This window comes from Polypterus senegalus, chromosome 5, assembly GCF_016835505.1.
Source record: "Polypterus senegalus isolate Bchr_013 chromosome 5, ASM1683550v1, whole genome shotgun sequence".
In the NCBI taxonomy this organism is placed as follows: domain Eukaryota; kingdom Metazoa; phylum Chordata; class Cladistia; order Polypteriformes; family Polypteridae; genus Polypterus; species Polypterus senegalus.
This window is the reverse complement of record NC_053158.1, coordinates 196,756,772-196,900,950: the sequence shown is the minus strand read 5'-3', so window position 1 is coordinate 196,900,950 and position 144,179 is coordinate 196,756,772. Positions and strand designations below refer to the sequence as shown.

General features: G+C 39.4%; 1 protein-coding gene across 2 annotated transcripts; it reads left to right on the top strand.

Moving 5' to 3' along the window:
• Window positions 1–73,754: 73,754 nt before the first annotated feature.
• LOC120529780 (coiled-coil domain-containing protein 106-like) lies at window positions 73,755–119,375 on the top strand. 2 transcript variants are annotated; one of them, XM_039753916.1, is made up of 5 exons: window positions 73,755–74,050; window positions 88,761–88,986; window positions 97,951–98,136; window positions 105,749–105,928; window positions 118,654–119,375. In XM_039753916.1, the coding sequence occupies exons 2-5, from the start codon at window positions 88,782–88,784 to the stop codon at window positions 118,989–118,991; spliced, it is 909 nt and encodes a 302-aa protein (XP_039609850.1). In that variant the 5' UTR covers window positions 73,755–74,050; window positions 88,761–88,781; the 3' UTR covers window positions 118,992–119,375. The 2 variants fall into 2 exon arrangements, with proteins under 2 accessions (XP_039609850.1, XP_039609851.1); XM_039753917.1 differs by having other exon boundaries at window positions 73,756–74,050; window positions 97,954–98,136.
• Window positions 119,376–144,179: the final 24,804 nt, after the last annotated feature.

Genomic DNA, 144,179 nt, shown 5'->3' with positions numbered 1-144,179 from the left:
GGACTATGGCCGGCCAGTCATCCCAGCCAATACCCCCAGGCCGCCAGGTGGAGCCCTCCTTGCAGCATGGAGGTGCCCTGAATGCCAGCAGGGAATTATGGACAATGGAGTTTTCATCCACAGCCCTGCTGGATACTACAGGGGCCAACAAAGGACGCTGCAGGGAGGCCCAGAGACTCTTACGTGCCCTATAACCCGGAAGTACATCTTAGTCACAGCGACAGGAGGAATGACTTACATCCGGGATGAAAAGAAGACTTTTGATCTGACCCGGAGGTGCTAAGGAGTCACATGGACAGGGGTTCAGAAGCACTTCCGGGTCACAGACTATAAAAGGACTGTGGGAGATCCCAGATGTTGAGCTGAGCTGGGTGGAAGGGTGGCAACGCGTCTGGGAGTGGAGGAATTATTGATTATTGTTATTTGTATTGGTTTATGAGTATTGTGGAGAGGAGGGTGCTTTGTACACTATTGGGTTCAAATAAAAATTATATTTGGACTTTTATCTGGTGTCTGGAGTCTGATCTGAGGGTTCAAGGGGATGTCAGCGCCCACTATCTGTCACACCTGATAACAAGTAAAGTGCGTTCAGAGGCTTGGTTAGGTTTGTTTGGAAGTCGGAGCAGTTTTAAATTTTCTAGTCACTTCATTAAATATTTTCTTATCACAAGTTTGTTTATTACATATTTTTGGTAAGAGTAAGTCACATTCATAAATAGCAGTGAAAATGGAATTGCAGTTACATGTATCAGTGCTGTATATAAAATTCGTAAAACATTATGTGGCTGAAATTGCTTTCATAGACAGCGGATTCCAGCTCAAGTGGTGTAAAGTTGTTAGTTATTGTTGGATGTGGAGGGTCTGTGGCTAATTTTGGTTACAATTCCTCAATCATTACATTTTTCAAAGAAGTACATGATGGAAGTTTAAAATTTGTGTGGAGATCTCAAGCTACAATCGTTGGCCGCCTCCGAACACAACAGATAGCTAATCATTGTGACACTTTGCCGATAAATTACAGTGTCAGAGAAACATTGAGTCATTATAGTCTTTAGATAGTGAAGCTGTAAGGTTGCTTTTATCGTGTCGTGTCTCAGCCAAGGTTCCTCTCCTGGCTGGAGTTCAAATTCATGTCTCACATCTCTTTGTTCATGTTTGATTCTTTTATTCATGTTGATTATGTGTATCATTCTTTATTTTTCGGGGTTTAGCTATGTATATGTGCTGCCGTGTGTTTTGTAGGTGGTCCCCCAAGAGGTGAGGCCACCTGCCAATCACTGCTAGGAACTGCCCTCCACCCTGTAGATCCAGAGGGTCTCATACAGTTCCTGTTGGTTCATTGTGAATACATGAGGGTTTTTTTGTGAATGAACTTGGGTTTATTGTGATTTTTGTGAATTTTTGAATTTGTTTCATTCCACGCGCCTATCTGGATGGGCAGCCTCAAATTGGGCCCCGAGTGGTGCTGTGCAGTGGGAGATGCCTCAGCACCACACCAGTTCTGATCCCTGACAGGCCTGACCCCACTGGCTCTCCGATGGTTTTGACTCTTCTAGGGATCGGGCTCCCGAGGGCTTTCCCCCATCCCATTCATAATGTGAGCAGCCTTCCTATGGGTGGCTGCAGCAGAGCTACTCCCGTGGACAGAGTCCTTTCTGTCGTCCCATGGTTTCCCAGCAAGTTGGAAGACCCCTTGAAGGGCTGGATGCAGTTTAACGTCATACCCAGGACAATGGAGGCTCTCATTGGGGCTCTCAAGAGACTGTCCAAGGAGTCTAAGTGTCTGGGCTTATGAGTGTCCTGGATAAAAACCAAGATCCGGGCCTATAACGAGCACACGTACCGGTCCCGGGACATAACAGCGTTTTGACGACGTCACAGCCATGTGTGCATGCCCATCTGTCATGCATCTCGACATACTACCCATCAAATGAAACTTCAAAGTCTCTCCGATGATATAAACCATTTTGACACACAACAACCACAGCACTGACACTAAAGCCTTTTTTACAGAGAAGTACATACTTTTAAGAGTTGACTTTCCCTACCTTTGAAGACCCTCTGCAAGTCAAACATCAATATTTCCGAGCAGTATTGATCTCATTCTGTCCGTAAGGCTCCAGCGAATATAATCCAGGTGCGATTAGGTCCAAAACACACGATATATCCTCAAAGGGACAAAAACTCCAGAAAACGTTTCATAACTTGAGACTAGCTACGTCATTTTTTTTCATTTCTATTGATCATATCAGACGTAATTTGTTTCTGTCGACGATAACCATGCTACAGCATGTTACACGGAAGTGTTAGCTTCTGATTGACACCTAAGTTGGCCAATTACGACGGGTCTGGGGTTGACTGGCACCTCGTATAGCCAACGAGTGTCACAGACAGCTGAACAATGACGTACAACTCCAAACCCTGGTAGAATCTACCAGTTTGATTGGACACTGTGAGTGACACTCAAAACTTACAGCCAATGAGCAGCAGAGCATTTTGATATGTAACTTGCCATACTAACTTGTAAACAAAACGATCAGAGCTGCGCGAAGGTGGCATTTGTGCCAGTCTGCAGACTTGGTGCGTAGTTGTTTATTGTGATTTCGCCAAGTTTTTCGCATTTTAAATATGAATAAACGTACAGATAAACGTAAATACACTCTCGATTAAAAGTATTAGAGGCATGTACGCGGCGTGAAAGTAATCAATCGGCCCAGGAGACGTCTAATGGCAGAGAGCGACATGTGACACGCCCTTGTGCTTTCTGCCTGCTAGTGATTGCTGCCATCAAGTGGCACATGGAAAAACGCTGAGCTGTGTTGTAACAGTTTGTAAAAGAAATGTATATAGTTTGTGTGCATTTTATAAAAAGTAAAAAATAAAATATATATATATATTTTGGCCCATAAGACATACAGTGGTGTGAAAAACTATTTGCCCCCTTCCTGATTTCTTATTCTTTTGCATGTTTGTCACACAAAATGTTTCTGATCATCAAACACATTTAACCATTAGTCAAATATAACACAAGTAAACACAAAATGCACTTTTTAAATGATGGTTTTTATTATTTAGGCAGAAAAAAAAATCCAAACCTACATGGCCCTGTGTGAAAAGTAATTGCCCCTGAACCTAATAACTGGTTGGGCCACCCTTAGCAGCAATAACTGCAATCAAGCATTTGCAATAACTTGCAATGAGTCTTTTACAGCACTCTGGAGGAATTTTGGCCCACTCATCTTTGCAGAATTGTTGTAATTCAGCTTTATTTGAGGGTTTTCTAGCATGAACCGCCTTTTTAAGGTCATGCCATAGCATCTCAATTGGATTCAGGTCAGGACTTTGACTAGGCCACTCCAAAGTCTTCATTTTGTTTTTCTTCAGCCATTCAGAGGTGGATTTGCTGGTGTGTTTTGGGTCATTGTCCTGTTGCAGCACCCAAGATCGCTTCAGCTTGAGTTGACAAACAGATGGCCAGACATTCTCCTTCAGGATTTTTTGGTAGACAGTAGAATTCATGGTTCCATCTATCACAGCAAGCCTTCCAGGTCCTGAAGCAGCAAAACAACCCCAGACCATCACACTACTACCACCATATTTTACTGTTGGTATGATGTTCTTTTTCTGAAATGCTGTGTTCCTTTTACGCCAGATGTAAAGGGACATTTGCCTTCTAAAAGGTTCAACTTTTGTCTCATCAGTCCACAAGGTATTTTCCCAAAACTCTTGGCAATCATTGAGATGTTTCTTAGCAAAATTGAGACGAGCCCTAATGTTCTTTTGCTTAACAGTGGTTTGCGCCTTGGAAATCTGCCATGCAGGCCGTTTTGCCCAGTCTCTTTCTTATGGTGGAGTCGTGAACACTGACCTTAATTGAGGCAAGTGAGGCCTGCAGTTCTTTAGACGTTGTCCTGGGGTCTTTTGTGACCTCTCGGATGAGTCGTCTGCGCCTTGGGGTAATTTTGGTCGGCCGGCCACTCCTGGGATGGTTCACCACTGTTCCATGTTTTTGCCATTTGCTGATCTCACTGTGGTTCGCTGGAGTCCCAAAGCTTTAGAAATGGCTTTATAACCTTTACCAGACTGATAGATCTCAATTACTTCTGTTCTCATTTGTTCCTGAATATCTTTGGATCTTGGCATGATGTCTAGCTTTTGAGGTGCTTTTGGTCTACTTCTCTGTGTCAGGCAGCTCCTATTTAAGTGATTTCTTGATTGAAACAGGTGTGGCAGTAATCAGGCCTGGGGGTGGCTACGGAAATTGAACTCAGGTGTGATACACCACAGTTAGGTTATTTTTAACAAGGGGCAATTACTTTTTCACACAGGGCCATGTAGGTTTGGATTTTTTCTCCCTAAATAATAAAACCATCATTTAAAAACTGCATTTTGTGTTTACTTGTGTTATATTTGACTAATGGTTAAATGTGTTTGATGATCAGAAACATTTTTTGTGACAAACATGCAAAAGAATAAGAAATCAGGAAGGGGGCAAATAGTTTTTCACACCACTGTATATTGACTATTTTTACATAGAAATGTGTATTTTTTATTGTTTTTATTATTTTTATAACTAATAGAGTGACACTGTGTGTAGATATAGATTCATTTAGGTGTAAGCTTTCAGTAGAGCCCTCATTGATATCTGTGGGTTGAAGCATTCAAAAGTTATTACACTTTTTCCATATGTTCCAAAATGTGGATAATGGTCCCTCTAAAAAGCACCTGGGCATGCCCACATAAAACTGGTGTAAAATGTCATTTTTACAGGTATTCTTTTCAAATTTGAAATGTGAGTAGTCAACAAGTTATTCTGTTGGTACATAGTGTGTTTCTGTCCCCACCTACCTACTGCAGCTATAGAGGCCTTTATTTTCACAAAAAAACTTAGGCGAAAACAAAACAATTCATTTTTTTTGTGAGTTCTAATGTGCATAACTTTTGATCAGTCACACCTACAGTGATTCTGACTACTAAGGGTGAAACTAGATAATGTTACCTTTACAAAGAGACCAAACATGTGTTTATACTCCAGATAGTTCAATAACAGCAATGATTCTAATTTGGAGAGGTCAAATTACAAGCGATTTAGCAAAAATGACCCCGCTTGATAAGGGGCACCTCATGGGCAGAGCCATTAGCAGTGTGTCTGTCTGCAGAGAGAGTGTTGACCTTGTCGAGAGGTTTACTTATCTCGGCAGTGACAATCATGTTTCTGGTGACTCTTCTTATGAAGTCAGTAAACAGATTGGGAGTGCATTGTGGTTCATGAGGTCTCTGGAAAGGGTTGTGTGGTGCTCCCGATATCTATGCAAAAGGATGAAGGTCCAAGTCTTTAGAGTCCTGGTGCTCCCTTTTTTGCTGTATGGTTGCGAGACATGGAAGCTATCAAGTGACCTGAGATGAAGATTAGATTCCTTCGGTACTGTGTCTCTTCGGAGAATCCTTGGGTACCGCTGGTTTTACTTTGTGTTGCTCAAGGAGTCCCGAATGATTACCTGGTTTGTGAGGGATTGTCAGTTATGGCTCTACATCCATGTGGCGCGATTCCCCAAGTGTGCTTCGGCTCACAGGATCCTCATTATTGAGGACCCAAGTAGCTGGACCAGGCCAAGGGGATGCCCACATAACACCTGGCTGCGGCAGATAGTCATTTCCGGAGGGTAGGACTGGACCGCGTGTCTGCCTGGGGGGGTGCCAACCAAGATCCTGAGCTGTTTCGAAGTGAGGTGGATGTGGCAACACGCTGTACCAGTGCATGCTCCCCAACCTAACCCTGACCTGATTTGCTTGACTTTCTGCTTTGTTTCTTAGGTGCATTTGTATATAACGTTCTAAGCACCTATTGCAATTGCCTATGCCTGTCTGTCTGCCTGTCTGTCCATCTGGCTGCCTACACAAAACAGCTTACCCCCCATCCCACCCCATGAACCAAGTTTGTTCTGATGTAGAGACAGTTTAGTTTTCATTCAGAAATCTAATACAGATCGCATTGTGCAAAGTTTTAAAATTTCAAAGTTTCCCAGCATTGGCAAATTTGCAAACTTGTCCATCTTAAAAATGGGGAAATGATCTGTGCATCTTCAGTTACAAATTAGTTTATTATTTAAATTTTCCCTTGATAGTGGTTGCTTGAACTTGTATATTTTGTAAATTTTCCTTTTTTACTCGTTGGACAGCTGCTGCCCAATGCAAGTCAGTCAAACACCGGGCAGAGTTCACACAGGCAAACAACTTACCCAGCAGTGACCTCTCCTGGTGGTTTAGGTAAGTTTACTAATGGAGTACCAAAATGTACTTCTCTGGGAGTAAATGGAAGGGGAAAGCAATTACATCAGCACATATAAGACTGAATTGCTTGAACAATATTATCTGCAGATTGTTGCAAAGAATCAACGTTATTGACCTGAAAGTAAATGGTGCTTGAACTAATTAATAACATGGAGAAGGAGCAGCTGCCCTAACTGATATAAACACAGTACAGGATTAAAAATGGATTGTGATGTTGGGAGGTGGGGGCTTCAGTGGCTTAAGCCCCATTACCTCTGGCACCCAATCCCTTATATTTCAGTCCCAGATATACATGAACAATTGTGGCAAGCCCACTATCTTTTTTCCCATCATGTACATTTCATATTCCTGTTATACAATAAATCAGTTCCTTCCAACTTCTTACTTATTTATATAATGTTAACAAACTACTAGCTAGATGTGAAACTTATTTCAATTCCTTTTCTCCTTTCATAGGTTAATATTGATACTGATTTTATACTGGTATTGGACATTTTGTATTAATAGATATTTTTCAGAGGCTAATCATATGATTCTAATCTATTGGATATATTTTCAAAAAATGTTCTTTTTAAGAATATAGAGCATCAGTTAGTCACAGACTCTCCACAACTGATACATATCAATCAGTGCCATTTTCATATCACTACAATTGCAGTCTTCTATGTATGAAAGCTATTGAGCCAAAACAAGCTTTGTTGTGCTCCATTTGTAACACCATTGTAAAATGCTGGTAAATAAGCAGGATGAACTCTAGGTGGCACTGTTGCCCCTTTTAACCTAACAGACAGACACTCAGAACACCAAGTAAAAGTACCAAGAAGTATTTGAATTCTTTTCTCTTCTTTTACAGTGCCCCTAAGCACCACAGCCACAAAATAGCAGGCAAGTAATCAAAATAATAAACACAATAACCACAAATCTTCTCTCTATTTTCTCTTCTACGCCTCCCAGCAAGGTTTGTCCACCAACCACCCGACTCTGGTTCGCTTGCTGGGTTCACAACAATCCTTTATATATGGTCAGACCCGGAAGTGCTTCCGTCCACGTGACTTGACAGCATTTCCGGGTCAGATGGAGAAGTTGAGTTTCTCGTTAGCCCGGACGTACTTCTGGAATCCCATCCCAGTGACTTGATAGTACTTCCGGGCTATGCAGGAAATAAGAGTCCCAAGGTCTTCTCACAGTGTCCCCTGGCGGCGCCCACAGAACCCAGCTGGGCTGCAATACCGAACTCCAAAGTCCATGATGCCTTGTGGGAATCTGGGGCATTGTTAAGCTGTAGGGAAGCTGCCATCTAGTGCTTTGGGAGAGGCAGTGTCCAAATGTAGCTGCCTCTCCCCATCCTTCCATCCTCTGGGTGTCCCGGCCAGATTGAGCTGCCGGACCTCCCTTAAAGTAGGTATTTAATGTCACATAATAACACATGGGATAGCATTCTATTATTACTGTTATATCTGAATGTGTCTCATCACAAAACTTTTTAATAAACAAAAATGTAATAACTGACTCTTTAATGAAGCAAATACAAACTGTGAAATACTCCATCTTTCATATCAGATAACTTAGTCACCAAACACACCTGATTGTGATGCCATACGTCTGTTGTCTAACTTGTTGACATTGCTTTTGATATCTGTTTTGGGGCTTGTTTAATTTGTATTGCTTTAATGTTTCAGACAAGTCCATTCTGCCTTTGTACTCATTGTGATTGGAATACTTTTTTTGTGAAGAATAAATCTTTTATTTTATAAAGATTCTATGCTTTCCCTTATTACTAGCTGGGGTTTGACAGTGATTTCCCCCTCCAATGGGCATTAACAGAAGTGCCTGGAACTACATGCTTTGAAACTCTTTAGTGGCTGGGACTCCTAATCCATGACAACCAAGGCATTGGATAAATAGAACCTCACACAGATAAGGTGGATACCAAAGAAACAGAAAGACACGTCATGTGACGCAGGGAGATGATAGGGCTCAGTACAAGAGTAAACACATATTCAGTAACAGTGCATGATTCGCTGTGGCTAGTTTCCACATATGTGTTACTTTACAAGACATTTCCTTTGGCCATAACAGCGGGAAGGTGATTCTTCTGAAAGTATGACTGTGGATCATTCAGTGTTAAATAAACATGCTTGTTTTTGGGATTAACTCTCATTTGACATGTGTGTCTCAATCTTTCCACCTCTGTGCTCATTACTGTGTTATTCTTGAATGTTGTTGCAATTGTGTACAGTTTAGCATGATATCTTATGTTATTATGTTTTCCATTCCTCTTCTTTGGGGTCTGGCAATGATATCCTTCTCTACTGGGCATTATTGAAAGTGCTTTGGAACTCTTTAGTGCTTGGGACTTCTACTTCATGACACAGTGTAACTGAAATACTGAATAGACATTTAGTCACTGTAGCAAAAAGTGTCACTGAGCTATGTGTCACACATTTCTACATACGTTAAGTTGCTTTTACTTTTTACTTTTACGAATATGAACTTGATGCCCCTTACCTCCTTCAGTTTCAAGGAGCAGGAGAAGTGAGCTGCTGCAACTGATGTTCGAAAAAGTGGATACGCGGATGTTGAGCTGGACACAAGATGGCGGTGCTGGAGGCAGCGGGATGGGGTTAGAGGCAGAAGTCAGACTGTTATAGCATATGCTGAAATCTGCTGCTACATTCTGGTACACAGTGTTGTACTGTTATTAAGGAGTAGGCAATTTTATTACTATAATACTTGACAGAGTGTCCCCTTCAAAAATATTTAATATCCAAGGAATGAAACAATGCATTGAATATCAACTTTTATCAAAAAATGAGAATATGTTACACTATATATAAGTATGTAGCAAGGAAAATTATTATGGAATAGTCCATAATGTATTGCACCTACAAGTCAAGTTAATTCAAGTTGGGGGCATGCATTTCACCTTCATCTAATCCTGATACTCTGTATATTCAATTCATTATAATAACTATTCATGGTGGCGATTTGCATTATCACCACCTAATCCAGCGTTTCTTAACCTTTAACTATTTGCGACCCGAGTTTTCATAACAGTTTTAATCGCCGCCCCCCCCCAACATTTTTTTGAAATGTAAATGCATATTTTATTATACCTACTTAACTCTTATCTACATTTATCTAACTCTATATTTATTGTTCTAGTATCAGAATGTAGTTTAAGTTAATTTGTTTTGGTTTCAAAAGATTTTTTTTTTTCATATTTTTGATTCTTGTTTTCTTTTTTTCACATCTTTGCGCCCTCCTTTTTGTTACTTCATGCCCCCCTAGGGGGGCCCGTCCCACAAGTTGAGAACCACTGATCAAAGAACTGTGATGTCCTACATTGATGGATTAAAAGCCAGAAGTCTACATGACCATCATCATCAAGTCCTTCCAAGAGAGTCCTAAATACAAAGAGGACTGTTTCATTTCTGTTAGGTAGAATGCCCAGAGGGGACTGGGTGGTCTCGTGGCCTGGAACCCCTGCAGATTTTATTTTTTCTATCCAGCCATCTGGAGTTTTTTTTTGTTTATTTTCTGTCCTCCCTGGCCATCAGACCTTACTCTTATTCTATGTTAATCAGTGCTGTCTTATTCTAATTCTTACTTTGTCTTTTATTTCTCTTTTCTTCATCATGTAAAGCACTTTGAGCTGCTTTATTTGTATGAAAATGTGCTATAGAAATAAATGTTGTTGTTGTTGTTGTTGCACTGGTACAGTGCGTTACCGCACCCACTACACAACGAAACAACTTGGGATCCCAGTCGGCAACCTCCCAGGCAGACACACAGTCCAGTCCCACCCTCCGGAAATGACCATATATCTGTCGCAGCCGGGTGTTATGTGGGTGACCCCTTTGTTTGGTCCAGCCACTCGGGTCCCCAAAAATGAGGATCTTACGAGCTGGATCACCACGTAGGGAAACACTCCACATGGCCGTAGTGCTGTAACTGACGCTCCCTCACAATGCAAGTAATGTACCTAATTCAGGACTCCATGAGCAACTGCTCATTCGACACAAAGTCAAACCAACGGTACCCAAGGATTTTCCAGAGAGACACAGTACCAAAGGAGTCCAGTCTTTGTCTCAGGTCACTGGATAGTGTCCATGTCTCGCAACCATATAGCAAGACAGGAAGCACCAGGACCTTCATCCTTTTGCATAAATATCGGGAGCACCACACACTCCTTTCCAGTGACCTCATGACCCCCCATGCTCTCCCAATCCGTCTACTGACTTCATAGGAAGAGTCACCAGAGACATGAATGTCACTGCCAAGGTAAGTAAACCTCTCAATGAGGTCGACACTCTCTCCGCAGACAGACACACTGCTGATGGCCGTGCCCAAGAGGTCATTAAAGGCCTGGATTTTGGTTTTTATCAGGACACTCGCAGGCCCAGACACTCAGACCCCTCGCTCAGTCTCTCGAAGACCACGATCAGAGCCTCCATTGACTCCGCGAAGATCACAGCATGGTCAGCAAAGTCAAGATCCATGAATCTTTCTTCAGATTCCCCACAGCCGCTGGACCTCACGACTTTGCCCAACACCCAGTCCATACAAGCATTGAACAGAGTAGGAGCAAAAACACAGGCCTGACAAACCCCAAAATCAACTGGGAAAAACACAGAGGTTCTGCCTCCACTCTGCAGAGCACTCACAGTACCAGTGTATAGGCCGGCCTATACTTGAGGGGATTCGCGAACCTGAGGGTTTGCGGGATTGCACCTACGCCATTATATATATACAGGTATATATATATATATATATATATATATATAAAACCATTAAACCAAACAGAAAAATATTACTAAAAATGTTAAACACAGAGGTATATTTTTTTAAGTAAAGCTGCATAAAGCATTATCACCAGTGATAAATAATAAAAGATAGTGGGCCGATTCTAGTAGTGCCTGTAGATTAAGGGTAAACTGAAACTTTAATGATGTGATTAAGATCTATAAGATAAGGGAATCCCAAGGATATGAAGAAAAATGAAAGCAATTCCAAGTATGTTCAGGTAATTGAAACTATAAATATGTTGTTTTGTTAAACCTCAATGTCCAGCAATAAGTGTAGCTAATTATGATTTTTTTTAATGAATTATGTCGGATCAAGGCACGCAGAAACCGAGCGGCATTTGTCAAAATGTGATCTTACTATTCATATATTCTAACAGCAAAACTGTCACACTGGCAGTTTGATGGATTTGGATTTGTGCATGTAATTTTGGTGAACTTTTGATAAGGGAAAAGCAAAATGTAATATTCTCTTTTTCATTTACGGAAGTAATTACTTAGATCTGAGATATTATAGACACTGCTGTATTCATCCATTTTCTCTATCTACTATTTTCATCAGGAGGCTATTTGCCAATGAGAGAGAACACCATGATTAACTGTTGTTATTATTATTAAACAACTAAACTGCCAAGGCATTATCAGCCAAATCAAGACATTTCAAATTATGCTTTTCCAGATTTAGTATGAGCAGCGGACAAAAGATTTTCTTTTCTAGAACTTTATAATCTTGTAATATTGGTTTGATTCTTTCATTGATTGATAAGTTGCTTGACTTATATTTCTTTATGGGTGGTTAGCACCTTTGCTTCATAGATCAAGTGTCCTATATGCTTAAAAATAAGATTCTATATTGGCATTTTATGATTCCTTATTGGGTTGTGTGGTTCTTCATTGAACTGTTGCTTCACATTTGGAGACATTTTCTTTGCATATGAAGTTGGTTCTTTCTCCTTTGAGAAACTTTCTAATACAGTGGTACCTCGGTATACATCCTTAATCTGTTCCAGATCCTTTGACTTATACCAAACAGGACGTATACCAAACAAATTTTTCCCATAAGAAATAAAGGAAAAATGATTAATCTGTCCCCATGAAAAAAAAATCCTATTGTTATTGGCATATTATACATTGATGGGGGTTGTATAAAATAATTTAAACACTGTTTAATACTAAAATACATAAATGCAAAAGCAATTAGATGAACTAAATGAAAATTTAACCTCACTTTACTTTTTAATAACGTCTTTGTTTTTCACAATCGTAGATACCGTCGTTCTTGGCATACGGTATGCAGCAGCCAAGTCCCGGATACACATGCCATCTTCATACTTTTCAACAATCAATTCAAATTTACGTGAAAAAACACAAAATCACGTGAAAATTCACATAGAGTTACAGCGCGGGTTGTTCACTGAATGCTATCAACTGGCGTACTGACGCTCGTGGGCACTCGTGGCTTTGTCTCTAGAGAGGTAAACAAGGGTAGCGTGCGGTGTTCTAGCACGTGAGTCACATTCCAAACAAAGGTTGTATACCAAGCAAAATTTTTCGCATCCAAACAGGACATATACCAAAGTACCACTGTATATATAAAAAAACTGAAATCTTAATGTTTGGTAGGCTACCTAGCAGGACACTAATAGATTACAAAAAAAATAGACTTAGCCTGTGTTAAGCCAATTCCTTTAAAATCGTGAACCACTAGTATTTCACAAATCTTTTACCATATATTTGTGACTATCAAAATGTGTGCGCGGCCTAGGGCTGACCAACCCCACGCAGGGCCGTGTTACCAGTATGTGTGGACTATATAAACTTGCGCGCGAATTTAATAAAAATAAAGTTAACCTACACCGGATTTTCTCATTACAGTATTCAGCTAAATTTGTACAAAATTATATTTTTCCAGATATAGATCTGGAGTGCCATAGCAAAGGATGCTTATGTGAATGAGAGATTTCAGGTTCTGATCTTTAACAAATGTTGCAAACTTTTAAGAAAACACATTTTCACTTTGTCATAATAGGTTATTGAGTGTAGAGTGTTAGGCAAATATGGCACATCTATCCACTGTGGCAGAAGCGCTGGGTTGGTGCCGACCCGACACTGACACGTGAAAATGAAAATAAAAGATTTATTTGTTCTTCAGCTGTGTGTCCCACTGGCCCTACACAGTCCCAAAAGACATAACCAAAGAAAAACACCCACAAAAATCACTCTCTTCTTCCTCCACTCCTCCCAGACAGCTTTGTCCTCCTCCTCCCGACTGGCGCCTCGAGTAGTGGCTGCAGGCTCTTTTTATAGCCCACCTGGAAGTGCTTCAGGTGATAATTAATCTAATTCAGGCTGCACTTCTGGGTGTGGCTGCATTCCAGCCCACACAGGCTCGTTAAGCTGTGCAGCTCCTCCTGGTGGTGGCCACGGAGCCCAACAGGGCTGAGCCCTGAAGTCCCAGGCCTGTGGCCCTGATGTAACCCAGGAGGGCTGCCACCATGTGTTAAGGGGGACATAGTGTGCATCCCATGGCTGCTCCCCAGGTCCCAGTTCAATGGGGCATCCCGGCCAGGCATGGGTCCCTGCCGTCCGCCACACCACTTAAAATGATACAACACAATAAATTGTGTAAAAAGTGAAGTGATCTGAATGCTTTCTGAATCCAATGTATTTAGTAAATAGAACAAGGAGATAAACATAGACAAAACAAATCAAGATCAAAGCCAGAAATCAAACCAATCAGAAGGACTATATTCAAATTGCGCGCCTATAATCAAAGACCAAATAATCTAAGAACAGAATCTAAATACCAGGAGGACAGAGAAAGGATTTTTTAAGCACGCGTCTACTGCTTTATACTTGCTTAGAATGGCTCCAGAACCGCAGGATCAAGTGAGCTTCAAAAATGGTATGGTATGGTGTTTTAAGGTTTATACGTTTGGATATGGAAGAAATGTCCTTGTTCACCTAAATATGGTTGTGCAGGTGAAGTCAAATGCATTTCGCTTCTTGGAGAATTCTGGGAAGTGATCACCATGGGAACACCCAACGCTGAAGCTCCAAAATGGCGATGTCCAAAACAAATGAAACATGGTATCGCTCTATTAACTGTAAATATTTTTGAACTTTTCAAATCACCTTCATCCCTAATCCTAATAACCTCTTCCGAAAGATGTACTTAAATGTCCATAAATTTTCAAGAAAATCCTCAAAAAATGAATTACAAAACACAGATCATAACAGGCATTATCTTTCTCCATTTACCATACTGAGCCTTTGCTTTGATTAAGTATTTATTTACAGAATATACACCCATTAGCTTTCTTTCTTTAAGTCATTTGGTTGACCCTTCATTGTGCCCAGTTAGTCCTTTACCTGCTGATCACCTGACTGTTAAGTCTCCAATTACAAAGATCAAAAAATGTACAATCTCCCGGTTACCGTTTGGGGTCTTAATTAGTAAATTATTATGCATTGCTATGCATACGCATCTAAGGACTACCACCCTGAGACAAGAGGAGGCGCTGTTGTTAACTGCCTTCTCTCTTCCATTAGCAGGTCAGAGAAGACAACTGACAATGCTCCCCATCGCTCCCAAAAGTCCCACCCCTTCTAAGCTTGAAGCATATAAAAAGCCCATTCCCAAATGGAGGTGTTTTTGGGTTGATATGGAATTAAATGGGGTGGCCCAACTGGCACCCCAACTATTTTTGGGACTCTGTTGTTAAAAACAATTTGGACCCATTCACACTTGAGTGTTGTAAATTTGCAGAGCTTGCTTGGCATTTCTAAGTTTTTTTGCAGGCATTTTTCAAGAGATTTTTTGGGAATTCAGTGTTCAGAAGTTTTTCAAACACTTTGCTGGGTAAACAGGATTAAAATCATTTCCTTTAACAGCGAAACACCATTATGGATATCAGGTGAATGTGGCACTCTGATGATAAATTGATAGGGTGACCAGATTTTGAAAGTCTCAAACTTGTATAGCAAGTAAGCCAGCTCAAAAAGCCCATCCTCATTTGTTTAATGGCTGCTTTATCTCATCATCACACTAAGGGTTCAGGATACGGGCAAAAAAAAAAACACTTTCACAAATGACCATGCAGTATCTGATTGCACACAGCGTTTGAAGTGGAAACAAATAAATGACAGTGCTGTCTGTTTTGGTCTGCTTCTTGGTTGTCTTGGCAATACTGTTCGTATTTTACAAGTTCCTAATTAAGCTTTCCTAGTCGGATTTTTAACCTTTCAGATGGGCAATATGTTGAGACCTTGGCATTTTGATATTCTTTATTTACTTAGTGTGACACATTAGTAGAACTGTGAGCTTGGTTTAGTGTTAGGTGAATATAAATAGCACTGACTAAATCTTTATTTGGTATGTGCACAGCATCTTACATGCCACAGGGAACTTCATTCTTAATGTATATAACCCTTTGTTTACATTGCCTGCATTTTATACTTTTATGGCTAGTAAGTTCATACAACTGACCTTTTACTAATTAAAGCATCAGGAGGAGGAAGATCCATGCAGCAGTTTCAGTGCATTAGAACATTAGAACACTCTAGACGAGAACAGGCCATTCAGCCCAACAAAGCTCGCCAGTCCTATCCACTTATTTCTTCCAAGAAAACTTCAAGTCGAGTTTTGAAAGTCCCTAACGTCTTACTGTCTACCACACCACTTGGTAGCTTTTACTATCGTTCTTTGTGTAAAGAAAAACTTCCTAATGCTTGTGCGAAATTTACCCGTAACAAATTTCCAACTGCATCCCCGTGTTCTTGATGAACTCATTTTAAAATAACCGTCTCGATCCAAAAATTCTCGATAATTTTAAACACTTCAATCATGTCACCTCTTAATCTTCTTTTTCTAAAACTACAAAGGCTCAGCTCTTTTAATGTTTCCTCATAATTCAACCCCTGTAGCCCTGGAATCAGCCTAGTCGCTCTTCTCTGGACCGTTTCTACTGCTGCTATGTCCTTTTTGTAGCCTGGAGACCAAAACTGCATACAGGACTCCAGATGAGGCCTCACCAGTGTGTTATAAAGCTTGAGCAGAACCTCCTGTGACTTGTACTCCACACATCAAGGCGCTATATAACCTGACATTCTGTTAGCCTTCTAAATGGCTTCTGAAGACTGATGGGAAGTCGATAGCTTAGAGTTCACTATGACTCCTAAATCCTTCTCATAAGGTGTACTCTTAATTTTCCGACCGCCCATTGTGTATTCAAACCTAATATTTTTACTTCCTATGTGTAATACTTTACATTTACTGACATTAAATTTCATCCTGCACAAATCTGCCCAAGCCTGTATGCTATCCAAGTCCTTCTGTAATGATATAATGGATTCCAAATTATCTGCCAATCCACCTATCTTGGTATCATCTGCAAACTTAACCAGCTTGTTACTTATATTCCTATCTAAATCATTTATATATATTAAAAATAGCAGCAGCCATAGCACTGACCCCTGCTGGTCACCACTCTTAACATCGGTCAGTTCTGATGAGGTTGCTCGCACCATCACCCTCTGCTTCTTGTGTCTGAGCCAATTCTGCATCTATCTAAAAACATCACCCTGAACTCCCACTTCTTTTAATTTGATGCCCAACCTCTCATGTGGCACCTTATCAAATACTATCTGAAAGTCCAGATAAATAATATCATAAGCTCCACTTTGATTGTATCATTTTGTTGCCTCCTCATAGAATTCCAACATGTTAGTAAAACACGACCTCCCTCTTCTGAGCCCATGCTGACTGTTCAGAATAACTCCTGTCCTTGCCATGTGTTGCTCAATCTTATCCTTAATAATTCCTTCCATTAATTTTCCTGTGATGCATGTTAAGCTTACTGGCCTATAGTTGCTTGGATCTTCCATGTCTCCCTTTTTATATAATGGGATGATATTTGCCATTTTCCAGTCCTTTGGAATCTCAGTGCGCAGTGACTTCCTAAAAATGTGTCAAATAGTGCAGGCTGAGCTGAACCTGTTGAGAAGAGGATTGAAGTCCCACACACGTGCGCAAGCAGCCAGCAGTGTAAGCGACTTCGAACCCTGCGCATGCATACATTGACTTGTGATGAGGACGCATTTGCAGTCATATTGGAGGTAAAAAAGAAGAAAATATACAAGCTGGTGTAACCGTGCACAAGGTAAAACAGAAACAGTGAACTACGTTGTAGTTGACATTAAACAGAACATCTCTCTGTTTTATGATAGATGAGCATGCAAATTCACCAGTGCTTTTCAAAGGGAGATTTTGAAGTTTGAAAACTATGTGCAGCGCAGTATGTTCAAGATAACTCAACGAAAACTGAATTGTCTTGATGACTTTCCATAAAGAATATGTATGCTACATTTCAATAAAATTGTTCCACTTGGGAGGCCTGAGTTATTTACTTGGTTGATAAACTGAAGGACAGACAGACATGGCTATTGCAATAGGTGCCTTGCACATTATAACGAGAGAGCACCTAAAACACATCACAAAGAACACAGCCAAACATAAATTTGGAACAAATAAATCAAATATAGCAGTCAGCGCAATACTTGGTGGAATGTTAGATCAAACATATGGGGCATAATAATTAACTAACATTTAGACTTCAATGATGATTGATGCAAATGCTAACTGTTCATCCTATGATTTACGCTTATGGAAGTTTAAGGAAACTGTATTGAGAAGATTAATAGCAGCTGGAAGGAAAGAGTATTTAAGCTGGTTGCTTTTCATCCTTAAAACCTTGAACCTGTGACTGACATTGAAAATGTAGTGGGTGAGTCCTCTCTGACAGAATACACTTTGCTTTCTGTAATACTTGCTTGATATACAGGTCTATTAACTCCATTTCCACAAAATGTCTGTGGCTCTACAGTTAGCTGATGGACAGATATATGTGTCTTCATATGTGATAGTTCTGAGGGTGCTGATGAAGAAATATAGAGAAGGCCAGAAGGAGTTACATTGTGTCTTTGTGGACCTGGAGAAAGCATATGACAGGGTGACAAGAGAGGAGCTGTGGTATTGTATGAGGAAGTCGGGAGTGGCAGAGAAGTACGTAAGAGTTGTACAGGATATGTACGAGGGAAGTGTGACAGTGGTGAGGTCGGCAGTAGAAGTGATGGATTCATTCAAGTTGGAGGTGGGAATTACATTAGGGATCAGCTCTGAACCCTTTCTCAATTGCAATGGTGATGGACAGCTTGACAGGAGTCCCCATGGACTGTGATGTTTGCTGATGACATTGTGATCTGTAGCAAGAGTAGGGAGAAGGTTAAGGAGACCCTGGAGAGGTGGAAATCTGCTCTAGACAGGAGAGGAATGAAGGTCAGTTGGAAACGAGACAAAATACATGTGTATAAATGAGAGGGCGGTCAGTGGAATGGTGAAGATGGATGGAGTAGAGTTGGCAAAGGTGGATGAGTTTAAATACTGGCGATCAACAGTACAGAGTAATGGCAAGTGAAAAAGAGAGTGCTGGCAGGGTGAAATGGGTGGAGAAGAGTGTCAGGAGTGATTTGTGACAGATGAGTATCAGCAAGAGTGAAAGGAAAGGTCTACAGGATGGTAGTGAGACCAGCTATGTTATATGGGCTGGAGACGGTGGCACTGACTAGAAAGCAGGAGACAGAGCTGGTGGTGGCAGAGTTAAAGATGTTAAGATTTGCATTGGGTGTGACAAGGATGGAAAGGATTAGAAATGAGGACATTTAAACAGTTGAGAGACAAAGTCAGAGAGGCGAGATTGCGTTGGTATGGAGAGATGCTGGGTATATTGGGAAAATGATGCTAAGAATAAAGCTACCAGACAAGAGAAAAAGAGGAAGGCCTAATGTTTATGGATGTGGTGAGAGAAGATAGGCAGGTGACGAGTGTGACAGAGCAAGATGACGAGGACAGGAAGATATGGAACAAGATGATCCTCTGGCAACCCCTAACAGAAGCAGCCGAAAGAAAAAGAAGATATGTGATAGTTCTATATTTAGTGAATGGTAGAATCTATTCTTGCATTTTGCTTTGAGGGTTGTCATGGTGCTCTGTGCCTGCATTTGGTAAGGAGGAATGTGCAAGAACAAGGTAGTTTGTACTGGTGTGCTGTATTTCTGAACTGGCCATGACAGACTGGCCATTGAGCCCTGTGAAGAGGATGACTTGAGTTCTATTTTGTGTGTTATATTTACCCCATTTTTTGACACCCATTGCATACCCAAACAACCAGGAAGTGGGTCTTTCTTAATTACCTTTTCCAACATTTTTTCCATTTTTTCCTACAAGTTTTTTTTTTTTCTTGTTCAATACAGAAAAAAGCGTAGCATAATGGAAGGGCTTGCCCTAAAAAGACTTGGCTTCCTTAGAAGGTAGAGGTGCCGCTGCCCGTTTTTGCAGGTGGCTTCTGTATTTTCTTTGAAAATCAATTTTGAGTCTAGAACTGTGTTCAGCTAATTATAACTTTAAACAGTCTCCACTGCCTGGTCTTTTATGATTGTTTCTTGGGGACAAATGGAGTTTCTTCTGAAATAAATGATAAATTCCTAAGTTTTTGTAACATTTACATGTAGAAAAGTGACAAGGGGGCAGTTTATAGGCTCAAATAGTGTTATTTGTCAGCCAGACCGGGGGTTGGCGCGCTTACCTGATCCTCTCTCCTCTTATTCTTCTGCAGCCCAGCTGAAGACCCTGCATCTCAATGACATCACCATCTGTACACCCACTGCTGACATTACTTCCGGCCAACCTTGATGGCATCATTTCCAGTACCCAGAATTCCCCTTCCTGCCACATAAGTTCCTGTTCTATCCGCCCTGTCTCCACCTCTTGCTCCTGTCCACAATATTTATAGAGCAGTCTCTACTTGTTAGTCAGTTCAGTTGTGAACGTCACTTCTGTAAAGACGTGTTTATTTTCTTTGCTGATTTTCAGTATATGGGGTAGCCATCCCCAAACGTTTTTCTGTCTGGTGCCTAGTTTTTTTATCATAAAAGACTCTTCACAATAGTTAATTCTCACTGAGTCATCGGCAAATTTTAAGACAAACTTGTTTTTCAAATTTACTAAGGCAACCATTAGTGAAGAGGATGTATAAAAGAGGTGAAAGAACACAGCCCTACGGGCAGGGCCGTCTTAACAGCATTATAGGCCCCCAGGCAAAGCAGTGCACTTGGGCCCCTACCTACACAACCACTCAGCAAGTCACAACATACATAGATTAGCATGGGGCCCCTATGCTTGTGGGGCCCCCGGGCAATTGCCCAGTGTGCCCATGCGTTAAGACGGCCCTTCCTGAGCACACCCTGTGGATGAGGACATCATGTCAGATAAACCACCACCAACCCCTTCTTGAGTACTGTCTGTTAAAAAGTCAATCAGCCACCCTTCCAAACTGAAGTCCAATGTAAAATCTTTCATACGTCTCTGCCATGAACATACAAAAAGTCTTGTAGGTAAAGAGCATTCTTTCTGAGTTGGATGCTTTCTGGATGTGCTTACACAGGCCTTAAAAAAGGGATTCGTCCATGTTGTGGGGTACAAAATCTGTACATTTTGGTTTATATTTCCATTATATTTTGTTCAAGACAAGACAACAGATGAACTACATTCAGGACAAATCAAAGCATGTCTTTTCCCAGTTATTCCTCACTTTTAAAAAAGCCATTCCAACAAAGAAAGGAAGATATGCTGGTGGCTCAGGCTATCAATTATTTTATAACCTGAGAAAGGATGGACATCTAATTATTTTACAGTCTGGGAAAGTAAGACATAGCGACACCTCAGAGAGCATTAAAAAAAAGTTTTATTGTTTGGGAAAACAGACAGTGAATTCATTCATCATATTGACAGCCAGCCAATCAGAATATCTAACAATCACATCTTGCAAAACCCCAGGTAAAATTTTAGAATAAATATGCCTCATCTGAGGAGCAATAAAGGAATGAGGGAGGAAGAAGAAGAGATGAAGACGTCAGAAGAGAACAGAGTGACGTCAACGTGAAGCCGTTTCCATCTGGTTGTCAGAAAAGTATCATGAACAGGTATGAGTGACAGATCACAAGCCGCCAGCGAAATTCATCCTTGTCATCTGTAACTTTTCGTAAGCCTTTTCTAAACACTATATATATATCCAGACTTTACTATCAGTCCTATTTTCTATTATTCTTTGTTCCACTGGTATTATTATTATTCCTGTAATAAATACCATGCTGATTTTAACTTTCTATGCTTTGTCTTCATGTCTAGAGTGATTGAAGTAATACGGTAGATTTCTTAGAGCACCTGGTGCAGCCAGAGGTTTGCCATACACTCTGTGGTGCGAGGTTTATTAAGGCTGAGTGTGAGAGCTCCACCCCATAGTAGGGAACAGTATGTAAAATAAGGCATTTTTGGCTGATAAATGGCCTATAGTCAATAATGCTGAGCCTTTGCATTTTTAAATGTATTCTTGTAGACCAAAAGTAACATTTAGGTCTGAGATATAATTAAAACATCGTATGTTGTCCATCCATCCATCCATCCTCTTCCGCTTATCCGAGGTCGGGTCGCGGGGGCAGCAGCTTGAGTAAAGAAGCCCAGACTTCCCTCTCCCCTGCCACTTCTTCAAGCTCTTCCAGGAGAATCCCAAGGCAATCCCAGGCCAGCCGGGAGGCATAGTTCCTCCAGCGTGTTCTGGGTCTATCCCGGGGCCTCCTCCCGGTTGGACGTGTCTGGAACAACTCACCAGGGAGGCGTCCAGGAGGCATCCTGATCAGATGCCCTAACCACCTCATCTGACGCCTCTCGATGCGGAGGAGCAGCGGCTCTACTCTAAACCCTTCCCGGATCACTGAGCTTCTCACCCTATCTTTAAGGGAAAGCCCAAACACCCTGCGGAGCAAACTCATTTCAGCCGCTTGTATTCGTGATTTCGTTCTTTCGATCACTACCCATAGCTCATGACCATAGGTGAGGGTAGGAACGTAGATCGACTGGTAAATTGAGAACTTTGCCTTACGGTTCAGCTCCTTTTTCACCACGACAGACCGATGCAGAGCCGGCATCACTGCGGATGCCGCACCGATCCGCCTGTTGATCTCACGCTCCATTCTTCCCTCACTCGTGAACAAGACCCCGAGATACTTGAACTCCTCCACTTGGGGCAGGATCTCTCCCCCAACCCTGAGAGGGCACTCCACCCTTTTCCGGCTTAGGACCATAGTCTCAGATTTGGAGGTGCTGATTCTCATCCCAGCCGCTTCACACTTAGCTGTGAGCCGATCCAGAGAGAGCTGAAGATCACGGCCTGATGAAGCAAACAGGACAACATCATCTGCAAAAAGCAGTGACCCAATCCTGAATCGACCAAACCGGACCCCCTCAACACCCTGGCTGCACCTAAAAATTCTGTCCATAAAAGTTATGAACAGAATCGGTGACAAAGGGCAGCCCTGGCGGAGTCCAACTCTCACTGGAAACGGGCTCGACTTACTGCCGGCAATGCGGACCAAGCTCTGACACTGGTTGTACAGGGACCGAACAGCTCTTATCAGGGGATCCGGTACCCCATACTCCCAGAGCACCCCCCACAGGATTCCCCGAGGGACTCAGTCGAACGCCTTTTCCAAGTCCACAAAACACATGTAGACTGGTTGGGCAACCTCCCATACACCCTCCAGGATTCTACTAAGGGTGTAGAGCTGGTCCACTGTTCCTCCTGAATCCGAGGTTCGACTATCCGACGGACCCTCTTCTCCAGAACCCCCAAATAGACTTTTCCAGGGAGACTGAGGTGTGTGATCCCTCTGTAGGTGGAACACACCCTCCGGTCACCCTTTTTAAAAAGGGGGATCACCACCACGGTCTGCCAATCCAGAGGCAATGTTCCCAATGTCAATGCGATGTTGCAGAGACGTGTCAACCAAGACAGTCCTACTACTTCCAGATTCTTGAAGAACTCCGGGCGTATGTTGTTCATGCCGATAATAAATAAGTCTCTTGAAGTGCTGAGAGTGTGACAGGCTGTGTTATTCCTAAGGAACTTGTGTGGTTTAAAGTGCCAGAGGCTAACCAGCTGTGAGTTTGTCATTCATGGGGCAGTGTTGTGGTTGGGGTCTGTGTGTTTGCGTATCACTATGTATGCGTGTGTTAATCTTAAGGTTTAACAGTAGACGAACCCGTTAATGAATCTGATGTGTACCCTTACTCCTAAGTAAAGGGCAAGTAGAGGGAAATACCATGATAATACAGTCCAACACATCTGTAATTCTTTATTTTTCTGTAATACAAAATGCATACAGGGTTTCAACACTTGCATGCCCTCACAGAGGCCAGTATAGATCTCTTTTTTATAGACAATTATAAAACATTAAACCAGTGGTTCTCAACCTGTGGGGTGGACCCCCCTAGGGGGGCGTGAAGTAACAAAAAGGGGAGTGCGAAGAAGTAAAAAAAAATAAGAATCAAAAATATGAAAAAAACATCTGTTGAAACCAAAACAAATTAACTTAAACTACATTCCGATACTAGAACAATACATATAGAGTTAGATAAATGTCGATAAAAGTTAAGTAGGTATAATAAAATATGTATCTACATTTCAAAAAAATGTTAAGGGGGGGCGCGATTAAAACTGTTATGAAAACTTGGGTCACAAATACTTAAAGGTTGAGGAACAATTGCATTAAACAAAACAGATTCCTGTAATACAAAATGTATACAAGATCTCATTAGCTGCATGCCCTGATATACAAAATATATTAAAACGATAATTATTATAAACAAATTAAATACTATAAGAAGTCAAAAGAAAAAGCCTCACCTCACAGTAGCCATTAAAGAACTGAGAGTGCACCCAGACACATGTGCCCCTTTTACCTTTGGGAATATGCCATTTACATTACAGGGGTTTTGATAATATTAAGTACCTTCCAGCTCTGCAAATATCCTGTTTCCTATTGCAATCAAACTTTTCTAAACATTCCTGGGATTTTAACCCTCACAATCCAATTAACATATCAAAAAATATAAAAAAATAAAGTAAAACTGGAAAACTGTAATAGGAAGGTTATTTAATCTTCATTACAGTCTGTCTTCCTCAGCTGCAGGTCTGTAAGTAACATCTACTTCCAGGGACCTTCAGATTTGCATATCATTCTCTCAGAAGCCAGCTTTGGTGGAACGGAAGTGAGGACAACCATCCTACAGTTGACATCCCTCTGAACTGCAAGTGTAAAAGGAGATTCTGTTAATGTCAGCACCCCCTCTTGACTCTGGGCGGTATTGCTTACCTAGCTGGAGCCCTGAAGATGTCACATAAGTATATTGTCTTGTTTTATCTGCATGGTCACTTTAAATGAGACATGACAATAACGTAGAGAGTTCATAAGTTTGCAGGTGTAGAATAGGTGAATAAAAATAGTCCTTAATAGTGTTTAATACTGTTATGCCCAGAAAGCACAAGATTTTTGGAGAGTGACCAGAAGATAAAGACAAAGTAAAAAACTAATGTGACGGTCAGAACCAAAGCCAAGAATTGTGAGACAAAATCGAAGGCAAGAAGAACAATAGAAAGTTCAAAAACCAGGGACACAAAGCAAAAGAAATATTTTCGAAAGGTTTAAAGGGTTTTGGAGTCTGTGTAGTCAGATGAGGAAGTATACCTTTCAATGACCTGTTATCCCGTGGTGTCATGGCTGACAGTGCCACAACCCCTGTGGACACGTCTACTCTGGGATGACCCTGGTAACAGGAATCGACAATAGTGCTTGAAAAATGGTGGTGGTAAAAAGGCCCATATAAACAATGGAAATCATAACCAAAAGTGTAATTTAAGAATTTGGAATAAAAAAATGCAATAGAGACGGATGTTTACACAGATAACCCATAAGTGAGATATTCAAAGTACAGGACCCTGACAAAAACAACAGCTTTGCTGTGTTTCATTTGTACAGTCCTTGTGCTAAATCTGTGACCGTTCAAAAAGTTTGACACTGCAGGTCTGACATTGTGGTCAGCAACACAGGAGCGCTGCAGGGGACTGTGCTTTCTCCTGTCCTGTTCAGCCTATATACATCAGACTTCCAATGCAACTGCCATGTGCAAACGTTCGCTGACGACACTGCTATTGTGGGCTGCATCAGGAGTGGAGAGGAGGGGGAGTATAGGAACCTAATCAAGGACTTTGTTAAATGGTGTGACTCAAACCACCTACAACTGAACACCAGCAAAACCAAGGAGCTGGTGGTGGATTTTAGGAGGCTCAGGCCCCTCATGGACCCCTTGATTATCAGAGGCGACTGTGTATACAGAGAGTACAGACCTATAAATACTTGGGAGTGCAGCTGGAAGATAAACTGGACTGGACTGCCAATACTGATGCTCTGTGCAAGAGTGGAGAGAGATGACTATACTTCCTTAAAAGGCTGGCATCCTTCTGAGGAAGAGAAAACATTATTATTTAACTCACAGATATCAAGGACTGTGTTTTGAGTTGATCATGCTGCAGAGAGCTATATGATTTGTTCCTCATTTATGCAGAAAAGGAGTTGGGCTGTGTGCACAGCATTAAGGGACTAACTTTTATCATTTATAAAAAACTGTTGACCTCTGATACTAACAGAAGACCCTGTGAAGAATGTAAGCTCTTTATAACTAATGTAATGAACTGTAAGAATGTTTAAATTGGTTCTAAGTGTGTATAATTAGAAGGGTGTATTCCTTAGGAATGCAAATGGCTGTCTGTTCTATGTTTTAGGATACTCCAGTATGTCATAAATTAAGATATAACCTTAAGCTATATATAACCTCGAAATGAACTGCTAAGGTTTTTTTTCTTTTCTAGGATATAAAAGAGAGAACGTTTTTACTTTAGGTATTCTGCCAAAATCCAAATCAGTTGGCTGAGTTGGGAAGAGGCAGTCTCACATTCTCTCTAACTCACCAAGAATTAAGAATAAAGAAATTATTTTTACTTAAATTGGGTTTAAGTTCTTCCGTTGTTTTCCGACTTCAGCGCTTAAACTTCAACGTCTGCAATAAGATGCTGCAGATGTTCTATCAGACGGTTGTGGCGAGTGCCCTCTTCTATGCGGTGGTGTGCTGGGGAGGAAGCATAAAGAAGAGGGACGTCTCATGCCTGGACAAACTGGTGAGGAAGGCAGGCTCAATTGTAGACAGATCGATAGATACTTTATTAATCCCACTGGGAAATTCACATTTGTAGGCATGGAGCTGGACAATTTGACATCCGTGGCAGAGCGACGGGCGCTGAGCAGGCTCCTGTCAATCATGGAGAATCCACTGCATCCACTGAACAGGAACATCTCCAGACAGAGGAGCAGCTTCAGAGACAGACTGCTGTCACCGTCCTGCTCCACTGACAGACTGAGGAGACCCCACACTATGCGACTCTTCAATTCCACCCGGGGGGGTAAACGTTAACATTATACAAAGTTATTGTCTGTTATACCTGCATTTTTATCACTCTAATTTAATATTGTTTTTTTTTATCATCAGTATGCTGCTGCTGGAGTATGTGAATTTCCCATTGGGATTAATAAAGTATCTATCTATCTATCTATCTATCTATCTATCTATCTATCTATCTATCTATCTATCTATCTATCTATCTATCTTATAGTGCCTTTCACATCTATCTATCTATCTATCTATCTATCTATCTATCTATCTATCTATCTATCTATCTATCTAACACAGAATAAACTGGAATAGTAGTGTACTATGCTGCTGCTTTTTCCACCACATTTCTCTATGAATAGCAGGCAGGCAATTATGCTCAAAATAGATTAATTGGTTCCTAATGGGAGAACTGTACTAAATAGTAGAGCAGAATCATTTAGATGCAAAAAATGAAACTGGCAGATTGCCAGTACTTTTTTTTTCTGTAAGCAATGGGACAAATGAAGACAAAGGGCCAGGAGCTTGAGTCACTGTAGTCACTGTAACCACCCCGCTCCGCACTCCCCAATGCCGCATCCAGTATTGTTATTCGTATTATAATAATGGCCTACCAGAACTACAAACCATGCAAAGAAGGGTGCAACACTTCACATTTTGCGTTTCTTACTACAGTGTGTTAATTACTCACTAAGTATGCTCTTAAGTATGATGTTTCTAGGCATTACCTTTACATTTTCTTGTAGTGAAAAGGACAAATTATTCTTATTTTATACCTAATGCTAGCGTTACTTAAGCTGGCATGCATGTTACATAGTAAATATGTAATAGTTGCAATACAACACAATACAATGCAATTTGTTTTTGTAGAGCCCAAAATCACACAAGATGTGCCGCAATGGGCTTTAACAGGCCCTGCCTCTTGACTCTCTAAGAAGACAAGAAAAAACTCATAGTAAGGAAAACATAGAAGAAACCTTGGGAAAGGTAGTTCAAAGAGAGACTCCTTTCCAGATAGGTTGGGCGTGCAGTGGGTGTCAAAAAGAAGGGGATCAATACAATACAATACAATACAATACACAGATGAGAACAAAAAACAAGTAATCCTCAATACAGTATAAAAGTAAAATAAAAATATTGCAAGTACAGAGCAGAATTTAACAGTAGATGATATCACATAATATATTTGGATTTATAGTTGTAGTGATACAGTGACACAAATCTGGCCAAAAGGGTGAGGAGACCTCCATACACCACCAGCCAGATCTTTTTTGACTATGACCCCAAAATAGGTTTCAGTTTTATTTCAAGCTGTATTTCATGATGCGTTTGGAGGAATATTACAAACAAAATTAAATAAATAAATAAGCAACCAAGAACATATTTTGTGACACGTTAATGTATTTATTTATGCTCACGCTTCAGGATAATCATTTATTTATTTCTTTAAGTTCGTCTGAAATATTCCTCCATAACCACCTTCCTGGCTCTGACGATACCACTCCGGGACAACAAGGAGCACTTTCAATAATGATATTTTCTCTTTCCACCACAGTTCTGTCAAGAAGACCATCGAGGATGCCCGTCCATGTCCACATTGCCCTGAGTTGGCCACACCCCTTCTTCCCCGGATGCCATAAAAATTAACACCCCCAGGAAGATGGCATTCATTTGAACGCCAAGGATCATAGCGGACAGAGCTCCTGTTGATGCAACCTTACAAGATTCGACTGCTAGGGACCTACATTATTTGGGCTCTAATCACCATTTTTGTTAATCTGAGTTTGCTGAAAGGGGTAGCCCAGTTGGTGCCCCAAAATATAGTTGCACCCAGTCTGTTTCTTGGTCACAGCGTATTGCACCTTACATTTTATGTCACTGCCTGATCTGCTTCATGCATGTGTGATGTTGCTACCCACCCACTGCTCAAGCCAGATTTGCACCTTGCATGTTTTAAAAAAAATAATAATTGCAGTATTTTCATTTGAAGGGTACATTAGAGGACCATAATGTGAAGCATGTAACATTAGTCCCTGTGTGCTCACTCACTCACCGCTGCTTAATGAATTTAATCTGCTGCCTCAATGCATGTGCAATTAGCCACGCAGTGCAGAAATGAATCAATACAAACCTTAAAGAAGCCCACCTCCCCTCCTTGAGTCTGAAAACACATGTGACCATGTGAATTAATAATGATAAGAAAAGATTTATTACTATTCACAGGCCATTAAAAAGTGAGACCATCTGCATAGATTGGAAACAAAAAAGACGTTCCAACTTGGTGGATACCTCGACTTCACACAATGAAACATGGCAGTCGAACATTGCTGCTTTGTGGCACAGCCAATCAGTGCCCTAAAGAATGGAGCTCTGTGAGTGAAATCGTATATTTTTTTTTACCTAATGCCATCCATCCATCCATCCATTTTCTAACCCGCTGAATCCAAATACAGGGTCACGGGGGTCTGCTGGAGCCAATCCCAGCCAACACAGGGCACAAGGCAGAAACCAATCCTGGGCAGGGTGCCAACCCACCGCAGGACACACACAAACACCAAGCACACACTAGGGCCAATTTAGAATCGCCAATCCACCTAACCTGCATGTCTTTGGATTGTGGGAGGAAACCCACGCAGACACGGGGAGAACATGCAAACTCCACGCAGGGAGGACCCGGGAAGCGAACCCGGGTCTCCTAACTGCGAGGCAGCAGCGCTACCACTGCGCCACCGTGCCGCCTTACCTAATGCCAGTTTATTATTTTTATTTTTTATTGTTATTGTTATTTTTTTTTTGTTATTGTTTCATGTGTGTCTTTTATTGGCATAGTGGTGCTGAGGTTAGAACCCGTATGTCACATGTCAGTTCAGCATAGTTGGCAGATGCTTCCCCAGCCCTCAGGGACACTTTAAAAACAATTGCACTATTATAATCCACTTCAAACTAGTTCAGTTTCTTATTCCCCATTGATTTTAATGCATTTCACTGAGTTTTGCGAAGTTCCTGAGCATTACCATGTCTTCCTCTAACTCCAGGAGTTCACTCATCACTAGTAGTCAACACTGGACAATAGGAAACAATATCAGAAACGTCCAAGGGAAAGTCTCATGTTAGTCATGTTGCATAATCCACACAATTAAGTAATTTTCCAGAAGTGGTATGCTTAACAATATTTTAGTAAGAATACGTGTTTTTAGGATATTCTGGGTGTACGATTGGATAACCTGACATTTGGATTAAGCAGCACAATGGGCATTTTTGATGTCCAGTGTAGACAAAGACACAAATGGGGGACAGAATAAAAAAAAAAAGTGGCCAAGATTGGAGCTGAACTTGGCCTACCTGGAAAGCATTTATACAGTGTCAGCGTGGTCAGGCTGCCAGTGTCTGGTGTCCGTTTAATTGGCTCTCATGATACGGAGAGTTTGCAATATTTTTGAAATGCAAACTTGTACTAGAAATTCATTATGAACTCATGCAATTTGTCATCCCCTGTGATTTACAGTCATGTAATCTGACATCCTTGGGCAATGAGATCCAAAAACCTTCAGTCCTCAATTTTGACATCCCTTCTAACTACAGTACATGTGATGTAATGTGATATTGCCTTTAAACTAAAAAATAATCCATTAAGAGTTCTGAATCTTGAAAAGTGATTCAATTAAAACTAAGATAAAAGAAGTACAATCCATTAGGAGCACTCATTGATAACTAATTAAGAAAGTGAATGTAATGAAAACCTGCAGCCAGTGTAGCCTTTCACGATTTGAGTTTGACATCCCTGCTATAAGCTGTTAAGACAAGTATAAAATATGTTCTTTTGTTGAACTTGTTTAATGTTGCAGGCAGCACTTTGTTTCACCCCTCTCGTGTTTCAGAGCTTCAAGTTTCTTCATTCCACAAGCAGGCCTAACACCTTAAACTCTGATGTTCTTGTTGTTTATTCTGAAACTCAACCCTAAATGCTGCAGCAACAGGAAATCCAATAACGTGCTGTGCCCAATGACTGTAAACTTGGAATGAACTGAATCAGCAGAGATACCCATCTATGTATGTAAAGTATTAAGTGTGTGGTTGTTTTCACTCAGTGGCATGTAACATAATGCTTCTACAACCCCACATATGGCAACTTAAACAGTAAAAATGTATATGAGGAGAAATGTAAAAATCATGCCAACAAATAAGCTCCAGAATCTTCTACCTAAATATTCAAATGTGGTGTGACCTCCAGGGGATGACACCGAGCCCCCAAACCCCAGACACAATTACACCAAGAGAGTCCCAGATGCACAATACCTTTTTTCCCAGTATTTAAATGGCCAAACTACAACCACCAGTGAACACAATTTCTCCTTATAATCCCCCAGCTGAATTTTATCTCCCGACCCCGACTCAAAATGGAATCCTTTTATGAATGATCAGGAGTATTTCCGGAGCCACGGCCTCACATAATGGAAGCATTTCTGGGTGATACAGAAGTCTCCCAAACTATGGAGATGTATTTCCATCTTGCGGCACTCAAGAACCCCGACAGAAACTACAAGTCCCAGTGCAACAGTGTGGGTGCCAAGATTGGATTTAAACCAGAGGAGCACTACCCCCTTTCGTACTGGGGAATGGACTGTTCAGAATCCCCACTCTCCCTCAGTCCATACATTATTATTTTATCAAGATTAGAATAGCAGTCAATAACTTTTCTAGACAAGTTGCGCCTCCTCCCTCCTATCCAGTAGGGACACAAGTCGATCCACAAATGGCCATTTAAATGCAGCATGAGATTGTATGCACATAGGGGACAGCTTAAGGGCTCTGTTGATAGTAATTACCCATCAAACCAGGTTTTGGCACTATGTTCTAATACCTTCTCTCCTCCTCCCTCTGCAGAATGGAAGATTGACGGCCGTTCCACCAGTGACATCACTTCCATTAAACTAAGTGAATTCCTGGAGTTGGGTCTGTGCAGAAGAATTGTGCCTTGTCCACAATTGGCTCCCACCTTGTGCAAAAGTAATTCCCAAAATAGACTCTGATCAAATTTGTGCACCCTGTCTTGACAATATTTTGCAATGTTGTAATCTCTATATCTCTCTATTATATAAAAAACCTCTATTATAGAAAAAAAAATCTTGTGTCAAGATGTGACCTTTTCAGACAGACACTTTGATGTCCCGCAAGAACAAGCAATTTAAAATAAGATCACGGACATCTAACCTCTCAGTTGTTGGAATGCTTTTGGCAGACACACTTCATGTGCTCTCAGATCTTAAAAATATTATACGTTCTAGATGGCACGTCAATGACTAAGTGAAGAAGTAAGAGCAACGCGTCAAAAAGAGACCCAAAACCATTGGAAAGAAAAGAAGGCAAAATAGAACAATAATAATCTATGTGCAAATTCTGAAAATATGGAAAGTAGTAATCAATCTGGACCAAGTGGAATTGAAAACCTCGTAGGTCCAATCAGGGTCAGAAATAAAAGACTTCATAAAGATGTTCACAAACGTTGGTGCAATACACATGCAGAACAAGTTAAAGAATATGAAAGTAGTAAAATTTGAAAGTATCAAAAAATAGAAAGTTAAGATCGCATTAGCACATACAAACGGAAATTATTACTCAGTGAAATAACGGAACAGCGAAAGATCGAATATATGGACACAGGTGATATGTCAGAAGTATACAGATATTGTAAGGCTTTAAAGTTTAAGTCGGAGACTTGTAGTTTGTCTAATTCATGTTGCCATCAGGGAAAAGTAGTGTTGCCTCACAATGAAGAGGCGTATCCGTGAGAATTAAAAGATTTGTTGTTTGATGAAAGTGAAATCCACAAACAGTACAGGCAAATAGCCGAGTCAACAATAATCTTTTCACGTTCGAATCATTCAATGCCCCAAAACGTAGATTTACACAATAATGGGCCATATGCTATGAGAATTTATGGTCCTGCAACAATTAAAACTACAACAAGTTTAATTTCGAAGAAACCACAATTCGGTCAGGTGTATATTTTAGATCATGGAGAAGCGATGCAACATAGAATCAAAAGAGTATGTAACAATTCCCATGAAAATAACAATCTCTTGAAATTGTATATCTGGTTAACCAAACCCGGGGATGGGCAAGCGAAGCGAGCAGGGGGAGCAGAACCCCCTAGTATATAAAATCCATCTGTCTCTCTGTATGTCTATCTGTCTGTCTGTTTGTCTACTTTTGCCGAGAGAACTACTTAACGGCTTTAGATTTTTTTTTTTATAATTTGCTTGAACATTCCAGTTGATTTTGCGACTTTTCTCATCGCTCTAAGGATCATAGTTCGCTTGCGCCAGCAATTCCTAAGTGCAAATTGAAGAGCGAGGCTGCAGGCCGAGGGGAGCGGGACCTCAGGAGTAGGGAGCCAGGTGGGGCCATCCTTACTCATGTGCCAGCCTCTGTTTGAGTCAGGTCTGTATGCCCATCCGCTTTTCACGAGAGAACTACTTAATGGATTTAGATTGGGTTTTTTCTATAATTTGATTGAACATTCAGGTTGATTTTGCGACTTCTCTCATTGCGCTAAGTATCATAGTTTGCTTGTGGCAGTGATTTATGAACATGAAGTGAAGAGAGAGGCTGCAGGCCAAGGGGAGGGAGAGGCATAAAATGAATCAATTAGTGTTCAAATTATTTGATACGCTGTTTCAGACATAGACTTCAATAAATGCCGTTTCAGAACACAATGATTCAGTTCATTATCCTACAGAATTTTTAGAATCTCATTAATCACCCTACAACTTAGTATTGAAATTAGGACCGATTATCCTACCGTCTGATAGAACATCTGTAGCATCTTATTGCAGATGTTGAAGGACGCCAGCCTTCTAAGAAAGTATACGTTTCACAAAAACACAACAAACTGCATTCTCTGTAGGTCCTATCATTTTTCACCAGCGCAGCCAGTTCGTCGAGTTCACATTTCCCAGGATCACAGAAGGCACCGAAGACTTGTATCACCACATCCTCACTATCTGCTTAGCCTTTAGCTTAGCGCCGGCTCTGCTGCCACAGTACCGCCTTCTTACCTCGTCATGTAGCATGCTTATTGCTCAAAGAAATTTCTCAAGACAATTCAGATTTTATTGCAATATCTCAAACAGATTGCACTAAGCGCAGTTTTAAAATTTCAAAATTATTATATATTGTATGATAATCTCACACGAGACAAAAATAAGAGTTGGGGAGTTATCCCCGTATAATGTTCAGCGATCGTCAAAGAAAAAGTTGCAAAAAACGTTGATCAAAAGCATAACAGTACATGACAGTGGAAGGTGGAATTTATACTAAAATGGCAACCGGAAGGAAGTATTAGTGTAAATGACGTCATACCTGTGTGACCGGAAGTGACGTCACCAGATGTGACGTATGCGGAAGTAATGTGATCAGATAAGCTCCGGACGTGATGTCATCAAGGAGTGTCGGGAAGTTACGTTGTCTTCGGGAGCCGGAGGTGGAAATGATGAATTGGAAGAGGAGCCATTTTGAGAATCCAGGAGAGTCGGTGACTGAGTTTGTTTACTGTTTTTCTTCATGAATTCTGATGAAAAAAAGGGGGAGGTCTTAATACCCGATACAACCGGGTGGCATGGTGGCACAGGGTAGCACTGCTGCCTTGCAGTTAGGAGACCCGGGTTCGCTTCCTGGGTCCTCCCTGTGTGGAGTTTGCATGTTCTCCCTGTGTCTGCATGGGTTTACTCCAGGTGCTCCGGTTTCCTCCCACAGTCCAAAGCCATGCAGGTTAGGTGCAATGACGATCGTAAAATTTCCCTAGTGTGTGCTTGATGTGTGGGTGTGTGTGCCCTGCGGTGGGTTGTTGCCCTGCCCGGGGTTTGTTTCCTGCCTTGCGCCCAGTGTTGGCTGGGATTTGCTCCAGCAGACCCTCATGACCCTGTGTTAGGATATAGCAGGTTGGATAATGGATGGATGGACTTTCACTCACTTCTGTGCTTGTTTGCTGCCTTCTAAGCCATGACATGACATATATATATATATATACAGGTAGTCCCCAGGTTACAGACATCCAACCTACGACTTACGAACAAGGCCACAGCTGCGACGCATGTGCGATGGACTAGACTCCTGCCCAGTTGTGTTTTTAGCTTATTTCCCAGTCCTGGCAAAATGGTCTTTGGCCCCTGCAACCCTAAATGGACTGGGAATGTTCCAGAACCCACCTACTGAACTCAGTGCTTTGAGAGCTACAGTACCTGCACAGCACTCAAATTCACCTAAATGTTACGTTTTCTAACTATTTTTCTACTGCCCATCATTTCTGGGACAGGCGGTATTAATCTGGTTTGAGACAGCTATGTTAAGTTATAATTAGATAAAATAATGATTAATATGACGGACGTGGCACAGAAGCTTAATAGAAAGTACCGAGGTGCAAATGCAGACAGAGCAGTTTGTTTCATCAGCTGTTGATTCATTTCGAGATCATTTTCAATGTGTATGTGTGTATTTTTTGGTGACTCCAGTTTTTTCCTATGATGTTAGCATGATTCTTGTCACTTATTTATTCTAACATGGGTGTGCCAGGGCTTGAGTAAATCTGAACAAGAATGGCATTCTATTCAGGGCACATTTCAGCTTTGCACCCTTTGCTGTAATTTTGCCCTTTGTGTCCATTTGACTGCAGCATATTTGAGAACTTGGATGTCATTAAACGAGTTACACTTTAACATCAGTCTTTTAGTTAACATTACATGTGTAAACAAATGCAATGAAACAGTTAAAATGAGATAATGGACATGTGTGGCAGTAAGTTAAAAGGATAATTTATCACCTTTCCATCACTACAAAAGGGTGACACTGAAGAAAATCAATAATTCCAGGTAAATAATAGCAAAGTGATTTTAAACTTCAAGTACATACATTAAATACAGATTGCTCAGCAGGCAAAGTCAATACTATTCAATGCACTGATAGAGCTCTCTGAAAGACAAATGGAGGAGCTTCAGTTAGCTTAATTTTGCCTTTCCAGCCCTTTTGGCCTTTTTTTTTAAGCCTCTGTGGCAGAGTGGACCACACTCTGCATTTCTCTTTCTTTAAGACAACCGTTTGCAATCGTAGTTCTAAGGCACTTAAGTGACTGCTGATTTGTATTTAAATGCTTTAATCAGTCTAATCCATGACAATCCACGTGAGTTTAACTGTCTGAAAAATGTACAGTTTGTTGTTAAATATTCCATGGCAAAGAAGTCTGCTGATAATTTTATTACATTTAGCACGATATTCACAATGGCTGACAATTCATCTGTCCAAACAGGCAATGTCTCCAGACCTGATCAATTAAATTTGATCATTATTTATTGCATCGGACAGATGAAAGGATATACAATATACTTTCATGCCTGAGTATTAGTTTTATTTTATTTTTACTGATTGAAATTAATTCATGGAAATTAATCTGTTTATAACTTTACTTTCCATGCAGTGTTGCACAATTTAAAAATTTCAAGTGGTGCCTCATGTATTGGAGTTAAAAAACAGTGTTTTGTACAGTTTAATAAATAAGATATGTAATGTTTTATTGGTGTGGATATTATAGTTATTTCAGGATTACTTAGGTAAGATGCAGCATTAAGGTGAAAAAACTGGCATCATCAGTTGAGGGAAGGGCTGGACTGAAAAGAAAATGTTGGGGTGCCAGCTGGGCCACCGCGTTTACTTGAAATCTAAAAGACCTGAAAATGACAGGCATCCTGAAAGCAAGATGTATTCACAAAATAATCTTATAGCCATTGACTTTGAATTTAATAGGCTCTGGAAAGTGGTCCTGTCACAAGGTAGGGGCACCGTAATGTGGTGTAAGAACAGGAGATAAATCTATCTATCATGTCATTTTAGAGATAGATAGATAGATAGATAGATAGATAGATAGATAGATAGATAGATATGTAATGAAAGGCACTATATGATAGATAGATAGATAGATAGATAGATAGATAGATAGATAGATAGATAGATATGAAGTGCACTAAATGATAGATAGATAGATAGATAGATAGATAGATAGATATATTGTGACAGATGGGGGCGCTATCGCTCCCTTGAACCCCTGTCCACGACTCCAGACACCAGATAAGAGTCCAAGATTTGACTTTATTAAATTGCCACAGTAAATTGCCACACAAAGCACCCTCTACTCCACTATATTCATACACAAACCAATAAGTACAATAATAAACAATTCTCCAGCTCCCTTCCACCCAGCTCAGCTCGCCGTCTGCGAGCTCCCACAGTCCTTTTAAATACCCTGACCCAGAAGCGTTCCAATCCCCAGTCCACGTGATTCTCAATCACTTCCGGGACAGGTGCAAGTCCTTTCTTATCACCCCGGAAGTATGTCGCTCTTCCTCTGATGCACTTCCGGGTTATATGGCACAAAGAAGTCTTCGGTCCTCCCTGCAGCTCCCTCTTGCGGCCCCTGTGGTATCCAGCAGGGTTTTGTATAAAAAATACATGTCCCATGACTCCCTGCAGGTCTTCGGGGCACCTCCATACTGCAGGGTGGGCTCCAAGCCGGCCAAATCTCACAGATAGATAGATAGATAGATATAAAAGGCACTATATGATAGATAGATAGATAGATAGATAGATAGATAGATAGATAGATAGATAGATAGATAGATAGATAGATATTTTTATTTTTAAAATGACCTTTACTGTGAACATAAAGAAATATTAACGATATACACAGTCAAATGACAAAAAACCAAATTATCAGACAACCACTAATTCCCCTTTACACTCCTCCTACTCCGCACAATAATAAGAACATGTTGTTGATGCCAACCAATATTTTTTCATTCCCAGCTGAGCACCAGTTCACCCCCCTCCACAGCACACAGTACCTGTCGTGTCCCCCACATGTCGCTGAACATTTCTAAATTGTTTGTTAGCTTGCGGTACATAAATTCTAGATACAGTCAACTTTTAATTAAAACATTGAAGAGCAGCAGAGCGTCAGTTTCCATGAGGTTTTTCTCTTTATTTCTCCTTGTTTTCAGTATTGCCAACTTGGCCTATCCTAAGAGGAAATTCCCAATAACGCATTTATTCCTATTTTTTTTTTATTATATCTAATTCCAAAGAGAAAGCAAACTTTAGAGAACTCAATCCCAAAACCACTAAGAAGAATTCTAAGGACATGAACAACGACCTCACCCGTTCACAGTGAATAAAGAAGTGAAAGATGGTTTCTTTTGTGTAACAGAATGGGCACTGGTCAGTCTCTGAAGCTTTATTTGTATAAAGAAATGAGATAGATAGATAGATAGATCAAAGTCTGAACACACAAGAAAGAAAAAAAGAAAATTGTTAATTAATATTATTAAAGCATCATTTTTTTAAGAAGCCATGAAATGTGAACATGTTTTATGCTTAACTAATTGAAGTTGCTGTTCTTTTCTCGTAACTATTTCTTTGACATCTTGTAAAGCTTGTTGAGCTACATTCTTTCTATGAAACGCACCCCAAGGAGATGCGGTTGCTCCTCCGAAACCCCCTCTTAAACAGTGATACAATGGGAAACAAATGTTTTTTTTTTTTTTTTCCTCCTCTTTGCTCGATCAGCTGCTGGATTGCTGCAACTGCCGTGCCATGCCCCATGATCTGCATCTCGTGCACCGCATCAAAAATCTAAAAGCCTGTACAGCAGCTGTCCTACTCTTTGTGTTTAATTTCTGGCCCCGGGTGTGGTTAAATCTCTTGGCACAAAGTCTCATCTTGCGGGATGTTAGTTCTTAATATTTTTTAGTTTATAATTTAAAAATGGAATAAGTATCTGAAAATCTAACATCATATTAAAGTTCGATTAATTCTGAAAAATATGATAGCAAACATATATATGTAGGTTTTAAAATAAGCCCGATTTAAAGCGTGACAAAAAAGTGACATAAAAACGTCATATAAAATTGTTGCACAAAATCATTGCACTTTTAGGCTTAGGATTTTATATGTTGAGAGTAGATATGAAATATTGTAACCACAAGGGAGCGCCACTGAGCTCTAAATGACAGTCACAGTAATACTCAAGCACAATTCCAGGTTCAAATAAATGGTTTCTATTTATTTCTGTAAAAGCCAAATTTCCCCCTGTGGACAAGTAAAGTTCTATCTATCAATCTTTATGCTTCCACCTGACATCCCAGACTAAGCACTTACAGTATAATGTTTAAGTTCACTTGTATTCATTTGGCTATTTCTGAAGAGCATTTATTTATTTATTTGTTTGTTTGTTTGTTTGTTTGTTTGTTATGTGAGTCTGTATCTTTTTTTGTTGAATGCATTTATTTATCCCCTTGGTATTAATACATTTCATCTAATCTAATATAATGGGAATGGCCACGCAATTTCTATATACCATGAACCACATATGTCAGATCATGAAAGATAGGAGGTGTCTGGTTCAAAATCCATGTAAAATCATGGATTAGGGGTGAATCTCGAGTTAATTTCTAATAGAGAAAGATGGGTTGTGTCTACCCATATAAATAATGTTATGTTTCTAGACACTTTATGAAGTAAAAACAATCTGGTAAAGTTAAAGGAAAATTAAAATTAGAACAACAATACTACCGTACTGTGGTGGATTGGCGCCCTGCCCAGGGTTTGTTTCCTGCCTTGCGCCCTGTGTTGGCTGGGATTGGCTCCAGCTGACCCCCATGACCCTGTAGTTAGGATACAGTGGGTTGGATAATGGATGGATGGATACTACTGTAACAAGTACTACTAAATCAAATGTGCAAGTTCAACAATTCAAATATGAAAAGCTCTTTTCAATGAGGTTTTAATTCTATAAAAAAGGGGGGATACCAACTCTAAACTCATTAGAAAGCAAGATTTATACTGAATTTATAGTCAGAAACTGAATTTCCAAGTCTATGCCTTCACAAGTGTACAGTGTGGATATGAAGATGACGAGAAGGAAATTGAAGTCTCTGCTGCTGGGACTGTGAGATGGAGTGTGTTGTCAGAAGATAAAGGAAAGATGGAATGTTCAGTACATTTCTATTAAAAGCTGGACACTGTTCTTAGAAAATGTGAGCAGAGTATCTTCTTTTTAAATTGACATCAGTAAAAGCAGATGAAAAATATTTATTATGATTATGATAATATTGATGATGATGATGATTATAGTCTGATACGTCAAGCCTAAACAGTATTCTCTTTTCATCTTCTAAAAGGGAGGCAGTCACAAGGGATTGTGTGTTATTGCAGCGATCCGTCTTAGGCCACCCTCAAAAAATATTTTTAAAGCTATTTATGAAAACATTTTAGTTTAGGTTCTGCAAAAATGCATTTATTACATATTTCCTCTTATGCTACAAGACCTTAGCAAAGATTTCTTTGGTGCCAATGACACTTACAAAGCATCAACAAAATAGCTATTCATCTGTGCAATGTGACCTACTAAAGTAACTTCACTCTGAAACAGTCAGAGGTAGCTTAAGTAAAACGTGTATTTCTTGATATTGCATACTTAATTATAATGCCTGTGAATCTTTCATATTCATAATAACTTTTACCAGCTTATCAAATTCCATACTGTACAGAGATGAATAACCTGTTTACTGATGCCTAATACCCATAATTATGACTAAAAAGAACCTTTCTTAAGGTCTTGTTACAGAAGTGTAAATGAATAATGGACCATCATCAGTAATTTTTGCAGTACCTAAACTGATGTAAACTAATGCAGCAACTGTTGTAGGCTAACAGAGCCAGAGAGGTGAATCTGGGTAATGCCTAATTTATTAAGAGAAGACCAGACGACTGGTCTGACAGGTGTCTGCAACACAGACAATGCTGCTTATTGAAGTGGTTAAGCTATCTTGTAATTAATGGGTCCCTTAATAAAGCAGTGGATCCAGAGGTTTCAGTGACTTCTTGACCAAGTATGGGATGGGGGAGATTACTAGAAGAACGATCAAAGGAAACCCCAAAGCCATTCCTGTCCCTTGAAGTTACAACCAGGATATGCCCAGAAATTGTTGCTGGCACCTAAAAGGACCTTCTGGGTCAGCCATTGATTACCATGGACAGTAATCGCAGAGGATATGCAAGTTATATCATTGCCGCAATGCTATAAAGATCAATGAAATGGAACCATAATTATCTCCTTTTGGTGGATCTAAATTAAAATGTTGATGGAGAAGTATAGAGAAGGCCAGAGGGAGTTGCATTGTGTCTTTGTGGACCTGGAGAAAGCTTATGACAGGATGCTTTGAGAGGAGCTGTGGTATTGTATGAGGAAGTCGGGAGTGGCAGAGAAGAATGTAAGAGTTGTACAGGAAATGTTTGAGGGAAGTGTGACAGTGGTGAGGTCTGCAGTAGGAGTGATGGATGCATTCAAGGTGGAGGTGGGATTACAACAGGGATCGGCTCTGAGCACTTTCTTATTTGCAATGGTGATGGACAGGTTGACAGACGAGATTAGACAGGAGTACCCATGGACTGTGATGTTTGCTGATGACATTGTGATGTGTAGCGAGAGTAGGGAGCAGGTTGAGGAGACCCTGGAGAGGTGGAGATGTGATCTAGAGAGGAGAGCAATGAAAATTACTAAGAACAAAACAGTGTGTGAATGACAGGGAGGTCAGAGGAATGGTGGGGATGCAGGGAGTAGAGTTTGCGAAGGTGGATGAGTTTAAATACTTGGAATCAACAGTACAGAGTAATGGGGAGTGTGGAAGAGAAGTGAAAATGAGAGTGCAGGCAGGGTGGAGTGGGTGGAGAAGAGTGGCAGGAGTGACCTGTGACAGACGAGTATCAGCGAGAGTGAAAGGGAAGGTCTACAGGACGGCAGTGAGACCGGCTATGTTATACGGGTTGGAGACGGTGGCACTGACCAGAAAACAGGAGACACAGCTGGAGGTGGCAAAGTTAAAGATGTTAAGATTTGCATTGGGTGTGACGAGGGTGGATAGGATTAGAAATGAGGACATTAGAGGGTCAGCTCAAGTTGGACAGTTTGGAGACAAAGTCAGAGAGGCGAGATTGCGTTGCTTTGGACATGTGCAGAGGAGAGATGAGAGGTATATTGGGAGAAGGATGTTAAGGATAGAGCTGCCAGGCAAGAAGAACAGAGGAAGGCCTAAGAGGAGGATTATGGATGTGATGAGAGAGGACATGCAGGTGAGGGGTGTGTCAGAGCAAGATGAAGAGGACAGGAACATATGGAAAAAGACGATCCACTGTGGCAACCCCTAATGGCAGCAGGCGAAGGAACAAGAAGAGGTGGATATAAATTAAAAACTTTATGTCTGTTAACCCTTTCAAAAGACTTCATGGTTATTGATTTTTTCCTTATCTTTTGGATTACGGTTTTTTGGATATGTTTAGGGTCTGTCGCTCTATTAGTCTTCTAATTATGCTTCCTTTCTTGTTAAAAAGCTCTTTTCTAGGCCATCCCGTTAATTTTGGTTGAATTTCAGTGCCAACCTTATTAACACAGAACTGGAGAAAGAAGTCTATGAATTTTGCCCCAGTGTGGCCATAGATACGGTTGAGTTACTTAATGTATTTTTGCATGTACAGTAGTGTCTCTAGTGTATCCTGCATACATAATGCTGCTTTGTCAATGTAAACCTTTCATTTTGTGTACTTTGACCTGCTTGGTATTATTTTATGGGAGGAGAGCTTGAAGACTTCCTTATCATTTGTAATATAAAGATTATGAAACCTGCCTAATACAGATCAGACCTGCCTAATACAGATAAATATATGTTTGCATTTGTATAGTTGTTATATATTCATTCTCAAGCATACAGTACATATGTCTATACATATAGTGTCCCTTATGTTTGGGACAAAGACACATTTTTCCTTGATTCACCCTTCTGCTCCATGGTTACAAATCAAACAATTCAGACATTGTGATGAAAGTACACATTGCAGACTTTCATTTAAGGGTCTTTGCATGCGTTTCGGTCACAGTATGTAGAAATTACAACACTTTTTCTACACGGTTCCTCCATTTCAGGGCACCATAATGTTTGGCACAATTGGCATCACAGGTGTTTGTGATTCCTCATGTGGGTTTCATTGCTTCATAAGATACCTCGGCTTGATTCTATCCTTTGGAATCTGTAGTTTCCATTGTTCAACATGAGAACAAGAGCTGTCCCATTGAAAGTCAAAGAAGCCTTCATGTGCTGAAAAACAAGAATAAAACCACTCGACCTAAATCAATTGTCTGGAATATCATTAAGAAGAAAGGACACACTGGTAAGTGGCAAAGGGACTGGTAGGCCAAGGAAGACCTCCACTGCTGATGACTGAAGAATCCACAATCTGATCAAGAAAAAGTCCCAGACGCCTATCCTACAGATCATTAACAGACTTCTGGAGGCAGATGTGGACGTGTCAGAGATGACTATCAGCAGAGAACTTCATGAACAGAAATACAGAGGCCATGCTGAAAGATACAAACCACTAGTTAGGTCACAAAAACAGGATGGTCAGATTACAGTTTATGAATAAAGACTTCAAAGAGCTTTCAGAATTCTGGAAAAAGCTCATCTGGACAGATGAGACAAAGATGAACCTGCATCAGGAGCAAAATGTGGAGGCCAAAAGGAACTACCCAGGATCCAAAGCAGACCACCTCATCTGTTGAACTTGGTGGTGGTTGTGCTTTGGTTTGGGCATGTATGGATGCCATATTTATCTTCATTGCAGCTGCAAAATGATTTTTGAGGTGCATAGAAACATCCTATCTGCTCAAGTTCCAATAAGTATCTTCAAACTGATTGGACAGAGCTCATCCTACGACAAGATAATAATCCCAAACATACTGGGGAGACAACCCAAGAGTTTTTCAAGGATACAAAGTGAAAAATTCTTGACTGGCCAAGCTAGTCACATAATTTCAATTCAATTGAGTGGTGGGCCTTACATTTGCTGAAGAGAAAACATAAGGGGACAAGCCCTCTAAACAAGGAGGACCTGAAGATGGCAGAGCATCACCAGAGAAGATCCTCAGCACTTGGTAATGTCTATGAATAGCAGACTGAAGTGGTCATTCCATGCAAGGAATATGTGACAAAGTCCTAAATATGATGGCTTTAATAGGTCTGCCATTGTTGCGTCCCAAACATTATGGTTCCCTGAAATGGGGAGAACAATGTAGAAAAAGTGGTGTGACCAAAATGTACGTAAATCCTCTTAAATGAAAATGATTAATCACTTTAATCACAATGTCTCAATTTTTTGATTTGTAATTTGAAACTGTGGAAGAGAGGGGAAATCAATGAAAAACATATCTTTGTCCCAAACATTACGGAGGGCATTGTATATATTTATTATGCATATACAGTATATGTAGATGTATAGACACATATATTGTATGCTTGAGGAGGAATATTTTAAAACTTTATTAAAGGAAAAAAACTGCTAATGTACTCAATGTCCTTTTCAGCATTTTCTTTTTCTGAACAGTAAAATGAGATCCTTATGCATCGATTCCTCCACTCAGTCGTGAATATAATAGCCAGCAACACAATGTCCTCAATTAAAACAATAGGCACTTTTTATTTTTTTTTTTTTTTCTACAGACTCATAATAAGAATAATATCCTATGGTGTATGAATTTAAATTTTTTAAAAGAATTTTCTTCTGTTTTATAATTCCTCACTCCTGCTCGTGCAAATAACAATGCTGAAAGCCACTTACAATGACCCCAGAGGAGTTTGAGGGGTGGTTACATAATATGGCATTATCTGTGCTGAGGTCTGGATAACTGAAATATGTTCAGCGACACATTGTTTGATTTAGCAGCTGAATGACTCACATAATAATTGCGCAGAGTTGTTGTGGAGCTGAATGCATAATTGAGAAAGATAAGCACATGTGGTTTATCAAGTGACTCGGCCAGCTTCAATGGGGCACCAAAAATCCAAAAAAAGAGATAATTATTGAAGTGTAAATTATAAAGTAGCAGTTGAAAGCTATGATTAAATGTGGGCTGTTCATCCATAATTACTCAGCCTGCCAGGCTACCTTTTTTTTCCCCCCTTCTCATCAGAATTAAGGCAGCCATCTTTTCTGGTTATGCCACAGAAACAGTAACAAAGCAATGACTCTACAGATGCTTTTTGTGTTATTCATTTTTGCTTACATTTTCAGAACATACTGATTTCTTGTAGTGCCAGTAAGTAGCAGCTGGTACTTTCCTTTTAAAAACATTGATGCTCAAACAAATGAATAAAAAATATATAGGCTGATCACAGAAAAAAACAGAGAAGTGCAAGGCAGGAACAAGGCCATTCAGAATAAGAAAAAAGCCATAGATTATAGTGCATACAGAGATATACATTTTGAGATATCACTTTCAAAATGCAATTTTAACTTCAGCATGGAAGTTTTTGCTGTATTACAAAAAAGGCAGGAGTTCCAGAAAAAGGAAACCTCAATACTAAGGGAGGCTTAGGTAGTAAAGTTGAAAGAATATGCAAAAATTGACATACTGGGGACAAAAAAAGTCATTCTATCTATCTATCTATCTATCTATCTATCTATCTATCTATCTATCTATCTATCTATCTATCTATCTATCTATCTATCTATCTATCTATCTATCTATCTATCTAATGTAGGTGGAAAACATGCATCCCAGCTGGGAAGCATGTTTCTAACAGTTTCTAACTCAGATGGGAAACCAAAATGGAAGGACAGAAGGGTTGCCTGGCTGGATGAAGAAATAACTTTACGCCTAGCCGGACTATAATGCTGTTTGGACCAGCAGAAGCTAGGTGTTTGGAGCAGTTCTGTCCTCTGTCAGGCAAGTGGCAGCGGTCCTCATGTGGCAACCCAGTTGGGACACCCTCAGAGGTGCTTGGCATTTGGAGTCCAGAAGTGCAACCTTGTCTGGGTTCCTGGGTACCGGTAAACAGCTCTGTTGGGAGAGGATCTCCCTATTTTCTATATGTGTCTTCTTCCAGGAGAACACAGTGTGGCATCAGAAGCAGTCCCAGGTCTATTTTAAAGAGAAGCTTGCTGCCTTACATCAGATGAGTCAGAATTGGAATTCAGCAGGCAAAACTGCTTTGTTGTTAATCTATCTATCTATCTATCTATCATATAGTGCCTTTCATATCTATCTATCTATCTATCTATCTATCTATCTATCTATCTATCTATCTATCTATCTATCTATCTATCTATCTATCTATCTATCATCTGTATTAAGTGGGTTAGAAGGTGACATGACAGGATACTTTCCAGACGTTTTTCTCCACTTTCACCTTAAAGGGTCTTTATCTTTTGATCAGTGTCAAAAAGTCCAAATGAAATCCATTGCGATTCCGTGTTGTATAACAAGAAAATGTGAGAACTCCCACAAACCTTTTTGTAGGTGCTGTAAAATGAACATCTGCCTGGACATTACTCCTGGAGTGAGTGTATTATGCTGGTGCAAAGTGCCTTCTGATGATGGTGCATTTTTCCACTCTTATAGTTCTTATAGCCTAAATCCTGAGTTGCACAACTGTGTTTTATTTGCGTCTGTGCAATATTGTAAAATGAGTTTCTGAAACTTAACTTTTTTTGGGATTTATTTAGTATTCTGGTTGATTGCCTAATCAGTTGATTTTCAATTTTCAGTGTAGACTGAAAAAAGACTTCTGATTGCAACAAAGGTTATTTCCACCTTAAATTGTTGCTACCCTGGACATAAAATGTATAGAATGTCATCTGTTAATAATATTCATAATATTTATCCCTTGTACACCATTAGCTCCTAAAAAGTGGAAAACTCCTTGATGCTCTTCATTATTGTAAACAGAAAGCAGAATGGCCATGTTTAATTCTAGAAAAAGCACAACAGACACTGACTGATCAAGTTGGAAACTTTACCAACTTTGACCAATTGTGTATGCATTTGAATTTCCCCATGGGACTAATAAAGTATATCTAATCTAATCTAAACTAATCTAATCTAAAGACACACCACATTTACACATTGGTGTGGGGAAAGCTGTACAGCCAACCCAAACAATATTATGACAGCAGCACAGACCGGGGTGACCCCACCATTAACTGAACACGTGTTCTTGTAGGTGTGTGGCAGCACCACTGACCTCTGTGTCACTATACAGCCAGTAAAGAATTATAATTATTAAGAAATGTGTGTATCGGCTCCAATCTGATGGTCATGACTGATCAAGCCTTTCCGGACATCTTATGGGAAGTCATTCATAAATTATGAGAGAGGAAAATCTTGAGTTTAGGATAAAATAAACAGAGATATTCAAGCAAAAAAAAAAATTACATTTATTTGCTTTTTCCCAAAATGATTAAGAAAACGTTCAACATAATCATGTAAACTGGGAGACTGTTTAGGAACAAGTCTTACAGGACAGACCTTAGCAAAGAGCTGTAAACTAAAAAGAACAATACAAGACTGGCTATTCTTTTCTTAGTTACTTATGGCCTCACGTCCAAACCACTATATCAGTTATAGAGATATTAGCTAGAAAGTCTTAAAACACTTCTTTTAAACACAGTAAGGGAGTCAGCAGTTCAGATGGAGAAGGGCAGCTAGGAAGTACACATGAAGAGAATCCGGACTGAGAAAGTAAAGCTACACAAAGATGGCAACACCATACGACGTTCAATAGCAGACCTGAGTTGGCAAGAAGGAGCACAGGTCTTCACGAGTACCTCCATATGCATAGATGCTGACCAACTGACTACTCTGTAAGTAAGAATCAAGGATTTGAACATAATACGTTTTGCTCTAGGGAGCCATTGAACTGACCTGAAAAGACGTGTGACATGTGGTTGGCTTGACTGGTTGAACGTTAGACATGGCGCTGCTTTTTGAATCATCTGCAGAGACTTGCCAGTACATTTACCAGGAGATAGTTGCCGTAGTCCAGACATGACAAGACCAGTGCCTGGATTAGAAGTTGTTCTGCATACTACATCAGATATGGTTAACACTAGAATTACCAGAGCCTACAAAAAAACATGTAGATCTGTCCCACCTTGAAATGCTTTGCACCTCTCCATCAGCGTCTTTTGTCCTTTAAATGTGTTGATAAGCAGCAAACAGCAAGCAGCCTGCTATCACATCCCCCACCCTGCACAGTTTTCTCAGCTCAAGTCTGTTTACCTGTTTGTCATTTGCTTAGAGTTGTACAGAGTAAGAAGTCAAGCAAAATGACTTTTTTTATAAATACTATATCGTTATTTGGAACACTTGCATTTCATGTGTGTTCCATGTCTACAACGATCTATGCACAGTAAACACATTGTTAAAACAGAAATGTTTTTCATGTTTTAGTAATAATTGACAAAATGTAGACATGAAGTGTATAATGTGTGAAGCCTGAATTCCAAATATCAAAGAAACACTTTCATAAAAGGTACAAATATAACAGAACAAGTGCGCTTCCATTCAAAAATATAACTGCAGAAAAACAACCCGCGTTAGGGTGCGACATTGACAAATAGTTGCTATGACAGCTTCGGTGGCGCAACGGTATGAGCTGTTGACTGGTAATCAAACTTCACGGGTTTGAGTCCGTTTTGAGAAGTGAGCTGCTCGTATTCTTACTATTTTAGAATAAAAACATATATTTGATTGCAGTCTGTAACAGCCGGTTTAATTTCTGATACTCGTAAAGGTTAGCTTTGTTTTTATTTTTATTCAGTTTTATTCTCTCGGCCGCATTCAACTCGCCCCATCTACAATCCACATTTGCCACTGCTGTTTTCACATAGACGTGCTATAACAGAGGTAAACTGAAATCATGAGTTAACATTTGATCTGGCTCTTACATATAAAGCACGGTGCATGTGCCCAAAACATTAACATTTATATGTTACTTACATAAAAGCCAGATCGAATGTTATTTACCCATTTAACGTCATCATGATTTGAGTTTACCTCTGTTATAGCGCGTCTATGTGTAAACAGCAGTGTGAAATGCGAATTGGGGGAGAGAATAAAACTGAATAAAAAAAAAAAACAAAGCTAACCTTTACGAGTATCAGAAATTATACCAGCTGTTACAGACTGGAATCAAATGTATGTTTTTATTCTAAAATAGTAAGAATGCGAGCAGCTCACTTCTCAAAACGGAGTCCTTTGGGATCAAACCCATGAAGCTTTGATTACCAGTCAACAGCATGTCAATGTCGCACCCTAACGCGGGTTGTTTTTCTGCAGTTATATTTTTGAATGGAAGCGCACTTGTTCTGTTATATTTGTACCTTTTGTGAAAGTGTTTCTTTGATATTTGGAATTTAGGCTTCACACATTATACACTTCATGTCTACATTTTGTCAATTATTACTAAAACATAAAAACATTTCTGTTTTTACGATGTGTTTACAGTACATAGACTGTTGTAGACACGGAACACACATGAAATGCAAGTGTTCCAAATAACGATATAGTATTTATAAAAGGTGTCATTTTGCTTGACTTCTCACTCTGTACAACTCTAAGCAAATGTCACACAGGTAAACAGACTTGAGCTGAGAAAATTGTGTGGGGTGGGGGATGTGATAGCAGGCTGCTTGCTGTTTGCTGCTTATCAACACATTTAAAGGACAAAATATGCTGACAGAGAGGTGCGAAGCGTTTTAAGGTGGGACGGATCTACAGGTTTTTTCGTAGGTTCTGGTAATTTTAGTGTTAATCTTGCAGAAGTTATATAGAGTGAATCTGCATGAATGAGAGACATTCATTAGCATTATGGACAGTGAAGGATGGCAGGTCACTGATCATCACCCCAAGGATACATACTGATTTGGCTGGTGTTAGTGAAAATGAGCAGAACTGAATAGAGATGGGGTGTTGAATAAAAGGGTTGGTTGGGATAACAAGAAGGTTGATCATTGGTCCATCTGAGCTAGAGATGTACACTGTGCCTAATGACATATTACATAAATTAAAGGGATGTGACCAGACGGAAAGAAAAAAGACAGGGTCTGAGTAAAAGAAAATGAAAGTTTGGCCTAAGAAAGCGTGAGACAGAGAAGAAACACAAGTGAGAGAGAACTTTTGAACTCAGTCTCTTGACATTTGCAGCTGTTGTGGGTGCAGAACACTTGAAGCAAACTGTATTTTTTCTGTAAGTGCACTGAATGCGAGGTATGTTGTAATTTTCATAAATTCAGGCATTTATTTCCTTTTGAACTCAGAGAAAATGTTGCTTTTAACTAAATAGTCTTCGTATACAATTACCGAGCGAGCGGGTCATTTTGGGATAAAGATATCTGATATTTAGAAAAAGAAGCAAATGATTTAAAGTCAGTAGAAATTCTTTAAACCTCTGTGGACACATTTGAAACAAAATGCTGGGATGAATGAACAAATAAATCAAATTAGATATTACTTAAGGTTACATTTTTGGTGTTCATTTATCCATCCATCCACATTGGAAAAAATGCATACGCAAAACAAAATAAACTTTAAATGGGATTTGTTTTACTTGCATTTAGCGAAGAAAATCTGGCAAAGGGGTAAGCAAAGTTTACTTGACAAGATTTCTTAAAGTAAGCTAAATCCTCAGTAATTCTAACAATAAGGAAAACTAGATTTAATGTCATGATGTAAATACTTTTCACTTGGCTTAGATTTCAATTTTTTTGCAGTGTGACTATATTCTTTATCTGCATTTTCCTGGTTAGGGTCCCAGGAAGTTGTACCCAATCCTGTGTTATCAATATTGTGACTGCAGTTGGGTGCCTAGATGACCAGGAAAGGACCCCAGGTCTTACTTCAATGACAGAATTTGCAAGTGGCAGTTCTTTTTCCGGTTTTCTGCGGTGGCGATCTGCGCCACCACCACCTGATCAGAGCACCGTGATGTCCCTACATTGATGTCTTAAAGGCCAGAAGTCCACGTGACCGTCATCATCAAGTTCTTCCATTAGAACCCTGGATACCTGAATTTCCCCAAGGGGATGAATAATCCTATCTATCTATCTATCTATCTATCTATCTATCTATCTATCTATCTATCTATCTATCTATCTATCTATCTATCTATCTATCTATCTATCTATCTATTGACACAGGAGACTGGGGGCCAGACCCAGCCGGGATGCCTAGAAGGACAGGGAGGCAGTCCTTACATCCCCCTGGCCGCAAGGGGGCAACTGCCCTGGATAAGCAGGGGACCACGGGGATGGAGCAAGGAGGCTTGTTTCTAGGCTTCAAATTACAAAAAGTAAGGCTCGGCCTCTAACCATGGATTAGGGTCACTTTGCTTGAGAGCTCCGTCCGGTGGGTGGTTCTCATGAGAAGGGAACAGAGTCAGTGGCCCTCACTGTGCAGTTTCTAGGTGATGTGGGGATTGGAGAAGTGTTAGCGATAGCGCCCCTTCTCATCCTGGAGGTTTATTACATACCTTGACAGTGCCTTATGGAGCTCCTCAAATGCATATGGATGACAGTTAAATGTAGCAGTATTCGATTATCACAGGGTATTTTGCATATTTACCGGTGTCCTGCACCGGATACAATACAATACAATACAATACAGTTTATTTTTTGCCACAATAGGCTTTAACAGGCCTGCCTCTTGACAGCCCTCCAGCCTTGACTCTCTAAGACAAGAAAAAACTCCCAAAAAAAACTTTGTAGGGAAAAAATGGAAGAAACCTTAGGAAAGGCAGTTCAAAAAGAGACCCCCTTTCTAGATATGTTTGGTGTGCAGTGGGTGTCAAAAAGAAGGGGGTCAATACAATACAATACAATACACAGAACAGAACAAATCCTTAATACAGTATAAAAATAAAAATATTACAAGTACGAGCAGAATTTAACAGTAGATGATATCACATCATATGATTTGAATTTGTCCAGAGTCCTGGAGACCTCAGCCATCAAGCTGCCTCCACCATTTGGCCATTCCACAGCTGAAACAGCTCTGGGCCAGCCAATTCGATGAAAGGACCCCTCTACCTGACGATTCCTGTGATCCTCCATCAGGGATGACCTTTACCTTAAACAGGCAAAACAACTTGGCAGGTGGGCCGGGGCAACAAGTGCCACATTTGAGTACCGAGAAGAGAAACAGAATAGGTGAGGGTTACTAACGAATTCTAACTATCATATTACTTATGTTTTAGTGTTAATGACTAACAACAGAGATGCAGTCTGTACAGCTAATCAGCAGCTCTAGTCAGGGTGTGCCAAATTGAAGTATTGAGGCGGGATTTGAAAGCTGAGACTGAAGGGGCATCTCTTATAGTAGCAGGCAGACAACTCCACAGTTTAGGGGCCCTGTAACTAATGGCTCGACCTCCCACTGTTATTTTATTAATCATAAGCAAACTGTCATCTTCAGATCTTAATGTGTTTTCTGGTTTGTAAGTCATGATAAGTTCAAACAAGTAAGCCGGACCTAAGGCCATTTAAGGCTTTAAAAGGAGGATTTTGAAATCTGCCCTAAACTTAACCGGGAGCCAGTGTAAGGATTTAAGAACTGGCGTTATGTGTTCGTATTTTCTTGTTCTTGTAATAATTCTTGCAGCAGCATTTTGGATTAACTGGAGGCTGAATAAAGAATAGGGTGAACATCCAGTGAACACTGTGTTGCAGTAGTCAGTCCTACTAGAAATAAATGCATGAATTAATTTCTCAGAATCCTGGTTATTTAGAAAATGCCTTAATTTCCCAACATTTTTAAGACAGAAGAAACTTGATTTAGACAACTTTGTAATGTGTGCTTTAAATGACATGCTAGAATCAAAGATAACTCCTAGATTGAGGGCTGATTCAGTAAAATTAATGGTGATTCCAACTGAGTTAAATGATGACAAAATATTGTTGTGATCAGCGTCATTCCCTCCAATACTTAACATCTCTATTTTATCGGGTAATTTCTGACCTTGCAAACGGTGTTTCCGGCATTAACTATTGCCCTCCAGAACCTTAAATTGTGCTTAAGTGGAACTGAGAATGTATTCTTTGCTATAACAGAAAGTAATTTAAGATGAAATAAACTAGGTTTTAAAAAAAATTATTACAAAATGTCCTTGCTGTTTATACTTTGATTGAATGTTCTGTCCCTTCTTTTTAGAGAATAAGGAGAGGCACCCGAAATAGAATTGAGTCATCTTATAAAATGTCTCACCCAAAATAACAAAAAATAGCACAATGTGAAATGCGAAAAAAGAGATGGAATTTTTATACTGCTTTCTCAGTGAGGGTTATAGACAAATCCCTCTTAGTCACAGATCATCAGTTCCAAAAATGCCATGTATCATTAAATCGATATAGCTTGGTGTGAAAGCAGTCAATCTATCAAAGACATCTGACATGAGTGATGAATTACGGTGAACTGATCACTGTTGCATTTGCTTTGGGGATAATAGTGGAGCAGCTAAAACAATATAAAAATAAATGTCTTCGACAGCACAGAAAAATAAAGCAATGACTTGTTTTATTTCCTATAGGCAACGTTTGCCAATTGTGCCCTTCAGAAGACAATTTCAGTTGGGCTATTGGATCAAACTTCACAATAAAATTGGAGCTCTGTCCTTTATACTTTTCTGTTGTTAGCCTGAGTTCAGACACACTGGATTCACAAAGTATTCAGATCCCTTCACTTTTTTGTATTTCTTTCCCCAAATCAAGCACTACTCAATACCCCAGAATGACAAAGTGAAACACAAGATTTTAAGAATTTTTGCAAATCTATTAAAAAAAATGTTCTGCAAGTTTAACATAAGAACATATGGCTGTATATTATACTTACATAAGAAACATGAGCTATGCAAGACTGGAACATGAAACATCTTATATAAGAGCTTTTCTTTTGTATTATTGTTAATTGGTTTTGTTTATTTTTGTGCAAACTCTTTTAATGTGAATTTTTACTAAAACATTTAAAATGAAGACTCTTGAACTATGGATTTATTTGCATACATAATGACGAGTCACACTCATTACCTGAATCCCATTAGAAAACAGAAGTCATGAAAGCTTTGGAAACAAGCTGAAAGCAGCTACATTTTTGTCAATTCTTGTATAACTTATGTTTCTTCTCCCCTTTTATATGTTAACCTCAGTCACCAGACCCTGAGGAGCTGAGGTGTGTGACCCCTCTAAACTTGGAACCCACCCTTGATCACCAACATATACTGCATATCTGTAAAGCAGCTGTTTGTTCTGATCTTGGGGAGACAATCTGCAGTAATTTGAAAAAGAATGATCTTTTTACCCAGATGTGTATACAAGAAAGTTCTAAGGTAGGTTGAGACCAAAGTATTAACGCTTGCATTGCACCACCTATTGTAATGTATGTTGTAATGCATGTAGTAATAAAAGGCATTGCATTTGTCTTTTCAATAGATGCAGTAATAAAATGCATTACTACAAATGTTTGTGATGCACCATCTGTTGGAATGACAAATATAGTGCATAGGTCTCTGTTAAAGGCTAACTTGGTATGGGATTCATAAAAGCAGTGTTAATGTATGGGATGCACCATCTATCGGAACTAACAGATGTGATGCAGTTTATTACTACAAATGTTTGTGATGCACCATCTGTTGGAATGAAAAATGAAATGCATATGCCTCTGTTATATGTCAATCTTGTGTGGGATTCACAAAAGTGGTGTTTTGTGAAGCTGTGATAAGTGGTCCATGGCACTGTGGAAGTTTTACATAAATAATTGTGCCCAAGAGTGTGTACGCTCGGAATGAGCACAGGTGTGCTCAAGACGGTGCCACTCCGGGTGAGGTTGGGGTTCCTGGCTGATAGTGCATACACGTGCGAATGTGAGCATCAGTCAGGTGCCTCATTCATACATCGGAGTGGGCAGAGCCCAATCAAGGCAATATAAGAAGCCTGAATAGCAAAGAGGGGGAAGGACAGAACAGAGAGTTTAAAGGATGGAGAGGACGGCAGGAGTGAGAGAGAGAACCTGTGCAAAACTGGACGGAAGCCAGCAGATGGGAGTGTGAGCTCCAGGATTGGGGTGTGTGGCCAGCGGTGAAGATGGAGCTGAGGGTTGCTCCTGTTGAGGAGCCTGGGAGTAGGAGCAGCTAGTAATACTCCCAGAGGACTCCCCTGCAAGGCTGGAGAATGGCAGCAGGAGTCAGAAGGTGTTGCGCATGGAGGCGCTCTATGGAATATCTTGGGTTTAATGGCGGGGATATGGGCAAGGAATGAAAGTTGGCTGCGTCTGCTGGAAGACTTCTCCTGGTGCTGCGAGATCCAAAAAGGGTAATCTGAGGACATCAGATTTTAAAGGGATGCACTAGGGCTTATGTGTTTTAAAGGATTGCTTGGTTCTGGATTTTAACCTCGTTTAATAGAATATTTATTTATTGAGCTTGATTTTAATCTCCAGATTCACTTTGATTTTTTGGATTACTATTTTATTTACCGGATAATATGAATCAATGCACTATTTTGAACTGCTTTTTTGATTGGTTTTAATAAAAGCACTTATTAAGGTGGATGATTATTTAGTGGTGTTGATTTCAATCATGAATTTTCTCTTTTTGAATAGGTTATATAAAATGTGACACTTTAAATCAATATACACATAAGATGTGTGGCCACAACGTGCAAAGCAAAATGAATGGCTATGATAATGGAGTGAGGTTCTGCCACCCATGCCCATTATAATATAAACTATCATAGGCTGCATCAGGAGTGGGCAGGAGGAGGAGTATAGGAACCTAATCAAGGACTTTGTTAAATGGTGCGACTCAAACCACCTACACCTGAACGCCAGCAAAACCAAGCAGCTGGTGGTGGATTTTAGGAGGACCAGGCCCCTCATGGACCCCGTGATCATCCGAGGTGACTGTGTGCAGAGAGTACAGACCTATAAATACCTGGGAGTGCAGAGCGATGATAAATTGGACTGATCTGCCAATACTGATGCTCTGTGCAAGAGAGGACAGAGCCGACTATACTTCCTTAGAAGGCTGACGTCCTTCAACATCTGCAATAAGATGCTGCAGATGTTCTACCAGACGGTTGTGGTGAGTGCCCTCTTCTATGCGGTGGTGTGTTGGGGAGGCAGCATAAAGAAGAGGGACGCCTCATGCCTGGACAAACTGGTAAAGAAGGCAGGCTCTATTGTAGGCACGGAGCTGGACATTTTAACATCCGTGGCAGAGCGACGGGCACTGAGCAGGCTCCTGTCAATCATGGAGAATCCACTGCATCCACTGAACAGGATCATCTCCAGACAGAGGAGCAGCTTCAGCGACAGACTGCTGTCAACGTCCTGCTCCACTGACAGACTGAGGAGACCCCACACTATGCGACTCTTCAGTTCCACCAGGGGGGTAAACGTTAACATTATACAAAGTTATTGTCTGTTATACTTGCATTGTTATCACTCTTTAATTTAATATTGTTTTTTATCAGTATGCTGCTGCTGGAGTATGTGAATTTCCCCTTGGGATTAATAAAGTATCTATCTATCTATCTATCTATCTATCTATCTATCTATCTATCTATCTATCTATCTATCTATCTATCTATCTATCTATCTATCTATCTATCTATCTATCTATCTATCAGTAACATGTAATGATATCAAAAACATACTTTATGTTGGTAGCACTTTTACTCCTTAACAGGCACATGACTGGATAATTAAAATGAACAAAATGGACACAAACAACACTTACAAAGTAATAGAATAAAGACGAGTGAATACAATCCCATGCTTGTTGCAAGAATTCAACAGCCAAAATCTGCAGCCTCATGTGCAGCACTTCATTTCATTGTTAACACATGAAATTCTTGTGACTTAAATACTTTTAAGCGCTTCCTAGGTTTGTAGCACATGTAATTAAGAATTAGACAACATCGAACAGGATAGCAAAAATTTGATTTATAAGAGAGAGAGAGAAAGAGAAAAAGAGCTCCGCAGTGTTACATTTCTCTGTAATTCATTCTCAGATTTCAAAAGCACGCAGCGCTCCACTGCATTCAGATCCATTACAGCTACAAACTGAATAACCATTCAGACAAATCGTGTGGAAGGAGTACCGTCTCAGTTATACAGTAAGTGCTTTAAAAGATATTGTCTCTTTGTGATGTCACCTGTATTGGACTGACTTGCACTATTTCTTAATTTTAAAACTTTTTGCACATAATTAATATAGGTGGCACAGCAAGTACAACTACCAAGTCATATTCTGGTGGCAAACTGTAGTTATGTCTAAAAGTTCAAAGACACATCTCTCTATTATAAAAAAAAATCTTGGAAGGAGACAAGACGTGATTTTCTCTGAGAGACACATACGTCCCTTTGAGACAAGTCCAGGCCTGGGGTCGGAAATAAAGGACAAAGAGTAAATGACAAAGTAGAATATCATAATAAGAATTCAAAAATGTTGGCATGGTACACATCTAGAGTAGGTTAGAGATAATGGAAGTATAAAAATTCGAAAGTCTCAAAACAAAGTATAGGAAAGATCGAATTAGCGCAAACAAACGGAAACTATTACTCGGTGAAATAACGGAACAGCGAAAATTTTAAGCTGGAGACTTGTAGATCATCTAATTCGTGTTGCCAGTGAGAATTAAAAGATTCCAAAAATGTTGGTGCGGTATGAAGTCCCGTGAGACAGAGACTTTTAACATGAGATTCTTTCAAGTCACGCCCTACTTACAACTATTTTCAAACAAGACCACGGTCATCTAAACTCAGTCGGGTCAATGCTTTTGTCAGACACACTTCCTGCACTCTCATCTCTTGTAAATGTTATCAGGACAATAGTTTTATATGTACTAGAAGACACATCAACGACTAAGAAAAGAAGAAAGAGCATGGACAAAAATTTGAAAAAGTTGTTTTATTTATTAGAGAGAAAGAAACGATATTCACTCACAGGCAGTTATACGTTGTATTGTCACGATGTAACTCCAAACACGGAATCAAAATTCAATGCGATCTTGAAGAAAAGTGAATTCCAAATATTGTTTTTACTAAAGTTTTAAAGTAAAAGTGAAAATAATGCATATGTAACAATTCCCATGAAAATAATAATCTCTTTAAATTGTCAGTCATTGTCCAACCCGCTATATCCTAACACAGGGTCACGGGGGGTCTGCTGGAGCCAATCCCAGCCAGCACAGGGTGCAAGGCAAGAACAAATCCCAGCCCACACACACGGATCACCAATGCACCTAACCTGCATGTCTATGGATTGTGGAAGGAAACCCATGCAGACACGGGAAGAACATGCAAACTCCACGCAGGGAGGACCTGGGAAGCGAACCCGGGTCTTCTTACTGTGAGGCAGCAGCGCTACCACTGCGCCACCGAGCCGCCAGAGAGAGAAAAGTCGATTTATGAAATATTTTTGTACAGAGCACAGTGACATATTAAATACTGTATATACACTTATTACACCAAGGCCCTACTTGCCTAGTTACTAAGTTTGGCAGGACAGCCACCTTCAGGAACAATGTGTTCTTGATTTTTAAAAAATCTGCAAACCTTTCCAAGAAAATGTTTTTACTTTGACATTAGGGTTTATTAAATGAAGATCATTCGTCAAAAATGGCAAATGTATTCATTTAAAATGATTCTACAATACAGTGTGAAGAAACTGAAGAGGTCTGAATATTACCTGAATCCACTGTATATGAATTAATTTAAACTTCCGTTATATATTCCTCGGCTTGACTGTGTAAGTGTTGATAACATACGTGAAGTAAAAAATAACAAAATAATCAGTAATGGTTAGACACTATGCTCTCCTTTTTTATTATAGTGAAACATTTTTGATAGATGAATTAGTGGCATTAGTTTAGACAAAAAGATATTTTAATCAGTAGGGGGCGCCACTGGGCCCCAAGTCCCATCACCCCAACACAAATACAGGGCCCAGGTTCAAATAAAGATTTTATTTTCCATAAATACCTCTGACATGCTTCTCTCAAATGTTGCACGATACACAAAGTCATATACAATAATTTTCTTCTCCTTCTTTGTCCTTCCTGTCCTCCAGGTGAGCTTCATCCTTATCCATCCAACTCTGACTCAGTTGAAGTGAGGAAGAGTGACTTTCTTTATACTGAAATCAGGAGTACTTCCTGTGCCACCACATTACCTCCAAGAAGCACTTCCGAGTCCCTAAACCTCCTCACTACAGTTAGTTCCCTCTGGCGGCTCCCACAAGTCTAAGCAGGACTGCCCTTTGGAACTCCAGTTCCCATGAAGCTCTGTGTGAGTGTATATGGGAGACCACCAGAGAGCAGAGAGCTGCTCCCTGGGGGAGCAAATGGCTCTGGGTGGCAGCCTCCTTCCATCCTTCCATGAAACTGGCTATCTGGCCGGGTAAAGAAACTTTAACCATCACAGCCAGGATGCCAGTCCATGCTTGGTGTCCATGACAATATCTAGGGTTTACACCATGCTGGCATTTTAACTTAAATACCAATATTATCTCTCTATATATAATATCAAACGTCTGTCTGTATGTCTGTACGTCTGTCCGCTTTTCACGAGAGAACAACATAATGGATTTAGATTGGGTTTTTTCTACAATTTGCTTGAGCATTCCGGTTGATTTTGTGAGTTCTCTCATTGTGCTAAGTTTCAAAGTTCGCTCGCGGTACCGATTTATTTCCGCGAATCTGAGAGACAAGCAGAGGGCCATGAGGAGGGGGGTGAGGCCTTTCTCACTGACGCGGCAGCTTCAGGGTGTTCCTTACCTCCGCTTAGTTAACAAATGAGAGAACTACTTAACGGATTTAGATCTGGTTTTTCACTATAATTTGCTTGAACATTCCAGTTGATTTCTGTCATTGTGCTAATAATCATTGTTTGATTAGTTGATTGTGGTGCTGAACACTTTCGTGTAGCTGATGCACCTACAAAAGCGTTTGCCTGGGAGGACCACCACATGATGACAAGAGGTACAAACCATATTGCGTCACACTGAGACCACAGCCAGGCAGCTGGCTCATCGTGCATTCCTGCTGACCATCGAGGTGACCCCACGCAACCACTGCCACCAGAGATGCCGAACATGTGCCAACAGCAGCCATAGCACATTAGCAACAGATGTTTTCTATTGACGTATGTGTGAAACCATTGCTTTGTGTGCTTCTCAGAAAACTGAGTTTTTTGGAAAAAATATTCAACTCTCAAAGAGTTAAATAATTTATTATTGATAATAACAATATGCAAAGTACATTTGAATATTGGCAACCATATAACCTGATAAATGGTGATGTGTAGTTTAAGGGGGCACACAGACTTGTTAGTTACTTAAAATGTCTCTAGTTAAGGCATCATTTGAGGTCAGCTCTCTTCAAAACAGGCTGCATGCCTGTCTCAATATGGCTGCCGAGCTGTGCTCTTCATTGTGTTGTCATTTTCAGTTCAGTTCAAGAGGACTACCGTGAATCATACATCGGGGAAACCAAACAACCACTAGCGAAGCGGATGGCACAACACAGAAGATCTACCTCATCCGGCCAGGACTCCGCAGTCTATTTACATCTACAGGACAGTGGTCACTCTTTCAGTGATGAAGATGTGCACATTCTGGACAGGGAGGGACGCTGGTTTGAGCGAGGAGTCAAAGAGGCCATTTACATGAAAAAGGAACGACTATCTCTGAACCAAGGAGGGGGCCTAAGGGTACATCTTTCACCATCTTACAATGCGGTGATTGCAGCCATTCCCCAACTCTCTGTGGATGGTGCTCATGGCCATTGGTCAATGGAGAAGTTGCATATCATCGATTACACGGCCCATTGTTAATCAATGGTGCTAGTTCGGTCATTAGGCCAAGGTACATTTTATAAGGTTGGAGAAACCTGCAGTCAGCTGAGACTGAGGAAGTCACTTGGATGAGTGATGAAACATATCCGAAAAAAAAAAAAACTATGTCCAGATGAACAGACTCAACTTTCCTTACCTGGATTATTGAGCATGCATCGAGACACTTTTCAGTTCATGGTGTGTGAGATGGTCTTTTATCAGTTTGGTAAGAGAGAGAGAATGAGGTAAAGCAAGCAAATTTATAGGCTTTCTGTCCAACCCCTAGAGCCAATAGGGCATTATGGTATTTAAAGGCTTCGGATACAAGCCAATTCCAAACATCCATACTTCAGACCAATGTGGGGGATAGAACACCTTCATACCTGCCCTCCAAACCTTATGTTAAGGTAAAGCTTGGCAGTTAGGCAGCCTGGCTTTCCTGTGGGGGTTGACTGAGAGACTTTAGCAGAGAAATTTAGCCAAACTTGTCTGAGGCACTTTCCCCAACCCTGTCGTAAAATTACCAAGAGACTTATTCCTAAAATAATCAAACCATTGCTGTTATTATCAATAATGTAACACTAATATTACATTGCTTTGTCTAAGTTACAAATAAAGACATCTATACTAATAAAAGGCAAAGCCCTCACTGACTGACTGACTGACTCACTCACTCACTCATCACTAATTCTCCAACTTCCCGTGTAGGTAGAAGGCTGAAATTTGGCAGGCTCATTCCTTACAGCTTACTTACAAAAGTTAAACAGGTTTCATTTAGAAATTCTACGTGTAACGGTCATAACGGTCGACAACATCCGCCATGTTGAACGTTCTTATTTATGGCCCCATCTTCATGAAATTTGGTAGGTGGCTTCCCTGCGCTAACTGAAACCGATGTACGTACTTATTTCGGTGGTATGACACCACTGTCAGCCACCATATTGAACTTTCCAACGGTCTTTGTTACCTATGGGCGCATCCTCAAGAAATTTGGTACGTGGGTTCCCAACACTAACTGAATCCTACTTACGTACATATATATGTCCATAGCCTGCAGCTCGGTCGCCGTGTGAGGCGGCATTGGGTCCCCCATCCCAACGCCTCCAACATTGTTGGCTGCCTGCCTATAGAAGGCTGTCCATTGCTCTGGTCTCTTCATTCCCTTCCTTGCTTTGCCACGGGATTTACGTCTCCCTGCTGATAACTGCAGCCTTCTTCTGGGTTGAGTATGTTCTAATTGGACCACAGCAATATAAATTAGAGCAACTAATATTATCATTCAGAAGCAAGGACTACAGTTTTGTGATCAGAGTAAAGTGTTTTATTGCCATAAACAACTGTCCAAAGATTCCATATTGTAACGGCTGACCCCTTACCCGGCCGGCAGCCACACTACCAGGTCCCGTGGCCTGGGTAAATTACTGAGGAAAACCTAAATCTACCAAGCCGTACATCTGACAAATAATATTTTCCCCCAATTGACGGTTAAACACAAGCAAACAATATCAGAATGTAAATCATGTGCAGTATTATATTAGATGAAACAAAATGACAAATACAATAATACAAAACTCTGGCATAATATATATATATATCCCTTCACCATACCACCAAAGTGAAAGGCACTATATATACAATAATAAATCCTCTCTTGTCCCTGCTCACGAATAACAACTACACAATACAAATAACGACAACGAATGAGTCCAGGTAAATAACTGTCCAAATTACTGATAGCTGTTGAAAATGTCAGCGTTTGATTCCCCAGAATGAATACCAGAACAATCTCACCGTGATTCCTCTGCGATAGTGGAAAATAAAGTCCAACCTCAGTGTTTCTGGCAATAAATGCGTTGCTGTAAATCTAGCCAAGTGAGAAGCAAACTGGAAAAATGTCACGTTGTGAATGAATGCAGAAAAATGATGATCAGTTGCAGTTATGTGAATCTCCTCTGTGGTAGAGTGGCGCCCTGCCCAGGATTTGTTTCCTGCCTTGTGCCCTGTGTTGGCTGGGATTGGCTCCAGCAGACCCCCGTGACCCTGTGTTAGGATATAGCGGGTTGGATAATGGATGGATGGATGGCTGGATGAATCTCCTTCTCTCTCCTCTTCCTTCCCTCCTTCCCATTTAAATAATAATGAGCCAGATGTAAATGGAAAACCTCCGGGTCTGACGTTTCCAGGGGGTCACTGCCTCCCCGCAACAACCTCCCCCGTTTCTTATTACGGAGACAACATTTAAACAAACACATGCTAGTTTAAACGGGGTGATGTGACAAGATGTGACAGGGTGCAAACACAATAAACAACAAAACTTATGTGGCCCCGCTACAACATTATATTATTGAACACACAATGCAAATGTTTTCAAATTGCAAAACAACAAAAAAAAGGTCAAGAGATTGTTTGGAAAATCTGAGCCCTTTGTGTGACTTTGCTGAGATCTCAGCTGCCACACAAGAGGAGACACTTCTGAGAATACTGGGCTGTCTGGTCTCAGGAGAAAATTCTGGGAAACATGAGACAAAACAAAATGTCTCCATTTGATTTTTTTCTGATCTCATTGTTGTCTAGGAGAAACCAAAAAGATATTAAGGAGATCTCGTTTTTGTTTTTTCATTCCTGTCAGTACTGAGCGATTCACTCCTGTAATTTAATAAATGTAGCATGGAGGTTAAAGAATTTGTGCCAGGGTGCCTACTGTGCGGAATCTGCTTGTCAAATCCATATTCTTTTCATGTGTGTGTGTGTGTTTCTTTCTTTACCTTTCTTTTATTTTTTTCCTGCAGAACAGACTGCTTAATCATAACTAGTCAAACTTCAAGAGGGGTCATTTCATGAGATGGCTATACTGACTGTTATTGAAACACCACAGCTAAGGCCTGCCACTATGTCTTCTGTCCTTCTCATCTTTGATCCTTGATCGTTCATCTGCCTTTGACAAAGTTAACCACACAGTTGCCATCTTTTGAGACAGCTTGAATCCTATCTCTCTGGCTTGTCCTACTACATGTCCTAGAAAGAAGAGATGTCTAATTTGCTTCAGGCAAGGATCAATGCTGGGCCTTCTCCTCTTGTTCTTGTACAGTACCTCTCTAAACCCAATCAACCAGTTCCATAGAAGTTCATATCATTACAATGACACTCAGCTGTACCTGTCATTCCTTAAACAGGACAATACGGTCTCAGCTAGAGACCTGACATGTCTCATTGATATCTCAATTTTGAATAAAGAAATACCAACTCTATAGATAGACAGAAAGTACATAAAACACAGATAGGAAGAAGCAAGGACTGATAGATAGATTGGGTTTGAACCCAAATCACTACTGCCATGAGGCAATAGTGCCAAATGATGCCACTTAACACAAAATCAGGCAACAGCAGTGCCAGTCACAATAAACCAAGCAGTGAAAAGGTCTGCAGCTGAACACTGACTAATGGATCTCTGAATAAGGTGCCCTAACCACTGTGCCACCTGCCACTGGATCCATCAATTGCTTTCTCTGAGCCACAGCACCGCTGGCCACCTTAATATTAAATAAGCGAGCAGCCCTGGAAGTCACTTTAGAGGCAGACATCCTCACGTGGGCAGTAAACGGGTCTGCATTTGAACCCAGGCATCTGGTGCTGTGAGGCGGTAGTGCTGACCACTGTGCCACTCAACACAAGTCACTTTAAAGAGGACAGATGTTCAATAACTGAGGGTGGATTTGAATCCTGATATCTGGTGCACCACATAGCAGATACATAGGAAAGAAAGGCACTATAAAATAGATAGATAGATAGATAGATAGATAGATAGATAGATAGATAGATAGATAGATAGATAGATAGATAGATAGAGTGGACACTAGGGGTTGCTGTTGCCCCGTTGAAACCCACCAGACAGATGTCCAAGACACACTTTTAAAACACCAATTTTAATAATTCTTTTAAATAAAGTGCCCAAAGCACTGCACACTCCACAATTCTTCCAATAATACAATAGTAATAAACAATAATCAGTAACACAATTATCTACTCCCAGCAGCTCCGTTACACTCCCTCATAACTCTGGCTCAATCTGCTGGGTTTCCCATCGTCCTTTAAATAGTTCATGACCTGGAGGTATTTCTTCTCCGGGTCAAACGCCACATCCTCCTTCCTTAAATATCCCGGAAGTACTGCGGGCTTCCATCCTCGTGACTTCGAAGTACTTCCGGGTTGGTGTAGCAACAATAGTCCCCAGGTTCTCGGTGAGCTCCCCCTGGCGGCACCCCCGGCATCCAACAGGGCTGAAAAAACGGACTGCATGTCCCACCCTCCCCTTTGGGAATCCGGGGAACCATTTCTGTCCAGGGGAGCTGCCATCTAGTCCCGCAGGGGATGCAGTGCCTTGAAAAGGTTGCTTTTCTTTCTTTTCTCTACTGAGGGATGTCCAGGCCAGACTGAAACGGCAGCCGTCCGTCACAATAGATAGATAGATAGATAGATAGATAGATAGATAGATAGATAGATAGATAGATAGATAGATAGACATTGTTGACATTGCATTCTCCTGATTTTTATGGTGTAACTCAAACCTCCATTTTAGGTGACGAGTACGGCTGACATCTTCATTCACAAGAAAAAAAGACTGAAGAAATATACCGCACATTTGTTTAAACTGTACATTTTATAACTATAAAATGTTTAAAACACACATCTGCCTGTAGTTATAGTTTTCTTTAAGGAAATAAGAATGTGTACATTCATGCAATTTTGTCTTGACTGAAATGACAGTAGTTTAAATGCAAAAGTTACGAATAAAAATAACTTCCTAACCACTAACAGCAGACTAATATATGGCCAAGTGATTTGAAATTTTCAGATTTCTTTAAGAGAAATCTTTACTCATTACATTGTTATTGCTTCAGTTTATGGCCCGGAACAGCATAGAGATTTTTTTAATAGCCTGATGTGCTGTTTGCATACATGAGCCTATTTGAAGGACCAGCTGAGTAATGAAATATAATATTAAAAAATTACCTCTGAATATAGAAATGTACATATGCAATTTTTTTTAATATTGAAAAAGCGAGAGTAATCTGTCAATTTTATAACAGAACTAATAATTCATTTCCTTTCTTTGGGAGGCACCAGGCCCGCCGCCAGGGGGGGACAAACGGGACTCTGGTCCGGGGCCCTAACAGAAGGGAGCCCCTTCACGCTTGATTTTTTTTGTATACGTATTTGAAGGTTTTGGCATGTGGGGACCCAGGAGAAGGCAGGGGGCCCACACGTACCCAGTTGTCTGGGGCCCAAATATTTCTGGCGGCGGGCCTGGAGGCACTATTTTGTAACTAAAATTCCGATAGCAGGTGAACACAGTAGAAACAGCATGCAGAGGGTCCGAGCCTGCCCATCAGTGACTTATTGTAAAGTAATCGATTGAAAGGGTGACCAACGGCATTGTGGAAAATATGAGTTAGTACACATCCCGGAACCATCAATGAAATGATGACTGCTGAAAAATACAAACAGATTTAGATTTATCATTAGGAAAACATTTTATTGACAAAAGCATAATATTTAAGCCTTAAAATGGCCACAGCTAAAGCACTTGAAACCTGGAACCTTGACATGGAAGTCGACAGATGAAATACTAACAGTGTTACACTGACACCTCAAAGTGCCTGGCATAACCAAACTGAAGCTGTATGGGATCATTTGGACAGAGAAACAAGCACAAGGTATCTAAAGTCAAAAGATGTGTTATGCAGAGATCCTTGTTAAGAGGGATGTGATGTTTACTAACATGCTGGAATTCTATGAGGAAGCAACGAAAGGATAAGATCAGAGTGGAGCATATGATATTAGTTATCTTGATTTTCAGAAAGCATTTGGTTAGGTTCTACTTGAGTGGTTGGGCATGAAATTAAACAAAGAGGGAGTTCAGGGTGTGATGTGTAGATGGGTGCAAAATTGTCTCCAACATAGGAAGCATAGGGTGATGGCGCAAGGAATTGGGTGCTGTTAAGAGTGGTATCCCACAGGAGTCAGTGGTAGGGTCGCTGCTATTATTAATATAAATAAATTATTTGGATAGGAATGTAAACAACAAGCTGATAAAATTTGCACATGACACCAAGCTAGGTGGATTGGTAGATAATTGAGAATCTGTAGAATTATTAAAGATTGACTTGGATAGCATACAGGCTTGGGCAGATGAAATTTAATGAAAGTAAATGTAAAGTATTACATGTGGGAAGTAAAAATGTAAAGTTTGAATACACAATGGGATATCTGAAAATCAAATTACGCCATATGATAAGGACTTAGGACTCATAGTGGACTCGACACTATCAACTGCCAGACAATCTTCAGAAGTTATTAAGAAGGCTAACAGAATGTCAGGTTACATAGGGCCTTGATGTGTGGCGTACAAGCTTTATAAAGCATTGCTTAGACCTCATCTGGAGTCCTGTGTACAGTTTTGGTCTCCAGACTACAAAAAAGACATAGCAGCACTAGAAAAAGTCCAGAGAAGAACAATGAGGCTGATTGCAGGGCTACAGGGGATGAATTCTGAGGAAAGATTGAAAGAGTTGAGCCTTTTTAGTTTAATCAAAAGGAGAATAAGATGAGATACTATTGAAGTTTTTTAAAATTATAAAGGGAGTTACAGTAATCCCTCCTCGATCGCGGGGTTTGCGTTCCAGAACCCCCCGCGATAGATGAAAATCTGCGAAGTAGAAACCATATGTTTGTATGGTTATTTTTATATATTTTAAGCCCTTATAAACTCTCCCACACTGTTAACATTATTAGAGCCCTCTAGACATGAAATAACACCCTTTAGTCAAAAGTTTAAACTGTGCTCCATGACAAGACAGAGATGAGAGTTCTTTCTCACAATTAAAGGAATGCAAATATATCTTCTCTTCAAAGGAGTGCGTGCGACAGGAGCAGAGAATTTCAGAGAGAGAGAGAGAGCGCTCGCTAAGAAAAGCAAACAATCAAAAAATCAATATGTGCTTTAGTGCTTTTAGGTATGCTGAAGCACCGCGATAAAGCGGCGTTTTTTAGAGGAGTGTCAGTATCCTCTAGGCAAACAGCCCCTCTGCTCACACCCCCTCCGTCAGGCAGAGAGAGTGAGAGAGACATAGAAAAGCAAACAATCAAGCACTGATATCTTATATCATTGAGGAGTTTTAGTTAATATGTAATACATGCTCTGATTGGATAGCTTCTAAGCCATCCGCCAATAGCATCCCTTGTATGAAATCAACTGGGCAAACAAACTGAGGAAGCATGTACCATAAATTAAAAGACCCATTGTCCACAGAAATCCGCGAACCAGCGAAAAGTCTGTGATATATATTTAGATATGCTTACATTTAAAATCTGCGATGGAGTGAATCCGCGAAAGTCGAAGCGCAATATAGAGAGGGATCACTGTATTCCAGTGGATTGAGACTGTGACTTTAAAATGAGTTCATCAAGAACAAGGGGAACAGTTGAAAACTTGTTAGGGGTAAGTTTCATGCAAATATTAAAAAGTTTTTCCATACCAAGAGAACCACAGACACATGGGATAAGTGACCAAGTAATATGGTAGACAGCTGGACATCAGGGACCTTCAAAACTCAACTTGTTAGTTTGGAAGAATTAAGTGGATAGGACTGGCAAGCTTTGTTGGGCTGAATGGCCTGTTCTTGTCTCAGTTATTCTAATGTTCTACAAGAATTATGGAATAGGACGACTTGAAACAAATACAGGGAACAGGGGAACAAAGCACTTTGATTCAGCTTTGCTTTCCAAAAGAGGCTACACAAAATATGCATTAAAACTACAAGACATTCTTATTAAGTTTTATACTAACATATGTAGTGCATTGACCAGCAAATAAATATTTACTGCCTAATTCTACACAGTACTATATTTCCAAACATGTTTACTTAACTTTACCTAAATTGCAACCTGTGCTATATTTTTTTTTTTGTTCGAGAACTGATTTTAAAGTAACAGCTCCAGTCAAACCTACAGGCACCCCATATGATTCCAAATACTTCTATCCTGACATCTTTCACTTTTCACCTTGCTAAAAATTAAGGAAGATGCAGCATGGCCCATGGCTGATCTGGGTTATCCTTATATATAATTTGATACTATCCGTATGTATTGTGTTTGCGTCAATACCCCGTATGTATGGTGTTCGCGTTAATATCTCGACTCAATACAAGTTAGAAGCATGCAATGGGACTCTGCCTTTGTAGTTAGAACATAACGTGGCAAACGCGGACACAGTATTGCATGATTGGCTAAGAATGTTCGAATGCTTCAGTGACGCCACTGAACGGCCGAGTATAGTAAGTCGGTGTTGGTTCGAGCAGATAACAGTAAGTTCGGTTGGTTCTTGGAACGTTGGTTTGGTGGGGCGTACTTTCTAGGACTAACATCGTCGACTGACTTAAACCCTTCGACAGCTCCGGAGCCGTAAGTAACTTAGAACATGTCGCCATTTGCTTGGTACGTCGAAATCTATCTTTGGACAGTTCGGTTTTGGCATCCGTCCTTCTGACATCTATTGGCAAACTGAGTAATGACGGCTGGGTATTAACAACGGTCATTTTAAAAATTTTAGCCGATCTCAGATCTAAAATGACCACACCAACATAATTATTACTCCGACTCTGATTAGAGTCGTAAAATACGGTTTGTTTTGAAAATTTGTTTGCCGGAAAAAATCAAATGAGGTGTGCCGAAGAGCTGAATTCACGTCTCGCAGCCCAGTTTGAACAGGAAGCTCTTTATTACATCGACCGAAAATGTCTATTTTAAGCACAAATCAGTGTCATGATAACAAAATCATTTCAAGGACTTATAAAAACAAATAATTCTTTGCAGAGAAAGTATGGATTTCACAAATGTAGAATTTGTAGCCCGATTCGATCGGGCTCCCAGTCGCTAGTAGTTGTTATCATTAGAGATATGCAGAGAGAACCATTACAATACAAATATGTCAAGTATGTTTTATTTCATCATACGCATTTGGTTGAGGTGGTCTTGATTATATGGTGATTTTGATTTCATCTGCACCACCAGACTGCTGCTTAACTCTTTCAGGGCTGATGTCGACGTTTGTCAAAAATCAGGAGTAAAGGATCAGCTGTAAACTGCAGCAAAACTCACCCTTAAGTTTTAGTTCAACTCTCTTTGCTAAAAGGAAAGTTACATAGCTTTGTTGATTGAACCTTGATTCCCTACACGTGCCTGAGTAACGAAGAGCAAACAACCTCTAAAATTGCGCCAACATCTGGCGAGAGACCAAAGTAAATGTGCAAAGCAAAATACTCCATGGATGTTTTACGTAATTTCGGAGAACAGGACTCTGACTTGTCGGACTCCGAGTTTGATGCAAGTAATCTGGAGATGGATATCAAAAATGAAAGTGAGGTACCAGCATCATCTGATCGGTCCCCAGCTGATCGTGGTGCTGAACACTTTTGTGTACCTGATGAGCCTACAAAAGGGTTTGCCTGGAAGTACCATCACTTATGATGACAAGAGGTACAAACCATATTGCACCACACTGAGACCACTACTGCCAATCTCCTGCTGTGCGAAGACAGCCAGGCAGCTGGCTCATCGTGCATTCCTGCTGACCATCGAGGTACCCCCACGCAGCCACTGCCACCAGAGATGCCGAACATGTGCCAACAGCAGCCACAGCACATTAGCAACAGATGTTTTATGTTGACTTATGCGTGAAACCAGTGCTTTGTGTTCTTTTCAGAAAACTGAATTTTTTTTTTTAAATATTCATCCCTCAAAGAGTTAAATTGCAGTCCCACCATATGCTTACAGTGAATTCGGAAGGCATTCAGATCCCCAACACTTTATTGTGCTGCCATTTGTGCCCTTTAATCTACACTCAATAACCCATAATGACAAAATGAAAATGTGTTCAGAAATGTTTGCAAACTTATTAAAAATCAAAAATTGAGGTCTTTCATTCATATAAGTATGTTTGTGGAAGGCCCTTAGGTAGCAATTCCAGCTTTGGGTCTTCTTGTGCTCATCAAGCAATGCACACTTGGGATTTGGGTCTCTCCACAGGTGCACTTATGGGGTTTAAGTCTGGGTCACTCAAGAACAGTCAGATAATTCTCCCGAAACCACTCCAACCACTTGGCTGTATGCTTCAGGTCATTGTTACCCTGAAAGCTGAACCATCACCCCAGACTGTGGTTATTTGCACTCTGAAGCAGGTCTTTATCAGGCACCTCTGTGTATTTAGCTTCATTCATCCATCCCTCAATCCTGACTAGTCTCCCTGTCCCTGCTACTGAGAAGAAACCCACAAAGCTTGACGCTGCCACCACCATGCTTCACTGTAGGGAATTAAGTAGGTGATGAGCAGTGCCTGGTCTTCACCAGATATAGAGCTTGGAGTTCTGCCCCAAAGAGTTCCATTTTTGTCTCATCACACCAAAGAATCTTTTTCATCATGCTCTCAAAGTCCTTTAAATTGTAATATGTCTTATGCTCAAGAGTGGCTTCTGTCTGGTCACACTAGCATAAACACCTGTTTGATGGAGTTCTGCTAAGAAGACCATCCTTCTGATAGGCTCTCCCATCTCAGCAGTGACAACTGGGTTCTTAGTCATCTCCCTGTCCAAGGACATTCATGCCCAGTTACTCAGTTTGGCTAAAGAGTCCTGGTGACAGTTCCAGACATTTTCCAATTCACAACTGTTGAGACCAAACAGGCTGTAATGTGCCTTTAACTCAAGAATGGCTTTTGTCTGACCACTCTAACATAAACCTCTGATTGATGTTGCGCTGCTGATATGGTTCTCCCATCTCAGCAGAGAACTTCTGAAGCTCTCATAGAGTGGCCATTGGGCTCTTAATCATCACCTCACTGACAATCGGTTTTCTTGTCCAGTTACTTATTTGGCTAGTTATCTAGCTCTAGAAAGGTTCCTGGGAGTTCCAAACTTCTTCCATTTCACAATTATTTATGCGATTGTGCTTCTGGGACGACTCCAAGCTTTAGAAATGTGTTTATTCCCTTGACCTGATCTATGGAGGATCACAGATATCATCGGGTAGAGGGGTCCTTTCACTGGATTGGCTGGCCCAGAACAAACTCACTTGTGGAATGGCCTATGGGGGAGGCAGCTTGATGGCCAAGGTCTCCAGGTCTCTGAACAAATCCAAATCGCATTATGTAATATCATCTACTGTTGAGTTCTGCTCTGTGCTTGTAATATTTCTATTGCACTATTATATTGTATTGAGGATTGCTTGTGTTCTGTTCTGTGTATCGTACTGTATTTTCCCCCTGTTTTTGACACTCACTGCACGCCCAACATACCTGGAAAGGGGTCTCTCTTTGAACTGTCTTTCCCAAGGTTTCTTCCAGTTTTCCCTACGAGAGTTTTTTTGGGAGTTTTTCCTTGTCTTCTTAGAATGTCAAGGCTGGTCGGCTGTCAGACGGCAGGGCCTGTTAAAGCCCATTGCGACACTTCTTGTGTTATTTTGGGCTCTACAAAAATAATTTGTATTGTATTGTATGTCTCAGTAGAACTTGATAATGGGGGCCTACAGAGGGTTCCTTGAACTTTATGGCTTGGTTTTTGTCCCGACATGTAATATGAATTATGGCACCTTACATACTAACATACATTTGTGCATTTTTAGACAATGTTCAATTAGGTTAATTTGGTACTGGAGGATTACAATCAAATTCTAGACAAATCTCAAGGAGAATTAAAGCAAAAAGGATGTACCTAAGCAGAATATGGTGTACCTCGGCAAAAGAGCTGACTACTCCTAGAAAAGAGAGATTTAAGGCACTAGCTTTTAATACATTTTGAAACAATTTTGAAAACATGTTTTCACTTTGCAGTTATGGGTTACTGAATGTAAACTGATTGGCAAAAATTAAATTAAATTGATCCTACAGCACAATAAATTATGCAGAAGGTGAAGGGGTTGGAATACTTTTTGAATTAACTGTGTGCAGTTGAATTTCTGATATTTATGGTTTGGCTCAAACCTCCAGTTTAGATTAACAGTACGGTACCAATTTTGCCTTACAAAAAAAACGTAGAAGCAAGAGGCATGAGCAGCATTTTTTTTACCATAGATTTGAAACTATTTAATAAATATGTGTAACACACATCTGCTCATAGTTATTGTTTTCTTTAAAGATATGTGAAAAGCAAAGCCTCTGAATACCTATGGGAATAAGAGATTTCAGTTTTTGATTTTTAATGAATTTACAGATCTTTCTGAAAACATGTTTTCACTTTGTCATTATGATTTATTGAGTGTAGATTGATGGGCAAAAATGGTAAATGTATCTGTTTAAAATTAAATCTTCAACACCATAAAATGTATGTGAAGTTAAAACTGAAATGCTTTCAGAATCCACTTTGTCGTGACTAATAATTATTAGGCAGACTCCTTTTTGCAAGGCAACTTACAACTTTTGAGAGATACAATTGGTTCCTTGTCTTTTGTTGTTCCAGCTGCTGCACATGTAGATGAAGAGACTTGCTTAAGGTCACATAGTGCCAGTAGTAATTTGAACACACAGCATCGTTTCAAATCCAAAGCCTTAAGCACTGCACACCGCACCGCACTCTTAAAATTAATGGTTCTTTAACACCATTTATGTTTTTTACTGAATTGTGTGGTTTCTTGTAGAACTATTGCTTGACAAGGCACCATTTCATTCTTGGAATGGTTCTTTACATGTGAAGGTAATGCTTTGTGCTTTGATAAACTTCTTATATATATATATATATATATATATATATATGAATCCTTTAATAATTTAATATATGGTAGGCTAATAGATTGAGGAGTTCTGGACTTGTGTCACTTTAGATCTTTAGCAAGTGTTCTTTTAAAATTATAACCATTTGGTATTTCATAACTCTTACAATATCTTCTTGGTTATTCACTGTAACCCTACTGTATTATGGATCCAAATAAATAAAGGTTCTTTCAGGAACCTTCAAACGGATTGTGTCTTTGGCAACCAAAAATGGCTTCCCTATGGCATCGCCCTGAACGACTGCTATGGCACCTTTATTTTTAAGAGTGTGTCTGCCATGTAAGAATGTATTGGATACGAATTGTTCAGTCTTGTTATACATTTTGTAAACTTTAAAATTTTTTTTTTGTTTCAGTTTAAAGCTATTTTGTCAATGTTACCGTTTTACATAATTCAAAGAAAGAAAATATTTAAAAGACGAATTAATAAACGTCAACAATTTGCCAGACATAGCAAAATTTAGCAGTTTATCTTAACATTAGTTGCTGAACAACAGGTTCCTGTAAAATTCTTTAATGTGTTTTAAACATATTTTTTCCACTTAACGTGAAATTAATTACGTACAGTATTCCTTATCAAATGAATGATCGTAACACTACTGGAGCGGTCAGAACTCTGGACGGAGATGATAAGAATAGAACAGGCACGCTTACCTGCAATTTGACTACATTTCCCGACGTGCATTTCGAATCCCAGAATGCTGCGATGGACGCGGAAGGACGGTAACGCAGCTCATGTGTGTCTCAGCCCTTTTCTTTTGACTGGTCGGTGGTACTATCAACGTTGCCAATCGCCTCCCCACCCCCGGCCTTAGGCACAAAGAAGCCAGTTTCACATAGCTTTCGAGTTATGCTTCCTCGGAAAAAAAAATCCCCTGTTCGTATGTTTCACTTATCACCAAATCCTTGTCCCGGAAAAGTGCCATCGGTTATATTTAATTGTGGCAAGCTGGCATCCCTCTGCTGTGTAGGAAAACTACATTAGAGGTATGTATGCATTTATATATTTTGTAAAATTTCCTGCACATCATTTCACATACTATAAATCGTGAACCTCGTTAATTAATTAACGTGTCATTATTTTTTTGTATGTACTCGAAATGTTACGCTTAGCCCACAAATGTCAACAAACTTGGTAAACAAAGAAATCATCCGCGTGATATACAGTTTGACATATGTTTGCAAACTGAAAAATGTGCAATTTTTGTTAAATTGTAATTGATGACAGATATTGTAAACAGTTGTTCTGGGCTAAGCTGCTAAAAGCTGCAGAGAAATCAAAAGAGAGGCCGTTGATTTATGTTGTTTTTATTTTGATCGTATCGATAACCAGTTATTACTTATAACTATCACCATGGAGACGAAATCCCAAAGATTAGTTTCACGGTGACGTCATTCACAGGATCCCTCGTTTCCAGTTATTTGTGTCAGCCTAAATACAATTGCGGGGCTCTAATGACACACTTCGCGCACGCCCCATCTCATCGTACATTAATTTTGCAGCGGCCCTGTTGCCGTGTCTCCATTTTAATAACATTCCGTTATTGATTTCATCTATGCTGTGTGATTTGCTTGGTACTGAGTATGAATGAAGCATGCGTTATTTCGGAGACTATGTCAGCTGTAGCTCAGAAAAGTGAGTTATTCAGTTCATTAAGTTGAAGTCACGTTTATTTCATTAAATAAATCTTTGCCTTTTCGAAAAAAAAAAAAAAAATGCCCTCGTTTCTGCATCCATGCTTTGTAATATATTATAATGAGAACGTGGTATCATTTGAAATTAACATTTTTTATTTGTTATCTGGAAGACACCTAATACCCATCCATCTTGTGAACCTGTCATATCTTGAGCAGGGCACAAGGCAGGAATATTCTCTGGACAGAGTGCCAGTTCATTGCAGGGTGAACACACATAACTCATATACACCAGGGCCAGTTTAGCTTCACTAGTCCACTTTACCTGCATGTCTTTGGATTGGGAGAAGAAACCCACATGGAGACGGAAAGAACATGCAAACTCCACGCAGGGAGGACCCTGGACTCTTTGTTGCATGTACCACCCAACATAACATTTCAAAACTCTCTTGGCTCCTTGTTCAGAAAGCGGACGCCACTTGGTTGTTTCACAATAATTAAGATTAGGTATATAAGTAGGTTTCACATTTCTGTTATTATTTTAGCCCTAAAATAGTGACTTAACATCAGGGACTTATTTTATTTACCTGAAGGTTAGGGCTCATTTATACTTCACGCTCATGGCTCATGGCTGCCACGTGTTCCCAGCGTTCATTTCACGCGTCCTCTGATCAGGTCCTCAGAAATTAACGCGACGCGTGTGTGAGTGGCAGTACCAGCAAAAAGTCAGGGGGCGCAGTGTGCTAAAAATCGGAATGTGACGTCAGAGTCTTTGTTTACTGTCTACATGTGACAGAAAGCTTCTATGCAGATCCTATGGGGATCGATGTGCGTGCTTCGCTGTTTGATGAATGGTTCGATGTGGTGAAGCAAAATGCCGACATACAGATGCATTCGTGGTGCTTTTATATTCAAGCGTCGCATATTCCCGATCGTAATGACACGATGCATTTTAAAAGTCTCACATAGCATCTTTGTGCCGTCTTTTTTTGGAACTTCACAACAGCAACATAATGTATAGCGCTGTATTTGAGCCACTGAGAAAAAAATAAAGCACACTGTGGAAGCGTGTATTTTGTGATTAAAGTGGAAATTTCGGCTTTACTATAAACACTACAACAGTTGCGTAGCAGGAGTGTCCTCTGCAGCATGCGTCGCGTGAAGTATAACTCCGGCCTTAGTGTTTGGGAGAGGGGAAGGCCATCTCAAGTAGCATCTGCTTTCTGAACAAGACCCGCTCTCTTAATCCAGTTTAGGGTCCTGGAAAGCTAGAGCCTATTCTGGCAGCACTGGGTGCCCACTTACACACGGGCAAATTTGGCATTGCCAAATGACCTTACAGAGCTTTTCCAAATAAAAGGATAAACATAAATGTTAAATTGTGCACAAGATTTTGTAGGATCAGTTATTCATTCTTTTTTTTTTTTAATTTTATTGAATTTTTTTAAATCAAATACTCCATACACATAACTCAAGTTTTACAAAAAGAAAAAAAAAGGGAAGACGGTTCAACAACAACATTTATTTATATAGCACATTTCATACAAAAAAATGTAGCTCAAAGTGCTTTACAAAATGAAGAACAGAAAAATAGAAGACACAATAAAAAATAAAAATAAGTCAACATTAATTAACATAGAATAAGTAAGGTTCGATGGCCAGGGTGGACAGAAAAAACAAAAAAACTCCAGTCCCCTCTGGGAAATCTACCTAACATAAATCAAACAGTCCTCTTTGTATTTCGGGTTCTCATGGAAGGACTTGATGATGATGGTCACGTAGACTTCTGGCTTTCAGTCCATCAATGTTGGAGCATCATGATGCTTTGAGTAGGTGGTGGTGGCGCAGGCCATGCAATGTTAGCGATGTTTTCGGAGAGGACCTGGGCGCCAAATCTATTTGGATGCAATCCATCCCGCTTGAAGAAGCGCGGCCTTTCCCAAAAAAGATCCCAGTTGTCAATAAACCCGATGTCTTGAGTCTCGCAGAAGCCTCTCAGCCAGTTGTTTAAACCCAGCAGACGACTGTAGTATTCATTCAATCGTCTGACGAGAGGTAGTGGACCCGAGATGAAAATTTTTGCCGATGGGTTCCTCGCCTTCGTGTCTTTAACTAGTGCTGCGAAGACAGCCTTGAGAACCTCTGACTCTCGGTGCCTTATGTCGTTTACGCCCGTGTAAAATAATGGATCCAACTGCCCTCTTGTGCTTCTCGTAGATAGTCGGCGCCCGTCTCATCACAAAACAAATCGAAAACAAATCAACCCAGCTAGGCCAGCAGTGTAAAACTTTATGCTAGTAAAGACAAATTAATGGATAAAATAATAAATGAATAAAGATAAATGGAGTAAAAGAGGGGAGAGGACCTGCTTCCTCAATTTAAATGCTTATTCTAAAATGTTATTCATTAGATCCTGCCCGGTTTTGAAAAAGTTTTGTACAGATCCTCCCAGTGCGAATTAGATTTTTTCCAGTTTCAAATAGTATATAACATCAGTTACCCACTGACTTGGAATAGGAGAGTTAGGATTCTTCCAACTGAGCAAGATAAGTCTACGTGCCAATAATGTAGTAAAGGCAATTCCAGTTTTTTTGTCCTTCTCCACTTTAAGCATATCTGGAATTCCACCAAACACAGCTGTTGGTGGATTAGGAGGGATTGTGACACCCAGGCTGTCTGATAGGCATTTAAAGATTTTGGTCCAAAATTATGTTAATTTGGTGCAGACCCAGAACATGTGACCCAGTGAGGCCGGAGCTCGATTATAGCGTTCGCAGGTAGGATTATTCTACTTATTGAATGGCTTTTGATTTGGATAATAGCAGGTCAGAAATTATTGATTAACAGTAACGGCGCACTGCACGATAACATGCAGTGAATACACTTGACTTGAGCATTCCTAGTTTTCACCCCCTTTCTTTCTCTGTACGTTTATCATTCATTTGCTCAGAGTCTAAAGCGCTAGCTGCTTCCTGAGCAGCTCTTCTTTTCTCACCCTAGCGGCCCGCTTCTTCTCTTTGTCTGTCCCCATCTTTTCGCATTTAAACTGATTAAGTCCGTGTTTGTGTTGCAATTACTTAGTATGTTTTCTTTAATCTTTCACTTACGCTGGCATTTACTTCCTCAATCTGCCTCAAGAATTATTTAAGATATGAAGAGGTAGAGGAACTGACGACAAAGGTGGTAGGGATGAGAATGGCGCCTGTATGTATGCGCTGCATGGCCGCCCTGCTGCGAACTGCCGAGAGTTGATAAAAATCATCACACTGAAAGTGCATAGTAGACATCACGTAGTATATGTGCACCAAATTTCAGGTCAATAGGGTCAAACGGTTTGTGAGCTACAGGTGATTTAAAATCCTGGGCAGACAAACAAACAGCCATTGTAGCATATTATATAAGAAGATTTCACATCATTCCTTCAATTTAGGCCTCCAGAGGGCTTAAAATATCATCTGTAGTAGTTGTATTGCATCAGTGAGTTATAAACTAGCGGTCAAAATTTGATTTGGAATTACTCAGAAATGTTCTTGTTTTTGTTAGAAATTGATTTCTTTATTCCAAAATACCATTAAATGGATTGGAAAATACAGCCAAGACATTACTAGTGTTGCTAATGCCTATTTCTGCTTGAATTGACTGATTTTTTTGTATTTATTATTTACAAACGACTGCAATGCCCCATTTTCAGCAATCATTCCTTCAGTATCCTAACGGTCAGTTTCCTTAGCTTATCCTAGGTTTGTCATGTACAAATGTGAATTGGTTATTAGAGAAACCTTTAATTGCATTAGCACTGCTAAAACCTGTTATTTTGTTCACTTGGGTTGAAAGATACTGACATTCCTAAAGTTCAGTACTGGTTCAAAAATGTCACTGTAAAGCCCCATTTGCAACAGTGAGCTCTTTTAGCTTATCCTTAATTAACCATTTTTTAATGCTAATTGGTTATTAGAGAAAACATTTTAATTGCATTAGCACCTTTGAAGTCTGTTATTCTGTTCATGTAGGTTACAAGCAACCGGTATTGTTGATGTTTAGTTTTGAGTTAAAAAATGTCCAAAGTTTCTAAAGAAAGAAACATATCGGTGTATTTTTTTTAATTTTCTTTTCAGAATGTAGGTTATTTCATGTGACGGACTGACAAAAAATTGAAAACTGAAGATTTGTTACAAAAGTGTCTTGAGAAAAAATAGCAAACTGAATCTTACCAGGACAGAAAAATTAGGGGAAGGCCAAAATGTACAGCTGCGTACTAGGTTAAGGACATCGGAGTGTGTAGTGTAAGAAACAAATGCCTTACAGGAAGTTTGAGCTGACTTCTTCCTTAAATACTCAGCAAATCCCAGTGTCATCTGCAACTGAGAAAAAGACAATTCTGAATTTCTTACAGGCAGAGTTTTAAAGTAAAAGACAACTCTGAAACTGGCAAATTAAAAGACACGGTTAAAATGAATAAAAGAACACAGACATTGGACTGATGGTGACTGGAAAAGTGTGCTATGGTCAGTATCCTGGAATCTTTTTTTCTCTTTTGCAGATGGCACTGGTATTTGGTGTGTATTTAAGGAAGTCAACTGTAAGGCATTTGTTTCTCACACAACACACTCTGATATTCTTCTCTTACACAGTCTGTGCCTTCTCCTTCTTTTTCTGTCCTCTTTAGATTTCATTCACCCTCTACTCACCAGACAGTAATAGGCACCTTTGGAAGAAATCTTCAGTTTCTCGGCAAACTACAACATGGAATAATCTTCATTCTGCAAAGTAAAAAAAATAAATAAATAAAAGAACTGCAACAACAGACTAACATGTTTCTTGAGAAAACAGTTTCATTTTGAATCAGAAATGAACTTTAGGAATGCCAATATCTTGTAGCCCAAGTGAACTAGTGCAGTTAAAGGTTTCTCGAATAACCAAGTAGCATGTGTGCAGGACTAATTTAAGGATAAGCGAAAGGAGGTGACTATGAGGATACTGAAGGAGTGGCTGCTAAAAATGGACCATTGCAGTCCTATGTAAATAACAAAAAAAACAAAAAAATCAGTGATTTCAGAGATTGTACCGTGTGTGTGTGTCCTGCGGCTGGCTGGCGCCCTACCCATGGTTTGTTTCTGCCTTGTTCCCTGTGCTGGCTGGGATTGGCTCCAGCAGACCCCTGTGACACTGTGTTAGGATATAGTGGGTTGGAGAATGACTGCCTGACTGAATTTTTATCACAAACATTCAAATTTCTTCATAATTTCAAACATATGATTGGTAGTGTATACAGTATATATAAAAAAAAGATCAACTCTTAACACTGCAGTCTCAAGATCTGGTCCAGCAATTTTCAAATTCACAGAAGCAGTTTACGATTACAGGCACTAGATCATACCCTGGGATCATCAGGCGCAAATCAGAAACCAAACCTGGACAGGGCACCAGTCCATCTCAGGGCACAATAATACACAGCACCCACACTGACTAGCAAAAGCCAGTTTTAAATTTCTAATTTACATGCTTGTCTTTGGTATGCAGGAGGAAACTTATATAGACACATGAAGAGAACATGTAAAATCGACACATAGAGTGCCGGAGCTTGCACTTTAGTCCAACAGTGGCACCAACCACTGTGCCACACAGCACACACAGCTCCCCCTCAGGTACTATATTGCTGGAGCTGCAGACTTTTTAAATTATATTCATTCAATTGTAAAAATGCTACACTACTATATACCAAAAATGTATTGATTTTGGTAAATAAATAAAATACTGGATTTTTCTAACTAATATTTCCATTAATTTCAGTTATGACATCCGTCACATGTTCTTCAAGTCTGTGACGGCCAATGTGATTTTTTTTTTTTAAATATGCTGTGGCGTGCTTAGGCAGTAACATCCTTTCAGATGATGCCCACAAAATCAACAAGCTAATTTAAAAGGCAGACTCAGTTATGGGGACAATCTCTGCACTCGCTGGAGATAGTAGTGAAATGAAAACAAAACTGAGTGCCATTATGAACAATCTTGTGCATCCTCTCTCTGACTCTAGCATTGAGTACTTTCAGCCAATTAACTATTCAGCAAAGGTGCTTGAAGAAACGCTACTGGAGCTTCTTTATGCCAATGACAATACAGTGCATCCGGAAAGTATTCACAGTGCATTACTTTTTCCACATTTTGTTATGTTACAGCCTTATTCCAAAATGGATTAAATTCTTTTTTTTTCCCTCAGAATTCTACACACAACACCCCATAATGACAACATGAAGAAAGTTTACTTGAGGTTTCTGCAAATTTATTAAAAATAAAAAAACTGAGAAAGCACTTGTACATAAGTATTCACAGCCTTTGCCATGAAGCTCAAAATTGAGCTCACGTGCATCCTGTTTCCCCTGATCATCCTTGAGATGTTTCTGCAGCTTAATTGGAGTCCACCTGTGGTAAATTCAGTTGATGTGACATGATTTGGAAAGGCACACACCTGTCTATATAAGGTCCCACAATTGACAGTTCATGTCAGAGCACAAACCAAGCATGAAGTCAAAGGAATTGTCTGTAGACCTCCGAGACAGGATTGTCTAGAGGCACAAATCTGGGGAAGATTACAGAAAAATTTCTGCTGCTTTGAAGGTCCCAATGAGCACAGTGGCCTCCATCGTCCATAAGTGGAAGAAGTTCGAAACCGCCAGGACTCTTCCTAGAGCTGGCCGGCCATCTAAACTGAGCGATTGGGTGAGAAGGGCCTTAGTCAGGGAGGTGACCAAGAACCCAATGGTCACTCTGTCAGAGCTCCAGAGGTCCTCTGTGGAGAGAGGAGAACCTTCCAGAAGGACAACAATCTCTGCAGCAATCCACCAATCAGGCCTGTATGGTAGAGTGGCCAGACGGAACCCACTCCTTAGTAAAAGGCACATGGCAGCCCGCCTGGAGTTTGCCAAAAGGCACCTGAAGGACTCTCGGACCATGAGAAACAAAATTCTCTGGTCTGATGAGACAAAGATTGAACTCTTTGGTGTGAATGCCAGGCGTCATGTTTGGAGGAAACCAGGCATCTCTCATCACCAGGCCAATACCATCCCTACAGTGAAGCATGGTGGTGGCAACATCATGCTGTGGGGATGGAACTGGGAGACTAGTCAGGATAAAGGGAACGATGACTGCAGCAATGTACAGAGACATCCTGCATGAAAACCTTCTCCAGAGCACTCAGACTGGAGCGACAGTTCATCTTTCAGCAGGATAACGACCCTAAGCACACAGCCAAGGTATCAAAGGAGTGGCTTCAGGACAACTCTGTGAATGTCCTTGAGTGGCCCAGCCTTGAATCCGATTGAACATCTCTGGAGAGATCTTAAAATGGCTGTGCACCGACGCTTCCCATCCAACCTGATGGAGCTTAAGAAGTGCTGCAAAGAGGAATAGGTGTGCCAAGCTTGTGGCATCATATTCAAAAAGACTTAATTGCTGCCAAAGGTGCATCGACAAAGTATTGAGCAAAGGCTGTGAATACTTATGTACATGTGATTTCTCAGTTTTTTTATTTTTAATAAATTTACAAAAACCTCTAGTATACTTTTTTCACGTTGTCATTATGGGGTGTTGTGTGTAGAATTCTGTGGGAAAAAATGGATTTAACCCATTTTGGAATAAAGCTGTAACATAACAAAATGTGGAAAAAGTGATGCGCTGTGAATACTTTGCGGATGCACATCTATCTATCTATCTGTCTGTCTGTCTGTCTGCAAAGAGAAATTACTTAATTAGACTAGAACTTTGCTGTGTTTCAGCTAGACCATGAGTTTACTAAAATAGATTTCACTTCTGAATGAGCTTTGCAGTTTAATATTTCTTTAACAATGCCTCCTGATCCAGATGTTTTTTTTTTCTATTATATGAATATGTTAAACATAAAATAGTCTGTAGGCCTGGAATGTTGACGCTTACTGTAATAGTCTGCTGAGCCCCTTTGCAGATATGGTGCCCTCCATAATGCTTGGGGAAAAAGACACATTTTTCCTTGAATTACCACCCTGCTCCACAGTTTAAAATTACAAATCAAACAATTCAGATTTGATTAAAGTGCAGGTTTTCATTTCGGTCAGACCACGTAGAAATGACAACACTTTTTCTACCCAGTCCCCTCCATTTCAGGACTCCATAATGTTGGGAACGATTGGCGTCCCAGGTGTTTTCAATTTCTCAGGTGTGTTTCATTGCTTTATAAGATACCTCGGCTTGCTTCAACCCTTTGGAGTCTGTAGTTGTCAGTGTTCAACATGAGGACAAGAGGTGTGACAATGAAAGTCTCAGAAGCCATTATGAGGCTGAAAAACAAGAGCAAACAATCTGAAGCATCGTTAAAACCATAGAATGACCTAAATCAACTGTCTGGGATATCATTAAGAAAAAGAAATGCACTGGTGAGCTCAGTAATCACAAAGGGACTGGTAGGCCAAGGAAGACCTCCACAGTTGATGACAGAAGAATCCTCACTATGGTCAAATTAAAACCCCAATTGTCTGACTGACATATCAAAAACAGGAGGAAGATGTGGACGTGTCAAAGATGGCTATCTGCAGAAGACTTCATGAACAGAAACACAGAGGCCACACTACAAGATGCAAACCACTAGTTAGTCATAAAAACAGGATGGCCAGATTACAGTTTACAAAAAATGACTTCAAAGAGCCAGCAGAATTCTGGAAAAAGGACTTGTGGACAGATGTGACAAAGATGAGCCTCATCAGAGTGATGGCGAGAGCAAAGCGTGGAGATGAAAAGGAACCTCCGAAGCATTCCAACTCATTTGGTAAACGCTGTGAGGCTCTTATGGCTTGGGCATGTATGGCTGCCACAGGTCCTGTCACACTTCTCTTCATTGATGATGGAACTGCTGACGGCAGAGGCACAATGAATTCTGAGGTGTTTAGAAACATATGTTCTGCTCAACTTCTAGTAAAGGCCTCTAAACTCCATGGACAGCATTTCATCTTACAATATAATACACAATACAATACAATACAGTTTATTTTTGTATAGCCCAAAATCACACAGGAAGTGCCGCAATGGGCTTTAACAGGCCCTGCCTTTTGACAGCCCCCCAGCCTTGACTCTCTGAGAAGACAAGGAAAAACTCCCAATAAAAACCTTGTAGGGAAAAATGGAAGAAACCTTGGGAAAGGCAGTTCAAAGAGAGATCCCTTTCCAGGTAGGTTGGGCGTGCAGTGGGTGTCAAAAGTAGGGGGTCAATACAATACAATATACAGAACAGAACAATTCCTTAAGACAGCATAATAATAAAAATTTTAGAAGTACGGTTTAACAGTAGATGATATGACATAATTAGGTTAGAGTCCTGGAGACCTCATTCATCTAGCTGCCTCCCCATTTGGCCATGCCACGGCTGAAACGTTGCTCCGATGAAAGGACCCCTCTTTCCAATGATTCCTGTGATCCTCCATCAGGGATGACTTTACCATAGGCAGGCAAACAACTTGGCAGGTGGGCCGTGGCACCAATGGCCACATTTGGGTACCGAGAAAAGAAACAGAATAGGTGAGGGTTAGTATTCAAATATAATTATCATGTTACTGCATCTCTGTTGTTAGTCATTAGCTCTATAACATAAGTATGTACAGTTAATCAGCAGCTCTAGTCAGGATATGCTAAACTGAAGTAGTGAGTCTTCAGCCGGGATTTAAAGGCTGAGACTGAAGGGGCATCTCTTATGGAAGCAGGAAGACCATTCCACAGTTTAGGGGCCCTGTAACTAAAAGCTCGACCTCCCACTGTTATTTTATTAATCCTTGGAATCCTAAGCAGACCGGCATCTTGAGATCTTAATGTGCGCTCAGGTTTGTAAGTCATGATAAGTTCAGACAAGTAAGCCGGACCTTGGCCATTTAATGCTTTATATGTTAAAAGGAGGATTTTGAAATCTGCCCTGAACTTAACTGGGAGCCAGTGTAAAGATTTAAGAACTGGGGTTATGTGTTCATATTTTCTTGTTCTTGTAATAATTCTTGCAGCGGCATTTTAGATTAACTGGAGGCTATATAGAGAACAGTTTGAACAGCCAGTGAACACCGCATTGCAGTAGTCAATCCTACTAGAGATAAATGCATGAATTAATTTCTCACAATCCTGTTTATTTAGAAAGCGCCTTAATTTCCTAACATTTTTAAGATGGAAAAAACATGTTTTGGACGACTTTGTAATATGCGCTTTAAATGACATGCTAGAGTCAAAGATAACACCTATATTGCGGGCTGATTCAGTAAAATTAATTGGGATTCCAACTGAGTTAAATGACGACAAAATATTGCTGTGATCAGCGTCATGCCCTCCAACAATTAACATCTCTGTTTTATCTGTAATAATGACCTAAGCACACTGCTGAGGCCACACAGGAGTTCGAAAAAAACTGAAAATTCTTGAATGGGCACGTCATTCACCCAATTTAAATCCCAATTCAGCATGCCTTCCATTTTCTGAAGAGAAATTTTCAGGGGTCAAGCCCCAAAACAAGCAGGAGCTAATGATGGCTGGATTAGAGGCTTGGCAGAACACCTGGTGATCTCTATGAATCACAGATTTCAAGCAGTCATTGCAGGTAAGGGAAATGGGAGAAAGTCCTAAATATGATAGCTTTACTAGACCTGCCAAACATTAAGTTTGGGGGTGGGGTAGGGGGATTTGGTGGTCATGTATTAGAAGTGTTGTAACTTCAACATGACTGAAATGTGTGAAAATCCCCTTAAATGAAAGTCTACAATGTGCACTTTAATCATAATGTCTAAATTGTTAGAGTTGTACTTTAGAAATGTGGAGCGGAGTGGTAATTCAAGGAAAAATGTCTCTTTGACCCAAAAATTATGGAGGGTACCTGTACATTAAATAGAATTCTCAAACCTGCTTTTTTTCAATTCAGGATTTTCCTTGGCCAGAAACAATCCTTGCAGAATGATGAACAAGGCAGAAAACAGCCATGGATAGGGAGCACATCCATCACAGAGCTCACTCGCACATGCTCCCACTCATACTTGCAGTAGTAACACTTTGGGAAAACAGTCTGTTCATCAGACTTCTTAATTTACTGCTTTCTGCACCAACTTGCAATGAACAACTAGTGTAACAGTAAGCAAACATCTCATATATATTTCTCTTCTGGTTCGTCGTGCTTCCTCTTCAAACCCGGTCCCGCCCACACGGCATTTCTCGATTCCTATTCGTCCTCTTCCAAACCTTTCCTCACGCTGCCTGCGGCCTCCCATACACTCCCACACTACTTTTCTCGAGTTCTATTCCTCCTTTGGACTACCGCGTTCCCCGCTCCTCTCTCATGACCCCATTGGTGTCACGTCACTGCCCGATATCTAGCCTTACCGCGTGACCTTTCACTTCGGCCATGTCTGCGCCTGTGAGCCTTTTCCGTAGCCTGCTACAGGAAGGTACTCTCTCGACCATTGCCATTGGTTTCGCTCCTTGCTATTTTCATTATACACTGTGTGCACAATTATTAGGCAAGTGAGTATTTTGACCATATCATCATTTTTAATGCGTATATTCCAACTCCAAGCTGTATTAACTTGAATGCTTATTGGATTTAAGCACGTCAGGTGATGTGTATTTGTGTAATGAGGGAGGGTGTGGCCTAAGGAGATCAACACCCTATATCAAGGTGTGCAGAATTATTAGGCAGCTAGTTTTCCTCAGGCAAAATGGGCCAAAAAAGAGATTTAACTGACTCTGAAAAGTCAAAAATTGTAAAAAGTCTTTCAGAGGGATGCAGCACTTTTGGAATTGCTAAGATATTGGTGTGTGATCACAGAACCATCAATCATTTTGTTGCAAATAGTCAACAGGGTCGCAAGAAACGTGTTGAGAACAAAAGACGCAAGTTAGCTGCCAAAGATTTGAGAAGAATCAAACGTGAAGCTACCAGGAACCCATTATCCTCCAGTACTTTCATATTCCAGAGCTGCAACCTACCTGGAGTGCCCAGAAGTACAAGGTGTTCAGTGCTCAAAGACATGGCCAAGGTAAGGAGGGCTGAAACCCAACCACCACTGAACAAGAAACATAAGTTGAAACGTCAAAACTGGGCCAAGAAATATCTGAAGACAGATTTTTTCAAAGGTTTTATGGACCGATGAGATGAGAGTGACTCTTGATGGACCAGATGGATGGACCTGTGGATCAGTAATGGGCACAGAGCTCCACTCCAACGTGGAGGTGGGGTACTGGTATGAGCTGGTATTTTTAAAGATGAGCTAGTTGGACCTTTTGCATTGAAGATGAACTCAAAATCAACTCCCAAACCTACTGCCAGTTTTTCGAAGACACTTTCTTCAAACAGTGATACAGGAAAAAGACCATGATTTTTATGCAGGCCAATGCTCCTTCACTTGCATCGAAGTTCTCCACTGCGTGGCCAGCCAGTAAAGGCCTTAAAGATGAAGGAATAATGACATGGCCCCCCTTCCTCATCTGACCTAAACCCTATCGAGAACTTGTGGGCACTTCTTAAACGCTAGATTTACGGGGGAGAAAAACAATACACCTCTCTGAAGAGTGTCTGGGAGGCTGTAGTCACTGCTCCACAAAAAGCTGATCGTCAACAGATCAAGAAACTGACAGACTCCATGAATGGAAAGGCTTATGACTGTTATTGGAAAGAAGGGTGGCTATATTGGTCATTGATTGATTGATTTATTTTTTTTGAAATGTCAGAGATGTTTATTTGTAAATTTTGAGGTGTTTGTTTATTATTCTCACTATAACAGATGAAAATAAACAAGTGAGATGGGAAAATTTTCATTTTTCCTTTAGTTGCATAATAAATCTGCACACTAATAGTTGCCTAATAATTGTGCGCACATATGTATTCCCCTGATGATGTTCACACTCACATTTCCGTTGTGAAACATTCAGGTTTCAGGTTTATTAACATTTTGGATTGACTGATAGCATTGTGTTTGTTTCCATATTAAAATTAATCCTCAAAAATACAACTTGCCTAATAATTCTGCACTCCCTGTACTGTGACGGTTGTTTCCTAAGCCTTTGTTATAAAATGACTGACAGTATCTTCTCTGTCGACGGGTTTTTGTACAACGTCATCTGTATTCCGGGATCCGGCAACTGCCTGTTCCTATCAGTGGGTTATTTCTTGACACAAACGGTTGATGAAGGCAATGCACTCTCACTACGATATAGGACAGTTGATTTCATTGCATCACATTGGGACAGATTTGGAGACGTTCTTCCTGTCATTCTTTCCAACGCAATGCGAGTTATCACAAGTCACGAGTACTATCAATACATGTTTACAGTACAGTTTATGGTGGTGAAGCTGAAATTCAAGCTCTTTCCAAGATTAGATCTTTCAACCCATCTTTCGTCTCCAGCAAAACACCTATTCACAACTACGTCTTTCAAGAAGTATTTCTTTCTTCTTGATTTCTGAATTCCTTTCTCACCGTTTTCCATTCCTATTCTTACATCACCATATGCTACAGTGGGCGTCCACTAGTTTTATTATTATTATGACTAAGTTTGAAGGCATAATAATTTATTTATTCTGTGCTTTATCTTGTTTCTTTCAAGGCTGACTATAAGAAGTAGACAATTGACATGCTCTCTTCTGAATGAACAGCAAGTAACTGCTCATTTCCACATTTTAATATTAGCACCCGGTCATCCTTTTTATATAACGGGATAATATTTGCCATTTTCCAGTTCTTCAGAATCTCCTTCAGAATCTCCCCAGTACGCAGTGACTTCCTAAAAATATGTGTCAAGGGTTTATATCTGTACTCGATAGCCTCCTTAACAACTCGAGGGTAAATATTATCTGGTCCTGGTGATTTGTTTGATTTCAGCCTATTTAATCTTAGCAGTACTTCTCCCACTACAATTTCCAAATCATTCCAAATTTAATTTCTATCAAAATTTTAGCTCTGCCTTAAAAGGGTTTAGTGCCAAGATTTCTATTATTGTATCATTGCCTAACCATAAAGTATACATTCTTTTTCTAATGAAGTTTTTTTTTTTTCTTTGCCTTTCCCCACTTAAGATAAGAAGGCCTTAGGAAGACATGTCAGCTCTTTGGCCAAAGAAGCTTATAAGATATTCCCCTGAGGCCGAAATACACTCCAGCTCAGCCATGAGAAAGAAGGCAACTGTGAGCAGCATGCATCGGTTTAAAACTGAGGACACAGACACACAGCAGTGGGACAGCAGGACATCAGCAGTTGCAAGTGACGTAGAACAGGATGACACATCAAGCAGCGTGGTTTCACGTAAGAACATTTATGATATAAAAGCCAATTTTGTGTCTTTTTTGTAAATCTTTCCATAACTTTTCTTCCCTGTGATCCTAAATTGGATAAAGTGACCTGGGGAATGTCTGACTATTCTTCGTAGAAATGGTTCATCTGCTTAGAAATATAATTGTTTTGGATGCAATCTGTTAGTGGTGTTAGAGAATTTTCATTGATTTATGATTTATAGTACGTTAGTCTTATTGTCTGTGGTTTCAATAAACTGTCTTTAAATAATTTGATGTTTTTCATAAAAAAAGAAATAAGTTTATCATGTATTACTGTATTTGACAGGAAAGTATCTGCATCATAAATAAGGCAATAAATATTTTTCAGAACAACTACATTATGCGTAATCAAATTTAAGTGATGTATCTCTCTGTTTATAAAACAAATCTTGGAAGGAAACGATACGTGATCTTTTCGGAAGACAATTTGACGTCCAGTGAGACAAAAGGACAGCTGCTGCACAGCCTTTTAAACGATCAACGCGCAACAAGCAGAACACGCAGCTCGGCAGCAGCAGGAAAAAGACAGCAGCTGATCCTCAGTGTGCCCCCCTCCCCCTTAACAGCATAACCTGAAATATGTTTTGCAATATTTTTAAGATAATTTCAGGAAATTAGGATCAGTTTATGATATTTGAGATGTATGTTTTACATGTCTTGAAGTGCATAAAATTTAATGGAGTTTACTTTTAGATCTCTTGAATTGTGCTTTAAAGGAATACTTAACTCAAACATGATTTACAGTGTACTGTGTGGTTTGTAGTGATGTCAAGAGAAAAAAATGGAATCTCATATTATTAATAACAATGGAGACGAGTAAGCTTTTCATAGAATGAACATCTACGGGGACCAATACTGGGCAGCGCAAATAATATAAAGAGCTTCTATAAAAAAAAAAAAAACTCACAATATTTGAGTTGAATGATCCACATGTCAGGTCATTCATTCATATATTCACAACATGCCAAACACATGCATGTTTTGCCAAAATACTGTTAGATAAAAATTTCTGAAAAATCAGAGTAGTGCACAGGAAGCGCGTTCACATTGGATTGCTTCTCCCCCTCTTTCATTGGTCAGGAGTCCTATCTACAATTCAAAACGGTTAGACAGTTGAATACCCAAAGATCCCACAACGCTTTACTTAACTTACCATGTGAGTGCTTGTTGCTAGTGTTCCTAGGGCGGACCGGTACAACCTGAAATCAGTATTACATTATTTTAGCATATTTCAATAACAATAAATTAGCGATTATTTTTTAATAGCCCCAGTTCAGAAATGCCACTTTTTAAACAGAGGTCATGATTCCGGATACCTAAGCATGTAGATTACATTTTATGCTGAAAGATTGTTTTAAATATGCAAAGCTATTGATACTGCCGACACCTAATCTCAATGGCTTACAAATAACTTAAGGACATAATTAATGGAAATACAAACAGAATGACAGTTACTTAACATTTATTCAACACTTTAATATACTCTACTATGCACGTTTGAATATTTATGAAATGCAAACCTAATCTACGTGTCAAGCGTCATATACATTTTCAAAATAAATTATGATATAAATAATATTCATTGTTTTGCAGCGCAGTGCAAGTTAAAATTGCCCTGTTCACTAAATCATCTAATCATCTAATGTGGTCTACCTAATTCTCTGCATGAAATGTCCTGACACTGCACTCTATGTTGGAGAAACTGGACAAACACTTCGCCAGAGAATGAATTTACACAGGGTCCACATTAAACATGGCAACACAGATGTTCCTGTAGCAGCTCACTTCAACATCCTTGGACACTGTGAGAGGGACTTTAAAGTCGCAGTCCTTATGGGCAACTTCAAAACACAGCAAGAGAGAAAAGAATGAGAAGTTAAACTCATGGTAAAATTTAATATATTACAACATGGCTTGAATAAAGACAAGAGTTTTATGGCCAGGTATGAGGATTGTTTACATCTCTCAGAATGACACAGACAACCTGTCTACAGATCCACATTGTTTCGAAAAACTCATTACAAACTTCAAAAGACTTTGTTGAACAGTTATCTTAACCAAAGATCTTGACCATACATTGTTCTTCTCTCTCTTGTTAAATTAACCCTAGCCTGAATGAATCTATTGAATTTTTACATTTAAGATTTTTCATTTAAAGATTTACCAATGTTGTTTCTTGTCCTAGAGTGTATATAAACACATGGAACTCCAGTTTCTGTATTACATCTTACCTGAAGAAGGGGCCTGAGTTGCCTTGAAAGCTTGCATATTGTAATCTTTTTAGTTAGCCAATAAAAGGTGTCATTTTGCTTGGCTTTTCTGTACATTCATAATGGCTAACATGGTAAAACACCCTAGTACTACCTGTTCACTAACAAAACTGACCTTATTGCCGAGATCTGTTGTGGCTTCAAAATGATGAAATGTCTTTAGCTAAGCAGCTATCTTTTCACTGCAGTTTTTGTAAATGTCAGGCACTGCTTTTGATAAAACATTTTTTCTTGAGAAAATGATGTATCCTTTGTCTTTTAAAACCACCATGTTCCACATTAGCTATGTGGACCATGTCCTTCATTATTAAGCATGTGCTGGAATTTTTGCCCATTCCTCAAGACAAAAGTGCTTCAACTCCTTCAAGTTAGATAAGTTGCGTTGCTGCCCAGCAAAACTCCAAGTCGTGCCACAGGTTCTCAAATGGATTGAGGTCTGGGCTTTGAATAGGCCATTCTAAGACATTTAAATGTTTCCCTTTAAAGAACTCCAGTGTCGCTTTAGCAGTATGTTTAGGGTCATTCATTATTCTGTTGGAAGTTGAACCTTCATCCCACTCTGAAATCTCGGGCAGAATGAAACAGTTTTTCCTCAAGAATTGCCCTGTATTTAGTGTCATCCATCTTTCCTACAATCCTGATCAGTTTTCCTGCCCCCACAGTATGATGCTGCCACCACCACACTTGATTGTGGGAATGGTGTTTTTGGGGTGATGGGAAGTGTTAGGTTTGCGCCAAACTTAGTGTTTTCCACGATGGCCAAAAAGTTCAGTTTTAGTCTCATCTGACCAGAGAACCTTCTTCCATGTGTCTGGGGAGTCCACCACATGCTGTTGGGCAAACACGTTTTCTTATTGTTTTTCTTTAAGCAATGGCTATTTTTCTGGACACTCTTCCATAAAGCCCCAGTCTGTGGAGTGTACAGCTTAAATTGGTCCTATGAACAGAACAGATGTGGATCTGTGCAGCTGCCTCAGACTTATCCTTGGTGTCTTTGTTGCATCTCCGAATGATGCCCTCTGTGAGTTTTGTTGGGCAACTCTCTCTTGTCTTGTCTTGCCATATTCTTTCCATTTTGTTATAATGGATTTAATGGTACCCTGTGGGATATTCAACACTTGGCATATTTTTTTTTCCAACCCGAGTCTGATCTAAACTTCTCCACAACTTTGTTTCTGACCTGTTTGGAGTGCTTCTTGGTCTTCATGTTGCTTTCTTAGTGGGCTTTTCAGAACAAGTCTATTTATTCAGACATCCTGTGACACTTTCATTGCATACTATGGGACTTCTGAAGTTAATTGGTTGGACTAGATCTTATTTAGGGGGTTCATAGCAAAGGGAGCAAATACATATACACTCACAACTTTTCATTTTTTTCTTGTTTTATATATATATATATATATATATATATATATATATACTGTATATATATATATATCCATCCATCCATCCATTTTCCAACCCGCTGAAACCGAACACAGGGTCACGGGGGTCTGCTGGAGCCAATCCCAGCCAACACAGGGCACAAGGCAGGAACCAGTCCTGGGCAGGGTGCCAACCCACCGCAGGACACACACCCACGCCAAGCACACACTAGGGCCAATTTAGAATTGCCAATCCACCTAACCTGCATGTCTTTGGACTGTGGGAGGAAACCGGAGTGCCAGGAGGAAACCCACGCAGACACAGGGAGAACATGCATACTCCACACAGGGAGGACCTGGGAAGTGAACCCAGATCTCCTAACTGCGAGGCAGCAGCGCTATATATATATATATATATATATATATATATATATATATATATATATATATATATATATATATATATATATATATATACTAATAAAAGGCAAAGCCCTTACTGACTCACTGACTGACTCATCACTAATTCTCCAACTTCCCATGTAGGTAGAAAGCTGAAATTTGGCAGGCTTATTCCTTACAGCTTACTTACAAAATTTAAGCAGGTTTCATTTCGAAATTCTACACGTAACTGTTATAGCGATTAGACAACGTCCGCCATGTTGAACTTTCTTATTTATGGCCCCATCTTCACAAATTTGGTAGGTGGCTTCCCTGCGCTAACCGAAACTGATGTACTTACTTATTTCGGTGGTATGATGCCACTGTCGGCCGCCATATTGAACTTTCCAACGTCACTAATTCTCCAACTTCCCGACTAGGTAGAAGGCTGAAATTTGGCAGGCTCATTCCTTACAGCTTACTTACAAAAGTTAAGCAGGTTTCATTTCGAAATTCTATGCGTAATGGTCATAACGGTCAACAACGTCTGCCATGTTGAACTTTCTTATTTATGGCCCCATCTTCTCGAAATTTGGTAGGCGGCTTCCCTGCACTAACCAAAACCAATGTACGTACTTATTTCGATGGTATGATGCCACTGTCGGCCGCCATATTGAACTTTTCAGCAGTCTTTGTTACTTATGGGCCCATCTTCAAGAAATCTGGTACACGGGTTCCCAACGCTAACTGAATCCTACTTACGTACATATATACGTCCATAGCCTGCAGCTCGGCCACCGTGTGAGGTGGCGTTGGGTCCCCCATCCCAACGCCTCCCATGTTGTTTGCTGCCTGCCTATATAAGACCATCCGTCGCTCCGGTCTCTACATTCCCTTCTTTACTTCGCCACGGGATTCACGTCTCCCTACTGATAACTACAGCCTTTTTGTTTAATCCACGGCAATCCGCTGTTTTATTGTTTGTTTATTACAATTATAGTTATTGTATAGGTATTTTAGACTTACTTTACATTTCTCTGGTACCCATTTCCTTTATCATTCCAACCCCCATTACCATGTCTATAGAGGTGATCACTATCGATCAAAGAACTGTCACTTACCGAGTGGTTTCCATGCCCGGAGATGGCAACTACCTTTTCCATTCTCTTTGTTACATATTGCACGGCCATATCAGGATCACTCTTGATATCCGGAGGAACATTGTGTCTTATGTATTGAATGACTGGGACAGGTTCAAGGTGTGGACTGATGACGGTACAGGAGATAATTATACTACACAGGAGCACTAGAAGAGTGAAATGCTTAAGCCCTTCACCTATGGTTCTGCATGTGAGTTGATGGCTGCCGCTGAATTGTTCGGTTGTCGCTTTCAGGTGTACCGAAATGGCCAAATATTTTACACCTTTCAACAACTGCCAATGCCTCTTAAACATCTTAGATTCACAGGTGATGATTTTAGTAGTGGACACTTTGATGTTTATGAATGTTTAAACTCTCAAAAGCTGGATATGATTTTATCGATGAAACCAGTTGTGTGCTTACAATGCTTGACAGATGCCGAATGTCACTTCAACACAAGTCCTACAAATACTGTCGTAATTGAAACAAACCATGAAACTGAAACAGATTAAAGAGTAAGCTCAGCGCACAGCTTGGTCATGTTACAACCGGAGGGCCGAACTGACAACATGGTATACAAAGAGATCCTTAACAAATAATTATTGGTATATTTTCCCTCAGTTTAAAAAGGTTTCATTTTCTTCTTAATAAAAATTTGAATGCAGTACTTCGCCGCTGCGAAGCGCGGGTATTTTGCTATATATATATATATATATATCTATCTATCTATATATAGCAACACTCATGACAATGACAAAACAATTACATTGTCAATCATGTTACATTATTATTAAAATGTTTCCTTTTCTTTTTACTTCTCCGCTGCCAAGCGTGGGTATTTTGATATATATATATATAGATATAGATATATAGATATAGATATAGATAGATATAGATATATAGATAGATAGATATAACAACAACACTCATATCAAAGACAAAACAATTACATTAACAATCATGTTACGTTATTTTTAAAATTTTTCCTTTTCTTTTTCATAACTTCTTTAACACACTACTTCTCCACTGCTGGCCTTGGTATTCTGCTAGTATATATATATATATATATATATATATATATATATATATATATATATATATATATATATATATATATATATATATATATATATATATATATATATATATATATATATATATATATACCATACCATACCATTTTATTTGTTAAGCCAAAAGCACAACATTACAACTGACCGACGCGCTATACAGTTAAAAAAGAAGCAGGACTAAAAACAAAATATTAAAAACAAACATTAAGAGAGAATTAAAACAGAGATACTAAAAACAGGTCAGAGGACTAATAAAATTGAGAAATAGGAAGAAGCAAGTGGAAATGAGACAGATTAAGAATTAAAAGCCAATGTGAAGAAGTGCGATTTTAGGCATGATTTAAATGTGGCGACTGAGGCGGCTTGCCTAACCACTAAGGGTAGGGAGTTCCACAGCCTGGGTGCACAGACGGAAAAAGCCCTTTCACCACGAGCTTTAAAATGTGCTTTGGGAACGGTTAGGAGCAGCTGATCTGCGGATCTAAGAACACGAAGAGGATTGTGACAATGGAGCAAGACACTCAAATAGGCAGGGGCTAGACCGTTTAGTGCCTTTTAGGTTAAGAGGAGTGTCTTAAAATCGATTCTGAATCTAATCGGCAGCCAGTGTAGGGTTTTTAAAATTGGTGTAATGCGTTGGCTTCTGCTACTTCCAGTTAGAAGCCTTGCAGCCGCATTCTGAGCCAGTTGGAGTCTAGAAAGAGTGGCTTTACTGATACCATAAAGGCAGGAATTTGCCTTTATGTTATATATATATATATATATATATATATATATACTATTTATCTATTATAAAAAAAAATCCTGTGGAAGGGAATGACTAGGAGACGATACGTGATCTTCACGTTAAGATCACAGAAGACGAATAAAAGACTCACGAGACAAAGGAGAATAGCCACTGAGCGTCTCGCGGGGATATAGAACATGAGATTCTTCCAACACATGCCCTACTTACAAGCAGTATCAGAGCATGGCCAGCAAAAAAAATCAGTAGTGTAAAGGCACGCAGCACACACAGATACAGGAGTCTCAGTGCATATAAAGCATATAAAGGACAATACGTTATAAATGAAACATCGACGACTAAAAGATCGCAATAGCACAAACAAAAGGAAATTAAACATCAGGACCAGGTGTAATTGAAAAAATAGCAGGACAAAGTGATGTCAGAAATAAAAGGCAAAGAGCAATAAACAAAGTCTTTTTGCATTCGCATCATTCAATGCACAAAAAAGTAGAATTACACAATAATGGACCATACGCTATAAGAATCTGTGGTCCCACAATAGTTAAAGCAACAACAAGTTTAATTTCAAAGAAAACACAATTCGGTCATGTGTATATTTATGATCACGGAGAAGCGATCACAACGTGAGCAGCAGAGACACGAAGTGGCAAAATAACAGCGGCTGTACAGGCTTTAAAATGATCGAAGGGCAGAGTGACAGCAGCTGCCCCCTCTTCACAACGCGAGCAGCGTTATACGTCCTGCAAGAAAGAGATTTAACCATGCCCGGTGCCGGAAATAAAGGGCAATTATTGTTTTTACAACGTCATGCGAGAAAAGGCAGTGAGCCATCATTTAAAATGTCCACAGACATCTAACCTAGCAATTGTTGGATTGCATTTGGCAGACAAGCATCATATGCTCTCAGCTCTTAAAACAACGACATGCGACAAGCAGAACAGGCAGCTTGCCAGCATCAGAAAGGCAGCAGATGATCCGACGGTATATCCTTAGCGTGCGTTCAGCCGCCCCGCCCTTGACAACATGAGCAGCATTATACGTCTGGCGAGAAAGAGATGTAACCATGCACGGGGCTGGAAATAAAGGACAAGTATTGTTTTTACAAAAAGTTTTAAAGTAAAAGTGAAAATAATGCATATGTAACAATTCCCATGAAAATAACAATCTCTTTAAATTGTATATCTGGTAAACCAAACATGGGGGTGGGCGAGCGATCTCCCCTAGTATTCCCAAAAGTTAAACTCTCACATCTTCTTTGAATTACTAGGGTGTTGTACCGTGTTAGCCATTATGAATGTAGAGAAAAGCCAAGCAAAATGACACCTTTTATTGGCTAACTAAAAAGATTACAATATGCAAGCTTTCGAGGCAACTCGGGCCCCTTCTTCAGGCAAGATGTACGCCTGAGTTGCCTCGAAAGCTTGCATATTGTAATGTTTTTAGTTAGCCAATAAAAAGTGTCATTTTGCTTGACTTTTCTCTACATCTTCTTTGAGAAACTTTTGTTGATTTGTTATAAAACGGATTCATCCACTACACATTTTGTGATCATAGATAGTCCAATACTGATCTTATTTCTTTAAGGTTTATATGTGACGTTATTGGTCTTACTCTTCAAACATTGTTTTATGCATTTTCTGAAATTATTAGCAATCTGGAATAATTTTAGTTTAGTATCTACTCCTAGTGAGAGGTCCTTATGAATCCCCCTTGAAATGTTTTGGTATTACTCCAAAAAAAAAAGAAAAACACTTGGTTGTAGTCCAGGTCATTAAACAGAAGAGTCATCCCAAAAGATGATGCTCCCATCATCATCTTTTCAGATAATGTTAGTGGTAAGCAAAATTATGTTTTGGACATTTTTTGATGGTCTAATTTATATACATTTGTTTATTTAATTAATGAAAAAAACACAAACTAAAAAAAAGGAAAAATTTCCAGTTATCTTTCTTGTTGTAGCAGAAACCGCAGCAGAAAGCCTTTCCCCGACTGCTATCTTGACTATAACAAAGCTTAGATGCCAGCTCGAAAGCAAACAAGAACGGATCAATTATCTTGAGAAACAGGTTGAAGATCTCCAGCAAGATCGTAATTTTCTTCGTGCACAAATTGAAAACTTAACAAGGAGTGCCAAGCAATCAGAGGGTAAGTACAAAACAATACATTTATGAACGCTTATCTGATTTTGAATGTTTCATATGCGCATTTACTTTCTAAAGTAGTTTTCATTCTTAAGGTTTCTATGAAAAAAACTGTTTTTGAGTCAATAAACTTTTGTTATTTCTGTCTGTTCATTATTTCTATTTAAATGTAGACTGGTAATTTTGTATTCGGAAGTGTTCTCTATTTTCAAAACCTTGATTAAATTTTGAACTCACATTAATGCCAGTTACAGTCTGAAAATTGTCCGATATGTTGAAGGTGATGGGACTGTTAAGAAAAATGTATCTGACTTTTTTTGTAAGTTCTTCATTGATGTGCACTTGTCTGAAAGGTTGAATAGTTTGAACATACCCTTAATTTTTTAGAACATGTCTTTAGTAGGTACTATCCCCCACGCAGCTTCTCACAGACTATTGGTTTTTCTGATGCCCATTCAATTCATAGGATTATAGGGTCAATATTGTCACGTGTTCTATGGAACCAATGTAGGAAGCACTTCAGGTTAGAGAATATTTTATCTGTGGCACCTCTACGTGATAACCACCTTTTTCCACCCCCTCAAACTTACACAGTTTTTGATGTTTGGAAAACGCATGGGAATAAATCATTTAGAGATTTGTATATAAATAATGTCTTTGCATCTTATGAACAATTACACTCCAAATTTAGCTTCCCTTCAACTCAATTTTTCCACTGTCTCCAAAATTAGAAACTTTGCTAAATGAAATCCACCCAGTTTTCCTCACCTACCACCTATTTCTATTCCAGAAGAAGTATGGATCAGTCTTGATGATTCAGACAGCATTTTTATACAGTAAACCTCGTTTATCGCAGTTAATCCGTTCCAGACTCAACCGCGATAAATGAATTTCCGCGAAGTAGGATTATTTATTTATAAATCTAATATTTTTGCAGTTAGAGCATAGAAAACCTGTTTACGACCTTCTAAATACGTTTTCTAACATTATTAGAGCCCTCTAGACATGAAATAACACCCTTTAGTCAAAAGTTTAAACTGTACTCCATGACAAGACAGAGATGGCAGTTCTTTCTCACAATCAAAACAATGCAAACATATCTTCCTCTTCAAAGAAGTGCGTGTCAGGAGCAGAGAATGTCAGAGAGGGAGAGAAAAGTAAACACTCAAAAATCAATAGGGCTGTTGGGCTTTTAAATGGAAGCACCGCGATAAAGCGGCCGCATGGAAGGGATCAATGTGAAGGTAGTCTTTCACCATTTTTTACAGGAGCATCCGTATCTTCTAAACAAACAGCCCCTCTGCTCACACCCCCTCCGTCAGGAGCAGAGAATGTCAGAGAGAGTGAGAGAGGCAGAGAAAAGCAAACAATCAAGAATCAATACGTGCTGTTAGAGCTTTTAAGTGTGCGAAGCACCGTGAGGGAAGCATATCGTATATCATTGAGAAGTTTTATTTAATACGTAATACGTGCTCTGATTGGGTAGCTTCTCAGCCATCCGTCAATAGCGTCCCTTGTATGAAATCAACTGGGCAAACAAACTGAGGAAACATGTACCATAAATTAAAAGACCCATTGTCTGCAGAAATCTGCGAACCAGCGAAAAATCTGTGATATATATTTAGATATGCTTACATTTAAAATCCGCGATGGAGTGAAGCCACGAAAGTCGAAGTGCGATATAGCGAGGGATCATTGTAATATATAAAGCCATTTTAAAGTCCTTTCTTTTTAAAGATTCCAGAGTACAGTGGGAAAAGGATCTTTCACACAGCATTTCAGAAAATCCACAGAATTCATTCTAGCTTCATCAAATCAAATCAATCAAACATTTATTTATATAGCACATATTCATACAAAAAAATGTAGCTCAAAGTGCTTTACAAAATGAATAGAGAAATAGAAGACACAATAAAAGATAAACATAAGTCAACATTAATTAACATAGAATAAGAGTAAGGTCCGATGGCCAGGGTGGACAGAAAAAACAAAAAAAAAAACTCCAAAGGCTGGAGAAAAAAATAAAATCTGTAGGGGTTCATATGCACAAAGCATTCAATTATTCTACTTAAAATCTTTTATCAAGCACATCTATCTTGTTTCAAAATGTTTCCAGGGCGAGGTCCAACCTGCAAACGTTGCAATCAAGCTCCGGCTTCACTAGGCCACAAGTTTTGGGCATATACCAAATTAGCATCATTCTGGACAAAAATGTTTAAATGCCTCTCAGAGAGCCTTGGTGTCACAATCCCTCCTAATCCATTAATAGCTGTGTTTGTTGGGCTCACAGATGGGCTTAAAATAGAGAAAGACAAACAGACTGCAATTGCCTTTACTTCACTATTAGCACGTAGACTTGTCTTGCTCGACTGAAAGAATTCTAACACACCTCTTTTAAGTCAGTGGTTGTTGGCCTTCCTCTCTTTCTCATGGGTGGGGGTTGAATTGAATATAGTTTTATTAAGTTTGACTTGATGGTATGGAATGTTACATGCTTTTAATAAATTCAATAAAAGATAATATAGGTTGACATTCACAAATCCAGCAACCTCTGGACCTGAGGAGTGCCAGATTTTCGAAAATGCCGGATTTTGGATGGCTATATATGCTGTATATATTTAACAGAAAGTGACTACCTGTACAGTCCTTTTAAAGAAAGAAAATTAAACACTAAATGAAAAGCAAATGAAATGTTAATGTTCACCAGCTACATAAAACAGTTCTACAAAATTTTAGTTAGCCCTAGCCTCAGGAACAAAACATTTTTGAAACCAATCCAATGTAATATCAGTGGTAACCCACCCTTTATTGTTGGCACAGTAATGGACAGGAAACTGTGTCATACTCTTGAAGGCCCTCGGATGTAAACTTTTCCAGATAACGAGTAACTTACATCTATGGGTACCTGCAGCATTAGAGTAGCACATTACCGTGAATCGTTCCTTCAAAGCTTTAACACTAGATTTACCAGAGCCAATGAAAAAACTCGTAATTCCGGCCCACCTTAAATCCCTTCACACCTCTCCATCAGCGTCTTTTGTCTTTTAAATGTGTTGATAAGCCCAAGCAGCAAGCAGCCTGCTATACCATTCCCACCCAAGACCACCTCAGAACGGGCAAGATGTTCTCCCAGTTCCTGCCTTGATTGATTATCTGGGATTCAGCTACCCAGAATTGTAAGGGGAAATAATTTGATGTGTGTTGTGTGTCTGCAACAATGTTTGTAAACACATCATTAAAACAGAAACGTTTTTCATGTTTTAGTAATAAATAACAAAATGTAGACATGAACTGTATAATGTGTGAAGTCTGATGGCCAAATATCAAATAAACACTTTGACAAAAGGTGCAAGTACAATACGTCAGCTTCAGTAGTGCTGTGTTTACAACTGCCGACTTACAATCCAGAGGTCGTGAGTTTGAAACCAGCTCCCCTGCAAATTTACCGTTTTGAGTTGTGAACTGCTCTTATTGTTAATACAGTATTATACAATAAAAGCATACATTTGATTTGTACCTGTAACAGCTGCTGTAAACTTAGAGTACTTGTAAAAGTTAGCATTTTTTTTCTCACTTTTATTCTGTCAGTTACAATTCAACACCCACCCACCCCCTTTGCACACCTTGCAGAGGAACTTCGTCGTCGCTTCTTACAAGGAAAGGCGACGGATAAAGCAAAAGAGGATGCAATATCAACAAGCTTCTGTTCCAAGACAGCCGCTTCCCCCAGGAAAGCAAACTCAGTCAGCGTCAGGCACCCCATTCAATGTAATAGTAACCACAGAACAGAGAGAAGTGTATACATTGGAACAGGTACACATGTCGTAAATATAGAAAGGACGGTCCTTGTGTGTGTGGGAACTGTTAACATTTGAGTCTGACAATTGTATATAGCGCAGAACTGACCTCTCTGTACAATTCTTTCCTCTACATGTCCTGGAGTACAAAAGAAACCGCCCCATGCACCCAAAGTGGACACTGGCAAGATCGGAAAAAAACAAAAAACGCGGTCACCGATTACAAGCGCAAGAAAGTGTGCAAATAAATATGAGTAATGTTGCATCAGTGCCACAGTGTTTTCTGAAATGTACTATACAGGTCATAAAATGAGTTATGTCTCTGTTTTTTGTCAGTGTGGCTTTGACATCATGGACCATAAGGCGCATACTAATTCAGCGTGAGCAGGAACACTCAATAAAAGTGAAAAAAAAGGGGTGTTGTATCGTGATTGTGACTATAACTTTTACAAGTACAATAAGTATACGGCGGCTGTTACAGACACAAATCAAATGTATGTTTTTATTGTACAATATTAACAATAAGAGCAGTTCACAAATCAAAACGGTAAATTTGCAGGGGACCTGGTTTCGAACTCACGACCTCTTGATTATAAGTCAGCAGTTGTAACCACAGCACCACGGAAGCTGCCATATTGTATTTGCACCTTTTGTGAAACTGTTTATTTGATATTTGGCCATCAGACTTTACACATTATGCAGTTCATTTCTACATTTTTTTATTTATTACTAAAACAATGAAAAACGTTTCTGTTTTAACAATGTGTTTACATAGATTGTTGTAGACACACAACACACATCAAATTATTTCCCCTTAAAATTCTGGGTAGCTCACTCCCAGGTAATCAGTCAAGGCAGGAACTGGGAGAACTTCTTGCCCGTTGTCAGGTGGTGGGGGGGATGGTATAGCAGGCTGCTTGGGCTTATCAACACATTTAGAAGCCAAAAGACGCTAACAGAGAGGTGCGAAGGGATTTAAGTTGCACCGGAAATATGAGTTTTTTCGTTGTCTCTGGTAATTCTAGTGTTAATCCCTGATGGCGATTTTGCATCTTCAGTTGTTAGAGTTCTTTTTGGCGTACATCTCCAAAGCAAGGCAGTCTCATCTTCATTTTACACTTGTTCAGGACTTAAATGTTCATCACTAACTAACTGTACAAATTCATCCACATATGCACTAGCTGGATCTTTGTCTGGTGAACATTGAAACAATGTAGCCAACCTTCTGAATATTCACACTTGTGTTGCAATCCCAGCTCTTCATAAACCACTATGGCTTTTTCCTTTAATAAATCACCAGAAATTTCCACACCTTCGCTTACGCAAAGATTAAACCAGGTTATGAGAACTTGGTCCAGTTTTGAACTTTTTCCTTCTGTCATAGACTTCCTTACAAACATTTGCTTTTTTGATCCACTATCAGAAAAGAACTTTAACAAGTTTTTCTTTCTTTTTTTTAATATCATACACTGTTGAAGGGCCAATGTCATATGTTTCACAAATGGTTTGCACAGACACAGTGTTTTTTAGCACTTCCACTTTCTCTGCGATTGACAAAACACGATTTATACGTTTTATGCCACCTCTTTTCTTTGCTGAATCCATAATGGGGCTATACAGCAGCAAATTAATGATAAAATGAGAAGAAATGAGCAGGAATGCCTGTTAGCAGGTGTAAGCAAGACCCAACAAGTAATTATCAACTACAGCGCCATCAAAACATAAACAGCGCCTCCAGAAAACAGTGGCGTGCCAACGCGGTAAATTTGAAAATGCGCTCCGAAATCCATGCCAGAAATCTGAAGGAACCGGATTATCGATGGACGGATTTTTGAATGTCAACCTGTGTGTGTGTATATGTATATATATATATATATATATATATATATATATATATATATATATATACTTGCATATAAGTCGAGTCCTGAAACCCAAAAAATCGATCATAAAATCAGACCCGGACTTACACTTACACTTAATTTTTTATTTTATTTTATTATTTTTTTTACATCTTCTTGCCTCCTCCAATTTCACATTAAATTTTGTTGCAGCAGCACAGTTTCCAATTTCTTTTGCTACTTCAACGATGTTTAATTTAAAACCAGATTTCATATTTTCTTCTGATCGAACACTCCATCGTAGATAAGGGATGCTCTTACGATAAAGGTGTATGAGGGTGTGAGATACAAAAAACACAAAGCAGTGCAAATGTCACTTCGGAATTGTTCGAGTATTACCATGTGGTCACATAGGTACAATAGAGAAAGCGAGAGAGAGAGAGAGAGATAGAGGTTAGGAGCACTCGCTGATACAGCGCATTGCCGCACCCACATAGAAAAAAAAAGGCAGTGCGTTCCATGTTTAGCATATCATGATCCCTTGTACCAATAGCGTGAGTTTTCCGTATTCAACAAATATGACCGATGTTATAAAATACCGGAAATTATACTGTACCGACTTATCCGCGGGAGAACTTATCCGCAAATATATACGGTGTATATTTAGTCACATGTTTAGATCCTGCGTCCATTTTACTGTTTGATCAGAGTAAGAGACTTAACCTACCTGTAATTCAGTTGTAAAATTAAAAAGGCACATAAACCTCTTGTGTGCTAAAAGTATCATCCAAATGTATACGCTAACAATAGTAAGAAACCTGTGGTTGCAGATTTAAACACGTAAACTCTGGGAATGTGGAAGAGCTTAGTGTTGACAAGAATGCCAATGTTTTATTGGTAGCTGCTCCTCAGATAAACAGACTGCCATGCATTAATTAGAGTATAGATTCTTTTAAATTACCACTTATATCTGGAAAGTTTCTGTGATGGAGTGGAACAGATTACTGTGTTCATATGTTTGAAATTATTATTGGATTTTTCAATAATATAATTATTTGGTGATTGTTTGTGTTCTGTAAGCGCTGAGGTTTATTTTTTAACTGATTTTAACATTCCTAAGAATTGTTAAGAAGCCAATATCTTCAGAGTGGCATTATACTTTTAATACCTCCCATTCTTTCCATTATGAAATTTCCACAAATTGTGATAACTATATACCAAGATCCTGCTTACATACTGCAATGGTTTCTTTTTGTGTTTGGTTTGATATCATTAATGATTTTCCAAATACAGCATCTAAAACATTTTTCAGTGCTTCTTTTCTTATGGAGAATAATATCCCTTAACTGTATTCCTTGGAATCAAACCATTGTATTCTAAGACCTGCATTATGTTTTCCTAAATACATTTTGAAGTATCTTTTCTCTCATTATGCTTCCTTATTCTAGCTTGCATACTACGATGATAAAGTTCTAAATTCTAAATAGCAGACACATATGTAAAGATTTCTTTGAAATATCTACAATAGAATCAACAGTACTGCATTTTAAAATGCTTTGCTTTAGAAATGACCAGCCCACGATCTAGCTCTCCTGGAGTCAAAATTCAGGACAAGAGTGTAAACCCCAAATCCATCACAAGCTAAGAAATATGTCACATTTATTTTTAAATCTGCTGAAGTGTTTTACTTACGTGGGAAAATGTGCAATTATAAGAATTTCAAAAGTGAAGTGCAGAGAAGTGAGGATTTTAATATAATTTTTAGTGGAAAGTGAGAATTTTACTAGTGGTTTCAGTGTATGTTCTGTTTGGCTGAAAAGTTCCAATAAAATTGGCGTAGTAGATTTGGTAAGATATTTGTGTCCTACTTTATATGTAAGAAGAGAGAATGTATAACACATGACATTTTCTTATTAAAGGACCATTGAATTTTTAGTTTATAGAAATCTAAGTAATTATATTATTTTAAACTGTTTAGAAAGTAAACCAAGGAAAAGATCAAGGACAGCTTCCAGCAGCTCTGCATTTAGCAATGACAGTGGTTCGGACATATCTTTTACATCCGTATCATCAGGCACTTCGAGTGAAGCAAAGAAGAGAAGGCATCATAAAGATAAAAGACGGGGAAAAAAGTCAAAAGACTATAGCAGAAAAAGAGGTATGTACAAATTATGCATTTTAGTGACAAACTCTTTACTTTGATTTGAACTGATGGCTCAGTAGTAGCATTTTGAATCTTGATTTTCCCATTCCTTTGTATTCTTTTGTATTTCCTCTAGAAGTATTTCCCCTTTCACCTTGCTTGTATATAACCTACATACGCAAGTCACAATATTGGTGCCTCAGGGTCTGAGGCATCTTCTCATTATCGCAGTGGTATGTAGTGTTGGTCCAGGAGATTGAGGCACTCCCTGCAGATTTTCCTCCAGTTGTTTAATTAGAAGTTAGCTGTCTTTTATTTACTGAGTTCGCAAATATGTTTTGTTTTACTATATTTGCAATCAGTTTGTGGAATCCAGTTGAAAACGTTGCACAATTAATAATTAAATATAACTTGTCATTTAGTCAAGTCAACAGAAGATTGCTAGTTCAAGGCCAATCTGAAACTCACTGTAAAGAAATATACTTAAAATGTCTGTACTCCAGTTATTAAAAATGGAAACCATACTATAACCTAACCTATTATGTAATGGTAATGTGAATTTCCCGTTAGGATTAATAAAGTATCTATCTATCTATCCATCCATCCATCCATCCCGTGTATCCCTGAAAATAAGACAGGGTCTTATATTAATTTTTGCTCCAAAAGATGCACTAGGGCTTATTTTCATGGGGATGTCTTATATTTATTCATGTACAACAATATACATTTATCCAATTACAGTCATGTAATCTTCTTCTGGAATATCGTCATAACTCTCCAAGTTCAAACCCTGAATTCCAGCCTGAATTTATTGCTACCCCAGCCACTTTTAGGATCCTCCAGGGTTGAGGTGCGCGCTTCGATGTTTGATGAATGGTTCGATGTGGTGAAGTAAAATGCCGGCATACAAATGCATTCGTGGTGCTTTTATATTCAAGTGTCACGTATTCCCCAAAGTAATGACATGATACATTTTAAAAGTCTCACATGCCATCTTCTGTGTCGTCTTTCTTTTTTTTTGCAAAATGTACAGCGGCGTATTTGAGTCACAGAGAAAAAAAACTAAGGACATAATGAAAATGTCTATTTTGTGATTAAAGTAAAAATTTTGGCTTTAACCTCGTAGTTTAATTTATCTTTAAAGCAGACCGTCGAAGACGTCATCTTAAAACCGACCCAGTTGTTAAATTGCTACGCGATTCTGGGGCTTCCTCCTGACCTGACAGCAGCAATAGATTGCCTCACAGAACACATTAAATTTATGATATTCCAGCTCTCTGCGCATTTACAATTCTTAGATTTATACTTGATATCACTTTCATGATGAAATGCATTAAAATATGTATGTTACACAGTGTTCTCCCTAGCGTCTTTTAGTCAGGCACTCTGCCTGGTTAATTTAGTTGAGCGCCCGGCTGTCATCTCGCAAGGAACGAGCAGGCGAGTGGGCAAATATTTTAGAAGCAGGATCGCAAGTTGCGAAGGGAGAGGCGTGGGACGGGATGTTGCTGATCATTCGGTGCTAAAGCTAATAGCGGGACAAGGCTTAGCGGAGTTCACAAGCAAAGAGTATTTGGAGGTGGGCTTTCGAGAAAGGGGTGTACATGGTAATATCGAGGGCAGAGCAGCTTAGTTACAATAGCAAGGAGTATGGAGAGGTGGGCAGGCGAAAGGAGGCTGTACATGCTAATAGCGGGAGCGGAGTGACACTTCACAAGCAAAGAGGATGAGGAGGTGGGCAGGCGAGAGGAGGACTGATAAAATAAAAAAAGTCTAGTGGAACCAGCCTATCCGATATCAGAAAAAGGGCGTCAGGAAGTGACGTCTCTGTTTTCAGTGTCAGTGCAGTCTGTGTAGTGCTGCTAAGTTTATGTTGAGAATAAAGTCTACATTTCCACTTTATTCTCGCAGTTTATCTCATAGAACATCGTAAACTAAACTTCATCTTAAAATGAATATTTCATTTACTAGATTTTCTCAAACCCCGTCATAAATTATGTAGCGCATGAAATGCTTTGTGTTATCGTGTGGTGATTGGTTATGTGGAGAAAGAAAAAGGAAGGATAGGAATTGGGGTTTTGGTATATCAGATAGAGACAGCACGCATGCAATAAAGAAAGCCCGCTCAGAAGAACATCCATTGAATTCTGTGTTCGTGTCTCCGATCACCAGATCACAAACCCAACATTTACACAATATTTCAGTTAAACCTGTGCGATACCCATTCAAACATCCAGTTTTTTGGAGCCTCGTCACACCTGCCATAAAGTTCTCTACACTGAACATACACCTGAGGACCCCTTACTGCGAGGGAGCAGCACTACCACCACACTACCGTGCATGTTTAATACATGCTATAATGCATTTCATCATGAAAATGATATCAAGTATTTATCTTAGCATTTGTAAATGTTTAGAGAGCAGGAATATCATTAAGTGAATGCATTCTGTGTGGCGATACCTGCTGGTGCCTCCTCAGTACATGAGGAAGTCCGTTTAAGAAGCGCGTAGTGGTTAACAACTCAGTCGGGGAACACTTAACACAAAGCTTTTATTGTACTACATTACCTTATGACAGGGTTTAAGAAAATCTAAAAATGAAACATTGATTTTAGGATAAAGATTAGTTTACATTCTACTTTAATGACAAAGTAAACTATGAGAATAAAGTGGAAATGTCAAGAATAAAGTCAACATGTTGACTTTATTCTCGACATATAGTTTTTTTTTTCTTCACCGTGGCCCTCATAGGCTTCCGTAGTTTTGTTAAATTGACCCATCTGCCATTTTTTGTTCATATCTTGCCCTGCCGTAAGTGCAACTGTGCATTGAATATACAACAGGCTCTCATTTTCTCACTCAAAAGTCTTATTCATAGGTACTTTTAATTTTTTCCAAATGTTTTACAAACATAAGCAAAAAAAGTGTTGAGAAAACAACACTGCTCAGTTATTTCAGAAAAGAGACGCTACAAACTAATGAAGGTGCAGCGTCAACTCCTCATGTGGCAATTTCAGACAAAGACATTGCAGAGGCTGATCCATCAGGGGAAATCTCTTCAGCACACACTCTGCCAATTGATAAATCTAAGCACCGCTTATCCGGCATAAACAAACAATGGTTTAAAGATTTTGATTGGCTAATGGTCAAAGAAAATGGTATGTGGTGCTCTTTGTGCATGAAATATTCAAACAAACATCCCCCAAGGAGGGAGTCACCTTGGGTAAACGTGCCATGCACAAGAATTTGAAAAGAAAGCTTGCTGGACCATGAAAAAAGTAAAACGCACATTGAGTGTCTGCTGACCTTTTAGGAAAGCGTGTACTAGAGCAAACTGGAATCGGTCAAATTGAAAGATCTGTATCTGTGTTAAATAACTTACAGAGTGATGCCTTTGTGGTAGCTTTAAGATCTATGTATTGGTTGCCAAAAATGAGTTGCCACATACAACGTTGTTTGAAAAGCTGTTGGAACACTGTAAAGAAATGGGTTGTTTCTTTTTACAACATCTCAATATTGGTAAAAATGCACATTACACCTCTGAAAGAATAATGCAAGAGCTGCTGGGTGTGTTAGCATCAGAAATAAAATCTAACATACTGAAAAATGTACACAATGAAAATTTTTTCAGTATTCTGTGTGATGAAACCACAGACATCTCTGTTGTAAAACAATTAATTATTTACATTAAATATGTTTGCCAGGTCACTAAAGAGGTCAGAATTAGTTTTGTATCAACCCACAATATGATTGATGGCAAAGCGGAGACTATAACCAACACACTGAGTGAGACTATGGAATCTCTAGGCATGAAAACTGCTAATCTGGTTGGACTAGGGTCAGATGGAGTGGCTGTTATGATTGTGAAACAGAAAGGTGTGGCAAAACTTCTTAAAGATAAAACATCTGGACTCTCAACTGTCACTGTGTAAACCACCAATTGGCCCTTGCAAGTGCCCAAGCAGCATCTGCTGTACCTTATTTAACAAAACTGAATGACATCTTAAGGCAGCTGTTCTATTTCTTCCAAAATTCTTCAGTTAGGATGGCTGGTTTAACGGAAATTCAAAATATTCTGAACATTCCCCAGATTAAGCCAAAAATGGCCAGTGACACTAGATGGCTATGTCATGACTTTGCAGTACAGTCACTACGACAGTGTATGATGAGTATCGTAGCTGCGCTGGAAAGAGAGGCCACTGAACGACATTATACATGACATTACAGCTGATGGATTAAGCAGATGTATTAACACGTACAATTTTCTTTCCTCTCTGATGATGCTTTCAGACATATTACCTTTGTTGTCCAATTTATCCAAGGCTTGGCAAAGGCAAGATGTCAATCTTACTGAAATTGAGCCAGTTTTGCTCGCCACAAAATTGTCCATCATGGAGTTGAAAGACACTCCTGGGAGATGTTTTCAAAGCCTTCATCATTGTCTGGCAGAAAAATGTCAGATCTCCACATTGTTTATACACGGAGTGAAGTAATGTCATTTAAAACTGCAATATATGATAAATACCTATTGTTAAGCTGCTGTTAAGCACCTAGATGCAAGATTCCCTGACATGCCAATTATTTCCAGCTTTTCAAAAGTTTTCAATGCAGAAGCTCACAATTCAAGTAAGTCTGCTGAAATTCTTTTCGATCATTACTCTAAAAATGGTAGCCCTCCAATTTTGAAACATGAAAGTAGCAGGCAAGAATGGACAGTTGCGTCAAAAATGATCAGAAGTCAATCATACAAAGACTTCAGTCCAAAACAGATTTTACTAAAAATGGCAATGACATCAGAGCTCAAAGAGTCATTTCCAAATTTAGCCAGACTGGCTCATATTGGGCTAGTGATCCCAGTGAGCACAGCTAAATATGAAAGAGGGTTTTCTGCCCTTAAAAGGATCAAGACATGTTTAAGAAATCGCATGAATCAAAGCACACTAAATAATCTCATGCTGATCTCCTTGGACGGCCCAGATCCTGGGGACTTAGATTATGGGAAAGCTGCAGACAACTGGGCCTCTAGGAAGAAAAGAAGAATTTAACTGAAGACACCTTCTGCATATGCAAGTTGGCTTTGAAGAATGTTTTAAAATTTTTCCTTATTAGGTTTCCCATACTTTTTTTTCATTGTTTTCACTTTTCTTCCCGACAGCGACAATACTTGTGCCTCTTGGTTTATGTCATGACAATTGTTATTTAAAATTTTTGTTGGACTGCAGGATCCTTAATTGGATACTTCTTAAATTTAATAAAAATATTCTGGCACAAGTGTCAAACATTAAAAAAGGAAGTCATATTGAGCATTGGATAATAATTAATAATATTTAACTAATAAAAATAGTGCACATTTAATTTTCCCCATCGCCAAATTGCCCTGTCCCGGCTACTTTTTCATGCCACCCAGCTGGAAAAACTTTCTGGGGAGAATACTGGTTACATTTTACAGATAAATCGTTAACTTTGTTTAAATAATGAATACTGTTAATAGTTACACATGTGGTAGCGCTGCTGTCTTGCAGGGAGTCACGTCCCTTGTGTTCCCTGCCTGGAGTTTGCATGTTTTCCTGGTGGGTTTCCACAGTGGGCTCAGTATTCCATCCAAAGACATGAAGGTTTGGAGATTAAGTAAAGCTATAACGACGCCAGTGTGTGTGTGCTTGTGTTCACCTTGCGATGAGCTGATGCCCCGTCCAGGGATTTTGATTCTGTCTTGCGCCGATGCTGCTGGAATGGGCACATCCCCGGATTGATGGATGTAATCACTAAACATCCTTTTCAGAGATATTGTGACAAGGTGTGGTAAGGTGTCCTTAGAATTTAATGGATGTTTTGGGCACATGCGTCACATCGCGTGAAGTATAAACCTGGCCTTAGGCACTTTACTTTTCAGCTGACGATCTTGACTAGAGCTTATATTACAGAGCAGCCTGAAAATCATGCTAGGGCTTATTTTCGGAGTAGGTCTTATTTTTGGGGAAACGCGGTAGAGAATAAAGTATTCACCCACTTGGTCATTTTATTGTTTTACAGAATGGAATTGTAACGTATTTTACTGAGACTTTTTTCCACTCATAAATACAAACCACTTTATGAATTTAAAGTGAAAACCTAATTTTTTAAATTACTAAAGAAAGAACGAAAGAAAGAAAAATTGTATAGCATAATTGTTTACCTGCTTCATTGACACACCACTAAAGGAGCCAACTCACATAATTACTTGACTGCAGTGTGCATTTGAGGTATTTTTACATACTTTTCAGAATTAATACATCTGTAAGGGAGTTGTAAGAGCCAAATACTTAAAATTTTATGTCAATGGAAACATTTCCTCAGCGTGCTTAGCATAAAATTAATATAGTTTAACACAGATAATGGAAGATTCAGTTTAACTCCCTATAAGTTATAAAAAATGGAATGTTCATAATCTTAACTCTGTGTGACAGTAGAATAGCCCATGGATTGAATTTAGACAGCTAGAAGGAAACATGACTTGTCAGAGAGATATTAAAGGCACATAGTATTCTGACTGCCCGCTGCATAGTACAATGCATTAAAACCTTAGGAATTGTAACTTAGATATTTAAGAAGAATATCATGAGTTCCCCCCTTTTTTGTCAACCCTTTTCTCTATCTTTTTGTGAGCTGTTTGCTTTGAATTTCACTAAAATTCTTAAAAACAAAGACACTTGGAGTATTTTGTTGTGAGATGAATCTTACTAGTGCTGAAATGTCTATCTAGTTGCTGCATTTGGACTATTTTGAACTATTTGGAAAAATTCCTCAAAAGCAGCCACAATGTAAGTCAGAAAACTACCTTTGGAAGACTACAGAAGTTACATTCCTCCATCACAGTTATTGGAGAAACTGTACATGAGAAAACAATAGCACACACGCTTTGAAAATATGGCTTGTAAGGAAGGGTGGCAAGAAGCATATCGCATCTGACTGGAGTTTGCACAAAGGCTTGTGAGGTCCTCAACAAGTTGGTGGAAGACAATCTGGTTAGATGAGAGGAAAGCTGACAAAAACCTAACATCACACCAGAACACCATCTCTACAGTGAGGAATGAAAGTGGCATCATCTTGCTTTGAGAGTATGTGTCTGTATTAGTGATGGGAAAAGTTATAAGGATAGAAGAAAAAATGAATGGAGCCAAGTACAGGAATGTTATGGGGGAAAAATAAGATGCTGTCTGAAGGAGCACTGGGGATAAGATGACGAATTGTCTTCCATTATGACTATGACTTGAAACAAACAGCAAAAGCCACACTGGAGAGTTTTTACAACTTAAAAGATTAATGTTGTGGAGTGAGGTACTCAGAACCTAGACCTCAGCCCCAAATGAAGTGATCCCAACTTGATGGAGTTTAAATAGTTTACCAAGAAGAATGGGTAAAATGCCCAGTGTCAAGATGTGTGTAAAATGCCCAGTGTCAAGATGTGTCACAGCTGTAATTGCTGCCAAAAATCATCTTATCAAGTACTCTGGTGGTACATACATCTGCCTTCAGTGTATTTTCTTTTTTAATTAATTTAGATAAATACCTTTTTTTTTTTGCTTTGCCATTATTAAATATTTTATTACTAGAGGGTTCCAATCAGTAACACAATAAAGTGTTGAAAAATCAAAGTGTGGTGAATGCTATTTATATAGCCATTGTTGTAATTCAGGTCCTTTGTTACAACAACAATGGTATTCATTTGAATAGCACATTTTCATGCAACTGATGTAGCTTTAATTGCTTTACTAGATGTTAAAGTTGTAATTACATGACAAGAAAGACCGAATTTAAATTAGGTAAGACAAAATTCATAACTAGTATGCAAAAATACAAATACATACTTATATAAGACATACATAATTAAGAGAGAGTCCTTGTTAATGTGTTTATTACTGTTTATTTGCATTTTACTTTAATGATGGCAAATTGTTATGTAATGGTGACAATTCCAATGTACTAATTGCTCATCTTCCTTTCATGGTGTTATATATTTGTATGCCTGAATAGCACAGCTAGTTTCTAATGTACAACTTTTGAAATAGTGTACAGCTGTATAATCTGAATTTCTTTAGTACATTTCTATAAAATACATTACAGACACAAAATTAGCATACCATATATGCTCAAATAGAGGCCCCCGGCATTTATTTGCAAAACTAGCCTAGGCTCCCGGCGCTTAATAGAGAGAGGCTGCTATTAGAGACCGGCCATTATTAACAAAAACCTTCAGAACGCCATATTTTTTAGCACGTGTCGGTACAGGTAGGTACACAAAAATATCAGCTAATATTATAAACAGCTACTTCATTTGAATTTCACATGCTGCATAGGGCTGTTAAAGATAAATTGCAATGTCTGTCTGTACCTTTCGCTGCTATTCGTCGTCCAAATCCGCAATGAGAAGAAAATTCCATTTTAGCGGATCTGAAGATGTGCAGGCTTTCTTAGTTACTCTCCCCTCTGCCTAAAGCGTAGATTTCATAATCCAGGGCCTTGCAGGTCCAAAATAAATAAATGCGTCCCGGGTCCGACGACCTAGGCTAATCTCTTTGACAGCGAAAACGATAAGGAATGTGCAGCTAGTTAAAAGTGATAAATCTTCACGGAGACTCTTCATAGCAAAACACATTTGTACCACTCTCTGTTTATCACTATATAACGACCGTATTTTGGTCAACCCAGCACGAAAATGAAGCAGTTTTAGAAACCGGTATATCCGTATTTCTTATATATGCAATGTGTCTATAAAGATACAGACGCTTACAATGTACGCTAGTAGGAAAATATCAAAGATCCGGCTACTGTTAGAGACCGCCTACTATTTGGCCACGTCCCATCTGAAGCCCAGTGCTTATTAGAGACCGGGGTAATAAGAAACTCGGCGTTTATTAGAGCATATACGGCACAGAATTTTTAAACAGAAAAATAAGGAATTTATTGATTAACAAGAATTTAATTTGTATTAAAGCTCGTCACAATGAAAACCTACAGCCACTGAGATTAAATGAGTTGTTGGGACAGCTTAGCTAAACAAGCGAGCTTAATGGACTGAATGGTCTCCTTTTGTTTGTAAAATTTCTTATTTTCTTCAGGTGTTGATCACAATTTTTTTTTTAAATCTACTTGTGGGACACTTAGTAGCTGATGTCCTATTCTATCTTGCACTTTCCTGCTCTGTGTTCAACACCATTGTACTCTCTAACCTGGTGCTAAAGCTCAGAGATGTTGGTCTGAGCAGCGCTATCTCTGACTGTGTGTTTGACTTCCTGATAAATGGACACTATTAAGTAAGAATTGGTAACAATGACTCCATAATGCTGTTCATTAAGATTGGCATTCTGCAAGGCTGCTGCCTCAGCCCACTGCTATATAGTGTATTCACCTGTGGCTATGCATCAAAGCATGAGGGCACCAGCATCATCAGATTTGCAGATGACACCACTGTGATTGATCTCTTCAGTGACAATGATGAGGCTGCCTGCAGGAGGGAGGTAGAAGATCTGATTGTATGGTGCCATAACAACAACCTCTCCCTGAATGTCAACAAAACAAAGGAAGTCACTGTTCACTTCAGAAAGCACAAACAAAGTCACTTTCCACTTTACATCAATGACTTTCCCCTTCCAGACAGTTCACAGCTTCAGGTCCCTGGGTGTCCATATCACCAGCTTGCCTTTCGTGATCAGTCAATGCCACCTGCATAGTCAAAAAGGCTCAGCTATGGCTTTTTTCATGAGGAGGCTTAATATCTTTGGAGAAAGGCAGAATAGAAATCAAAAGTAAAAAATACATATATATATATATATATATAGTAAAAGGCGCTATATAGCACCCGACCCGGCACAGACCACGCAGAGGCACGTGTATAAAACACACAGGCTTTATTCTTTTCTTCCCCCGTGGGCGCACGTCTTCCCGTGACCCACAGGCAATACACAGTTCCAAAGCACAAAACTATAACCAACCCTTTCTGGCACCACCACTCCTCCCAGGCATCCAGGATGTCTCTGTACATTGCTGCAGTCATCTTTCCCTTTATCCTGACTAGTCTCCCAGTTCCTGCCGCTGAAAAACATCCCCACAGCATGATGTTGCCACCACCATGCTTCACTGTACGGATGGTATTGGCCTGGTGATGAGCGGTGTCTGGTTTCCTCCAAACATGACGCCTGGCGTTCACACCAAAGAGTTCAATCTTTGTCTCATCAGAGAATTTTGTTTCTCATGGTCTGAGAGTCCTTCAGGTGCCTTTTGGCAAACTCTAGGTGGGCTGCCATGTGTCTTTTACTAAGGAGTGGCTTCCGTCTGGCCACTCTACCATACAGGCCTGATTGGTGGATTGCTGTAGAGATAGTTGTCCTTCTGGAAGGTTCTCCACTCTCCACAGAGGACCTATGGAGCTTTAACAGAGTGACCATTGGGTTCTCGGTCACCTCCCTGACTAAGGCCCTTCTCCCCCAATCGCTCAGTTTAGATGGCCGGCTAGCTCTAGTAAGAGTCCTGGTGGTTTCGAACTTCTTCCACTTATGGATGATGATGGAGGCCACTGTGCTCATTGGGACCTTCAAAGCAGCAGAAATTTTTCTGTAACCTTCCCGGATTTGTGCCTTGAGGCAATCCTGTGTCGGACATCTACAGACAATTCCTTTGACTTCATGCTTGGTTTGTGCTCTGACATGAACTGTCTTTTCCAAATCATGTCCGATCAACTGAATTTACCACAGGTGGACTCCAGTTAAGCTGCAGAAACATCTCAAGGATGATCAGGGGAAACAGAATGCACCTGAGCTCAATTTGGAGCTTCATGGCAAAGGCTGTGAATACTTATGTACATGTGCTTTCCCGTTTTTTTTATTTTTAATAAATTTGCAAAAACATCAAGTAAACTTTTTTCATGTTGTCATTATGGGGTGTCGTGTGTAGAATTCTGAGGAAAAAAATTAATTTAATCCATTTTGAAATAAGGCTGTAACATAAAATGTGGAAAAAGTGATGCGCTGTGAATACTTTATGGATGCACTGTATGTATATATAAATATCTATATATATATATATATATATATATATATATATAAAATCCACATATAGCTGCTTGATTTTTATTAAAACATGCTAACACACTTGCTTTTGTAAATTTTTCATTGATCCCAAAACACAGAAAGTGGGAAATAACAGCTCACTTTATTAGGCTAGGAGTCCAATTAAGAACAGAAGTTGGTTAGGACAAAAACCTGCACCCCCAGGGGTGGTCCCTAGGATTGAGTTTGGGAACCACTGTGCTACTGGAAGAGATTCTCCCCCCAGGCCAGAAGGACACTGTGCTCCCAGTAATATAATCCTACTAGCCCTTCACTGTGTACTGTACCCAACTGCTGGTTTTGTGTATTTTTACTGTACATTACTTTTTTAACTTTTATCTTATTTGCTGTATTTATTTATCTATGTTGTTTTTTCTTCTGTTATTCTTATTTGTTTACTGTATTTATTTATACATCATTGCACCTGTGACACAAAAATGTCACTATGCAGTGTATGTGACAATGAAAACCTGTAATCTAATCTAACCTACCTTGATGTTAATCTTTAGGTTGTAGACTCGAACAAGGTGGACTTTTGCGTCCCATTAAAATGCACATGCTATATATACAATTATAATTTAAAATAATTTCATTTTTTTCATGTCAAAATTGCACTTGTGTTACCCCTGTAAAAATATTATATTTTATAGTTTTTTTTTAGTTTTATGCAATACTTTCTTGTTCAGTTAATCTTAGATCTTAACAAACTTTTTTCCTTCTTTTTCCTCTTTGTCTTTTCACACTTCTATGTGGGGTCGATGTGCTTGATCAACCTTCTCCATACAGCTTGGTCTTACACCTTCTCCTCAGTCGGACCCTCTTCCTTCAGATCTTCTTTTGTTCTTCCCCTATACTTCCATTCCCATCCCTCTTTTGCCCACATATTCATTGTCTCTCCTTATCACATGTCCATACCACTTCAGCCTCCTTTCCGGTACTTTCTTAGATATTTCTCCCACTTTAGTTGTACCTCTGATTATCTGATTTCTTCTTCTGTCCTTCTTTGCAATTCCACACATCCACCTGCAACATCCAACTTCTTCTCCTGTGCTGCCTTTACTTTCCATGTCTCCACTCCATATATTACTGGTGGTCTTACCGCTACCTTAAAAAACCTTACTTTTAACCTTCACCTTCATTCTTCTATCACACAATACTCCTGATATCTTCTTCCAATTGTTCCATTCACACTGCACTGTATGGGTGATCTCAGCATCTAATAATTCTTATCTGTTAGATCAAATATAAAAGCAGTTTTGATGAAATCAGTTTCAAAAGTTAATATAGAAATGTGTAAGTCCTTTAGAGATGAAAAATTTGAAAGAATATTTTGTGATTTCTTTCTTTTTTTGCAATGTATTGTAATTTGAGTTTGTCGTTTTTAACACTTTTGAGAAATAAAAATGTGATAAAGCAAATTTGCTGTTACATAAGCCAAATATGGTGCTGAATTGATAAGTCTGTCTTTGGTTGCACGTACCATAATGTGGTACCTAAACTTTAATTGTTTTTTTCGATTCTTTCGGATAGGTTTTCAGTAATAGTTATTTTGGAATTTGTTTAAATGGATGTGATTAATCCATTTATTAATATAAATATTAATATTTATATGTTTATTTTTTATTTTATAAAATGTTATTTTTTTTTGTTTTTCAGCCACTGGTGTGCAGTATGTTATTCATCGATACAAGCAAGTGTTATCAACTTTCAACAAAAAGAAAAGCATGAGCGGAGCTTTTCGGCATTATGGTATTGATAGAAACACCATAGCCAATACTGCACCGATAGCAGAACTGCATCTTGCCGCTAAGGAAATGCTGGGTGTGGTTGGACTGTTCAATCCACGAGAAGAAACTCTGGTGAAATATGCACAAAAATGTGCCAATCTCATAGAAAGTGATGAGAACTTATCCCGTAAAATTGAGTTAATGAAAGCTACTGGAGAACTGTTACCCATAACAGCCAAAAAACCCAAAATGCACTGTATGATGTAAAGCAGAAGAAAAGGATTATTGAAATCTGTAAGACTATCCCTTTATGCATCTACAGTATACATTTTTTAGACGTTTTGAAACAAAGGAGGAGAAGAAATTGAAAGACTTTATGACTTTTATTTCTTTCCCCTAATGTCTATCTTTTTTGTCCCTTTAACTTTACATAATGCCTTTCTTGGGAACATAGTATTGTTGAAAAGAACCACCAGCTCAAAAAGCAGAAAAGCGGATTTATTAAAGAAATTAATTTTAATATGGTTTCATATCACCTAATGAGATAATGTAGAATAGTCATGGATGGCCCCACAGTCCACATTTTTTTATCATGTTAAATAATGAAAGAACAATGATTGTGAGTATTAAACAGTTTTTCTGAAGAAAACACCTAAGCATGCCTTCTTTTAGCATTTTAAGTACTCATCCCATATTTGATTAAATATATCTGAATTTTTCTTTGTTTTGTTTTTTTAGAAAGCAGTGGGGCATGATTTAATTCTCACATTGAACAGGTGCATTTGAAATGACAAAGGATTGTATTTGAATCCTGTTTCCTGTTGTATTTTTAAGAAATTCAGTCTTACATTCACACTATTCTGAAATGGCATGAAGTAAGTGTTTTATATTAATGTATAACTGTAGATACCTTTAAGGACACTAGTGGTCATAGATCTGTGTAAATATTTTTGTCTGTCCTTAAATTGTATTATGAACTTTAAAAAGTGTTGTGTTAATGAATATTGTTGCTACTGGAGCAAGTGAAATAACACTCATAATAATCAACTTTAGCAGTTATGTCATAAGGAATAATAACTAGGGAATGTGCAATTGGCCAGATAAGACACACTACATATATCATAAAAAATGAAAATGCCAGGATTACTTACTTAGCATATCATTACTTGCAAATCCCAGCTGTACTGGTTTATTTTCCTGCTGTGTCTATTCCAGTCTTTTACCAATTTGTAGCCAAAATCTGTACTTTAGATTGAATGTGTTTGTGTGTGTGTATGCGTGTTTATTTTATTCGAATGGTTCCCATGGGACATTGTTTTATTGTGTATAATTACATTTTGTAAGGAAGCAACAAGTTGCTTTTTTTGTCATTTTCATGAAAAGTGTTACTAAATTATGTGCGTTTGCACAATTTATTACAACATTTTCCATTTACTGTGAGGATTATATTTTAATTTTTTTTTATGTTTATTTTTCTAGAAGTATGACTCATAATTTTATAACTAATTCAGTAATAGTTAAAAGATCAGTTCTTATAACAAGTACGCTGATTTTTTCTTCTATATGTGTTACTCTTACACTTTTTATTACATTATGTAAAAAACATTTTAGTTGGCTTTTTATATGATGTAATAAAATATCAAACCGCACAGTTCAAATTTCTGTCATTGACATTGTTTTGCAGTGGCAATAAAGTATGTGAATATTTTGGAGTTACTTGATTTTTCTGCATTGGTTGATCTGAAAATGTGATCTGATCTTCATCTAAGTCACAATATGCTTAAACTGACACACTAACAATGTTAATCTTTCATGTCTTTGTTGAATACACCTATCAAACTTTTCAACAGTGGATTTAGTAGCCTCCTTTGACATGAGTTACCCCCACTCCATTGGGTTAAAGCAGGTGTGCCCACACTTTTTCAGCTTGTGAGCTACTTTTGAAATGACGAGGTCAAAATGATCTACCTACATTAAAAATTATATATATATATATATATATATATATATATATATATATAGGGCGCACGGTGGCGCAGTGGTAGCGCTGCTGCCTCGCAGTTAGGAGATCCGGGTTCGCTTTCCGGGTCCTCCCTGCGTGGAGTTTGCATGTTCTCCCCGTGTCTGCGTGGGTTTCCTCCGGGCGCTCCGGTTTCCTCCCACAATCCAAAGACATGCAGGTTATGTGGATTGGCAATTCTAAATTGGCCCTAGTGTGTGCTTGGTGTGTGGGTGTGTTTGTATGTGTCCTGCGGTGGGTTGGCACCCTGCCCAGGATTGGTTCCTGCCTTGTGCCCTGTGTTGGCTGGGATTCGCTCCGGCAGACCCCTGTGACCCTGTATTCGGATTCAGCGGGTTAGAAAATGGATGGATGGATATATATGTGTGTATATATATATATATATATATATATATATATATATAAATACATATACATATATATATATATATATGTATATGTGTGTGTATAGTACTGTGTGAAGTACTAGACCCATATTGTTTTGAAAAACTCATCACAGACTTCAAAGGACTTTGTTGGATAGTTATCTTATACAAAGATTTTGACCATACATTGTTCTTCTCTCTCTTGTTAAATTAATCTTAGTCTCAATGAACCTATTAATTTTTTACATTTAAGATTTTTCCTTTAAAGATTTACCAATGTTGTTTCTTGGCCTAGTGTGTGGATATAAACACAGGAAACTTCAGTTTCTCTATTACATCTTGCCTGAAGAAGGGGCCTGAGTTGCCTCGAAAGCTTGCATATTGTAATCTTTTTAGTTAGCCAACAAAAGGTGTCATTTCGCTTAGATTTTCTCTATATACTCTGAGTATCAGAGGTGGGTAGTAATGAGTTACATTTACTTGAGTAACTTTTTAAAAAAATTGTACTTCTAAGAGTAGTTTTACTACACCATACTTTTTACTTTTACTTGAGTATATTTGTGAAGAAGAAACGCTACTCTTACTCCGCTACATTGGGCAACACTCGAATCGTTACTTTTTTTCATTAGATAAAGTCTGACAGACAATTTTCAATCTGCTCTGTGTAGCGGATGCTGTCAAGTTGCGCACACGCCTTCCATTGCGTCTCCAGCTCTGACACGAGGTTTTGGATGTTCCCCAAATCAAGGTGCTGCACCTTTGAGGACAGATGTTGCATTTTTCGTTTGAAAGCATTAACTGAGCTAATCATATTGACTATTGGTTTTCTTTTTTCCTTGCAGCTGTAAATTAAGCTTATTCAACATGTTGGTCAGAGTGGAAAAAAATTGGCAAGTCTAGCGGCCATTGATCATTATTAAGTTGCTTGTATTCTGCATGTTTAATGACAAGGAGAAACTCCTTTTTCTCCAGCCAGGGGTCTTGAAATCTCAGCAGGAATTTCTTCCTAGCCATCTGCCTCGACGAAGGGCTCTTTTATCATCTCTCCATCTTGGAACGACTTCTTATGCTTAGTGATCGAGTGACTTACCCAGAACGATGCTTCGGTGTGTCTGCCTTTGCTTTTGAATCCAGCCGAGTGAAAAATGACAGCTGTCCGATTAACTGCGATTTTAGTTCCCTCTCCTTTCTCTTTCTCAGATCGCTTTTCGGAAGGAAGTCAGTTTCAGTAGTTTTATGAACAGTTCGAAAGTGCCTTTCCACATTTTCCTTCTTTGGAATAGCAATGATAAATTGACAGATCAGACAAACGCACTTCGATTGTGACATTATGAGAGAAAAAAATCCTCTTCCAATTCCACATCCAGCCCATAAACAACAATTTGTTTTTAAATCCCTTATTTAGTCGATATAAATTGGAAGGCTAACTAGATCACTTAGATAGCTGGGGTTTTGCAGTAGCTTGCGCATTTGATCGTGCGTGCTGGATGACCAGCGTGTTAGAAGAAAAAGAGATCTCAGACTGGCCGCTCTGTATGTCAATCAAGTGGCAAATGCCATATGGAGGATATATGATTACATGAGTAACATTTAAAAAAAAATTTTTTTGGAAGCAACGCGATCTACCTGCTCTACCTTTCCAATCTACTGGTCAATCGCAATTGATGCATTGGGCACCCCTAGGTTAAAGTGTGAGCCCTAACTGGGCCGTTCCAAAAGGTAAATTTTATTTTTTTGAAGCTTTTCTGTTTCAGTGTTTATTTTGGTATTTTTTGGTACACTGTATTAATCACTGAGGGAAAATTGTCTTTTCACATGATGTTTAGGGACATTGATTTGTTGCATCACCCAACCTCTGCTGAGCTTGAACTGGCAGACGTGTCAGGGCGTTGTTCTGTAGGGTACCTTAAAAAAACTGGGGATTCATTTTCCTGCTCAATGATGGAAAGCTGTCCAAGCCCCAAGGCTTAGACATCATGATGCTCCCTCCAACATACTTCAACATTGGTTGCAGTGCCCTTGTTGCGCCATACATAATGCTTTATCAGCATCAGTTTTATCATTCCGCAGAACATTTTCCCAGTATCATTGTGAAGTTTCAGGCATGCAGCAGTGTTTTTTTTTTTTCCTATGGAAAGTAGTAGTTTCTTTCTTGGTGTCCTGCAATGGACACCATGCATGTTTTTGCATATGGTACACTCATGAAGAGAGATATTAACCTGTAACAAGGATATCTTAAAGCCTTAGCTATTATTTTGGATTTTGGGTTTCATTCTGCGTTGTACCTTTCAAGTCGTCTTGGATGATGCCCACTACCAGAGACAGTAGTCACAGTATGAAATTGTCTAAATGTCAGTTAGTCATTACCCAACTCGCCATATACTAACACAGGGTTACGGAGGTCTGCTGGAACCAATCCCAGCAAGCATAGGGCGCAAGACACGAACAAATCCGGGGCAGGGCACACACACACCAGGGACAATTTAGGATCGCCAATGTACCTAACCCACATGTCTTTGGAGGAAACTGGAGCACCCAGAGGAAACCCACACAGACACGGGGAGAACATGCAAACTCCATGGGAAGTGAACCGAGAATATCTAAACTCTTTGAATCTACTTCACAACCCTTTAAGGCTTTATATAAATCACAGTTCTTGATCGTTGATGTTCTGAAATCTTTTTTTTTTTTTTCCAAGCCACGCTTCACATACACAGACGCTTCTTATGAACAGAAAACTCAAATTGTTTAAGTCTTTTTTTTTTTTTTTGTAGGTTAGGGTAGAACTAAACCACACCTTCACCCTCATTTCATTGGTTGGCCTTCATGTTTGTTAACTGCTGACTCCTAATAACTTGTATTAACGTCGTTAATCTTGCTGTTCACATGCATTTCCCTGAGAAATGTTTGAATGATGTATTCAATATATGCAAGACCAATGCAATAATTAGTACGTTATTAGTTAAAATAGGTTGTGTTTTCTTCATTATTGTAACATAGATGAAGATCAAATTGTATTTTAAGACCAACATATTCATAAATCAGTTTATTTCCAAAGGAGTTCACATACATTTTCTATGTGAATGTTGAATTGATGTATTCATTATGTACAAGACAAATACAATAATTTGTGTGTCATAAGTTAAAACTGGTTGTGCTTGTTCATTATTTTAACTTAGATGAAGATCACAGTATATTTTAAGACATATTTTTACCTAGTTATTTCCAAAGGGGTTCACATACTTTTTACATATGATTGAATGATATATTAAATATGTACAAGAGAAGTACAGTAATTTGTGTGTGATTAGTTAAAATGGATTATGATTTTTCATTATTTTAACGTAGATGGAGATCACACCGTATCATAAAACCAAATTATACTTCAATCCGGTTATTTCCAAAGGGATCCACGAATATTTTCCATGTGAATGTTTGAATGATGTTCTAAATATGTACAAGGTGAGAAGTTAAGCAAAATGACCCCTTTTATTGGCTAACTAGAAAGATTACAGGGTGGTCCAGATCTAATTATGCAAATCCAGATCGCCTGGATGACTTTGATTTATGTGGGGACGATTCCAGTTCAGCACAAAGACAATTCTTCATGTCGTCAGTTTGCACACTTCTCGATAGTCCAGGATTTTTCCGATGATTTTCTATGTAATAAACTTAATAAGTTATAGCGTAATGAAAATTGCATAATTAGATCTGGACCACCCTATACAATATGCAAGCTTGCAAGGCAACTCGGGCCCCTTCTTCAGGCGAGATGTAAGATCCCTTGTTGAGCTTCGATCTCAGCACAGGCATAACATGCACTTCAACAACAACAAGCAGCAAACCAAATTGAATGGCCTGTCATTTTCTAATCTGCTAAATCCAGACCTCTGTGGCAGAGTGTTGTATCCCAGCAAGCATTAGCAGCAAGTCAGGGACAAATCCTGGACAGGATGCCAGTCATTGCAGGGCAAATGAACACTCATGGGCACTCATTACGTCTCGCCTGAAGAAGGGGCCTGAGTTGCCTCGAAAATTGCATATTGTAATCTTTTTAGTTTGCCAATTAAAGGTGTCATTTTGCTTAACTTCTCATCCACATCTATAATGGCTAACACAGTACAAGACCCTAGTACTACAGTATGTACAAGGGAAATACAATAATTTGTGCGTTATTAGTTAAAACAAATTATGTTTGTTCATTATTGCAACTTAGATGAAGGTCGCACAGTAAATACAGGACAGAATTGTACATAAATTTGGTTATTTCTAAAGGGGTTCACATACTTTTTCCTTGCCACTGTTACTGTATATGTACTCCTCTCTTATATTCCTGCTGCTTCAGCTGCCTAATCAGCTTTTCCAGATAAGATCACAACTTTATAAATCAGAAGAATGGTTTCATGACAATCATTGATTTTTACGATAGCTGAAGTGTCTCAGTGTCCCAATCACTGTTTCCTTTTTGGACGTCAGCGCTTTCTCCTAAACTCTCAAAAAAAAAATATTGCTGTGTTTTTCGTTTTCTACATTGAATGCGCCTTTCTCACAATTTCCAGCAGATGCTTACCAAGCCACTTTTGCAACATTCTTCTGGATCATCAAGCTGTAAATTCTTTTTACATCCAGAAATATAAAATCTAAAAAAAAGGCTATGGAATTTTTGTGACCTTTTGTACTGTTCTTTATTTAAATAACCTTTAAATCTAATATGATGTTGTTTGAGTTTAAATATATACTTAATTCATACTAGTGTACATGGCAACTGAAGTCTAATGTGCAGTTTTGTCTGTATGGTTATAAAGTCCTAAAATGGAAGGATAGATATGGTGCGGTAGACTAAATATCATTTACATGCTGTTTATGACCATTTCTCCTCTGTTGTTTGTTGAGCAGAGGGAAGTGTTCTGTTTTGGCTCGTTTGTATCCGATGTCGCAGTTGTGCCATGTTGTACTTTACCCTGATTCAGATTTTTAACACCTCTTCATGTTACTGCTGAGGTCATTGTAGGATCCGACGACTGCACATGTACTTAGTGATGCATTGTAAAGCACTGTTTCTGCCTTGTTTTTAAATTCCATGTTGCACTTTCAAATTGTTCATTTATGTTAGTCCAGAATTACTAATAAAATAAATGCCTTATTTATTAGTGTTCATACTAATAACTTCGTATACGTTATAATGAAATTATATTGAATTTTGATACACTCTGGAGAAACAATTTTTTTTTTCCAGAAACAATAAGCTGCTTCCATTCCTTTTATATTGTTTCACAGTATAAACAAATGAGTTGTTGTTACTGAAATGCTAAACAGACGAAATCTGAAAGCTGTTGAATTCTTGTTGAATTTTGTAATGAAAAATGTACCTGGTTTTCCTTGCAAAGGAAACTTGCACATTTATTGTCACCTTAATTGAAAATAAAGATCCATCCTTTTGTGGCCTGTTTTTGAAAGTGTTTTAGATGCATTTTCTACCACTCTTGTGGAATAATCTTGGAAGGGGGTCCACGAGATCTAGAAGCTGTAGACATCAGAGGTAGCCTACAAACCTTGATATCTAGCTGGTTAACTGGAAGGAGACAAAACAGCACAGATAAGAGGAGAATCGGGTCATCAGCAGAGTCTCTCCTTGGACCATTACTTTTTCTGATTTATATTAATGATAATTAATTCCCCTTGGGGACAAATAAAATCTATCTATCTATCTATCTATAGTGGTGTGAAAAACTATTTGCCCCCTTCCTGATTTCTTATTCTTTTGCATGTTTGTCACACAAAATGTTCCTGATCATCAAACACATTTAACCATTAGTCAAATATAACACAAGTAAACACAAAATGCAGTTTTTAAATGATGGTTTTTATTATTTAGGGAGAAAAAAAATCCAAACTTACATGGCCCTGTGTGAAAAAGTAATTGCCCCCTGAACCTAATAACTGGTTGGGCCACCCTTAGCAGCAATAACTGCAATCAAGCATTTGCGATAACTTGCAATGAGTCTTTACAGCTCTGGAGGAATTTTGGCCCACTCATCTTTGCAGAATTGTTTTAATTCAGCTTTATTTGAGGGTTTTCTAGCATGAACCGCCTTTTTAAGGTCATGCCATAGCATCTCAATTGGATTCAGGTCAGGACTTTGACTAGGCCACTCCAAAGTCTTCATTTGGTTTTCTTCAGCCATTCAGAGGTGGATTTGCTGGTGTGTTTTGGGTCATTGTCCTGTTGCAGCACCCAAGATCGCTTCAGCTTGAGTTGACGAACAGATGGCCGGACATTCTCCTTCAGGATTTTTGGTAGACAGTAGAATTCATGGTTCCATCTATCACAGCAAGCCTTCCAGGTCCTGAAGCAGCAAAACAACCCCAGACCATCACACTACCACCACCATATTTTACTGTTGCTATGATGTTCTTTTCTGAAATGCTGTGTTCTTTTACGCCAGATGTAACGGACATTTGCCTTCCAAAAAGTTCAACTTTTGTCTCATCAGTCCACAAGGTATTTTCCCAAAAGTCTTGGCAATCATTGAGATGTTTCTTAGCAAAATTGAGATGAGCCCTAATGTTCTTTTTGCTTAACAGTGGTTTGCGTCTTGGAAATCTGCCATGCAGGCCGTTTTGCCCAGTCTCTTTCTTATGGTGGAGTCGTGAACACTGACCTTAATTGAGGCAAGTGAGGCCTGCAGTTCTTTAGACGTTGTCCTGGGGTCTTTTGTGACCTCTCGGATGAGTCGTCTCTGCGCTCTTGGGGTAATTTTGGTCGGCCGGCCACTCCTGGGAAGGTTCACCACTGTTCCATGTTTTTGCCATTTGTGGATAATGGCTCTCACTGTGGTTCGCTGGAGTCCCAAAGCTTTAGAAATGGCTTTATAACCTTTACCAGACTGATAGATCTCAATGACTTCTGTTCTCATTTGTTCCTGAATTTCTTTGGATCTTGGCATGATGTCTAACTTTTGAGGTGCTTTTGGTCTACTTCTCTATGTCAGTCAGCTCCTATTTAAGTGATTTCTTGATTGAAACAGGTGTGGCAGTAATCAGGCCTGGGGGTGGCTACGGAAATTGAACTCAGGTGTGATACACCACAGTTAGGTTATTTTTAACAAGGTGGCAATTACTTTTTCACACAGGGCCATGTAGGTTTGGATTTTTTTTCTCCCTAAATAATAAAAACCATCATTTAAAAACTGCATTTTGTGTTTACTTGTGTTATATTTGACTAATGGTTAAATGTGTTTGATGATCAGAAACATTTTGTGTGACAAACATGCAAAAGAATAAGAAATCAGGAAGGGGCAAATAGTTTTTCACACCACTCTATCTATCTATCTATCTATCTATCTATCTATCATATAGTGCCTTGCACATCTATCTATCTATCTATCTATCTATCTATCTATCTATCTATCTATCTATCTATCCAAATAAGTGGCACATGTCCGTGTTAACTGTCGCAGGCCTCGATTAAACTAGACTTATCGTAATTTGGTCATTTCAGAGATGTATTTTGGGTTTATAAGCACTGGAGAAATCAAGACAGGACCATAATTAAGTAAAACTATGTAAGGTCAGAGATGGAAGAGAGGGGATAACATCTAGCTAGCTATCATTTGTTAGTAAACGTGTTAAATTTGCACGCAACAAAATAGCAGACACTGAGGAGGCAGCAAAAACAATTCAGCAAGATGTGGACAAGCTTTAGAATTGGATAAACACCTGGAAAATGTGATTTATGTAGAAAAGTGTAAAGACCCAACCTGCGAACGCTGCAATCAAGTTCTACCCTCACAGGGTCACATGTTTTGGGCCTGCACCAAATTCACATCATTCTGGACCAAAATTTTTAAATGCCCATCAGACAGCCTGGGTGTCACAATCCATCCTAACCCATTAGCAGCTGTGTTTGGTTGACTTCCAGATGGGCTTGAAGTGGAGAAGGACAAACAAACTGGAATTGCCTTTACTACACTATTGGCACGCAGACTTATCTTGCTCAACTGGAAGAATCCTAACTCGCCTCTTTTTAAGTCAGTGGGTAACTGATGTTATATACTATTTGAAACTGGAAAAATCAAATTCTCACTTAGAGGATCTGTGCAGAAATTTTTCAAAACCTGGCAGGATCTGATCAATAACATTTTAGAATAAGCTTTTAAAGCACTGAGGAAGCAGATTCTCTCTCTATTCCTCTTTTTCTTCTTTTCTTTTTCTTCTCCATGCATCTATATTCACTTATTAATTTATCTATTTACTTATTTTTACTAGGTTTAAGTTTTATTCTGCTGCCCTTGCTCTCTCTCTCAGGTGTGGGGGTTGATTTGTTTTCAATCCTATTATTGTAAAATTGATCTATTTGTATGGAATGTTGTGTGATTTTGATAAAATCAATAAAAAAAAAAAAAAAGAAAAGTGTAAAGTGCTACACGTGGGTAAAGGGAACACCAATTACAAATACAAGATGGGAGACGCTGTCACACAGAAAACAGCCTCTGAAAGGATTTAAGGGTTTATGTTGACGCAACATTTTATTGACTAAACAATTCAAAAGGCAAATAAAATGTGAGGTTATATCATAAAAGCTGAGCATAACATCCCCTGACTTAAATTTAACAAACTACACTCACCTAAAGGATTATTAGGAACACCTGTTCAATTTCTCATTAATGCAATTATCTAATCAACCAATCACATAGCAGTTGCTTCAATGCATTTAGGGGTGTGGTCCTGGTCAAGACAATCTCCTGAACTCCAAACTGAATGTCAGAATGGGAAAGAAAGGTGATTTAAGCAATTTTGAGCGTGACATGGTTGTTGGTGCCAGACGGGCCGGTCTGAATATTTCACAATCTGCTCAGTTACTGGGATTTTCACGCACAACCATTTGTAGAGTTTCACAAAGAATGGTGTGAAAAGGGAAAAACATCCAGTATGCGGCAGTCCTGTGGGCGAAAATACCTTGTTGATGCTAGAGGTCAGAGGAGAATGAATGGGCCGACTGATTCAAGCTGATAGAAGAGCAACTTTGACTGAAATAACCACTCGTTACAACCGAGGTATGCAGCAAAGCATTTGTGAAGCCACAACACGCACAACCTTGAGGCGGATGGGCTACAACAGCAGAAGACCCCACCGGGTACTACTCATCTCCACTACAAATAGGAAAAAGAGGCTACAATTTGCACAAGCTCACCAAAATTGGACAGTTTAAAACTGGAAAATGTTGCCTGGTCTGATGAGTCTCGATTTCTGTTGAGACATTCAAATGGTCGAGTCAGAATTTGGCGTAAACAGAATGAGAACATGGATCCATCATGCCTTGTTACCACTGTGCAGGCTGGTGGTGGTGGTGGTGTAATGGTGTGGGGGATGTTTTCTTGGCACACTTTAGGCCCCTTAGTGCCAATTGGGCATCGTTTAAATGCCACGGGCTACCTGAGCATTGTTTCTGACCATGTCCATCCCTTCATGACCACCATGTACCCATCCTCTGATGGCTACTTCCAGCAGGATAATGCACCATGTCACAAAGCTCGAAGCATTTCAAATTGGTTTCTTGAACATGACAATGAGTTCACTGCACTAAAATGGCCCCCACAGTCACCAGATCTCAACCCAATAGAGCATCTTTTGGATGTGGTGGAACGGGAGCTTCGTCCCCTGGATATGCATCCCACAAATCTCCATCAACTGCAAGATGCTATCCTTCAATATGGGCCAACATTTCTAAAGAATGCTTTCAGCACCTTGTTGAATCAATGCCACGTAGAATTGAGGCAGTTCTGAAGGCGAAAGGGGGGCAAACACCGTATTAGTATGGTGGTCCTAGTAATCCTTTAGTGTATATAATACACTAGTGAGACCACATCTGGAGTATTGTGTGCAGTTCTGGTCACCATGTTACAAGAAAGACATAGCAGCACTTGAAGCTGTGCAGAGAAGAGCAAGCAAGTGCATCATGGGACTTCAGGACATATCCTACTGTGTCAGACTCATTAAACCTGTTTATGGGGACCTAATCCAAGACTTCCTAATCATCAAAGCGTTGATAAAGGAGATCCAGCAACATTCTTTCAGCTTAAGGGTAAATTAGGTACATAAGGACATCAGTGGGAATTTAGGGGTAGTGCATTTAATACAGAAGCCAGGAAGTGCTTCTTTATGCAAAGAGTTGTGGAAATCTAGAACAAACTTCTGAGACATGGAGTTGAAGCAGAAACCTTTTCCTTTAAGAGAAATGTGGATGAGATATTAGTACAGCATAGCTATTAAGTAAAGAAACCAGCTTGAAAGACTGAATGGTCTTCTCTTGTTTGACAGATTTTTTTATGTTCTTACAAGTGAAGAGGAGGTTGTGGAATTGATGCAAAAAATGTTAACATCCACAAGAAAGTTAAAGGGTGGTGGTACTTTTAGAACCATTTCTTCTTGGACAGTGGATTTACAAAGTATTCAGTCCTCTTCATTTTCTTCTGAACACATTCTTTCACTGTAGAACTGCCTCGCAGTTAGGAGACCCGGGTTCGCTTCCCGGTTCCTCAATGCGTGAAGTTTGCATGTTCTTCCCGTGTCAGCGTTGGTTTCCTCCCACAGTCCAAAGACATGCAGGTTAGGTGCATTGGCGATTCTAAATTGTCCCTAGTGTGTGCATGGTGTGTGTGTGTGTGCGCACCCTGCCCGAGGTTTGTTTCCTGCCTTGTGCACTGTGTTGTCTGGGATTGGCTCCAGCAGACCTCCGTGTCTCTGTAGTTAGGATATAGCGGGTTGGACGATGGATGGATGGATAAATGCATCATTTTTTTTTTTTTTTGTCGTTCAGTCTACAGTCAACAACCCATAATGACAAAGTGAAAATGTGTTTACAGAAGGGTTTGCAAATTTATTAAAATAAAAATAATTGAAATCGCTCATTCAGCTCCTTTTTTAGCAGCAGACTAAATGGTGTTCCTCTTTGCCTTAATTCTCCTTGAGATGTTTCTAGAAAAATGGAGACCACCTATGACAAATTGAAGTGATTGGACATCGTTTAGAAAGGCAGATGTGTAGCTGTGTGTAGAATGTCACACAATTTACACTGCATGTTAGGACAAAAACCAAGCCATGACGTTCAAAGAACTCTCTGTAGACCTCTGCAATCAAATTGCGCAGCGAAATAGACCAGGGCAAGGAGATAAAACCATTTCTGAAGTTTTGATTGTTCCCAGGAGCATAGTGGCCTCAATGATTGTGAAATGGATGAAGAGCTGAGTGAAAAGGGCCTTGGTCAGGGAGATGGCCAAGAACCCAATGGTCACACTAACAGAGCTTCAGAAGTCCTTTGCTGAGATTGGTGAACCTGTCTGAAGGACTACCATCTTATCAGCTCTCTATTAATCAGGAGTTTATCGTAGAGTAGCTAAACAGAAGCCACTCTTAAGTAAATAGCAAATGGCAGTTTAAAGAACTTTGATAGTTCGAGTTGGTACATTGTGTGAGTTTGTGGCAACGCGCCATAATCAGCACATGCTCCCAACCATGAGGAAAACAATTCTCTAATTTGATGAAATAAAAACTGAACTGTTTGGGGAGAATTCTAAGCACTATGCCTGACAAGTTCTGCCTAATATCCACCCAACATTGCAGCATTGTGGTGTCATCATCATGTAGTTGGGTGCTGCTCAGTATCAGGGACTGGGAAACTGGATACAAATGAGGGAAGGATGAATGCAGGCAAATACAGAGAGGTCCTTGAAGAAAACCTGCTCCAGAGTGAATACCATCTCAGACTGGGGTGATGGTTCAACTTTCAGCATGACAATGACCCAGAACGTACAGCCAAGACAATTCTGAAGTGGCTTGGGACAAGTCTCTGACTGTCCTTGAGTGGCTCAACCAAAGCCATGATTAAAACCCTGTAGAACATCTGTGGAGAGACCTGAAGATGGCAGTTTACAGACACATCCCATCCAATGTAAAGGAGCTTGGGGAGGAACTTCCACGAAGAATGGGATAAACTGCCCAAATCCATAGAGACTTGCCCCAGAAGACTCAAAGCTGAAACTGCTGCCAAAGGCACTTCTACAAGGTAATGTCTTATGGGTTTAAACACTTCTGTGAATGAGAGATTTCAGTTTTTGATTTTAAATAAATTTACCAACCATTCTGAAAACTTGTTTTCACTTTGTCCTTATGGGTTATTAAGTGTAGAATGATAGGCAAAATTGCAAATGTATCAATGTAAGATTAAATCTACAGCACAATAAAGTGTGGAGAAAGTGCAAGGTTCTGAATACATTCTGGACAACAGAGGGCACCAAAGCTAACAATGCCATCTCTTTTCTCCTCCATAGCTCCAAGAACCTGCCCAGTGAGGGCTTCTAAACCACGCCCCACATCAATTAAACCACGCCTCCTGTGGTTGGGATGACATAAATTCGAGGACCCTCATAGTCTAAGGAATGCAGTCCTTCATGACGGTGCTCCCCGACTCGGGTCTACTCGAGAGAGCTAACGTCTTTGAAAAGCTGCAAAGGTTAGGAAGGCAGCTGTTGCGCCTTATTTCTGTTGTTCCACTACACACTCCTTTTCGTTACTTTTTTTTTTTTATTTTGGCAGTAAATTGGTGTCGTTTGCACTTTCACACCGGCCGCTTGCATAATGAGCCAATATTAATTTCAAAACTGGAGACTTGCTTTAAAATGTCTGTACTACACTATACTCTGAAGACCCTACAACTGGCCTTTGTACCAGTTTATTTAAAGAAATTATAGAATGATTTCATCCAGTTTCCCTAATTATTTATTTACTGTAATGGAGTGATTTTATACACTATCTGTAATATACTGCAAGACATTTATGGCACCTTAAGCTTGGCAACCTGTAATGCATTTAAATAGAATTGCTCTGTGACCCTTCTGCAAATTAGAATGCATTGCTCATTGAAGCACTGGAACTTAATGAATACATTGTGAATCAATCTGTGTAGATACACTGGGATGCCCTCAAGCCTTTATATTTAATAAACCAATAAATATCATGCATGATTTAACAGAAAATGTGGGCAGTTGATGTTTCCCTATGTTCCGGAAACTTTACACAGAAATCAAAAGTGTATCTCCAGAGCATTAGCCTGTAATCTTATGTGTCTAGTAATGGTTGATCTAAAAAGTGTATTTGTATATTTCAGCATTACATTACCACAGCAGTGACACATTTGCACGACGGATGCAAATTATACACCTCAATGTAAATGAGCCACTTTGGACCTCCTGGCAAATGTTTTTGCCACCAGATGGCCAGACAGAAGACTGACGTGCAGTGTTAAGATAACATGTTTTTTGCATAAATTGCTCAATAGTAGAATGGTGAAGTTTAGCCTTAGAAATATAAATATGCAGTGGTAGTTCTGTTGCCTTGAAGTGTTTGTGTGTGTCCACCCATGGATTACATTATCTATCTGTTATATAATCTATCTATCTATCTATCTATCTATCTATCTATCTATCTATCTATCTATCTATCTATCTATCTAAATACAGTGCCTTCATATTTATATACTGTAGTGCCTTTCTGTTTTATCTTGATAGAGTAATATATACTGTATATTGCTCTACTTTCCCCTGTTGTATTATTAATATGTAACCTTAGAATGCCTAATCTCACAGACTTACCACTATTTATAAGGTATTATTGTATATAACTTAACCCCACCTTCCCTTCTATATCTATAACCTCAGGCAATTAGATGTAGTAAAAAGACAAGCAGGAGTTAAGTTACACATAAAATAATGTATTACTGATAATATCCATAAATAATAACAAAATTCAAAGTACATTTGAATATTGGCAACCATACAACCTGATAAAATGGTGATGTGTAATTCAGGTGGCACACAGACTTGCAGTTACTTAATGTCTCTAGTTAAGGCATCATTGGTGCTCAGCTTTTAGCCACATGTCTGTTCAAAATGGCTGAAGCTCTGCTCTTCATTGTGTTGTCTTCAGTTCATGGTGTGATGGTCTTCTTCAGTTGTTAGCAAGAGAAATATACTTCTACATCATCACAGGTTAGCAAGAGAGAGATTGTGAGGTTAAGCATGTACATTTATAGATGTTCTGTCCAACCCCTACAGCCAATAGGACATCATGGTACTTAAAGGCCTCTGAGACAAGCCAATTCCAAACAGCCATATCTCAGACCAATGAGGGAAATAGAACATCTTAACACCTGCAACCTCCCCCAAGACCATATGTTAAACTAACCAGACTTTGTGTGGGGGATGAGAGAAAGACTTTAGCAAAGAAATACTCATCAAACTGGTTTAAGACACATCCCCAAAATCCTGTCGTAAAATTACAAATAGACTCAGTCGTAAAAGGGGGGAGGGGGGCTTTTGGTAAACACTAAATTACATTGCTTTGCCTAAATTATAAATAAAGACATACAAAACATTTATCAAGTTATATGCAAAATTTTACATCACAACACTTCCATATCTATCTATTTATCTATTCTGGTTATAATACAGAGCCTTTGTATTTATACAGTGCCTTTCATATCTATCTATCTATCTATCTATCTATCTATCTATCTATCTATCTATCTATCTATCTATCTATCTATCTATCTATCTATCTATCTATCTATCTATCTATCTATCTATCTATCTATCTATCTATCTATCTATCTGTATGGTTTCAAAAATGGTGTGATAGAAATCATCGATATACTGGCATCCAAACCAGAATGGATGGTGTTCCCTTTCCTGCCTGGGACTCAGTTATAATGGATAGACAGCATGGATGGAAAACAATTCCAGCCAAACAGATGGACAGTGTGGGTGGAGGGGCATCTCAACCAGGGTGGATGATGATTCCTTACCTGCCTCAGATTCCATCATAATGAATGTGCAGCAGGGATGGAAGGGCATCCTGAGTAGGATGGATGATGTTCCCTTACTTGCCTGGAATTCCATCATAATGGACTGATAGCAGGGATGGAAGACTATTCCAGCTAAAACAATATTGTTCACCTTCCCAGCCAAGAGGATGTCACAGATGGACAGTATGGTGGAGGGGCATCCTGACCAGGATGGACAGTGTTCCCTTACTTACCATGGTTTCCTTTATAAAGGATGGACAGCAGCATCGGACACCAATCCCCACAAAACAGTGGTGTTCCCTATTCCAGCAAGGAGGCTGCCAAGGATGGACATTATGGGAGGAGGGGTATCTCAACTAGGATGGATGCTGTTCCCTTACCTGACTCATATTCCATTGTAACGGATGAACATTGTTTTATGGATGGACAGTATGAGTGGATAGACATGGTGGGTGTCCCCTTTGTTGGTCTGGAAACCAAACGGAGGGGAAGTGGGAGAGATTGCCTGTCTGGGTCAAATGGTCCCTCAATGTGCTTGGTGGCAGCCTCCCTTTTGGTGAGCCCCCATTTGCAGACCTGCTGCCCTGTTAGAGGAGCTGTTGGGAGGAGGATCTCCTGAATGAGATCCTGGAGGATCTCTTGAAGTTCTGTCCTGTCCTGCCAAGGATTTCCCTAACCAGGAAGTGCTTTGCAGAGACAGTGTTTGTAAAAAAAAAAAAAAGGAGCCCTCCACCTCATTGAGGAGAGATGAGGATGAAAAAGCTTGTCTGGGAGGAGTAGAAGAGAATTTGAAAAAAATTGTATTAAGAGGAAACTTGCTTTTGTAAAGTGCAAAAGAAAATGAAAGCAAATGTTCCAGTTGTGAGTGTGGTTGTGTCTTTGGTTTGGGAGTCTGAGATGCCACCTAGCTATCGTTCTAGATTTACACCTTATATGAAATATAATTAGAATTTCTTGTAGGAAATACATCTTTTAGACTAAATTCACTAACTGAAACTATATATTTTTAATGGTTTAATAGGATTTTATTTAGAATATGTTATGATTAAAGCAAAGAATAAAAACAGGAACAGAAGCCATCGATAAATAGCATTTTTTTTTTGCTGTTTTTGAAGTCATGTCTTGCTGCTCAAGCCTTGGTTAAATATGTTTTATTGAATTTTTAGAAGGAAAAAAGCAAATAAAATGACCTCATCCCATACGATTTCAACTTGCATTATCTTCTTGTATCGGAAAACCAATTTTCCCCATTTTTTTTTTTTTCTTTGCAAAACCCAAGCATGAGGTGATTCATCACTCTCAGCGGGGAAAATAGTTCATTGAAGGCCCCCTACTGCTCCAGTGAAAGTGCAGTCGGCGTCTGATTGTTCCTGGCAAATAACAGTGTTAGCTGCAGGGCTTTTTGTGAATACATTATGTCTTTCTCCTTTTAAGCCTGTGAAACTATTACCCGTCAGCCTTTTCGTGTGCGTTATCAGCAGCAAGCAGACAGCGAACAGCTAAGCCACGTCAATACCGCCAGACCTGTTGATCAAACGCTCAAGCCAAAAACTTAATTGCATGGAAATTTTTAGGAGCCAGGAGATTAAAATCATTTGATGGTCGATAATTTTAGTCATTTGCACATGAGAAAAATGCACACTCACTAAAATGATGGCATATGCAGCTGAGATTCAGCAAAATCCGCAATGGTTTGAGTGTTAAAAAAAAAAAAATAGGAGGAAAAAAAAATACTAGCCACCCATCCAAGAGGATTTAATCAAGTTTTAGATAATGTTTAGCAAGATTACAGAGCAGCCTTTCACCCAATCAAGGTAATGACTACTGTCGCTGGTAAGAGGCTGCCAGGCGTTGCTCGAATGGCTCTACTTGCAGCACTTGCCAAATGACAAATATTTACGCAGACTTTTGCGCGTGTGTGTGTGTGTGTGTGTACATGCATGCATGTGTATATTTTGGCCTGTCGGGGGTGTCACCAAGCCCCAAATATGACCATTGATTCGGGTATCTATCTATTTCTCAGGTTTACATCAATTATCTCTTTATGTAAGAATGTACCTAAAAAGGCTTATGATCGAGTGTCACGTCAACAGGGAAGTGTGTGGGGATTGTCCAGGATATGTATGCAGAAATGAGGACTCAGGCTCAAAGCAGTGTTGGGGCAACAGATAAGACCCCATTTCGAGTAGGTCTGCACGAGAGATCTTCTTGAAGTCCTTAAATCTTTGATTTGGTTGTGGATGTGTGGGCTGATTTGGCTGATGACGTTGTATTGTGTGGCACCAGAAAAAATAAATTGGAGTGGAAGTTGGAAGAATGGAGAATGGGCTTTGGAAGACAGAGGGTTGAAGATAAATAGGAAGAAGACAGAATATGTGAGGTTTCATGATGATCAGGATTCAGCAGTTTGCCTGCTGGAAGAGCTATTGAAATGAGTGGATAAGTTAAAATATCTACAATCAGTGGTAGCCCAAGATGGAAAACTAGATGCAGAGATAATCCATAGAGTAGGTTGTGGATGGAACAATTGGAAGAAAGTATGAGAAGCATACCACATGTACTTCAGAACAGGTCATCCATCTGAAGCTAAAATGATCAACCTACAGAGGGCTGAATCCAAAGACACCCCGAAAATAAAAGGAAAAAATGTTGCAGCATGCAGACGAGTCCATTTTGCCGAAATTTCATTGCAGCAACTCCAAATCGTACTCAGTAGTTTGTATGCATGTTAGACAACATTGAGGTTGAGCATGCTCCTAATGAGATGACGGATGGTGTCCTGGGGGATCTCCTCCCAGATCTGGACCAGGGCTTCACTGAGTTCCTGCACAGTCTGAGGTGCAACCTTCCAGCGTCAGATGGAAACATAATGTCCCATAATATGGACTTATTTGACTGATGGCATTGTGTTGTGTGGCACCAGAAAAGATGAAGTGGAGTGGAAGTTGGAAGAATGGAGAAGGGCTTTGGAAGACAGAGGGTTGAAGATAAATAGGAAGAAGAAGACAGAATATGTGAGGTTTCATGATGATCAGGATTCAGCAGTTCATCTGCTGGGAGAGCTATTGAAATGAGTTGAGAAGTTAAACTATCTACAATCAGTGGTAGCCCAAGATGGAAAACTAGATGCAGAGATAATCCATAGAGTAGGTTGTGGATGGAACAATTGGAAGAAAGTATGAGAAGCATGCCACATGTACTTTAGAACAGGTCATCCATCTGAAGCTAAGGCTGTTCAGGCCCTGGCCAGTACTTGGATGAGAGACCATCTAGGAAAAGCTTGGGTTGCTGCTGGAAGATGTGCGGTGTGGCCAGCCTTGTGGTCTAAGTGTGGATCCCAATGCCCCAGTGCAGTGATGGGGACGCTGTGCTGTAAAAATGGTGCCATTCTTATGGAAGAGATGTAAAATGGAAGTCCTGACTCTCTGTGGTCATAAAAGTTCCCTTGGCATCCTTTATAAAGAGTAGGGTGTATCCTGATTTCCTTACTAAATTGGCGCCACAGCCTAGTCATTCTGGCCCTCTAATCATCCCCGTCTCTAATTGCTATCTCTCCTACTATTTCAATACCTAAGTGCTAATGTGTGGTGAGCATACTGGCACGAAAATGGCTGCTGTTGCATCATCCAGGTGGATGCTACACATTAGTAAAATTGCTTTGAATATTGAAAAGAGTGCTATGTAAATGTAAAGAATTACTGTTATTATTATTATTATTATTATTGTTATTATTGTTATTATTATTATTATTATTATTATTGTGTGATTGAAGAATTAAGGTTAATGTTTTTTAAAACAGTGGCAACCTGCAATGATGTATGGAGCTGAGACATTAGAACATTGGAAAAATCTAGGCAAGAACAGGCCGTTCAGCCCAAAAAATCTCACCAGTCCTATCCACCTCTTCTAAAATAATATCATGTCTAGTTTTAAAAGTTCCTACCATAGTCTTCCAGAACACTAAATAGTGTATTATATTATGGTCACTTGACCCTAGTGGTTCAATCATCTCCACACCCTCAATTATATCCTTATTATTACAAAATACTAAATCCAGTTAGGCATCCACCCATGTTGGTGCTTTAACATACTGTGTTAAAAAACAGCCACTGATTATTTCTAAAAACTTCCACCTTTTTGTTCCGCTAGGTTATGCCAGTTAATATTTGGATAGTTAAAGCCCCCTATGACTATAATATCCCCCTGTAAACTTGCCTTTTTAATATTACTAAAAAGATGTGCATTGAAATTACTGTCTGCATTGGGTGGTCTGTATCACACCTCCAAAATAAGGCCTCTTTCTCTAATGCTTTCCAGATGAAGTCAGATGTCCTCACTAAGATGGGGCTCGTCATCCAAATGAAGAGGACTTACATTTAAATTGACATACTCAGCAACCGCACCTTCTTTTCTGTTCTGTCTATCTGTCTGTTCTGTCTAGGGCAAGAGAAAGTGAGGGATGCCAAAGCAGAGGTGGATGGATAAAGTAGAAGATATGAAGGAAAAGAATCTGACTGGGGAGGAGGTGTAGGACCACACTGTATGGAGAAGGTTAATCAAGCACATCAACCCCACACAGAAGTAGGGAAAAATTAAGAAGAACCCTAATACAGGCTTCTTCCTCAAATTCAGCAAAATACAGATGTGTTTCTCTTTTGCCTCTTTTCTTCCATCCTCCAAACCTCTCCAGGGGTCTTATTTATATAATTTTGCGTGGATTTGAGTGTGGAAATATGCATATGCTAACAAACGGGAAAATGCATCTGTCAACATCAGCAGCGTTTATTTCTATAGCACATTTTCATACAAAGAAGCACCTTGAGCATGGAAAAAGTGCTATATAAATAAAATATTATTATTATTAAAGAATGTCGCCGAAAGTGCTTTGCAAGATGTCAAAGAGAGAGTTACAAGAAAAGAAAAACAAATCAAAATTAGTTCAGAATAATTATGAATAAATAACAAAAAACAAATCCATAAAAGCTTTCAAAACATAGATATATAACTAGTAGAAAAGTGGCATCCTTATGTATGCTGCTGTTCCATTAAAAAATGTAATCACGATTAATCAAATGATTATATTTTTATAGCTCAGGTCATGCTTAATGTTGTGTCACTGTTCTGTCACTAAAGTGTTTTGAGCAAAAAACGGGAAATGCACATAAAAAACAAAACAAAAACAAGAAATAAAGTGGAACAAAAACGAAGCCCAATATGAGAGACAATAATTGTGACTGAGAGAACAAGAGTGTCAAAACTGAAAGTACACACGAGAAAAGAGCACAAACATAAACTTTGAATACTTAAGAGATTTGGTACCTGCAGATCAGATAAGAATTTGCCCTCGTAGCCGCCCTGTTATCCCGTTGCATCGATTACGCATGGGTCCTGAGCTCAGAGCTCCACACATACCGCTTAGAATTAAGGCCAAAAAGTTCTATCTTGGTCTCATCTGACCAGAGAATCTTACTTCTCACCATCTCAGAGTCCTTCAGGTGTCTTTTAGTAATCTCCATGCGGGCTGTCATGTGTCTTGCCTCTCCTCAGTGTGTGGAGACAACCAGGCACTGCTCATCACTTGTCCAATACAGTCCCACAGTGAAGCATGGCGGTGGCAGCATCATGCTGTGGGGGTGTTTTTCAGCTGCAGGGACAGGATGACTGGTTGCAATCGAGGGAAAGATGAATGCGGCCAAGTACAGGGATATCCTGGACAAAAACCTTCTCCAGAGTGCTAAGGACCTCAGACTGGGCTGAAGGTTTACCTTCCAACAAGACAATGACCCTAAGCACACAGCTAAAATAACGAAGGAGTGGCTTCACAACAACTCTGTGACTCTTCCTGAATGGCCCAGCCAGAGCCCTGACTTAAACCCAATTGAGCATCTCTGGAGAAACCTAAAAATGGCTGTCCACCAACATTTACCATCCAACCTGACAGAACTGGAGAGGATCTGCAAGGAGGAATGGCAGAGGATCCCCAAATCCAGGTGTGAAAAACTTGTTGCATCTTTCCCAAGAAGACTCATGGCTGTATTAGCTCAAAAGGGGGCTTCTACTAAAAACTGAGCAAAGGGTCTGAATACTTAGGACCATGTGATATTTCAGTTTTTCTTTTTTAATAAATCTGCAACAATTTCAAAAATTCTTTTTTTTTGTCTGTCAATATGGGGTGCTGTGTGTACATTAATGAGGAAAAAAATAATTTAAATGATTTTAGCAAATGGCTGCAATATAACAAAGAGTGAAAAACTGAAGGGGGTCTGAATACTTTCCGTACCCACTGTATAATATATGTGGGTTTGCGTGTGTATGTGAATAAATCAAATTAGTTATTTAATAATATATACTCCCATTATTGTAATTCACATTATTTTTTTGTCTTTAAAAGTGATAGAAAAATATTTAATGATGTAATGACAATCTGTGTCCCCTCAATAAAAATTCTACAAATATGCTGAGCCCTGAAGCTAAAATATGATAATGACATAAGTTTGCCTTGGGTGTTAATTATCTTTATACTGACTCTGCCAATGCTGCTGACCCTATTTTCTTTTTCCCATTTGAGAATGTTCACCAGTGGGAAGTAAAGGGAATGGCCTGCTTTCCTCTTTAAAAGTGCATTTTGCTGGATGTGCTAAATTGACTGGAACCACCAGGAGGCAGTGCTCCAGTTAAATGGCGGGTCTCCTAGACATGAGATTGCTAGTGGGATGATTAAAGAACTCTGCTTCCCTAAATTAGTGAGGCTAGAAACAAGCTGGCAGATGGTGTATGTTCTCCCTGGATGCCAACAATAGAGTTAACCTTTGGAAGACAGAGGGCAGGGGAGGGTGAAAGTGATAAAACCACATATTATCTTCCTGATTTGGTAAAGAGAATGCCACAGAGAAATAGCAATGGACAATATTTTAGTAATGGCTTTTTTTCATAAAATTCCTAGTATTTTATCACAACATAAATCAGTTCAAAGTTATTTTCCATTATAAAACTATCAAGTCTAGAAGGTTACAATTCATCTTAATAATCAATGCGTAAACCATTTGTAAGTATTGTCACACTTATGTAACAATGATCCTCTTTCTGGCTCAAAGTAAGCAGTACCACTCCTTGGTAAGAGGAGGTGCTGTTGTTTACAGTATCTTTTTTTTCCCCCCACAGTCTCGAGAAGATGCCCATTGGTGGTTAGTGACCCCCTGAGCAAAGGTGTCGATCAGCAAAAGCAGCAAGCAGACTGCTATACCGTCCCCTCACTGACTCATTTGCAAAACAAAAGACACTCATGGAGAGGTGCAAAGGAATTTAAGGTGGCCTGGGAATGCAAGTTTTTTCGTAGGCTTTAGGGATTCTAGTGTTCCAGGTTATAATGCAGCAAAAGAGGACAAACACTGACATGGATGAATACTTTCGCACTGGGCTTTATCTATTTTATAGTGTCTTCCATGTCTATCTATCTATCTATCTATCTATCTATCTATCTATCTATCTATCTATCTATCTATCTATCTATCTATCTATCTATCTATCTATCTATCTATCTATCTATCTGTGATGGTCAGGGTTGCCTGAAATCCAGACAAATGAGGACACACACAGTCAGCAGGAGGCTGGGAAAAAGTACTTCAGTATTTTTATTACAAACCAAACAATAAAGTTCCAAAGTGCAGTGCTTCTTTCAAAAAAAAAAAAAAATATGTATCCATAAAACCAGTGTCTGTTCATGAGTTAAAAAACAAGAATTAATCTATACAGTGATCCCTCGCTATATTGCACTTCGACTTTCACGAATCCACCATCGCGGATTTTAAATGTAAGCATATCTAAATATATATCACGGATTTTTCGCTGGTTCGCAGATTTCTGCGGACAATGTGTCTTTTAATTTAAAGTACATGCTTCCTCAGTTTGTTTGCCCAGTTGATTTCATACAAGGGACGCTATTGGCGGATGGCTTAGAAGCTGCCCAATCAGAGCATGTATTACATATTAACTAAAACTCCTCAATGATATACGATATGCTTCCCGTGCGGTGCTTGATTGTTTGCTTTTCTCTGTCTCTCTCACTATCTCTGACATTCTCTGTGTCTGATGGAGGGGGTGTGAGCAGAGGGGCTGTTTGCACAGAGGCTGTTTGCCTAGAGGATACGGACGCTCCTCTAAAAAATGCTGCTTTATCGCAATGCTTTGGCATACTTAAAAGCCCAAAAGCA

Coding starts and splice junctions, on each gene's coding strand:
- LOC120529780 (XM_039753916.1), top strand. CDS start 88,782: ATGTCAGCTCTTTGGCCAAAGAAGCTTATAAGATATTCCCCTGAGGCC. Junction 88,987..97,950: donor ATCAAGCAGCGTGGTTTCAC/GTAAGAACATTT, acceptor TTCTTGTTGTAG/CAGAAACCGCAGCAGAAAGC. Junction 105,929..118,653: donor AGACTATAGCAGAAAAAGAG/GTATGTACAAAT, acceptor TTTGTTTTTCAG/CCACTGGTGTGCAGTATGTT.